This window comes from Equus przewalskii, chromosome 9, assembly GCF_037783145.1.
Source record: "Equus przewalskii isolate Varuska chromosome 9, EquPr2, whole genome shotgun sequence".
Taxonomy (NCBI): Eukaryota; Metazoa; Chordata; class Mammalia; order Perissodactyla; family Equidae; genus Equus; species Equus przewalskii.
The window spans coordinates 18,558,366-18,660,170 of NC_091839.1; the positions used below are offsets into that span (position 1 = coordinate 18,558,366).

General features: G+C 41.7%; 3 protein-coding genes and 1 long non-coding RNA gene across 58 annotated transcripts; all 4 read right to left on the reverse strand.

The window, feature by feature from the left end:
* Positions 1-329: 329 nt before the first annotated feature.
* Positions 330-27,770, reverse strand: LOC103553300 (orphan sodium- and chloride-dependent neurotransmitter transporter NTT5-like). 48 transcript variants are annotated; one of them, XM_070558204.1, is made up of 14 exons: positions 27,286-27,737; positions 26,931-26,974; positions 26,633-26,780; positions 14,797-15,057; positions 14,459-14,616; positions 14,226-14,352; positions 13,912-14,090; positions 12,603-12,713; positions 12,161-12,402; positions 3,989-4,175; positions 3,401-3,596; positions 3,100-3,259; positions 2,474-2,639; positions 330-2,257 (listed from the first exon to the last, which is right to left on the reverse strand). In XM_070558204.1, the coding sequence occupies exons 4-14, from the start codon at positions 15,017-15,019 to the stop codon at positions 1,748-1,750; spliced, it is 2,259 nt and encodes a 752-aa protein (XP_070414305.1). In that variant the 5' UTR covers positions 15,020-15,057; positions 26,633-26,780; positions 26,931-26,974; positions 27,286-27,737; the 3' UTR covers positions 330-1,747. The 48 variants fall into 48 exon arrangements, with proteins under 48 accessions (XP_070414305.1, XP_070414300.1, XP_070414308.1 ...); XM_070558199.1 differs by having other exon boundaries at positions 27,276-27,326; XM_070558207.1 differs by having other exon boundaries at positions 26,892-26,974; positions 27,286-27,321.
* A 7,450-nt stretch (positions 27,771-35,220) lies between these two features.
* Positions 35,221-54,698, reverse strand: LOC103553301 (orphan sodium- and chloride-dependent neurotransmitter transporter NTT5-like). Of its 7 annotated transcripts, none has more exons than XM_070558244.1 (14): positions 54,595-54,646; positions 54,216-54,328; positions 44,237-44,279; positions 43,005-43,415; positions 42,410-42,567; positions 42,089-42,215; positions 41,722-41,897; positions 41,414-41,524; positions 41,051-41,232; positions 39,204-39,390; positions 38,599-38,800; positions 38,320-38,479; positions 37,068-37,230; positions 35,221-36,851 (listed from the first exon to the last, which is right to left on the reverse strand). In XM_070558244.1, the coding sequence occupies exons 4-14, from the start codon at positions 43,357-43,359 to the stop codon at positions 36,603-36,605; spliced, it is 2,070 nt and encodes a 689-aa protein (XP_070414345.1). In that variant the 5' UTR covers positions 43,360-43,415; positions 44,237-44,279; positions 54,216-54,328; positions 54,595-54,646; the 3' UTR covers positions 35,221-36,602. The 7 variants fall into 7 exon arrangements, with proteins under 7 accessions (XP_070414345.1, XP_008522032.2, XP_070414341.1 ...); XM_070558240.1 differs by having other exon boundaries at positions 36,111-36,851; positions 40,991-41,232; positions 54,507-54,606; XM_070558241.1 differs by lacking the exon at positions 44,237-44,279 and having other exon boundaries at positions 36,111-36,851; positions 40,991-41,232; positions 54,595-54,696.
* Positions 54,699-55,561: 863 nt separating this feature from the next.
* Positions 55,562-92,168, reverse strand: LOC103553298 (orphan sodium- and chloride-dependent neurotransmitter transporter NTT5). The gene is given in 19 exon segments (XM_070558192.1): positions 55,562-55,953; positions 55,955-56,184; positions 56,396-56,558; positions 58,542-58,701; positions 58,843-59,044; positions 59,406-59,592; positions 70,739-70,980; positions 71,149-71,259; positions 71,493-71,668; positions 71,884-72,010; positions 72,199-72,356; positions 72,748-73,250; positions 73,835-73,910; positions 74,025-74,141; positions 79,292-79,373; positions 84,486-84,582; positions 84,699-84,759; positions 91,042-91,164; positions 91,915-92,168. Coding segments are annotated over 15 exon segments (2,565 nt in total). The 5' UTR covers positions 79,368-79,373; positions 84,486-84,582; positions 84,699-84,759; positions 91,042-91,164; positions 91,915-92,168; the 3' UTR covers positions 55,562-55,916.
* A 652-nt stretch (positions 92,169-92,820) lies between these two features.
* On the reverse strand, positions 92,821-96,995 carry LOC139073536 (uncharacterized). 2 transcript variants are annotated; one of them, XR_011522367.1, is made up of 3 exons: positions 96,154-96,381; positions 95,683-95,732; positions 92,821-92,936 (listed from the first exon to the last, which is right to left on the reverse strand). It is a non-coding gene; the product is annotated as an uncharacterized lncRNA (long non-coding RNA). The 2 variants fall into 2 exon arrangements; XR_011522368.1 differs by lacking the exon at positions 96,154-96,381 and adding an exon at positions 96,582-96,995 and having other exon boundaries at positions 92,822-92,936.
* Positions 96,996-101,805: the final 4,810 nt, after the last annotated feature.

Genomic DNA, 101,805 nt, shown 5'->3' on the forward strand with positions numbered 1-101,805 from the left:
GCTGGCTTTTATCTTACTCCCACCAGACGCTTGGTGATACCTGGTTCATGGTGGCCCGTCCTGGCTCTGAGAGGTGAAGAAAGACATAGACGTGAGGGTGAGGGTGGAAGGGGGACCAGGCCTACTCTGCTCAGCTCCAGTTTCCCGAGCTGGGTCACCTCAGACCCAGGGTCCCTGGAGAGCAAGGGAGGAGGAAGGAGGTGAGAGGCTTGGGTGTGGGGAGGCCGTGGGGCCTTTTGCCTCTGACCCTTTCAGGGCTCTCCAAATGAGGCTGTAGAAGCCATTACACTGGGGATGCACGAAGAAAAATTTAGAATTTCTACTTATGTCTATTTTTTTAACCAAAACAAGCAAAACAAGTTAAGCTTTATTGATATTAAGTATGTAGAATGACAGTACTTCACATGTAAATTTTCTACATATGTTGGGGATATTTTCTCAAATTGTCGTCACTGATAGGGGAGTGTGATAAAGAATGTTTAGCGATCTCCCAGGTAAACAAAAGGTGTGAAGGGCAGGCGAAGACTTGGGAAGTGATTGGGAACCAGAGTGAGTGGTGATGGGAGCTGGCACTGATCCCCACGGTCAGGACCTTTGGGGGTTGGGAGGTAGGGAAGAGTTTTTGCCCGGGAAATCACTAGGGGGTGTGCCTTCTAGAAGGCACCTCCACTCCCTAAGCTGCCTTAACTCCGTGTGACATTTGAAGAGGCTGGGTAGTGTTAACTATTCCCGTAGACAACCTAATAAGCTCCAAGTTCTCCAAGACTCCTTGGTCCCTAGCCCACGGAAACCATGTGACCCACCTCCCAGGGCCCAAGTGGCTGAGAGACTCTGCCGGAAGTAAGAACGAAGCATAATAGCCAGCTGGAGAGGACCTCCACACCGGTGCTGTTCCAGCATGCTAGCCTCTTGGTAGCAGGAGTGAGATGACAGTCGTGGGACACATTGGTCACCAATTACCAAGTTAGATTTAGGGATTAACACACCTTCTGGATTGAGTGATACTGACGGTTGCAAAGTTACCCCACAGTTTGGCTCAACTCCAGGACAAGGAGGGATCTAGAAACTCCGTATCTGTGTCCCGAAGGCAGAGAGAGATTGGGGTCACCACGCTGGATACTCAGTTCACCAGAGGTTGGCGATTTGGTGGATGTGTGTGTGGGAGGAGGCTGACATCTGAGCTGCTCACGAAAAGAACGCTATGCCCACAGCCTGTGCTTGGGGTCCCAGTGGACCGATTTATTGGCCCACAGAATTGTTGCTCCAGATCCATTCTGAGAGGACAGTCCTCGAGAAGTTAGCCAGCCCACTGATCCAGGTTGGTTGGGAAGTGGGGGGTTGGAGAGAACACTGTCTATCTCCATGACAACTAGGGAGGTTGGGTCCTAGAAAGTGCTGTGATGCCCATCACCGTTATGCCAAAATGGTGCCCCCACTTCACAGGAAGAAAGGGGGCACTGGGTCCAACCCTGTGAGCAGTTCAGTTGATTTCTTCTGAGGTCTCCAATCCCAGAGAAGAGTGGTCCACTTAGCAGAACTGATACTATTCCAGGAGAGGGAAGAGCTCCCGAGTTGTCCATTTCCTTCCAAGGCCAAATAAGTGATGTCACCGGTTGCTAGGAAAGTTGTCCACGTGCCCCTCCCCCTCCTTTCTGGTAGAACCAGTTATTCCTGTAGCAAAATGGGCACTAATGTGGACAGTTATGGGGTGGATTTGCTGCCTTGGAAAAAGGGGTGGTGTCAGCAGTTACTGAACAGATTTCTTGTGATTTTCTTTGGTCTCCCCGTGCTTGTCACTGTTGTCTATTTCTGTTGAGATTGGGCTCACCTGCCTCGAAGGGACTAGGCTGGCACTCCTTATGGACAACATGGAAGTCAGGGAGGAAATGCGAGGCAGGCTGAGCCAGGAAGAGTCCTGACTGGTCACACTGGAGGGCAGGTTGGACTGACGTAAGGGGACCACGTCCGGCCCCTTGTCCAAGGTCAGGCTGAACGCTTTCAATGAGCTCTCGCTGTTTCCCTCCTGCATCTTGAAGTTGGACTTCACCAAGCGGTGCTTAGGCCATGCGAAGTGCTTGATGGGGGCCAAGGGCATCTTTTTGGACAGTGGCTTTTCAAAGCGTTCAGAGGCAATGTGGTCCTGGAGGTGCCACCACTGGTAAAGTGGGTGGACTGGGATTGGCAGAAGCGTGAGGATGCTGAGGAAGGTGACCCAGCCCAGGGTGTTCTGTGGGTAGGGCTGTTTTACCTCCTGGGTCTGGGGGCAGAGAGAGCCGGGGGCAGGCGGGGAGGAAGAGGCAATGGTGGCAGGGTTTCAGTTCATGTGCTCCTGGGGATTGGATTCCCCAGGGGCTGAGAAGCTGGCTAAAGGGTCCCTGGGGACAGTAGGAGCCCAGACCTAGGATCCTGTGGGGGGAGATCTGATAAGGGGTCCCCAGAGTGAGAGTGGCAGGCCAGGGTGGGGGAACCTCACCACGCTGCTGTTCCAGGCAATGTAGTAGGGGGGTACCCTCTGGTAGAGCTGGATGAGGCAGATGATGAGGAGGGCCAGCAGCCCGGGCAGGGTCATGTAGCACAACAGGAAAGTGAAGAAGGACCACAGAAAGTGGCCCAGCTCACTCGATATTTCTTCCCTGAACCTGGGGTGGAGGCGATGGGCAGGGACGTCTGGAAAGGAGCTCTCCTCCAGCCACCAGGGCCTGGAGCGCTTGGGAGGGTTGGCTCACCAGCTCTCTGGTTCTCTCATAGGTGTTCAATGCTTTGGGCCTGCCGAGGGCTGCCAGGTCCTCCCTGAGGCTGGGTACTGCCTCTTTTCTCCGCTTGGGAATCCCCTGATCCAGGGGGGCGCACCCCTCCAGCCCTCTGCCTTCAGATTAGCTCATGTGGCCAATGGTGGGGGAACCTGAGTCCCCTGGGTCCTGACTGCTCCTTCCATCAGGACCACCTGGCTGCCCTCTGATCACTCCCACCTGCACTGTCGTGCTCTGAGCTGGACCTCCCTGCTGTGGGACGGACAGAGGGGGCAGATCACCCCCCAACTCTTCTCAGAGACCTCGGATGGGGTTCCTGGCTGGGCAGACCCCGGGGCTTGGACATCACCTTTTAGCTCCATAGATCCAGGCCAGGGCCACATTCTGGAAGGCCACAATGGTGATGAGGGTCAGCGGGACCAGGCGGTCATCAAACAAGGACATTATGTAGCTGCCGGGGCGACTGGTGAAGACGAAGCTGCCCAGGAAACCTCCCAAGCAGACGACTGCTAAGGCAGAGGCAGGTTTGGCCACACTGAGGTGTATGTGTAGGGCTGGGTCAGGGGTCGAACGAGCCCTGGAGATTGGGGGTGACCTGGGGACTGGGGGCAGCAGGGCAGGGTTTTCACTGGGGTGAGAATCCGTGGTACCTGAGAGCAGCTGGGGATAATTCCTGAAGATGGAGTTTTGGAAGGGAACAACAATGCCTTCCAGGATTCTTATCAAGGTGCTCAGCTCTGTGACGGCAAGCGTCAGGAAGAAGAGGATGGCCCAGAGGGAAGAGGCAGGGAATAACGAGACGACTTGGGAGAAGGCTGCGAATGCCAGGCCAGGGCCCTCCATGAACTGTGGGGGAGAAGGCTCAGAGGCAGTGGCGGGTCTGGAGCGGGGGGAGTGGTGCCGTGATGGAGTAGCGGTGGCAGAGGAAAGAGGCACAGAGCGGGGGGTGGGTGGCGGAGGGCAGAGCGTTTCCCTTTCTCGGTTTTGTTAGGCGTGTGAGCGCCAGCTCCTGGGGCCTCAGTTTCCTCCTCTGACAAATAGGGATCCAAAAGTTGAAGTGAGAATTGAAGTAGATAACTTAGCAAAGGCCCTGGCACATACGAGATGGTGATGGAGACGTGACGATCACTGTTACTTCCTTCAGAAGATGCTGAGGTGGCCCACAGGCTCCTGGGAAATACATTTCCCAGTGTCCTCTGGGGCCTGTGGGAAGCACCCTCCTGCCCGCACAAACACACCTTTTCCTTCTGCGCTTTGATGCTGCAGGACGGGGAGAAGCGGATGACCTGGTCCTGGAGGTGTCGAGGGAGGTTGCTGATCCAGTCTAAGTAATCCAGGGGGGGCTGAAGCAGGATGTTTTCTGGGGGCTTAGCATCCTGAGGCAGCACCCCGTCGTCTATCAGCTTCATCAGCTTTGAGACGCCCCTGAAGGGGAAGCAGAGGAATGGAAAGGGGATGGAGAAAATAACATGAAACATGAGCATTTCTTTGCGGAAAAATATGTTGTTTTGTGTGTATCATCATTTACGTGTCATGGTGCTATAAAGAGTTTCGTTATTTTTTCCCCTCAATTTTTTGGCCATATCTCCATGTTGCTGAACGTAGAATGAGTTTCTTGTTTCTGACTACTGCACTGGACTGTGTAATCCATATTTACGATCCATGTTTTATATGTGATTCCCCAAACAACGAGGCCGCCTCCCATGATCACAAACGTCGCCACGATGACCACCCGTTGGCGGGGCTGTGTGAGACTTTCTCTGGGGTATATACTTGGGAATGTGGTCACTGGGCCATACATACCAGGCTTACTTAATTTAAATGCTGCCCAACACTCAGCTCTCTTCTATTCTCCTGGTTAGAAAGCTTCTCTGACAATCTACAGCTCCACGTTTCCTTATCTAGCCTTGCGACTCAAAGCGGGCTCTGTGGAGCCGCAGCGCCACCTGGGAACTTGTTAGAAACGCAGAATCCTGAGCCTCCCCAGGAGATTCCTAAGGCCCATTATGGTTTGTGAAGCTCTATTTGACAAAGGACAGGGGGCTCCGGTGGCAGTTCTTCTAGGACCACCCTGTCCAATATGATAGCCATTAGACACGCAGGGCTAAGCAAAAATTACTTACAATTATATAAAATTAAAAGTTCGGTTCCTCAGTCTCATTTGCCATATTTGGTCACATTCGCCACCTTTCAAGTGCTCAACAGCCACACGTGGCTGGTGGCTACCGTATTGGACAGTGCAGGTGTAGAGGGTTTCCGTCAACAAGAGCTATTTGTGACACCATCTATTGGGCAGCACTGCCCTAGGATACAGTGGCTCTCAGTCTAGGCTGCTCATTGGAATCACCTGGGAGCCTTTTTAAAAAAAAAACAAAAAACAACCGTTTTTATTGAGCTATAATTTACAGACACTAAAAAGCACAGATATTAAATGTACACTTCAATGAGTTTTGACAAATGACCCATGCAACCAACACCACAATCAAGACACACAATATTTCCACCACTCCAGAGAGCTCCTTTGGGCTTCTTCCCAGGCTATTCCCTCCACTCCAGAGGCAACTACTGACTTCCTTCACTACATATTCGTTTTGTGTTCTTGGATTTCCTATAAATAGATTCATACAATGTGTAGTCTTTTGTGTCTGGCTTGTTGCATTCAATAAGATGTCTGAAATTCATCCATGTTGTTGCACATGTCCATAGTTCATTCCTTTTTAATGACGAATAGTATTCTGTTGGTTGAATGAATTTACTAAGATTTATCTGTTCACTTTTTTTTTTTTTTTTTTTTTTTTGCTGAGGAAGATTGGCCCTGAGCTAACATCTGTGCCAATCCTCCTCCACCAGCATGGCTGGTGAGTGGAGCAGGTCTGCACTCGGGATCCAAACTCGAGACCCCAGGACACTGAAGCTGAGTGCATGGAACTTTAACCACTCAGCCATGGGGCTGGGCCCCTGTTCACTTCTTTTTGTTTTGTTTTGTTTGTGTTTTTTGCGGTTTTTTTTTAAGGAAGATTAGCCCTGAGCTAACATCTGCCACCAATCCTCCTCTTTTCGCTGAGGAAGACTGGCTCTGAGCTAACATCCATGCCCATCTTCCTCTACTTTATACGTGGGACGCCTGCCACAGTATGGCTTGATGGGCAGTGCGTAGGTCTGCACCGGGGATCCCAACCGGCAAACCCTGGGTCGCCGAAGCAGAACATGTGAACTTGACTGCTGCACCACTGGGCCAGCCCCCTGTCGTTCACTTCTTGACGAACATTTGAGTTGTGTACAGTTTGGGTCATTATGAATAATGCTGAAGCCAAAATGTCTATAGATGGGATGAATGTTCATTTCTATACGTCTTTTTGTGGCGTGATTTTCATTTCCCTGGGGTAAGTAGGAGGGGAGGGATAATGAGTTACATGGGAAGTGTATATTTATAAGAACCGCTAAACAGTTTCCAAAAACGGTCATATCATTTTACACTCCCACCAACAACGCATGAAACTTCCAGTTGCTTTACACGCTCACAAACACTTTACAGTTTGTCTTTTTAATTTTAATGATTCTGGTGGGTATTAAAGTGGGATCTCATTACAGTTTTACTTTGAATTTCCGATGATTTTCAACACCAATGATATCGAACCCTTTTTAAATAAGCTTACTGGCCATTTGCATATGTCCTTTTGAGTGCAAGACTTGCCCATTTTCTAATTGTTTGGTTTTGTCTTGAGTTGTGGGAGTTCTTAAAATATTCTGGATAAAAGTGATTTATCATATACATACATACGTGTGTGTGTGTGTGTGTGTGTGTTAGTTATTTTCTCTCGGTCTGTGGCTTTCCTATTCATTTTCGGAGTGGTGCCTTTTGCTGACCAGAAGTTTTAAATTTTGATGAATCCGTCTTGGCACCTTTTTCTTTTATGGTTCTTGCTTTTTGTATCCTAGTTAAAAAAAAATCTTTGTTAAGCCCAAGGTCATAAAGATATTCTAAGTTTTCTTCTAGAAGCTTCATAGTTTTAGTTTTTACATTTAGATCTTTGGTTCATCTTGAATTAACTTTGGAGTTTGGTGTGTGGTAGCGAGCAAAGTTTATTCTTGTCCAGGTGGTTATCCAGCTCTTCCAGCACTGTGTATTGAAAAGACTTCCCTTTACCACGGGATTGCTTTGGCATCGTCAGTGAAAATCAGCTGATCACACATGCGTGTTGGTTTATTTTATTTTGTTCTGTTGATCTGTTGGTCTGTCCTTAAGCCAATGTAACACTGTCTTGATTACTGTAATTTTATAGTAAGTCTTGAAATCCAGTAGTATGAGTCTCCCACTTGTTCTCTCAAGATTGTTCTGACTATCCTAGGGCTTTCGCATTTCCATATGCATATTTTAGAATCAGCTCATCGATTCTATGGTAAAGTTTGCTGGGATGTGAATTGCTGTTGTGCTGGAGCTATCGATCAGTTTGAAGAAAACTGATATCTGAACACCAATGACTCTTCAAATCCATGAACGTAACATAGCTCCTCGTTTGTTTAGGTCTTTAATTTCCCTTAGCAATGCCTTGTAGTCTTCACTATGGAGATCTTGCACATCTTTTATGAAATTTAGCCATACTATTTGATGAGTTTTGACGCTATGGTAAGTGGGTTTGTTTTTTAAATTCCATTTAACTATTATTTGTTGTTAGCTTGTAGAAATATGATTATTTTTGTATGTTGACTTTTCTTGTATGACTTTCCTAAACGCACAGGAATCCTAAATGTTGATTCCTTTGGGTTTCCTAAGTACGGGCTTATGCCGTTTATGAATAAAGAGAGTTTTACTTCTTTCTATCCAGTCTCTGTGCTTTTTATGTTTTCTTCTTGCCTTTTCTTCACTGGTTGGGAACTTCACTATGATGTTGAACAGAGATGATGGAAAGGTATCCTTGCCTCGTTTTCAATATTAGGGGAAAGTGTTCAACATTCCACCGTTAGGAATAATGGTAGCTGTGTTTTCGTTGTTGTTGTTGATATTCTTTACACAATGGTTCTCAGCTAATGGTGATTCCCTCCAGCCTCCCTCCTCAGGGACATTTTTGGTCGTCGAAGTTGAAGTGAGGGGTTGACACTGGCATCTAGTGGGTTGAGGCTGGGGATGCCGCTCAACATTCTACAACGCACCAGACAGCCCACCCGCCAACAAGGAATTATCTGGCACAAAATTCCGATAGTGTCGAAATAGAGAAACTCTGCCTTAGCTGATGGAGTAAGTTCTGTTCTACTTCTAGTTTCTTTTTTTTTTTTCCACGAATAGGTGTTGAATTCTGTCAAATCGTTCTTCTTCTTAATCTGTTAATGTAGTGGATTACACTAGATGGTTAATTTCTGGGATAAACTCTCTCACTCATAATGTGTATTATTTGTTTTATATAATATGGACTAAATTTGCTAAGACTTTGTTAAGAATTTTTTCATCTGTGTTGATGAAGGGTGTTGTTCTGTAATTTTCTTTTCTTATAATGTCCTTTAGGTGTCTTGGTATCAGGGTTATGCTGGCCTCAAAAAGAGAGGTGGGAAGTGTTTCAGCTTCCTTTCTTACCTGAAAGATTTTGTGTTGGGTTGGTATTATATCCTCCTTGAATGTTAGATAGACTTCACCAGTGAAGTCATATAGGTCTAGGATTTTCTTTGTGAGAAGGTTTTAAACTATAAATGTAAATTTTAAGCCCAGAAATGGGGGCCATTTAGATTTCTATTTCTTCTTCTGTCAATCTCGATAATTGGTGCCCTTCAAGGAGTTTGTCCATTTCCTTTAAGTTACTGAATTTATCAGTATAAATTTGATCGTAACATTTCTTTATTATCCATTTACTGTCTACAGGATCCATAATGATGCTCCCTTTTTTTATTCCTAATATTTTAAGTCTGTATTTTCTTTCTTTCTTTTCTATCAGTTGCTGAGAGGGAATTGTGGAAATCTCCAACAATGATTATGGATTTATCTGTTTTTTTCTTTAGTTCCTAAAATTTTTTATTTTGAAACTCTGTTATGGGTGCATAAACATTTATATAATTCGGTCTTCCTGCTGAATTGACCCTTCTATCATTATGAAATGCTCTTCTTAATCTCCAGTATTACTTTTCTTGACTTTGTTTGATATTCATATAGCCACACTGGCTTTCTTATGATTATGTGTTTGCATGGTATGTTTTTCCATTCTCTTACTCTAAACCTAACTGTGTCTTCATACAGGAGATCTCTTGTAAACAGGATATATTTGAGTCTCTCATTAGCTAGTCTGACCATCACTGCCTTTTAAGTGGGGTGATTAATGTAATTATCGATATGGTTTGCTTTACGTCGACCTTCTTGCTATTTGTTTCTCTTTGTCTCCTCTACTCCTTTGTCCTCCTTTTCTGCCTCTTTTTTGGTACTTATCAGATAATTTTTTGCTTTCATTTTATCTTCTTATTGCCTTTTGAGTTGTGCCTCTTATTATTTTGTTTTTTGATGATTACTCTAGAGCTGTGCTGTCTAATACGGTGGCCACGAACAAGATGTGGCTATGAGTACTTGAAACAGGGTGAACATGACTGAGGAATTGAATTTTAAATTTTATTTAATTTTAATTAATTTAAATTTTAAAAGATAGGTTATTCGGTTATTGGAAAACTTTTAAGTATGTTCGGAACAATAGGGTTTCTGAAAGTACTTTTTCAACTGTATGCTTTTATGAAATCTAAATACAAACCCTTCAGTCAAGAATTTTCTTAAAAAACAAAAGGGCTGGCCCGGCGGTGCAGCGGTTAAGTGCGCACGTTCCGTTTTGGTGGCCTGGGGTTCGCCAGTTTGGATCCCGGGTGCGGACATGGCACCACTTGGCAAGCCACGCTGTGGCAGGCGTCCCACGTGTAAACTATGAGAAGATGGGCATGGATGTTAGCTCAGGGCCAGTCTTCCTCAGCAAAAAGAGGAGGACTGGCAGTAGTTAGCTCAGGACTAATCTTTCTCAAAAAAAAAAAAAAAAGGGAATTTTCTTTAGTGTTCTCTTGGTATAGATTTTCTGGTGATGAATTCTCTCAACTTTATCTGACAATGTCTTCATTTCACTTTCATTGTTTAAGGATACCTTTAATGAATATAGAACTCTAGGCTGAGATCCTTTCAGCATTCTAAAATATTTAATTCTATTGTCTTCTAATTTCTCGTTCCTAACAAGAAGTTAGCTATCGTTCTTATCGTTGTTCCACTGTATGCAATGAACTTTTTAATTTTTTGATTTCTTTAAACATTTTCTACTTCTATGTGGCTTCCAGAAAATTGACCACAATGTGCCAAGGTGTGATCTTCTTTGCGTTTATCCTGCTCAGGATTTTCTAAGCTTTTGAGATCTGTGGGCTGATGTTTTTAATAAAATCTGGAAAAAATCTGCCCATTACTTAAAAAATTTTTTGCCCCAATTCTCTCTCCAATTATATGTATATTAGTCTTACAGGTCACTAATGTTCTTTTTCAGTTTTCCTCATTTTTTTTTTCTGTCTGTTCTTCACTTTGTGTAACTTCTATTTAGCTGTCTTCAAGTTCACTGACCCTTTCTTCTGCTGCGTCCAAGCCATATTAAATACATCCAGTGAAACTTTCATTTCATTTACTTCTTAAGTTCTAGAACTTCTACTGGGTTCTTTTTTAGACTTTTCTTATCTTTCCTAAAATATCTCCATTATCTTCACATACTTCATTCCTCTTTTCTATTCAATTTCTTAACATATTTATAACGGTTGTTTTAAAGATTTTATTTTTTCTTTTTTATCCCCAAAGCCCCCTGGTACATAGTTGTATATTTTTAGTTGTGGGTCCTTCTAGTTGTGGCATGTGGGATGCCACCTCAGCGTGGCTCGATGAGCGGTGCCGTGTCTGGCCTGGGATCTGAACTGGTGAAACGCTGGGCCACCGAAGTGGAGCCTGTGAACTTAAGCACTTGGCCACAAGGCCAGCCCCAACATAACGGTCGTTTTAAAGTACTTGTTTGTTAATTCTAATGTCTAGATGATCTTTGGGTCTTCTTTTTTCTCTTGGCTATGAGTTACATTTTCCTGGTTTTTGGAATGTTTTGAGATTTTTAATTTTATGCTGGACATCTTATATAGAAGAACAAAGGATAAAAGTATATTATTTGTTTTATTTTGTTTAGTCTCAATAAATGTAAGCCTTCTAGGCAACTAGGATGAGGGCTAATAATTTATATTTTTCTAAGAGTTGAGTTGAACTGGGGCTGGGTGACAGTTTTAGTTAAGTTTTTCTCTGCCTTCATATGGGATTAAGGAAAGCTCACTTTGCCCTTGAGCCACGTCCCCAACTTTCTGCACCACCCCCCCCCTCCCCCAGCAGGGACTAATTCCTTTGATGTTGTCATAATTTGAGTTGGAATGGTTAGATCATAGCTTTCTATGTTTTTGGTTTATCTTTGTGTTCACCTCTGGCGGGGCCATAAATCTGAACCCCATAAGACTGTACACATTCCCTCTGCTTGCTGGCCCTGACTCCACGGCAGCTTCTGCCACTTCCTCAACGCAATTCGTGGGAATAGAGTGAAGGAAATTGTTAGGCCAAGCAATTGATTTGTGTTTTGGGGTCTCTTTGAGATTCCAATATCTCTTGGCAGCCCAAACTGTAGTTAAATCCTTGGGTGGTCTCTTCTTGTCTATGCAAAGTCTCTCCACCTATGACAGGCCTGCTTCTCCACCCACCTGCACCCAGATTGGGCGCTCACCCCCAGATAGACAGGCACTCGGGACTCTCTGCTCACTTACGATGGGCTCATTGCTCTCTAGGATTTAGTTCATTACAGCTTCTTTGTGTCCACTGCTCTTCAATAACTTTATAGGAAAGTAAGATTTTTATTTTATCCATTTGAAAAATTGCTGCTACCATGAGAGCACGGACTTTTGGATCCTTCAACATCCCAACTGAAAGAAGAATTCTGCCTTAGAGCTTTTAAAAATCCCAATGCATGAATGCACCCCAGATCAAGTAAATCAGCATCTCTGGGGGTGAGACTCAGACATAAACATTTTTCTAAGGCTGCAAATGATTCCAATATGCAGCCCAGGCCAATAACCACTGATTGTGGCTCAGAACGCTCTAACAGCCTTCTTTATGAGTTAAATAACTGATTTTGAAATCTTCTTTACACCTTTTGCAATTTATGCAAATCTTTGGACAGTCATGTCTCTGAGACTATTATCTATAAAGTGGTGGATGTTAGAATATTTCCTTTTTGGCTATTTTCTCTGAGAACAAATGTGATATTATTGTTATTATTATTGTTGTTGTTGTTGTTGTTGGAGAGGCTTGAGTTTGAAGGTCCATGAGGCTGGGGGGTTGCTAAGGTAGAGGGAGGGGGATCTCTTCTTGGACCTGCAAGGCTCTGATTACTCACTTCTCAACACAGGCGTGGCCACTGGTGGCGGCCCAGAATCCCAGCACTATAAAGATGATGGATGTGGCCAGCAATGAGGTCACCAGGTTGACCAGGGCCATCAATGAGGCCACCTGGGCATAGTTGCTGCCTCCAGTCTTGCAGGAGGACAAGTTGATGATGGTGCCCATGCCCAGGCCCAGGGAATAGAGCACATGGCTTCCTGCCTGACGCCACAGGTCCAGCGAGGCCCAGGCAGAGAGCTGTGGATAGGGGTAGGTGAGAGAGTTGGAGAGTGGGCTTAGATGGTGGAACCACCAGTGAGCTGGCAGAAGGGCAGGCTGGGTGGAGAGCAGAGGAATGAGAGGAAGGCTGGGGGCAGAAGGAAAGATGTAGGGGAAGGAGACTCAGGGAAGGCCTGGGGAGGTGAGGGAGGGAGAAGGGTTGGAGTCCCCGGCCTCACCTCTATGGTCACCATACGTCTGAGGCTGGCGATGGCACCTTCCAGAAAAAGACTTCGGATGAAGAGACAGAGGAGGAGGATGTAGAGGAGGAATACCGAGAAAATCAGCATCTGGTCAGGTGGGTCATGACAAAAACCAGAAGTCAGGAGAAGTGGGGAGGAGGGGAAGACAGAGGCAAGCATCAGCAGGGGACTGCAGGTCAGCGGGAGTAGAGAGATGGAGGTGAGCAGTGTTAAGGTGGCCCAGAGGTAACAAGAGGGGGCTATGGGAGGACTATTCTAGGGAGGCGACAATGTTGTTTGGGAAAAAAAAATCCACCCATTAATTGCTCAGGAGTAAGGGGTGAGGCCCCAAGTAAAGATGGCTTTTAAGTGGTGGTGCAGTTGGACACTGCTAATTCATGGGTCTTGGTTTTATGGCCTCTGTGTGAGCTTAGGGACAGAAAGTACCAAGGGGAGAGGAGCCAGTGAGGCTGAAGGCTGCATGGAACTTCATAGGTGAAGGGGGAGAGAAAGAAACTGAGAAGAGACTTTAGGAGAAAGGAACACGGTTAATAGGAATTTTAACGTTTTTCTGCTCTGGGATGGGTGAGGGAAGCCCCCCGGCCCCCACCCCAGTGCGCTCTCCTAAGCCTTTAGTAAAGTCTGCTTTTGTGTGAGTGGTTTATTCTGGAGGCCGTGAAGAGATGGTGAGTTGAGTTTCAGGGATGCGTGGGGTGAAAGTTAATGGCTTGCATAGACGCAGGTGAAGTTAACAAAAAGGATCTACACACTGAAATAAATTTTCCATGTAAGGAGATTATCCAGGTGCCAAGGGGATGGATTGGAAGTATGGATTGGGATAAAATTCTCTAAATGGGAGACTCTGGAAAGGAATCAGTGCCAGTTGGCTCCTTTAGGGGTTAACAGGCACTGTCAAACTGCGAGAAGGTGGTGGATGCAAGGCTCAGGGGGTGAGGCTATGGTCTCATCTCAAAGGCTGCCTGTAGGTCTCCACACGCAGTGACACAGGGATGAGGGATGGTGAAGAGGGAGTTGGGTCGATACAAGGCATTCCTTCATGTCATGGATGAGAGAAGAGCAGTTCCTTGGGAGAACAGTGGTTGACACAGCTGCCTGGGGAAAGGACACCTCCCTGAGGATCCCTGATGGAGATGCTGGGTGGCCACATCTGAGCTTGTCCTCTGGGTGGGTGGAGGGTCATGGGGCTTGGAGAAGAGAGTTGGAGGGTGCCGGGGCAAAGAGCCTGAGGATCTTTGGATTTGCAAAGGTGAAGTGGCAGCAGGATCAGTGGTCAGGGGTGGCTTACCGGTATTGATACCTTTAGCCCCGTAATCATGATTAAGAAGAGGAGGAACCAGGCTGCGAAGATGCCCAGGGTGAGGTGCAGGACGAGGGCCTTGACCCCTTCCTCAATGTGGCCTGAGGCACTCAGGGTGGTGTGGTACCAGAAGTACTGGTGGGACACAGTCCGAAGGCAAGAGAGGTCTGGAGGGACCCAGGTGCTTAGGCACCACCTCACCTGGTGCCTGCCCCTGCTCTTCATTTCCTCCCCTTTGGCTCTCACTCCTTGGTGCCCCTGCCTCCCTTGGCCCTGCTGGCCCTCTCTCTCCCTCTCCTCACCGGTGACATTGATGTTCTTCACTAGTGGGCACTCGTTCCAGGGCAGAGGGTGATCAAAGGAGTGGCTCAGGTAGGAGAGGCTCCAGACAATGATGACACTGTTATACAAGCTCACCAAGATGCACACCTAGGGGTGGATACAGTGGGCCTGACGGGCAGGATGGGCGGAGACAGGGGACCTGGAGACCACACGGGGTGAGCTGGAATGCCTCTTGGCTGGGCCCCTCATTCACCATTATGCTAGCGTAGCCTATGCCGCCCAGCCAGGGGACGAGCTGCTTCCAGATCCGGACGTTGTCCACACGAAGCCATTGCTCCATGATCATCTCAATGTACAAGAGGGGAATTCCAAACAAGAGGAGCATGAAGAAGTACACCAGGATAAAGCTGCCTGAAGAAGGGAGCCAGGAGCTGTGCTCAGGCAGCTAGGAGTCCTGGCCCCCCTCCTCTTTATCATTTAGGAGTCTGGGTACCCTCCCCTGAGTTCTCTCCTTCCCCAGGATGCAAGAGTCTAGGTTCCCAGCCTTCAAACTTCTTCCTTAAAACTCAGGATCCAGGTCCCTGGCCTTACCTCCTCCATTCCGATGACACAGGTAAGGGAAACGCCATATGCTGTCTAATCCGATGGAGAAGGCAATCTGGATCATGGTGATCTCGGTTCTTTTAGTCTGAGTGAAGCAGTTTTGTGTCTTGGTGGCCAGAATCTCCCTGGTCAGGCGCCTCAACGATTGGGACACGTAAATTCGGGGTTCTTTGGGGACCTCTTCGTCTGCTATTTCTTCAAACGACTCCATGACTTTCTTCTTACAGGCCCACTAACTTCTGAAGGAATCTTGGGGTCACCAAGAATAGGAGACTTTAAGGGACATGTCTCAGATGCCAGACTGCAAAATTCCATGACAACTAGGGCTTTAGAACAACGGAGGCCAGAGTTTAAATCTTGGCGCTTCTCCTCACTAGTTACTTACTTTGGGCAAGTAACTTCATCCCTCGGAGACTCAGTTTTTTTCTTACATCTATCTTACAGGCATAAATGAATTTAAAAATATTTACTAACTGTTATAGCATGAGCACTGGCCAATCAGAATACATGCCAGCTATAAACACCACAGTATCAGCATAACATCAGCCCTTCCTGAAAGGACTAAAAATGATCTACTGGATACTGAGGGGCCGGCCTGGTGGCATCATGGTTAGGTTCACAAACTTCGCTTTGGCGGCCCAGGGTTCACAGGTTTGGATCCCAGGCGCGGACCTACACATGGCTCATCAAGCCATGCTGAGGTGGCATCATACACACAAGATAGAGGAAGACTGGCACAGATGTTAGCTCAGCAACGATCATCCTCAAGCAAAAAGAGGAAGATTGGCAACAGATGTTAGCTCAGGGCCAATCTTCTTCCACACACAAAAAGATATACTGGATGATATTGAATGCACGTGGATCGGAAGAATGAACATAGTTAAAATGTCCATACTACTTAAAGCTATTGACAGATTCAATGCAATCATAATCAGAATCCCAATGACATTCTTCACAGAAAGAGAACAAAGAATCTTAAAATTCATATGGGGTAACAAAAGACCCTGAATAGCCAAAGCAATCCTGAGAAACAAGAACAAAGCTCGTGGTATCGCCATCCCAGACTTCAAAATATACCACAAAGCTATAGTAATCAAAACAGTATGGTACTGGTACAAAAACAGGCACACAGATCAACAGAACAGAATTGAAAGCCCAGAAATAAAACCACACATCTACGGAGAGCTAATCTTCCACAAAGGAACCAAGAACATCCAATGGAGAAAGGAAACCCTCTTCAATAAATAGTGCTGGGAAAACTAGACAGCCACATGCAAAAGAATGAAACTTGACCATTATCTTTCTCCATACACAGAAATAGACTCAAAATGGACCAAAGACTTGAAGGTAAGACCTGAAACCATAAAACTGGAAGAAAACATAGGCAGTACACTCGTTGATATCAGCCTTAAAAGGATCTTTTCGAATACCATGTCTCCTTGGACAAGGAAACAAAAGAAAAAATAAACAAAGACTAAAGAGCTTCTGGAAGGCAAAGGAAACCAAGATAAAAATGAAAAAACAACCCACCAACTGGGAGGAAATATTTGCAAATCATGTATCCAACAAAGGGTTAATCTCCATAAAATATAAAGAACTCATACAACTGAACTACAAAAAAAACAAATAACCCAATCAAAAAATGGGCACAGGATATGAACAGACATTTTTCCAAAGAAGATATACAGATGGCCAATAGGCACATGAAAAGACGCTCAACATCACTAATCATCAGGGAAATGCAGATCAAAACTACACTTAGATATCATCTTACACCCATTAGAATGGCAATAATCACTGACAAAAAATAACAAATGTTGGAGAGGTTGTGGAGAAAAGGGGACCCTCATACACTGCTGGCAGGAATGCAAACTGGTACAGCCACTATGGAAAACAGTATGGAGATTTCTCAAAAAAGTAAAAATAGAACTACCATATGACCCAGCCATCCCACTACTGGGTATTTATCCAAAGAACTTGAAGTCAACAATTCAAACAGACTTATACATCCCTATGTTCATTGCAGCATTATTCACAATAGCTAACATGTGGAAGCAACCCAAGTGCCCAATGACTGGTAAGTGGATAAAGGAGATGTGGTATATATATTCAATAGACTACTACTCAGCCATAAGAAGACAAAATCGTTCCATTTGCAACCGCATGGATGGAGCTTGAGCATATTATGTTAAGTGAAATAAGCCAGACAGAGAAAGACAAACACTGCATGATTTCACTTATTTGTGGAACATAAACTTATGGACAAAGAGAGCAGTGTAGTGGTTACCAGGGGGAAGTGGGTTGGGGGGTGGGCCAAAGGGGTGCAGGGGCACACTTATATGGTGTCTGACAAATAATGTACAACCGAAATTTCACAATGTTACAAACTATTATGACCACAATAAAAAAACAAATTAAAAAAAAAGTTATACTGGTTATTGAGCGCCAAGGACACACCAAACTTTATTCAAGCCACCCAGGTTTCTTTTCTTTCTCCTTCTGGTCTGCTTGGAACTGCTAATGCACATAGACTTCTAGACCAGTGGTTCCCAAACCTGCTGTCTATTACAATCACTGGAAGGGCTCTCAAAACATAAAGACTCTCGCCTTCTATTTTCCTAGCTTCCCTCTTCCACATTCTGATTCAGCAGATCTAAGGTGGGACATAGAGCTTGGTAGAATTAAAAAGTTTCCTTGGGGTTCTAGCCTTGGAAAGGCAGCATGAGAGCCCTAGGGACTCGTTCCCTACTCAAACAAGCACACTTTGTGAAAATTATAAAGAAAACATTTAAGGTCTCTGGAAATTGTCCTAAAGGTATATAGCAAGTTAAGAAACATTTATTTAAGAAAATCTACTAAAACTCAATAAGAAGAGTGAGTCTGTGACATTTGAACTACAGCCTGCTCCCTCCCTCCCCATCCCTAGCCCAGTGTTATGGAAACTCCACGCCAGGTGGATTCATCCAAGACCACAGGGTTCCCTCTCTTCCAAGATCCCACTCAAAGGCTACAGTATCTTCCCAGGAGGGGCATGCCACCTGCATTTCTCATTCCTCTCCAGCTACAGGCTGCAGCTCACCAGTAAAGTGGAGGTTACATGCTAGATGAGGTCGGTAAGGTGGAGGTTACATGCTAGGCGAGGTTGGTAAGGTGGAGGTTACATGCTAGGAGAGGTCGGTAAGGTGGAGGATACATGCTAGGAGAGGTCGGTAAGGTGGAGGTTACATGCTAGGTGAGGCAAGTCAATAAGACCAGAGGCTAATGTCCCATCCAGCACCCTGCTCCTAAAGCTCTCAGGGAGAAGCAGACCACTGTCCCCATCCAGCTCTGGAGATTTTGCCCAGGGAGAGAGGCAGGACTTAAGAACAAACAGCTCTTCCCAAAAGAACTGACTTTATTTGGAAGAGAGCGTGAGGAAGCTTAAGCCTACGGGTACACTAAAAAATAGTGGAGACTTTGGCGGTAAGCAACTAAGAGAAAGCTGGTAACTTCATGAGAGACATAAGCTAAGCTGTAAGCCAGCTCATACACCAGAGAGAAGCAGGGAAACAGCAGCTGAGAAGACCCCTCCCAGGGTCAGAACAAACCTCAAACACTGAATTCAAAAACTACTCCTGTAAAGGAGCCCAAATTTAATTGTATCAGACTGTGGAGCAATTTATGCTTCAGAGCATTGTCAAAAACAATAGAGCAATCAGCTGGACGTTAGAGGATCCTAGAATCTGGGTGTGATCAGGGAAAAAGAAAAAGAGAGGGGCTGGCCCCGTGGCCGAGTGGTTAAGTTCTCGCGCTCCACTGCAGGCGGCCCAGTGTTTCGTTGGTTCGAATCCTGGGCGTGGACATGGCACTGCTCATCAAACCATGCTGAGGCAGCGTCCCACATGCCACAACTAGAATGACCCACAACGAAGAATATACAACTATGTACCGGGGGGCTTTGGGGAGAAAAAGGCAAAAAATAAAAAAAAAATCTTAAAAAAAGAAAAAGAGAGCTCTTCTAAAGCAACTGTCATCCCACGGTGACGGTGCATGCTCAAGGTCGTGACCTTTGAGGATTACACACCATGACCAACTGGGATTTATCCCAGCATGCAAAGTTGGTTTAACATCTGACAATCAATTAATGCAATACATCACACATCAATTGAATAAAGGACAAAACCTATGTGATCATCTCAGTAGACACAGAAAGCCCATGTGACAAAATCCAACAGCCCTTAATGATAAAAACACTCAGACTAGACACAGAAGGAAATTCTCTTAACCTGATAAAGGGCATCTACAAAAATCTACTGGTAAAGTAACACTTAATGGTGAAAGACTGAGTTCCTTTCCTCTAAGATCAGGAAAAAGACATGAGTATCTTCTCTCACCACTTCTATTCAATATTGTACTGGAGGTTCTAGCCAAGGAAATTAGGCAAGAAAATGAAATAAAAGACATCAAGATTGGAAAGGAAGAAGTAAAACTATTTCTATTTCTGTACCGTATAATCTTGTATGGAGAAAATTCTAAGGCATCCGCTAAAAAATTATTAGAACTCACAAGTAAGTTCAGCAAAGTTGGAGAATACAAGATCAATATAGAAAAATAGGTTGTATTTCTATACACTTGCAATAAACAATCTAAAAATTAAACTAGGAAAGCAATTCCATATATGATAGCATCAAAGAGAATAAAATAGCTAATAATAAATTTAACAAAAGGACAAAACTTATACTCTGAAAACTACAAAACGTGTTGAAAAAAATTAAAGAAGATATAAATAAATAGAAAGAAACCCAAACTCATGGATCAGAAGACTTAACATTGTTAAGATGGCAATACTTTCCCAAACTGATCTACGGAATCAGCATACTGCATATCAGAGTCATAGCTGGCCTCACTGAAGAAAATGACAAGCCGATGAGAAAATTCATATGGAAATTCAAGGGGCCCAGAATGGCTAAAACAATCATGAGAAAGAAGAACAATATTGGAGGACTCGTACTTCCCAGTTTCAAAACTTACTGCAATGTTACAGTAATCAAAGCAGTGTGGCACTGGCACAAGGAAACATGTATAGACCAATAGGATAAAACAGAATAGGGAGCTCAGAGATATACCTTCTCACATATAGTCGGTTGATTTTCAACAAGCATGCCAAGGTTATTCAATGGGGGAAAGAACAGCCTCTTCAACAAATGGCATGGAAAAACTGGATACCCACATGCAAAATAATGAAGTTAGACCTTTTCCTTACACCGTATACAAAAACTAACTCAAAATAGATCAAAGACCTAAATTTAAGAGTGAAAACTATAAACCTCTTCGAAGAAAAAATAGGGGCAAATCTTCATGACCTTGGATTTGGCAAGGGTTTCTTAAATATGACACCAAAATATGTCCTCTTGTGCATCAAAGGATACTATCAAGAGAGTGAGGGGCTGGCCCTGTGGCCAAGTGGTTAAGTTCACGACCTCTGCTTCGGTGGCCCAGGGTTTCGCCAGTTCGGATCCTGGGCACGGACATGGCACGGCTCATTAGGCCATGTTGAGGGAGCGTCCCACATGCCACAACTGGAAGGACCCACAACTAGAAATATACAACTATGTACCGGAGGCTTTGGGGAGAAAAAGGAAAAAAATGAAATCTTTAAAAGACAGTAAAAAAAATAACCATAGAATGGGAGCAAAATATTTACGAGTCATATATTTGATGAGTCTAGTATACAGATTATATATAGAACTCCTACAATTGAACACCAAAAACCAAACAACCCAATTAAAAAATGGGCAAAGGACTTAAACAGACATTTCTTCCAGGAAGATACACAAAAGGCCAACAAGCACATGAAAAGATGCTCAACATATCTAAGCGTTAGGGAAATGCAAATCAAAACCACATGAGATACCATTCTATACCCACTAGGATGGCTATAATAAAAAAATGGAAAACAACAGGAATTGGTGAGGATGTGGAGAAATTTGAACCATTATGCATTGCGGGTGGGAATGTACAATGGTGCAGCCACTGTGGAAAACTGCCCAGAAGTTCTTCAAGAAGTTAAACATAGAATTATCATATGATCCAGCAGTTCCACTTCTGGGTATATACTCAAAAGAATTGGAAGCATAGTTAAAAAAAGAAAGAAAGAAAGAAAGAAAGAAAGAAAGAAGGACTGAAGGAAGGAAGGAAGAAAAGAAAAAGAAAGAAAGCAGGGACTCAAACTGAAACTTGTACACCAGTATCACAGCAGCACTATTCACAATGGCCAAAAGATGGAAACAACCCAAGTGTCCAAGAACAGATGAACGGATGAACAAACTGTGGTATATCCATACACTATAATATTATTTATCCATAAAAGGGAATGAAATTCCGATATGTGCTATAACATGAGTGAGCTTTTTTGTTTTTCCTGAGGAAGATTTGCCCTGACCTAACATCTGTATCAATCTTCCTCTATTTTTCTGTATGTAGGTTGCCACCACAGCATGGCTGCTGACGAGTGGTGTAAGTCCACACCCAGGAACTGAACCCAGGCCACTGAAGCAGAGTGTGCTGAACTGAACCACTAGGCCACGGGGCCAGCCCCATGAGTAAGCTTTGAAAACATTATGTTTAATGAAATAAGCCAGACACAAAAGGACAGATGTTGTATGATTCTACTCATATAAAGTATCTATAATAGGCAAATTCATTGAGACAGAAAGTAGATTAGAGGTTACCAGTGGGGCTGGAGGGAGGGAGAAATGGGGAATTAGGCAAATATAAGAGACTATTGACTGGTTGGAGCAGTTGCACAGCATTGTGACTGTACTAAGTGCCACTGATTTTTTTTCACTTTAAAATGCTTAATTTTATGTTATGTGAATTTCACCTTAAAGAAAATAATAATACAAAATGAAGGTGAAATCATAATGTTATCAGACAGACAAAAGTTGGAAGGATTCGTCTTCAGCAGACCTGCACTACAAAAAATATTAAAGGAAAATATTTTAGCTGAAGGAAGATTATCCTAGATGCAAGGAGAGAGATGCAAGAAGGAATAAAAGACACCTGCAAGGGTGAATATGTAGAGAAATATGAGAAACTATTGACTTCTTAATAGCAATAATAATAGCAATGTATTGTGGGCTTTATGATACGTAGAAGGAAAATATTTAGAACAATGGCAAAAAATGGTAGGGAGAGGGTAACTTCCTTAATTCACAGCCTCCCTAAACCCATAGCTAACACTACACTCAAGGGTGAAGTAGGAACGCTTTTCTCCTGAGGTTGAGAACAAGACAAGGATGTTTGTTATCACCGCTTCTATTCATATTGTACCAAACTCACAGGAGAAGAAATAGAAACTCTGAATCGTCTCATAACTTTTAAATAAATTGCTTCTGTAATTAGTAACATTCCTCCAAAGAAAACCTCAGGGCTGGATGACTTCACTTGTGAATTGTAGTAAACATTTGAAAAATAAATACTACTAATCTTGCATAAGATCTTCCAGAATAGAAGAAGTGGCAGGACCAGCATAACCTTAATACCAAAATCTGTCAAAAGAATTATGAAAACACATGGCAATGTCATTCATGGACATTAATGCAAACTCCCAAACCAGATACTAGCAAATCAAATCCACCAATATATATATAAAAAAATTACATCACAACCGAGCTGAATTTATTCTAGTAATTCACAGGAGTTTAAAAGTAAAAAATCAATCAATGATAACATAATAAAGGATAAAAATCATATGATCATCTCAATATTTGAGGAAATATTTGATAAAACCCAATAACCATTCATTAAAAAAAACCCTCAACTCTTAGGAAACTAGGATTAGAAAGAAACATCCTTATTTTCATAGACGTTATTTACAAAAAAGCTTACAGCAAACATCATACATAATGATGTTTGAAGTTGTTCATGTTGAAGGCTTTTCCTTGGAGCTCAGGAATAAGACAAGGATGCCCACTAGCATCTCTTCTAGTCAAACTGAATTTAAAGTCTGAGTAGATTAATAGCATTAATGGCCCCAAGTCTTCAATTTTTCCTGTCTCCACCCCCTTTGCAATGTGAGTCTGCAGTTCCTCTCACTAAGGAGGCAATAAATCTACTATCCTCCTCGAATCTGGGCTGGTGTGCCAATAGAGAGCCTAGGCTTCAAAAGGCCTTCCTTGTTACTGGTTGCTCTCTTATACTTCTGCTATCACCATGAGGACACGTTTAGGCTAATCTCTTGGGAAGTGAGACCTGTCAATCAGAGCTGAAGCACTCCTGTGGTCCCAGCTCAGGCGAGCCTAGATCAGTCAATAGCCAGTCAATTCCTTTACAGATTGCTGAGCCCAGCCCAAAGACTCATGAGGTACAAGATTAAATTCTTGTTGTTTTACATCACTGAATTTTGAGGTGGTTTGTTAGTCAGCATTTTGGTGGCAACAGATAATTGATACAAGGCTCTAGAAAGTGCAATAAGATTTTTAAAAGTTTGGAAAAGAAGTAACACTGTTGTTATTTGCAGATATGATTGTGCATGTAAAAAATAAAAAAGAATCTATAGATACTTTATTAGGATTAATAAGTGAGTTTAGCAAGGTTGCTGGGTACTGGGTTAATGGAATACAATTAACAGCATTTTTACATACCAGCAAGAAATAAATAGGTAATGAAAAAAATTAAAGGTAACATTTATAATAACATGGAGATATTTCAAGTGCTTAGGAATAAATTTAACAAAAGAAAGACAAGACCTCTATACCAAAACATATAAATAATTATTAAGAGAAGGAAAAGTTTCAAACAAATGGAGAAATAGTACATGTCAACCAGAGAATGGTGGAAATAACAGTATTAAGTAATTAGGATGCAAAAATATATATTTATATGGAAAAAATAAAACTTGATAATTATCCCCCATCATACAAAAGTTAAATCATGAGGATTACAGATTTAAACATGAAAGGCAAATTCATAAAGCTTCTAAAGAAGTTATCTTTGGAGAATATCTTCATGATCTGGAGGTTAAGAACGATTTCTTAAACAAGACTTAGAAAACAGTAACCATAGGGAAATAAGAGATAAATCTGCGTTCATTAGAATTCAGAACATCTGTTCATTAAGAGACACCATTAAAAGAGTCAAAAGCCACAGAGTAGAAGAAAGTTGCCAAACACGTAGCTAATAGAGGGCTTTTATCTGGAATCTATAAAAAGCTCCTACAAATCGATAAGAAAATATAAATAACCTAATAGAAACATAGTCAAGGAACTTGAAGAGATCTTTCACCAAAGTGGTTCTCCAAATGGCCAGTGAATGTATGAAAAAATGCTCAGGTTATTTAATCAGCAGGGAAACGGAAATTAAAAGCACTATGAGGTACCACCACACACCAGTCAGACGGGCTAGAACGAAAAGACTGAGAACGCCAAATATTGGCAAGAATGAGGAGCCGCGGGAAATCTTATACACTGCTGGTGGGAATGGAAACTGACAAAGTTATTTTGAAAGATGAGTCGGCCATTATCTGTTAAGATTGAAGATATACACATCCTGTGAACAGCAATTTCACTCCTAGGTATAAGTGCAACAAAAACGTGTGTACACATGCACAGGAATTTCCTTAATAGCATTGTTTGCAACAACCCCAAAAGGAAACAACCTAGAAATCCATCACAGTAGCAAGGATAGAGAGGGATATGGTCGCTACAAAGGAATACTACACAGTAAAGAAAAGACATGAACTACAGCTACACTTAATGACATGGACAAGTCTCAAAAACTTCACACTGAGTGAAAGAAGCTATGTCCTGAAGAATACATGTCCTATGGCTCTGTTTATATAAAAGTCCAAAAGAAACAGGCAAAAGTAACGTAAGTGTTCAGGTGTGCATACTGAGGTGGTAAAACCATAAATAAAAGCAAAGAAGTGATGATCGTGAGGGTCAGGAGAGTGACTCCTTGGGGGGCAGGAGGCCTCGGTGGTTGGAAGAGGCTCACGGGAGTGTTTCTAGCATGTAGGCGATGTTCTCCTTTTTTGACCAGGATGGTGGGAGTATTTGCTTTATAACAAATCATTGAGTGGAACATTTCAGTTTTGTACACTTTTTGGAATATGTATTATATTTTATAATAAAAAAGAGGTATATATGTATAAAAGAACATAACGGAGTCCAAAACACACTGCTAGGTGAAAAGTCACAGAATATCAAATGTATGATACCATTTATGAGAAAAAGATCCACATAAAGAAAACCACACATTTCTAAGCGTTCATAAATACGCATGTAAATGCGTAGAAAACTCCTTTCTGGCTGCTCTTTCTCACACTAACGCCCTCCCTAATGTCCCTTCCCATCCTTCCTCATTCAGATAAATTCAACGCATCACTGGTGTCTCCTCTCAGATCTAACTTCCTCCAGAAAGCCGACCCTGATCACCTGGGCTGCTTCCCTGCTGCAGGGCCTGACATGTAGCTGGAAGTCTCCAGAGATCTGTTGAGGTTTTAAGAACCTCATGTGAAAGGAAACGTCCTTTCACATGCCCAGTGCAGTGGCCCCCATAGGCTCCATCCGGGGGCAGTCCTGATTAAAGTGCTTCCACAAACTGTTGAAATCTGGAAATGCTGCTATTTGTCTATTCAGATTGCATCTCCCTGACTTTCTGTGTCACTAGGACAGCCCCTGTTGGGTAACCAGTGTCCAAATCTGGTTTGGGAAATGTGGCTTGTCCCGTTCCACCCCCTGCCCCATTCAAGAGCCCAGTGCCCAGACTCCAGCCCGATGGGCAGTCCCCCTGCCCTGCAAACACCTCCTCTGTGGGCAGTGCTGGCACCAGCATCGGCTTCTGTACCACAGCTGCACACCAGCCAGGTGGATTTGACCTGGCGACTTGAGAAGATGGCTGAGGGAGGATGTGATTTGCAAAGTGGGGGCATTGGCTTCCTCTTGGTTTTAGTTTAACTAGGTGCAAAGCCTACACAATCATTTTTTTATTTTTTCTGCTTTATCTCCCCAACCACCGCCCCACCCCCTGTACACAGTTGTATATCTTAGTTGCAGGTCCTTCTAGTTGTGGGATGTGGGACGCCGCCTCAGTGTGGCCTGACGAGCAGTGCCATGTCCTCGCCCAGGATCCGAACCCTGGGCTGCCTCAGCGGAGCACATGAACTTAACCACTAGGCCATGGAGCTGGCCCCCACACAATCTTAAAAGATACCATGATTTAAAATGTTCTCTCCTTTAAGGTTTTGGAAAGCGGCACAGCCAATCTTATAAATTGTATGATATGATATCATATGTATATGTGAATATTTCATACATGTGTATATCTTACAAATCAGATATTATTATTAATATATATTATTTATTGGACATATATATAGAATATAAACACGTTAATATATTCCATGAACATAAGTGTCTTTCTTACAAATTGGATATTGTTATAGAATATGTATTATACATGGGATAATATGGTTAAAGGTAACATATAGCATACAAATATATATTGATATATTCTCTATGAACATATGTGTGTGCATTTCTTACAAACTGGAGATAGCTTGGAGATTACACATATATATTTCCATTATATCATAAGTATTTTCCTCTGTAATAAAGCATTCTTTGAAAATATGATTTTTATGGCTACTTAATATTCCAGAGTTATTATATAAACCTGATCAAGTCTATCGTCTGCTTAAGTCTCCCCGAGGGGCCTCATGGCCCTGTTTAGTTCAGCACCCAGGGTCCTTCCTCAAAGGTCCCCTGCGTCCTGTTCCTGTTCCCACCTCCCACCCTGCCTCCAGCTGCAGCCACCCCCCTGTCACCCTTTCAAGGCTTCGTACCTGCAATTCACTCTGCTGCCGATGCTCCCTCTGCCTTCAGCCTCGGCCTGGGATAATCGTCTCTGTCACCAGTCCGGCCGACCTGGATCTGTGCGCTGGGTCTTCCTCGGCCTCTGTGACCCCTGCTCCGTCTACTCTCCGCCAGGGTCTCGGAGAAACAAAGGAGCGACAACCTGTTTGAAGGCCAGCTAAGAAACCGTTTGATCCGGCCGGGAGGGTCCCCGGAGTCCACCTCGGAGCGAGTCAGGGCAGGACGCACCTACCGCATCCCAGCCCCACCGGCCTCAGCCCCGGGCACCTGCGGGGATATGTCGGTGTCTCCAGGGCGGACCCATCCGCGACCTGAGTGAAGAGAGAGAGAGAAGCGGGGAGGAGAGCGAGGAGGGCTGGGGGTGAGGAGGGGGTGGGATGGGTCACCGAACCCTTGCTCCGCTCGCTGGCCTCTACCACCCCGCCCCTTCGCGCCCCGGGTCCGCCCCTCCCCTCCCAGGCTCAGGGCATCCTCGACCCCCTAGTTCCTGGGATGAAAGGGAGATGGCAAGGGAGGCTGGGAGGTTTGGGCCCAGAAACGGAGGGGTGGTGGCTGGGGGAACAGACGCCTGGCTCCCCGGGAGGTCAGGAGCTGGGGCCAGGACTCCTGCACCTCTCTTTACCCGCCACTGACGCGCGAGTCTGGAGAAGACCGGTCGCTTCTGAGGGCTCTTGCGGGGGGTGGGGGGCTGTCTGGGCGCGCGACCAGGACCTGACGGGCTGCGGGAGCCACTGCCGTTGGGGCCAGAGGCGATTTTAGTATTTCGCGGCAGCCGGAAGGCGATTTAGGCAATTCACCCTGGAGATGCTTACATCTGAAGTGCCCCCTACAGACCCCCAGCACAGACCCTGCCCCTGCCTCTGTTGATTCACTCGTCTGGGCTCCAGATCTTCAGGTCGTAGACCACTGCCACGGTCTTGGCCCCATGGTACCCAGAGCTCTGAAAGCTGACGATCTGTGTGCTTCGCTGTGAAGCACAGCTCAGGTCTTCCCGTTCCTTCCCACTGCATCTTCCCTGACTCCTTGGAGCATCTTCTCTCCTAGTTTATTCTTTGAGGGAGGATTCTTGGGGTCAGCGGTTGGCAGGCAGGTTTGGCCCTGCGGTGGGTGGAGGGAGGTCACCGGTTGCCAGGCAGATTTAGTCTGGCTAGTAGACTTAGTGGTGAACATACTTTGTGGATTGTGGAAGGGGAGAGCCAACATAAGAACCTAGGCGGCTTGTTTCAGAGTTCACCTCTTCACCGCTGTGCTATAAAGACTCAACGTAGCATAAAGCTTCAATGTCTAAAACAGGGTGGTCCTGGAGCAGATTTACACAAGTAGCTTGAGGGCATAAAATAATCTAGAAGAGGACCTGGGTACTGATGGAAATCAGGATGTGATAAAGTGGCATTTCAAATCAGTGGACAAAGCACGAGTTATTCAGTGATTGGGCTGTAACAGCTGGCAAGACACCTGGGAAAGAATTGTGCTCCTTACATCAAAATACATTTCAGGTGGGTCAAGATCACAACGTGGAAAATGAAAAACGTAATTCACTACCAATAAGTATGGGTGAACATTTCTATCATCTTGGCACAGGGAAGGGCTTTCTAAGAAGAATATAAAAACAAGACTCCATAAAGGAAAAATTTGATAAGTTTGACTATATAAAAACAAAACCTCTGTGTGGGAAAATGAAAAGAAAATGAACCAAGTTAAAAGGTATCAAACTTGTAAAAAATTTCAATATTTATGACAAAGGGCTTAATTTCCCTAATATACACAGAGCTTTAAAAATTACATAAAAGGATCAACAACCCAATAGACAAATATGCATATAAAATGAAGACTGTTGAAAAATAAGTAAAGTACAAACTAGCTTATGATCCAGCCATCCCACTTGTGGGCATATACCCGAGGGAATTAATCTCAAAGAGATACTTGCATTCCCGTGTTCAGTGAAGCATTATTCACAATAGCCAAGATATGGAAACAACCTAAATGTTCATCTATGGATAAATGAATAAAGAAAATGTTATACATAAAAAGAATGGAAGGGCCAGCCCCATGGCCAAGTGGTTAAGTTCTCAAGCTCTGCTTTGGTAGCCCAGGGTTTCACTGTTTCTAATCCTGGGTGCGGACATGGCATGCTGAGGTGGCATCCCACATGGCACAACCAGAGGCACTCACAACTAGAATATACAACTATGTACTGGGGGACTTTGGGGAGAAGCAGCAAAAAAAAAAAAAAAAAAAAGGAGATTGGCAACAGACGTTAGCTCAGGTGCCAATCTTTAAAAAAACCCAGCAATGGAATATTATTTAGCCATGAGAAAGAAGGAAATTCTGCCATTTGCAATGACATGGATGGACCTTGAGGGCATTATGTTAAGTGAAATAAGTCAGAGAAAGATAAATACTGTATGATCTCACTTATATGTGGAATCTGAAAAGGACAAACTCATAGAAACAGAGAGTAGAAAGATGGTTGCTGGGGTCTGGGGAATGGTGGAAATGCGGAGATGTTGGTCAAGGGATACAAACTTCCAATTTTAAGAGAAATAAGTTCTGGGGATCCAATGTACGTATAGTTAACTACTATATGACATACGTAAAAGTTGCTAAAAGAGTAGATCTTAAGTGTTTTCGCCACCAAAAAAAGGTAATTACATGAGATGATGGAGGTGTTAACGTTATAACTCTATTGTGATAATCATTTCACAATACATATGTGTATCAAATCATCACGTTGTACACCTTAAATGTACACAATGCTATAAATCAACTATATCTCTATAAAGCTGGGAAAAAATCTCTAACATATGAATAACAGTGGTCCCCAAAGTAAAGGGAACAGATGGAGAAGAAGCAACAAGTAAACTAGTAATGAAAGGTAATGTCTTCCCTTAAGGAAAAACCCATCTTTTGCACTGTTAAAGCCTTCATTGGCTTCCAGGCAGTTCTGATAAGAAAAGATATATATCTGGGCATATCCTGGTGAAATCTGTGAACTCCAAGAATTGAGAGCAAATCTCACAGGCATCAGATAGAAAAATAAGTTACATATAAAGAAAAAAAGGATCAGACTACCATTGGACTTCTCATCTCCAGCACTGGGAGGCAGAAGACTATGGAATAACATATCTACAGAGATAATAAGAGAAAAAAAGAATGGCAACCTGAGAATCCTTTATTCAGGCAAGATATTAACTTTCAGGGCAAAAAAGTAAAACAAGATATTTGAAGATACACAAGGTTTTATAGAGAGTATCATGTATGTCCTTCATCTGAGGAAAATCCTTTAGAAAGGACTCAAGTGAAAGAGTAAACAAATCAGAACAAAGAACTCAAAAGAAAGGAGGAAAATGAGGGGAAGTAATATGTGGTAAATAATAGACTCTGAATCCTGTTTTATACATACATATATATGCCCAAGTACACGTACAAGTGAAAGTGTATATATACATATATATGAATACATGTGCAGTAATTAAATACTAGATAATGATAATCTTCCCAGGAATGTGTAAAAATTCTCTAAATAGGATTTTTTTTACTCAAAAGGGACAAACTCCAAGAGAAGTTTAATAATAGTTTAATACTTTTAGTTCCATACTATCTCAGCAAAAATCTAGGAGTTAGGGGTGAAATAATGAGGGAAAGGAAAAGAGTTCCAAATGTCTCATCTTATTGGGGGTGAGGGGATGGCAGAAATGGGGCATCTTGGTGGCGGAAATAGTAGGTACCTTGTTTTCCAATCATATTAGAGAAATAGACTTGTGATTATGAGCACTGCAAGGTGAATGGACCCATTAGGGGAAAAGAGCAACAGAGCCTCCACATCAACAAGAGGAAACGTGAATATAAACTTGATCAACTCAGGAGCCGGCCCTGCGGCAAGTAGTTAAGTTCACACACTCTGCTTCAGTGGCCCAGGGTTTCGTCAGTTCAGATCCTGGGCACAGACCTAGCACTGCTCATCAAGCCACACTGTGGCAGTGTCCCACATAGCACAACCAGAAGGACCTACAACTAGAATATAGAACTATGTACTGGGGGGCTTTGGGGAGAAGAAGAAAAAAACAAAGAAGAACATTGGTAACAGATGTCAGCTCAGGCGCCAATCTTAAAAAAAAAAAAAGAAAACTTGACCAACTCAGAAAAAATTTAAGAAAAATGTCAGTCATTACACTAAATGTGAACAGACTGAATTCACCTATTAAAGACCAGAGGCTGCAGAGAGGGATTAAAAAAGAAATCCAACTAAGTGCTGTTAACAAGTAACCTCAACATAATACAAAAAGAGAAAAGAAAGTTGAAAACAAATGGGTGGGCAAAGTGAAACAAAGTAAATGCAAACAAAGACAAAGCAAAAATTGTGATATTAATTTCAGAGAAAGCAGAATTTAAGGTTAAAAGTACTGAACGTATTAAATAGAGATATTATATAATAGCTAATGCTCAGAAAATTAATAAAGTAAAAAAAAAAGTAAATGTCCAATGCAGCTAGAAGAAACAACAGCCATAAACCTATATATACCAAACAATATTTTGTTTTGTTAGTGCTATCATGTGGATTCCAACTCTTAGCAACGCCTGCGGACAGCCGAGTGGAACCCTGCCTCACCCCCCTGTGCCATCCTCTCATCTTCCGGCGCGGCATCAGACAGTGCTCCACCGCTATCACAGGGTAGCTAAATATATAAAGCATTACCAAATATATAGATTACAAAATATACAGACCATTACAAAACCAAAGATTAAAATATAACAACAATAGGAACATCATACATCTCTTTCAGAATTGATAGATCTAATGGGAAAAAAAAGTAAGGACACAGAGAAATTGAGTAATGCGAACAATAAATACTATTTAATAGATACACAGTAGTATTAGAAAGAAACAATTTTAAGAGAGATAAAGTAACTTTTAATTACTTGGAAATTAAGAAATATACTTCTGGGTAATCCTTGGATTACTAAGAAACTAAGGGGAAAATCACAAAGTTTCCAGGAAGCATAAAAGGGAGAATATTTAATACCAAAACCTTTGGAACACAGCAAAAATCATACAAAAATTTAGAACTCTAAGTCACTTTATTATTAGAGACTAAAGATTGAAAAAAAGGAACTTAAACTCACCTTAAGAAATTAGAATAATGACAAAGCAAACTAGAAAGAGGGAAATTATGATAAGGATAAAAAGTGAAATTAATGCAATAGAAAATAAAAAAATCATAAGTGATCCAAAAATCCAAATGCTGCTTGTGAGCCTGATTTAAGAAAAGTCATAGGAACAAAGTACACAATAGTAAGAATGAGAAAAGAGATACAGCCATCAAAATCAGAATTTTAAGGGAATCCTATATGAAATTCTACATCAACAAATCTGAAACCCTAGAGGACACTGACAGTATCTAGTAAATGTAAATTACTAAAAGTGACCCAAGAATTTTGGGGGAAAAATTAACAGAAGTTATTGGGAAGACGAGTAAAGATCTATCATTGAAAAGGCACTGGGACCAGATGGATTCAGAGCTGAGTTCTATTTAACCTTTAAAAAGCAAATGGGAGGCCGGCCCTGTGGCTGAGTGGTTAAGTTCGCGCACTCTGCTTCAGTGGCCCGGGGTTTCATCAGTTCCAATCCTGGGTGTGGACATGGCACTGCTCATCAGGCCATGCTGAGGCAGCATCCCACATGCCACAACTAGAAGGACCCCCAACTAAAAATACACAACTATGTACCCAGGGGGCTTTGGGAGAAAAAGGAAAAAGAAAATCTTTGAAAAAATAAAAAAATAAAAAGCAAATGGTTGTAGTACCAATTAAACCATGAGGCTCAAATTGTGGTCCATGAACCACTTGTATTACCTGGAGGCTTGATACAAATGCAAATGAATGGATCCAAATTCAGATCTACTCAATCAGAATCACTGGGGGTGGGGCCCAAGAATCTGCTAACCAATCCCCCAGGTGATTCTTTGGTATACCAAAGTTTGAGAGGCAGTGGCCTAAATTGCAGAAAAAGATGGAGAGTTCCTCATTTTACTTTATGGAGCTAGCGTAACTTTAATACGAAAATCTGAAAAAGATGGGTAGAATGAAAAAATTTCATTTACGATGATTAGATGAACAAACTAAACATTAGCAAATAGAATCTAGCAATATATCAAAGGGATAATACGTTATGACTAATGAAGGATTGATTCCACAAGGATGGGTCAATATAAAAAAATCTATCAACAAGGTAAAAATGTATTTGGTAAAATTCAGCAGTTCTATGAATGTACTAAAAAATATTGAATTGTAAGCTTTAAATAGGTGAACTGTATTGTACATGGATTACATCTCAATAAAGCTGTTATAAAGAAAATCTTAGACCTTTGGACAAAGGAATCTTGAGAGGGAAGGGAGAAAGCAGGCGGAACTAAGACTGAATTTTGGGTATGCTGTGGAGAGAGGGCAGACAAGTCAGACTGGAGTCTCCTACTCCTAAATCACTTTACTGGTTTACCTTGAGAGGTGGAAACCAAGAGGTGAACGAGTGGGCGGGGCCAAGAGACGAGGTAGGAGCCAATGGAAAACAAGTGGAACCAGACCCTCCAAGTGGGCGCTGCTCAACTCCTCCATAGTAATCAAGCTCTTTCAACCGCCAAACTAACGGCGTCTCAGCAGGAGTAAATGAGAAAGTCCAGAGAAAAGGGCCCCTTGGACAACAGTTCTTCTCTGACGAGGCACCCCAAACTTCAAACCTCACCCTCACCCCACAACCCTCTCAAGGGCAGCTCACCCTGCATCATTAGGCAATCTGAAATCCTGGGTCTCCCGCTAAGGGCTATCACTTCCTCGGTCTTGTAGGATTTTGTTCATTCAAAAATTTCAAAGCCTAAAGTTGTTCATTGAATTCTCTCATTAATTTTTTGGCATCTCTGCTGCATTTGTAAAAACTAGATTTTTGTTTTTTTGAAGCAGCTTTTGACTTTGTTGATCCCATTTTCTATATCACTAATTTCTGCTACTTAGTATTTTCTTCCTTCTACTTATGTTGGATTTATTCAGTTCTTTTATAAGTGCTTGCTAATAACTGTGTTCCTCTGTCCTTCTAGCCTTCTTGTTCTGGTCAGTGGAATGTAAACAGAAGCGATGTGCTTCACTTTCGGACCTGGTCCGTAAAACTCATTCTCTTTCCCCATCCACCAGCTCACTGGCAAGAACTCCAGAATCAAGAGGAAGGAAGAGCCCCAAGATGAAAGCAGTCTGGGTTCCTTAATGACTGAATGACGTAGAGGCCCCCCACCCTCATTCCAGGCTATACTGTACCATATTTTATAAGCAGGAAATAAAATTTGATTGTATGAAGCCACTGAGATTTTGTATCTGATCTGTTAGAGAAGCTATCATTATTTACCTTAACTAATACAGAAATTATAAATGGTTTCTATCTTTTTTAGTAGTTACCCTTGTAATTTTAACATGCACCCTTATCAAAGTCTGAAGATCAGTATTACATTTATCACACCGCTGAGGTGAATATCTCTAGTGTGTGTTACTGTTGTCCAGTACTTTATGTCAGTTTTTTAACTTTACAAATTAACCGCTGTTTTTATTGCTTTATAGACTCAGTATGTGTTTACATTTACCCACATCACCATCATTTTCTTGGCTTGGCCTTTCTTCTGTCTCAGGTCTCAGATCTTCCTTCTGGGATCATTTTACTTCTCCTTGTAGTACATTCTTTACCAAAGATTTGTGGGTGGAAGACTGTTTTGTCTGCCTGAAAATATGTGTCTTTTGCTCTGTTCTTGCGAAATAGTGTTTGTTGGATTTACAATTCTAAGTCGATAGTTCCTATCTCTTGGCTTCCCCTGCTGTTGATAAGAAACCAGCTGCAAGAGTGGCATTCCGATGTAGGTCATGCCTTTTCTGCCTGATCACTCTTTAGATCTATTTTTGGAGTGCTGCAGTTTCCTTTTTTTTAAATCCTCCTTTGGATATGCTGTTTCCCCAGTCCAAACACTTGTGTCTTTCCCGGATTTTGGAAAAAGTTCAGCATTTTTCTCTTCGCATGTTGCCTCTGACCTGTTCTTCCAATGGCCTCTTTCTGGAACTCCTATTAGATGTATGTTGGACTTTCTTCTGCTATCCTCCATGTCTCTTAATCTCATACGTTTAATACTGGAGTTTATCTATGTTACATTATTGGTAATTTCCTCAGATTTGTCTCTTTTCCTAGTTTTTTTAATTGGTTGTTTAACCCATCCATTGATGTTTTTAATCTTAATGATTTTTTCCTTTCTAAAAGCTCTTATTAGTTCTTTTTCAAATACCCTGGTCATTTTTGGGACTCTCTTGTTCCTTGCTTTCAATTTCAACACCCTCTTTTTGTCTTTAAATATATTAAGCATATTAATTTTATATTATGTACCTGATAATTCCAGTACATTCCATCTTTTCAGGTCTGATTCTGCTACTTGTTGGTGCTGCTATTAAGGTGTCTTGTTACCTTGTGTTTTTTGTGGCCTCACGTTCATTGAAAGTTTATCTGTGGGAATTCTATGAGGCCCAACAGAGGCTGTGTTTCCCCCATAGTTATTTATATTTATTTATGACAAGTGCCAGGGAGCAAGGTGCTATTCTCCAGGCACGTTTTATATTGATCTCAACTTAGATTTTTCAAACCATGCAGGTTGTGTGAATTTGAACCAAAATCCCATGTGACAGAAGATTTGGGGTTACAAATTTTCAAAAATGACACTACTTCCCTCCTATCAGAGACAAGACCAAGACATACACATTTTCTTGCTATCTAACTCTTTCACAGGAGGTATAGCCCTTCAGCTTTCTATGTATAGGGGTTTCCTTTTCTTTCACGGACCCAAGGCTTTGTCTTCACTTAGCATATAAACCCCAAATCTCTAAGTTACCAGAGAGCAGCAATTGTCCCAAAGCAGTTACTGGCTTTAACACTTGCTTACCTACCTGAATTCAAGCCTAGGCTTAATTTTTGACTTCTTAAAGATTTCTCTCAATTTCTTCTAAGCTCATCTATGCATTTAAAGAGGATTATCGAAATATATTTTATGTTACATTTTAGGTATCTTGTAATATAGTGTGTTTTGTTTGTCTTATTTTATCGTCCCATTGCCCCAAATGAAGTCCTCCTTGGGTATTCTTCAATCTCCATAGTCAATCTCTACTCTCTCCCTCATTCCCCACCGAATACCCTTCCTCGAGGCTCCTAGACCACTTTAGTAAAAAGATACAATGTTGTGCAAAGTTTTAAGCCCCTTGGCCGAAGTGGTAAAGTAATTAACTATTCCAAGTATTTAAGAGATATATGAGAAGGTCACTAATTAGCCTATAGTTAACCACTTTGCCATAATCAGTGAATCCACTGATTTCTGAGCAAATTGTCTCTAGTTGGTCCAGTTTACTAGAGGAAGCACCAGGCAGAGACACCTGAGATTCTAGCATTTGAATTTAACAGAGTCATTGGAAGGCAAGACTGGGAGTTAGACACTTTTTTATGACAAAAGTTAAGTTCCACTGAACTGGTTTATCTACCACCACCATTTCTGCCCTAGTTTCCTAGGGGCCAGACCCTACACAGACCAATTCCAAGAGGAAGGTAGCCTAGGAGAAGTAGGGTCAGCAGTCACCATCAACCAAATACTGGAAATCAAAGAACACCATTATTACGGGTCTGGTGAGGGAAAGTGTGGGAGATGTGGGGAAAGACTGCTATGTTAATCCTCATCAGGCCAGAAAACTTTCCCAATCAAGGAAAACAAAAGGTCTCTGGATCCAGTGACATCAGCAGTTGCTACATTTACCTCTTCTAATGTCAAGTGGCCAGCCAGGGAGTTCCACTTTGAAAAGGAAATGATGTTGTATCCAGTGAACCAAGTCTTTATTTCCAAGAGGAATAACTCATGTGGTAGAAAGTTTTTTCCCTGGTTATGTATCCACTTTACTAATCTTCTTTTGACTTTGCCTCCCCTGGAGCCGTGGATGGGGCTTCGGGAAGTTCCCTTTAGCTTCAGGTTTGAAGATTATTGTGGCCCTACTGTGGATCATGGAGACTGAGAGAGTCACCTGAAGGAGGGTGTACAAGAAGTAGGCAGGGATGGGCAAGATGGTAACAACGATGAGGACTACAAGCAAGACTTTGGCCCATGATGGATAAGTTCGGTGCACCTCATTTGACTGTGGAGAAAGGGAAGGAAGGTTTAGAATACCCAGGTTCTCCGAAGTGGAAGGCTGCAGAGGGTGGGGGAAGGAGACAAACCAAGGCAAGAGACTAGATAACCAAATCCCCAGGGCATCAGGGAATAAGATGACTGAGTCCTAGAGGCAAGAGTGGATTGAAAAGTCTTGTCCCCACTCCATAAGGGGTTCTGGGGTCTGGGGAGGGAGGCTCACAATGCTTGAGTCCCAGGCCAAGTAGGTGATGGTCTTCGTATACAGATGAAACAGGGCACTCAGAAACAGGACCAGGAGCACAAGTGGAGACAGAAAGCACCATAGCCAACGATAAATGGGGGAGATGGGGTGGCCCAGCATGATACTCAGGTCTGAAAGAAACCTGGGAGGAAGAGCAACAAGGCTTTAGGAGGCCTCCTCAGCCTTACCCAACCTTGGGGGAGCAGTCAGAGCAAAGCCAGCCTGGAAGAGAGCCTTTAACATTTCTGAAACCCTTCTACTCACCTCCACAACCAGTCTTCTTGCTTCTAATTCACCTCCTTTCAGTCTGATATCTGTCCCAGCCCTAGGAATTTTTTTTAAACATTTCTCTCCCCCATCACCCTCAGGATAAAAGCCAGGTTTCTAAATGCAGTTTTTTCAAGTCCATATATCCAGCTCTCTTTGGTGCACCTTCTTAACCCCAATACATGTGTAAGTTGGGTTCCTTCTGTCTAGAATGCCTTTCTCTCTTTCTCTCCCTTGACAAACTCCCCTTCTTCTGTCTAGATTCTGTTCAAGCATCCTCTCCTTGCCTGACTTCTTTAGGTAACCACCTGTGTTCCTAGAGTGCTCCTGGTTGCCTCTGTCATAGACTTACCAACCTGCCAACGATCTGCTTACATATGTCTTCCTTTTTGGGCTCTAAGAGCAGAAATGAAATGTAATTTATCCCAGTATCCCCAGTACTCACCACAAGGCCTGCCTAGCACACAGGAGGCCCTAAGAAATATTTTAGAGTGAGTGAGTGGACGAATGAATGAACTGATGCCAGGAACCTCTATCACCTGGAAATGCAGCCATCCTTGGATTACACGGTGCTTCTCAAATGTTAGTGTGCAAATGAATCACTTGGGGTTCTTGGTAAAATGCAGAAATAGATTCGAAGATCTGGGGTGGAGCCTGAGGGTCTGCATTTCTAATAAGCTTCCAGGTGATTCCAATGCTGCTGGTCCACTGAGCACACTTTGAGAAGCAAGGGATTACACGTTTCAGATGTCCACACTACCCTGTTTAAAAGTAGGGCTCGGGAGCCCCAGGACTTTAATATAGACTGTTTACCACTTGTCCATTTTACAGCTGTTTTCTCCGGGAACCAGCTCGTGCCTCTCTCCTTCCCACCCTCCTGAGGGTGAGAGCAGGAGGGGTGAACCCTCCTTAGGGACTCTAGCTGTGTGGGTGCATGTAGGAGATCCTGGGTTTGGAACATCACCTCCTGGCCCCATAGATCCAGGCCACGGCCACGTTCTCCAAGATGACAATGAAGAAGAGGGGCAGAGATGCCCAGTAATCATCCAGCAGGTTCAGGTAGTAGATGCCTGAGGGCCTTACGAAAATGAGGCTGCCCAGGAACATAGGCACACAGACACCCACTGGAGGAAAGCATCAGATTTGGATCAATGTCAGAATTCAACTCGGTCTGTATAAGAGTCCCAGCAGGATTAAGCTAAACAATGCCCATAGGTGGGAATGGGGTCATAGGTCAGAGTACCTGTGAGCAGCTTTGTTTGTTTCCTGAGGGAAGAGAAGGTGTCCTGGAGATGGGTAACGAGGCCCTGCAAGATCCCTGTCATGGTGCCCAGCCCCAGGTTTGCCAGCAACAAGAAAACAATAATGGCCCAGAAGGTGGATCCAGAAAACACGGAGATGATGTCAGTAAATGCCACGATGGCCACACCCGGACCCACCATAACCTGTGAGTGAAGGGAGGAATGACAAGGGCTCTGAGCTCAGTCCGTAGAGTCCTAACTCTGTCCCGTTTCCTAGAAAATGATCTTAGCACTGTTAACGAATGTCACATACCCATCCGGCCTTGAGGCACGAGAACTTCCTCCTACAACAGCTGCTGCTTTAACAACTCTTTTGGGTTAACAACTCTTTGGGGCGAATGGCTTACATGCACTCTAGTGCTTGGTGCTACAGAGGCTACAACTGCCTCATCACAAAAGGACACTGTGAACCTTCGTCTTGGTTGTCCAGGATGCTGCTGAGGATGGATTTTTCTGGATTCTACAGACACCTAAGAAGGGCTGAAGTTCCTGGTGCACTGGGAGCTTTGAGAGGAACTCTAGGGCCCCATCCCCAGCCCTTACCTACCTCCTTTAATTTCTCAGGTAAGTTGCACTCAGACAAATGAGGTAGGACCACACTTTTGACTTGCTTGGGGAGGCTGCTGAACCACCTGGAGTAGATGGAGCTTGGATCATGATACAGACTAGCTGGGGGCTGGTCCTCAGGAGAGATCATCCCAGTAGCTACCAGTTTCATCACTGTTTCAGCATTCCTGGAGACGAGGGTAGAATCATATAAAACCATTTGGCCCTTTAAGATAACTTCTCCTCCATTATCTTCCAGATGAGAAGGGAAATCACTAGCCTAGAGTTCTTGATCTGCTTAAAGTAGAGCCTGTGCTGAAACCCAGGCCTCCAGGATCTGTGCACACTGCCTGACATCTACTTTCATAATCACAAAGGTGTTTGTGTGAGGCCAGAGAATTTCTGACCTAAGTGGACCCCTAGAGGAGTCTTTCCTATAGTATCATTGAGGGCTTTAGGACTCTTACCTCCTACTAGACAATCTCTGGATAATGTTAAACTTCTCAGCTTTCTTGACATGCTGGCCTCTCCAACCTCTTTACTCACAACTCTATTCCTTCCACACTTTAGCCATACTCAACTATTAAACCTTCTCCAAGCTGCCATGCTCTCTTGTCCCAGTATCTTTGGTACATGATGTTCTCTCTGCCTAGAACTACCCAACTCCATCCCAACTCAGTCTCCCCCAATTCTATCCTCACACACATTCTCTATATGGCAAATTCCTTCAAATCCTTTCTCAGCTCACTGAACTCAATTTACTGCCATGAAAAGGCATTCAAGATCTATTCTCTTTATCTTTGTGTGTGCGTGTGTTTTATTCATTTCTTAAATTTTTATTCAGGTCATATTGGTTTATAACATTATATAAATTTTAGGTGTACATCATACCATTTCGACTTCTGTATAGACTGTATCGTGTTCACCAACGAAAGTCTAGTTTCCATCTGTCATCATACATATGCGCCCTTTTACTCCTTTTGCCCTCCCCCTACCCCCTAAGAATCTATTTTGATAAGGGCAAATCAACAAGCTGCAGAAAAGTAGTATGGTATGATCCAATTTTTGGAAAATGGTATGTTTTTATATATAGGTCTATGAATAGGAAATATCTGAAAGAATACAAGCAGTGGTTATTTGTCAAAAGACAAACTCAGCTCAGGATTGCCTCCTCTAGGAAGCCTTCTCTGAGTGCCCCAGGAAATCAGTAGCTTCCTCCTCTGTGTCTCCTCATCATGCCTACTACCAGTTTCATTTAGTTTGTGATTATCTGTTTAGTATCTGCTTTCTCAAAAGACTATGATTTTCCTGAGGTCAGGGCTGTGGTCTGATTCACCAACAGCTATGTTTCCAGGACTCAACATGGGGTTTGGTAGATAGATGTTTTATAAATGTCTGATAAGAATTTTTGGAATGAATGTCACAGGAGAAGAAAATGAGGAATAGGCTATGGGGCTCTGGTGCTGTGGGTCTTTTTTTTTTTCTCTCTCTCTAATCATTCAGCTAAAAGTATCCTCTGATTTTTCCATGGCAGTCCCCAGTTAAGAATGGAGCAAACACACCTTTGAAAACCTCCAACTTTGGGGCTTTCCTAGTTTAGAAAGCCAGCCCTGAAAGAGATAGAGTTGGAGAAATTCAGGTGCTTCTAAGGTTTAGGATGCTCCAATCTGAGGGCCCCGTATTGACTGAACCAATATCCCTGAGAGATGGGGCCTAGACTGGCGTTTCGTGGTCTATTTCTAAGACTTTGGTCTTTGTGACGATCTGCATATGAAAGATTGTGCTCACTGCAGGTAACATTTTTCGCTGTTCTCTGTAGCCAAGTGGCCCATTAAGGCAAATACAAACACCGTAGCTGTCAATGAGGAGGTCAAGTTGAGAAGAGCCACAACAAAGGCGTCAATGACACAGTTGTTGGACCGAGGGATGTACGAGCTGATTGCGGTGAAGCTGCCAAAGCCGGAGCCCCTGGACAAAAAGACTTGGTTCCCTGTCCGGCGCCACACTTCCAAAGAGTACAAGGCTGACACCTGGGGAGGAGAAATACCATGCAAATTGGGGTATAAAGGAAGGAGAGGTAAATCGTGAGGGAGACAGAAGACGAGAAGGGAGTGAAAGAGGGAGCTAGGAGGGCCTCTATCAAATTGACAACTATACTGTCCCTGACACCCCCATTTGGATAAGAGGACTAAAGGGCAGGGGACACCTCACCTTGGCAGCCAACAAACTCTTGAGACCAAAATCTGCACCTTTCAGCGTGAGACTCCGGATAACGAGACAGAAAAGGATGATGTAGGGAAGGAGTACTGAGACATACAGCATCTAAGTAGGAAGTATGATTCAGAAATAGAGTTCACAAAGGCAGAAGTTGGGAGAGTGGAATTAAAGGCTATTGGGAATGAGAGGTCAGATTAGAAGGAGTGAGAAGTTGGAGACCTACAGGCATCAAGTTAGGAGCACGTCAGGGGGTCTCAGACAGAAGGGAGTCCATCATCTTAGTAAGTCAGAGAGTGGCTCACCTTCCCAATAGACTTGGGCCCTTTGACCATGGAGATGCAGATAATTAACCAGGTCACAAAGAGAGAGATGGTGAGATGCAGGACCGGTAGCCCACCGATCTCGATTTCATCTGTGGCCTCCAATACCTTCCGGTACCAGAAGTACGTGGTGGATGTTGTCCGTGAACATTCAGGATCTGAGGTGAACTGGCCATGGAGGAAACTGCAAGACCAGGTGCCTCCCCCTTCTTCACATCCACCCCCTCCTTCCAATTCCATTTTATCATCTTCCTGCTCATCCCTATTCTCTCAATGATCCTCTTCCTTCTTCATTGCCCTGTGCTTTTCTCAGCCCTCCCACTTGCTCTTTTCTTCCCTCTCTTCTCACCAAGACCAACGGAGCTGTTCAGTAAGGGGCAAAATGACCAAGGTAGTGGAGACTGGAAAGACTGAACCAAATAGAAGAGACTCCAGGCCATGAGCACACTGTAGTACAAGCCCATAATGATGCACACCTAGGGAACACAAAGAATTCTGGAGGCAGCAGGGGAAGAAAAGTAGGCCAGTAGAAGGGAGGGATTTGACCTGAGGATTGCGGAACCAAAGGGATTTGACCCATGGAAGTGAAGTCATAGGACCCATTCCAGGACAAGGGTTGGGATGGGGGTGGGGGGTAAAGGGTAGGCCTGGGCAGCCCAGGGCTCCTCACCAGGAAGCTGGTATACCCCACACCACCAATCCAGGGGCTGATGAGCTTCCATACATTAATGCTGCCCCGACGCAACCTCTGACCAGCTGCCATCTCCAGGAAGAGAAGAGGAATCCCGACCAAGAACAGCATGAGGATATAGATGATGACAAAACTGCCTGTGCAGGGGATTCAAGAAGAGGCTCTGAGAACCCTCTGGCTTTTCAGTGCCTGGACTTCTTCCAAAGTCCAGGAGATCACATTCCCCACCAGTGACCTCCCCAGGGCCACAGGCATCAAGAATTCATTGTTTCCACATACCTCACAGTCCCAGGTGTCCAGTCCCTTGGACCCCAATTCCTAGAAGATCCAGATACCTACTTTCCGCTCTTACCCCTGACCCAGGCCTCCAGCCCCACAATCCCTATGAACCTAAGTATTCAGATATCCTGCTCCCATCCTCCCAAAGTCCTAGGTGTTCAGGTACCCAGCTCCTGCCCCAGTCAGAATCCCAAATCCTCAGCCCCTACAAATCTCAGAGACCCTGGAGTAGCCAAGACAGTCCTCTGGCTCCTCACCCCCTCATGGGTCCACGATTCCTGGTCCCCAGGCTTACCACCTCCGTTGTGAAAACACAGATAAGGAAAGTGCCAGATGGTGCCCAGCCCCACAGAGAAGCCCACCTGGGCCAGGAGGTACTCAGTTTTATTGGCCCAGGATGCGCAGTCAGTGGGGGCTTCATCCTTTGGCTTATCTTGGTCTGTGGGCTCCAATGTTTCAAAATTATCTTCATCAGACCAAATGTATGATGACAGAGTGTCAAACTTCTGTCCCTCCCCGGTCAATTCCTCAGTAGGCAACAAGTCGGACTTTACGCTCTGGGAAGGTGAGGTAGTATCAATCAAGGATTTGGAATCCGAAGTTTGAGACAGCTGGAGCTTCTCATCCATGCTCTCACTAACAGTCGTCATCCTGGGTAGACGCTAGTTCCTGCTTCCGCAGGGATGGGGCCTCCTTCCTTGTTGACCTTAAGGACATCAAGAACTGTAGACTTTAGGTATATGAGCTGAGGAAAGACAAGACTAATCCTACAAGTACCCCTGAGGCCTCCCCAACCCTCTTATCCTCGTGTGGACAAGAACATTGAGTCTCCACCTGGGAAAAGATACCAAGAATATGCCTGCCTCTAGAAAATAATAATTTAAAAATACCATTTACAATAATACCAAAAGACACAGAATGCCTAGGAATAATTTTAATGAAAGATGAGCAAGACCTTTACACACACTGAAAAACTATAAAACATTATCGAGAGAAAATAAAGAAGCCCTAATTAAGAGAGATAACATGTTCATGAATTGGAAGTCTCAATAGTATAACCACATCAATTTTCTCCAATTTGATCTATAGATTCAATGCAATTCTTATTGAAATCACAGCAGGGTTTTTGTGGAAATTGACAAGCTGATTCTAAAATGTACAGGAAAGGCAAAAAGCCTAGAGTGGTTAATGCAATCTTGAAGGAGAAGAACAAAATGTAAAGACTAATTATAAAGGTACAGTAATTACGAGAGTATGGTATTGGCACAGGGATCTACGGCACACATAGAGCGATGGAGCAATATGCTGTTCTTTTCAATATGGTAACCACTAGCCACATATAGCTATTTAAATTTAAATTAACTAAAATTAAATAAGATTAACAATTTAATTCCTCAGTCACACTAGCCACAATATCAAGCGCTTGGTAGCCACATGGCTACCATATTGGACGGACAGATATAGAATATTTTCGTTATCACAGAAAGTTCTTTGGATAGCATTGGAAGAGTTCAGAAACATACTCACACATATACGGATCCTGATTTACAACAAAGATGGCACTGCAAAGCTGTAGAGAAAGGACATTCTTTTCAAGAAATGACTAGTTGTTAGGGCAACTGGATATCTATATAAAAATAAATGAACCTTGCCTCCCCAACTTCACATATCAAACAAAAATCTGTTCAGTGCAGACTGCAGTTCTAAATGTGAAAGGTAAAACAATAACATTTCTAGATGAAAAACTTAGAAGAATATGGATACAACTTGAGGGTAGGCATCGATTTCTTAAGTAGGACACAAAAAAACACCAATCATAAAGAAAAAGTTTGACATATTAGACTAAATTAAAAATAGAAACTTCTGTCAATCAAAAGTTACCATTAATTGAATAAACAGACAAGCCATTGACTAGCGGAGGATATTTGCAAAATATATGGTAGACAAAATAATGCCCTCCTCCAAGATAGCCACAGCATAATTCCCAGAACCTGTGAATGTGCTACCTTAGACGGCAAAAGAGAATTTTCAGTGTGGTTAAGTTATGGATCTAGAAATGGGAGACTGTGCTGGATTATCTATGATGGGCCCAATGCAATTACAGGGTCCTTATAAGGAGGAGGGCAAGGGAGGAGAGTCAGAATCAGAGAAGGAAGTGGGATGGCGGAAGCTGAAGTCGGAATGATGTGCTTTGAATGTGGAAGAAGGGGCCATGATTCAAGGAATGCAGACGGTTCCTAGAAGCTGGAAAAGGCTTCTATGGGTTCTTCCCTAGATTCTACATAAGAACACAGGCCTGCCGCCACCTTGCCGTGAGCCCAGTGAAACTGATTTCAGCTTTCTGACCTCCAGGACTGTAAGATAAGAAGTTTATGTTGTTTAAGCCACTCAGTTTGTAGTTATTGTTAGAGCCACAGTAGGAAATTTAAAAAATATATAACCAAAACCAGGATTTGTTTCCAAAAAAATATTTACAAAAGAGAAACACCTACAAAAATCTCTCCCACTGGTTATAGCTAAAATTTCTGGATAGAATACAAAAAACAACTACCTGAGGACTCTGAAAAGTAAACAATCATGGTCAGACTGGGATTTAAGTTAAAACGTGAATAATGACATAATAGGGGGAATGGGTTTCACATTTTTTTCCCCTCCTTTGTCTCCTGATCCAAGTCAAATAATGGAACTGTACAACAAGCACTAAAAGCAAAAACTCCAGGAGAAACTCCCTATTTCCAGAGGACAATGAAAAAGAGCTCCTACGCACCAAAGAATGTGGGAGAAATACTAAATCTCCCTTCTCACCTCAGAGGCTCACCTCTGAATTGCACAAGCATGGAAGAAATGCAAAAGCACCAGAGCAAGGCTTTGAAAACTGAACCACTGCTCAAGTCACAGACTAACCCCAGGGTAGCACATGCTAACCCAAATAGCACAGCAAAGCCTTTGAAAACTGAACTAACATTGTAACCAGCACCCACAGAAGATATGACAAAACTTGCCATCTGAACCTAACTGGGTTGATTGCCTGCTAAAGCTAATAAGCAAACAAAATTCCACATTCTCCTGAGGATATTATATTAACAGGATCCTGGGTCTCACAATAGAATATTCAAAATTTCCAGGATACAATCCAAAATTACTCATCATTAAAAAAAAAGAAAAACACAAGAAAATCTGACCATTTCCCAAGGGAAAAGACAATCAATAGATGTCAACCCTGAGATGACCCAGATGATGGAATTAATAGACAAAGACTTTATTATTTTTTAAAAGTATTTATTTTTTCCAGCTTTATTGAGGTACAACCAACAAATAAAAATTGTATATATTTAAGGTGTAACGTGATGTTTTATTACATGTATACATTGTGAAATGATGACCACAATGAAGCTAATTAACTTATCTCTCACCTCACAGTTACCATTATTTTTGTGTGTGTGGTAAAAACACTTAAGATCTACTCTCTTAGCAAATTGCAGTATACAATACATTATTATTAACTATAGTCACCATGCTGGACACTAGGTCTCCAGAACTTATTCAGCTTATAACTGAAAGTTTGTACCCTTTGATCAACAAACATCTCCCCATTTCCTTTACCCCTCAGCCCCTAGTAACTACTCTTCTACTCTATGTTTCTGTCAGTTCAACTTTTTTAGATTCCACATATAAGTGAATCATGTAGTATTTGTCTTTCTGTGCCTGGCTTATTCCACTTAATACAATGTCCTCGATGTTCATCCATGTTGTCACAAATGGTAGCATTTCCTTCTTTTTTAAGGCTAAATAATATTCCATTGTGCATATGTGTGTGTGTCTATCTATTGATCTATCTATCTATCTATCTACCTACCTACCTACCTATCATATTTTCTTTATCCAGTTATCTGTTAAGGGACACTTAAGTTGTTTCCATACCTTGGCTACTGTGAATAATGCTGCGTTGAACATGAGAGTACAGATATCTTTTGCAGACACTGATTTCATTTCCTTTGGATATATACTCAGAAGGTGGGATTGCTGGATCCTATGGTAGTTCTATTTTTAATTTTCTTTTTTGAGGAACCACTATCCTGTTTTCCATAATGGTTGTACCAATTCACATTCCCATCAACAGTGTATAAGGTTCCCTTTTCTCCACATCCTTGCCAACACTTATCTTCTGACTTGTTCATAATAGCCATCTCAACGGGCGTGAGGTGATATCTCATTGTGGTTTTGATTTGCATTTCCCTGATGATTAGTAATGTTGAGCATCTTTTCATATATCTGTTGACCATTTGTATGTCTTCTTTGGAAAAATCTTATTCAAGTCCTTCGCCCATTTTTTAATTGTGTTATTTGTGGGTTGTTTTTTTTTTGTCACTGAATCATATGAGTTCCTCATATATTTTGGATATTAACACCTTATGGCTCTACGGTTTGCAAATATTTTCTCCCATTCCATAGGACACCTTTTCATTTTGCTGATTGTTTCCTTTGCTGTGGAGAAATTTTTTAGTTTGATCTAGCACCACTTGTTTAATTTTGCTTTTGTCGCCTGTGCTTTTTGTGTCACACCCCAAAAAATCATTGCCAAGACCAATGTCAAGGAGCTTTCCCCCCATGTTTTCTTCTAGGAGTTTTGAGGTTTCAGGCCCTACAAATAAGCCTTTAATCATTTTTGAGTTGATTTTTGTGTATGGTGTGAGACAAGGGTCCAATTTCTTCCTTTTGCATGTGAATATCCAGTTTTCCCAACACCATTTATCGAAGAGAGTATTTTTCCCCCACTGTGTATTCTTGGCACCTTTGTTGAAGATTAGTTGACCGACTGTATGTAGGTTTATTTCTGGGCTCTCTATTCTGTTCCACTCGTCTGTGTGTCTGTTTTTATGCCAGTACCATGCTTGTTAGTGTATAGAAGTGCAACTGATTTTTGTATGTTGATCCTGTATCTTGCGACTTTATCGAATTTGTATATTAGTCCTAACAGTTTGGAGGAGTTGCTAAGGTTTTCTATGTATAAGATCATGTCATCTGCAAACAGAAACTATTTTACTTCTTCCTTTCCAAACTGGATGCCCTTCATTTTGAATAGAAGTGGCAAGAGTGGGCATCTTTGTCTTCCTGATCTTAGAGGAAAAGCTTTCAGCTTTTCACCCTTTAATATGATGTTAGCTGTGGGCTTGTCATATGTGGCCTTTATCGTGTTGAGGTACTTGCCTTCTATACCTAATTTGTTGAGAGTTTTTATTAGCAAAGGATGTTGAATTTTGTCAGATACTTTTTTATGCATCTATTGAGATACACATGATCTTTATCCTTCATTCTGTTCGTGTGGTGTATTACATTTATTTGTATATGTTGAACCATGCTTGCATCCCAGAGATAAGTCTCACTTTATCATGGTGTCTGATCCTTTTAATATGCTGCTGAATCAGTTTGCTAGTATTTTGCTGAGGATTTTTGCATCTCTGTTCATTAGAGATATTGGCCTGTAATTTTCTTTTCTTGTAGTTTCCTTGTCTGGCTTCAGTATCAGGGTAATGCTGGCCTCATACAATGAGTCACCAGTCAAGTCCACAGACAGTGGGTCTGTTGCCAGGGGCAGAGATGGGTGTGGCTCCTGCCAGTCCCCTGAGTACACTCCCCCCAGGTCCCTGGGTGAGTCCCTGGGTGGGAGGACGGCCTCTGGAACTGCAGGAGAGCAGGCTGGAGCCGGGTCACAGTCAGGGCCAAGTTAGTGGGCCTGCCCCTGGAGGCTTGGAGGGACATGTCTCCTGCCAATTCCCTGGGTGGGCAGGACTGCCCCCAACCGTGGCAGAGTGGGGTTGGCACTGAGCCTCAGGGCCACCCAGAGTCCACAGCTGGGACTGACTTCAGAGTGAACAACCAGGACTGAGATTGGCAAGCCTGCTACCAGGGGTACGAACAGGTGACACTGGGTCTTTGGGCAGGCAGGACTAAGATCAGGGCTGAAGCCAGGTCACAGAGCTGCTTCAGGATCTGCAGTCAGGAGCGGGTTTGCAGGACTGTTATGGGGACATGTCTCCTGCAGGAACCCTGTGCAGGCACGACTGACTGTAGACTGGCAGTACAGTGGGGCTGGAGCTGGGTCACAGGGATGCTTCAGGATTTGCAATTTGGTCCACAGCTGGTGGGCCTGATGCTGTGGGTACAGATGACCATGGTTCCTCCTGGGTACCTTGCTGGCTGGAGCTGGTTGCAGGACTGCAGCCAAGTGGGGCTTGAGTCAAGTCCATAAGGGGATGGGGCCACTTTTGTTCTGCACCCAGGACCACATTTGGTGAGCCTGCCACCAGTGCGAGGGCTTGCCTTCTCAAAGAAGCTCTCCTTAGTCTTGGGCTTTCCTGGAGTTTCACAACCTCCCACCTGGATCCCAAAGTCCCACAAAGGCACTTCTCTGTGCGGATAGCTGCCAGATCATTGTTTGTGTGGGTGAGATGAGCTGAGGACCTCCTGTTCTGCCATTTTGCTTAGAAACAAAAGCTATACAAAGACTTTAAAAGTAACTATTATAACCAACCTCCAAGAGGTGAAGGTGTAATGGAACAACAGAAGTTCTCAGCAGAGACATAGAAACTATAAAAAATAACAAACGGAAATTTTAGAGCCCAGAAGAAAAATATTGCCAATAAAAAAATCAATTAGATGGAACGTGAAATGATCTGATCTGAAGAACAGAGAGAAAAAAGATTGAAAACAAAATGAGCAGAGCCTCAGGGACCTACGGGACAGTATCACAAGCCCAAGAATAAGAAAGATTAATGAAGAAAAAAATATTTGAAGAAATAATGGTTGAAAACTCTCCAAATTTAGTGAAATATATAGATTTACAGATTCAAGAAGTTCATCAAACCTCAAACAGAACAAACTCAAACAAAACCATGTTCAGGCATATCGTAATCATGCTGCTAAAAGCTGAAAGAGATGAATCTGTAAACCACATGGAGAAAAACAACAGATTACATATAAGCCCACAACAATTGGAAGGATTGTGGATTTCTCATCAGAAAACATGGCAGTCAGAAGTCGGTGGAACAATATCCTTAAAGAGCTCACAGAAAAAAAAGTGTAATATTATATTTCTATATATAGCAAAAATATCCTTCAGAAATGAAGTGCCATAAAAACATCCTCAGATGAAGGGAAACTAAGAGAATCCCTCACTAGCAGACCTGCTCTAACAGAAAGGCTACAGAAAGTTCTCTGGGCTTTAGGGAAATGGTATCAGAGGAGAACTAGGAACTTCAGGAATGAGGGAGGAACAAGAAAAATAGTAAATACTGGAATAAATAATTGGGACTGTTTTTCTCGTAAAGATTTTCTTTAAAATGTTTGACAAGTCATAACCTTGTTTGGGGAGGCTTTCAATGTATATAAACGTACTACATATGACAAGCACAATATAACGGAAGAAGTAAAAGGTCCCATAAGGTAATAAGGTTTCTACATTTACTTGAAGTGGTAAAATATTAACTCAAGTAATCTGTGCAAAATTAGGTATGTATAATATAATTCCTAGAGCAACCACTAAAAAACTTAATTCAAAGATATAGAGCTAAAAAGCCAACAGATAAACTAAAATGGAATACTAAAAATTATTTAAATAAGCCAAAAGAAGGCAGAAAAGGGGAAAGAGAGGATCATAAAACAGAGAGGATAGATAGAAAACAAATATATATACAGTAAATAACATATATATATATATAATGTAAATGGTCTAAATAGATCAATTAAAAAATAGTGATTATCAGATATGGAGAAAAAAGATCCAACTATATGCTGACCACAAAGAAAACACTTTAAATATAATGATATAAATAGGTTAAAAGTAAAAGGATAGGTTTTTGGAGGGGATGATGAAAATGTTCTGAAATTATATTGTGGTGATAAATGCACAATTCTGTGAATATACTAAAAATCACTGAACTGTACACCTTAAACAGGTAAATTTTATGACATGTGAATTACATCTCAATTAAGCTGTTTAAAAAATAAAGGATGGAAAACAATATCCTATGCAAATATTAAAAGAAAACTAGAGTGGCTATGCTAATATCATACAAAGCAGATTTCAGAATAAAAAATTCCCAGGGGTAAGGAGAGACACTACATAATGTTAAAAGATTCAATTCACCAAGAAGACATAACAACCCTGAATGTATGTACACCTAATAACAGAGCTTCAAACACACAAAGCAAAAACTGATAGAACTAAAGAACCCACAATTATACTTTGAAACTTCAACACTCTTCCCTGAGTAATTGATAGAACAAGTAGACAGAAAATCAGCAAGAACATAGCAGACCTAAATAACATTATCAACCAACATAATCTAATTTACATCTCTAGAATGTGCCTCCAACAACAGCCGAATACAAACTATTTTCTTTTTCTCTTTAAAGATTTTATTTTTTTCTTTTTCTCCCCAAAGCCCCTGGGTACATAGTTGTGTATTTTTAGTTGTGGGTCCATCTAGTTGTGGCATGTGGGATGCCGCTTCAGCATGGCTTGACGGTGCCCAGGATTCAAACCTGAGAAACCCCAAGCTGCCGAAGTGGAGCATGCGAACTTAACCACTTGGCCATGGGGCCAGCCCTGAGAAGGAAACACTTCTTAATTCATTTTTTGACACCAGTATGACCCTCATAGCAAAGCCAGACAAAAACACTGCAAGAAAAGAAAACTACAGACTAATATCCCTGATGAACATAGATGCAAAAACTCTCAACAAAATACTGGCAAACAGAATTCAGCAGCATATTAAAAGGATAATGCAACATGACAAAGAGGGGTTTATTCCTAGAACACAAGGATGATTTTCCAAAAGAAAATTGATCAATGTAATGCACCAAATTAACAGAATGAAGGCTAAAAATCATATGATCATCTCAACAGATGCATAAAAAGCATTTGACAAAATTCAATATCCTTTCATGATAAAAACATTCAAAAACTAGGAGAAGGAAACTACTTCAACATAATAAAAGCCACATAGGAAAAACCTATAGTGAACATCATACTCAATGGTGAAAGACTAAAGGCTCTCCCTCTAAGATCAGGAACTTTCACTGCTTCTATTCAATACAATAGTGAGAGTTCTGGCCTGAGCAATTAGGCAAGAAAAAGAAATAAAGCCATCCAATTTTATTTTATTTTTTTTTTATTTAGTTAGTTTTTAAAGATTGGCACCTGAGCTAACAACTGTTGCCAATATTTTTTTTTTCCTGCTTTATCTATCTCCCCAAACCCCCCTGCACATAGTTGTATATCTTAGTTGCAGGTCCTTCCAGTTGTGGGATGTGGGACGCTGCCTCAACATGGCCTGATGAGCGGTGCCATGTCCGCGCCCAGGATCCGAACCCTGGGCCGCCACAGCGGAGCGCGCGAACTTAACCACTCGGCCAGGGAGCCGGCCCCCAGTCATCCAATTTTAAAGGAAGAAGTAAAATTATCTCTGTTCATGGATGATATAATCTTATATGTAGAAAACCCTCAAGATTTCACCCAAAAAACCCGTTAAGATAAATGAATTCGGCAAAGTGGCAGGATAAAAAGTCCACACACAAAAATCAGTTGCATTTCTATACACTAGCAATGAACAATCTGAAAAGGAAATTACAAAAACAATTCCCTTTAAAATAGCATCAAATGGAATAAGATACTTAGGAATGAACCAAGGAGGTGAAAGTCTCGTACAATAAAAACTATAAAATATTGCTGAAAGAAATGAAAGAAGACATAAATAAATGGAAATACATCTCATGTTCGTTGGATTGGAAGACTTATAAATTGTTAAGATGTAAATACTATCCAAAGTGATCTACAGATTCAATGCAATCCCTATCAAAACCCCAGTGATCTTTTTTTGTAGAAATAGAAAAATCCATCCTAAAATTCATATGGAATCTCAAGAGACCCTGAATAGCTGAAACAATCTTGAAAAAGAACAAAGCTGGAGGACTCATACTTCTTGATTTCAAAACTTACCACAAAGCTACAGTAATCAAAACAGTGTGACACTGGCATAAAGACAGACACAGACACCAACAGAATAGAATGGAGAGCCCAGAAATACACCCTTGCATGTATAGTCAAATGATTTTTGACAAGAGTGCCAAGACCACTCAATAGGGAAAGAACAGTCTTTTCAACAAATGGTGCTGAGAAACCTAGATATTCACACGCAGAAGAATAAAGTTGGACCCTTACTTAACACCATATACAAAATTAACTCAAAATGGATCAAAGACCTAAATCTATTAGAAGATAATATAGGGTAAAATTCCCATGACACTGAATTTGGTAGTGATTCAGCAATTCCACTCCTAAGTTTGTGCCAGGAGAAATAAAAACATGTTCACCAAAAAAAACTTTTACATGAATGTTCATAACAGTATTATTCATAAGAGCCCCAAAATGGAAACAAACCAAAATGTCCATTAACTGATAATTAGATAAATAGAATGTGGTACAGCTATCACAATGGAATATTATTCAGCAATAAAAAGAAATGAAATAATGATACATGCCACACAGGGATGAATCTTGAAAACATTCTATGTGAAAGAAGCCAGTCACAAGAGACTATTCCTACTGTATGATTCCATTTATATAAAATGTCCAGAACAGGCAACTCTATAGAACAAAGAGTACATTAGTGCTTATCTAAGGCTGGGGTTGGGGGCTGGGGCAATCTGGATGATGGCTAAGGGGAGTGGTGCTTCTTTTGGGGGTAATGAAAATGTACTAAAATTGACTGCGGTAATGGTTGCACAACTCTGCAAATATACTAAAAGCCACTGAACTGTACACTTTAAATGGGTGAATTACATCTCAATAAAGCTGTTAAAAAAGATAAAGCTACCACAAAAAAATTATAAGGCAATCAGAAAAATCTGAATACTGACTGGATATTTGATGATATTAAATGACTACCATTACTTGTTTTCAGTGTGATAAGGTTTTGTCAGGTTAAGAGGTTCTTATTTTTTAGAGATATGGACTGACATATCTACAGCAGAAATGATAAATTTGGAATTTGCTTCAAAACAATGGGGAGGCAGGCAGTTGGGGGGAGGAAAGATGAAACCAGACTGGTCAGGAGTTGGTCACTATTTAAGATGGGCGATGAGTATAAAGAAATTCATTATGTTACTTTTTTCTATGTATTCGAAAATCTCCAAAATAAAAGCGCCAGGAGCCACAAGACAAGACTCTTTGTCAAGCTCTGTCCCTGATTCAGTGTGTGAACGCCTCTTTCTTTCGCGTCTCCTGATGAAAACTGAGGATGACAATACCTATACCTAGTATCACTCTCGTGAGGAATAAAAGTGAAGACAAGTGAAAGGTGCCCTACCAAGGACGGGGCTCCATTTTGTCTAACAAGGCCAGAGATCAACAACAGTCCAGAAAAAACTCCGCTCATCACACACGAGGCTGGTATGACACACGACTTTAGACAGTAAGGACCTCCAGAGCTACGTAGAGAAGTACCTCCGATGGAAAGCAGTCTTCCCATCTCTAAACAATGCTCCCGACAGCAATGTGAGCTATTCCCAATTCAAACCACCTTGCCGTTGGGTGCCACAGGACAGTCAACAAGCAGCCTGAGGAGAAAAAAATTTAGAGCGGGAGGAGAAAACACACCAAGACCTTCATTCCACTCCCATCGGTTTATCCGGTAGGCCCCTGCTTTTCAATCCCTCTCCCACGGGTTCCACTCCCAAAACTGGAACTGGAGCGGGGGTTGGAGGGCGAGTGGAGGACAGAAAGGAGGATGAGCACCTGGGTTTCCAAAAGGAAAGAGGTCGAAAACTCAAAAGAGTATTTGATCATGACGAGAAGGCGACTGCCTCCTCTCTCCGATTCTCACCTTATCCGACTCAGCAGCGCAGGTCTTCACGCAGACAGGTCGTTTGGATTGTGGGCGTGGCGTGGGGGTAGGGGAGATGGAAGGCGCTGTGGGGGCGGGGCTACGAGGTGCAGGAGCCAATGGGTGATGAGGGAGGTTCACATCCTCTCCAGCTGTCCATCTCCAGCTTGAGGAGCGTGAAACTTCAGAGGTCCGGAGACGTCTAGGATCTCTGCTCTTGATTCACCAGACCCACCCACCTGCCAATGGTTGGGGATGTCTGCTTTTTCTTCTTTTGTCACAGAAACTTACTCAGGGGCAGCCTCCTTGTGGGCCCTCAGCAATCCGAAATCCTGGGATCTCTGAGCATTTAAGGAAAACTCATTCCCTGGATCTTCGAGAATCCCAACCACCTCTACCCACAGCCCCCATCCCCAGTCGCTGACTGACCCCCATCTCCTTTGGGGAAGTACTTCAGCTCAGTTGTGGAGTTACCCCTCCCACAAGTTCTGAGAGACCTACTCAGTTATCACTCACTTGCCCAATCACCTGATTTAGCTCTGTGATACAACCTGCGATGCCGCTTACCAAGCAGATACGGGACTGGCGGGCTCAGCAACACTATTCCGTAATTCCTCAAACTGGTTGTGTGTCCACTCACAGATACACTTAGTCCACAACAGTCCTGGAACCTCTTTTTAAAAATAAGTATTAGATCCATGATAAGGTTACCATGTCTCATTAGCAAGCGTATTAACATCCTTTCCATCTTTGTTGAACCACCATTTCCTGAGTTTCTCTTGGCTAACGACCAGTCTTTGGAAAAAGCAAGTCTACTAATCTAGCACCTGAATTTGCCATGACAAGGAGAGGGCAGGAACTCCGGGCTGGAGATTTGGCTCTCAAAAGAATGGAAGCCTCGTGAGGAAGACTAAATATCTGAGACATTTATAGGGAAGAAAAAAAAAGATCTGCTCACAGCCAGTGCTTAGAGTCCCAGCGGACTGATTTATTGACCAACAGCATTACTGCTCCAGCTCCACGGCAGGGGCGGGGCAGACCAGGCAAGAAGCAGGTTTGGTAGGCATTATCAATGGTGTATACAATGATGGGCATGTGTATATACTGAGGAAGGGGATGGGGAAAACACAATGACAGTGGTAACCCAGGAAGGTGGGGTCTTGGAGGGGGGGCTGAAAACCAGGCCCCATGAGCCCCCAAATATTCTCTTGGGAATAAAAGTAGTTCTGGGTCCATGGACACCAACAGTCTCAAGTTGGTATTAAGAGTTGCTTGTTAGATCTGTTTTGAGGGATATGTGATGTCAGGACAAATAAATGAAGTTAGGAAGTCACAAAACAGGTTGATCGCAATTCAGTTATCATCTTGTAGGATTTCCTCACTCTGGACCTCTTTAATGGGTGATAGTTGGACACTTAGGGGTAGGCATCTGGAGGATATCCTAGACTTGTGCCAGCTCGTGACATTGAAGGGAATCCCATGGGTGAGGCAGTATACAAAGTATGTGGGGATGGGGAGGATGCCAATGATAACAAGGGCAATCATCGCGAGCAGCCCCCATGATGGGTATTGTCGAAGCACCTCTTTTGACTGTGGAGAGATGGGAAAGAGGTTCAGAACATCGGAGTTCCCAGAAGAGGAAGGATATGGAAGAGAAAGGTGGGAGGGGAACTGGGGCGAAGGACTGATGAGTCCTCAGGGAGTCAGAAAATGAGATGATAGGGTCTTTAGGCCAAGGGCGGATTGAAAGATCTGGCCCCGACTCCCTAAGAAGGTCTGGGGTCTGGGGACGGAGGCTCACAGTGCTTGAGTCCCAGGCCACATAGGTGAAGCTCTTCAGAAACAGATGAATCAGAGTAGTCACCAACAGGACTAGCAGTAGAATTGGAGACAGACAGCACCACAGCCATCGAATGATGGGAGAGATGGGGCGGTCCCACAGGATCGCAAAGTCTGCAAGGAACCTGGGAGGAAGGGCCACAAGACTGTGGGAGGCCCAGTTGAGCCTTACCCAGTCTTGGGGGACAAGGCCAGCCTGACCTTAGCATCTTTCAAATATTCTACTTCACCTCCAAACCCCTACCTCAACTCAAGCCTCATCCTCTCTTATCTTCTCCCAAGTCACTCTTCCATCCCAACCCAAGAAAAATTTTCGAACATTCTTCTACTGCTTAGAAACCTTCCATGGGTACTCAGCGCCCTCAGGATGAAGGCCAGGTCCCTTTCATTCATTCCATGAATATGAGAATGTCTATGATGTGCCAGGGACTCTTCTAGGTGCTGGGTATCCACAGTGAACAACACAGACCAAAAAAAGGTAACACTTGATCGTCAGGGAACTTTTCTTAGCTTCTCTGCATGTTCTCCATCTCAATAAATATAAAACTGGGGGCCTAGAAAGCCATTCTCTCTTTCTCTTTGTCTACCTGTTCCTCTGCCCCGACTCTACTCAATCCTCCTCTCCTCTAGGACACCTTCTCTGACTCCCCAGGTGCCCGTGGAGGTCTCCTGGCTACCTCTGCTATAGACTTACCACCTTGTATTGGGATTGTCTGCTTATATATATCTCTTCCTCTTTGGACTCTGTGCTCTTTGAGAAGAGGAGCTCATTCTAATTCATTTGTATCTCAGTACCAGAAGGCTTTCCTGACACAGAGAAAGTCTCAAGAAATATGTGTTGAGTTAACGAATGAATGAACTGACTCCAAGAACCACTATCACATGAAAATGCTGCCACCTGAGCCTTCTGCCCTCAAATTATACCACTTGGATGTCCAAGTCACGCTTGGGAGTTCCTTGTACTTGATGCCCCTGATTATCTTGTTCCTTCTTCCCTACTAGCACTCCCTTGCAGAATTATAGCACATCTCTCAACCTACACCTCTACCACTCTAGCCCAAGCCATTGTTAGCCCTCATTTGGAATATTACGATAGTTCCTGACTGTTCTCTCTGCTTCACTCTTGACTCCTCACAGTCTGTTCTCCACCCAGCAGTCATAAGCATCTTTTTTGTTTCTGCTGAGGAAGATTCACCCTGAGCTAACATCCATTGCCAGTCCTCCTCTTTGCTTGAGGAAGATTAGCCCTGAGCTAACATCTATGCCAGTCTTCTTCTATTTTGAATGTGGGACACCACCACCACATGGCTGGTGAGTGGAGTATGTCTGCGCCTGGGAACCAAACTCACAAACCTGGGCCACCAAAGCAGACTATGTGGAACTTTAACCACTCTGCCACAGGGCTGGGCCCCATAAATATCTTTTTAAAAAATAAATCTGATAATGTCATTCTCCTAGTCAAAACCCTCCAATGCCTCCTCTCTCATTCTGCAGAAAAAGCTAAGTCCTACCATGGCCTCCAAGGCCCTACATGATCTCCCGCTACCTCTCTGGCCTCATCTCCTAACATTCTATTTCAACCTCCTTGTTCTCCCTGTTGCTCAAAAACTCCAAGCGTGATGCTTCCTCTTGCCTTAGTACTAACTGTTTCCTCTGCTTGGAACAGTCTTTCTCAAAACCTTGTCATAGCTCCATCCTTCATTTCATTCAGGAGTCTACTCAAATGTCCCCTTATCGGAGAGGCCTTCCCTGCAATCTCATCTAAATTAGCACCACTCCACCCTTGATCATCTTACTTACCCTATGATTTTCTCTTGTCAGTTATCACCACCTGACATTTCCATTTGTTCATTTGGTTATTGTCTATCTCCACCATTAGAATGTAAACTCTCTGAGGACAGAGATGCTTGTTTTATTCAATGCTGCACCCCTGGTGACTAAAACAGTGCCTGGCACATATTAAGCACTCAATAAATACGTTAAATAAATGAATAAATAAGAAGGTTTCTCAGAAGGCCCTGAAGTTAACGGTCCCTATGTCACTCTAGTTGGGTGATAATAGAGGCAACAAGAAATCGGTCAACCTTCCTACAGACCCAAGCTATCACCTCCTGGCCCCATAGGCCCAGGCCACGGCCATGTTTTCAAATATGACGATGATGATTATGGGGAGGACTATCCAGTATTCAGTCAGCAGTTTGAAGAAGTAGATGCCTGAAGGTCGAATGAAGAAGAGGCCGCACAGGAACATGAGCACAAAGACAACCACTAGAGGAAATATTGGATCTGGATTAAGGTCAGAGGTCTGGCTGGGTGATAAGGGCTAAGCAGAGGTCATAGACCAGGGCTGGACAAGAATATCAGTGAAGTCAGGGTCATTGGTGGGAGTAGAGCCATAGGTCAAGGTACCTGTAAGCAGCTTTGTATATTTCCTGAAACAAGAAAAGGTGTCCTGGAGGGGGGTAATGATACCCTGCATGTTCCCTATTGTGGTGCTCAGCTCCAGGATCAGCAACATCAGGAAGAAGAGGATGGACCAGAAGACAGACCCAGGAATGAATGACATGGTTTCAGTGACGGCCAGGAATGCAAAGCTTGGGCCCTCCTTAACCTGTTAAGAGGAGAAAGGTCAGGAGTTAAAGAAACTTTGAACTCAACAACAAAAAAAATACAGACAAAAATACATTCTACACTCCCTGTAAAACTTCCTAAAAGCCCTGGGTCAGTGAGAAAACCCCATCTCTAAGCTGACCCTCTGATGTGGAAAACCAATTCCCCTAGCATTGTCCGCAGGAGGGTATTCTGGAAGCTATAGTTCTTTGCATCACCAGGGCTGCAGGTGATCCTGGTTCTTCTGGGATTTTTTCCTGGTGCTAATAAAAGCTGAAATTTCTGTTTTACAGAAGGCTTTGGAATATGACAATAGCTTCCAACTGAGGAACTCTAGGCCTCACTCGTCTGTTTTTACTGACCTTCAAAAATTGTTGCTCTAAGCTGCACTCTGGCACGTGGCTGAGGACCATGCTCTTGATGGGATGGGGAAGGCTCTTGAGCCAGGAGGTGAAGATAGAGGTAGGGCGGTCAAACAGGTTTAGAGGGGGCTGAGCCTCAGGAGGCAGCTTCCTCGTGGCTACCAGGTTCATAAGTATTTCAGCACTCCTGGGGATAAAGAGTTGAATCACATAGAATCATTTTGCTCCTTAGGAGACCACCTCTGGTTCCCTTATCTTCCAGATAGGAAAGGACATCACCAGCCTAGCATTACTGATCTGGGTAAGGTAGACCTTAGAATGAAGCCTAGAAGGCACTGACCTTCAGGGACATGAATTGCTGTGAGCCTGGAGAATTTATGACCGTGGAGGGTCCCAGGAGAAGCCGTATCTATAGTCTTCTTGGGGACTCTGGGGTCCCTGCTCTAGTGATGGGGTCTCTTATTCAGCCCCTACCTCTTCCCTTCCTCCTTCCTTAGACAAGTGGGTAAAAGCCCACCTTCTAAGCTTTGCACTACAGAATGTCAAGGAGCACCATTTACTTAGATTACTATATGCATAATGCTCCCATGGAGTTGTGCTATGTGACAGAAACTGCTTCTTGGACTTTTTGATCTGAGCCCTGCTGACCTCTCTAGCCTTATCTTCCCATCATGACCCTCTGCATACTTCATGCTCAGGTCAGAGTTAACTCCTTACAGTTCCAGGACCTGCCATTCCCTCTCTGGCCCAAGACCAACCCCACCCCCATCGCCATTCTTCATTTGGCTAATTTCTACAAATTCTTAAAAATTCAGCTCACTGCTCTATAAGAACTAAAATGGAAGGCCTGCCAACTCTTATTTATTAGAGCAAAATGCAAGCTGCAGGAAAAGAAGTATAGTTTGATCACATTTTAGAAAATAAAATACTATTCTTTTCGTAACGGGCAAGTTAAATATTTGGACCAACTTTCTTACTGGAAATAACTCAAAAGTCTGGAAGATATTTTTTAATCTTAAAAGAAAAAAATGCTGACAAGACAATAAGGAATTATCAGACAAAAACTGAAGTACAGACAAAAGCAGTGGGGAAAGGGGACTTCCAAAGCAACTTTGCCCTGAAGGTATACGTCAAATACAACAAACTGTACTTGCAGTGTCCAATTTCATGACCTTTAAGAAATAAAAGGAGCATGGGGATCACATATAAAGCACCAGAACCTGACCAAAGTAAGGATCAGAATAGAAAGTCTTCCCCTACATCTGGCACTTCAAAGGGCTACCTTCAGTATAAAAACGAACCAGAAGCTTGTGCCCAACCCTTCCACACAACAGGGAATGCGAGGAAAGTTGCTTCAGAAATGAGCAAAACAAGGGGAAATTTTAAAAGTTCCTGACACGTTATAACCACACGCCAGCACTAGTTTGGATTTGCAGCCCAAATATTTGACCCTGGTTATCTCAAAAGCTCAAGCCAAGAACTGAGTTTCCTTTTTCTCTCTTTCTTTCTTTTTAAGAGTTTCAAGAAGTCTCTTTTTAATGTCCCTATGCATCAGGTAGAAACAAAAGTCCTATCTGGATGAATACACTTCATCTTAGGCCTTAAAGCATTCCTACAAATAATGGTCAAATAAATAGGACGTAGAGACAACCAAGCACACAAAAACAAGATACCATGAGCAATAACTATCAGAAACAATACAGTAAAAATAGACCTAAAGTTACTCCCAAATGTTAGAATTATCAAAGATTATAATACAACTATGTTTACTATGCTTAAATAATAAAAGGCAAGCTTGGAAATATTTGCAGGGAACAAGAAACTATAAATTGACCATGAAGGTTTTAAAAAACTAAACAGAACCTTTTGAAATAAAATAATTGAAATTTAACATTCAGTGTGGATAATTCTACTTCCAGCCACAATGAAGGAGCAGGGGCACCACTTACCCTCCCACTGTAAACAACCAGACAACTGGACAAACTTTACAAAGCACCTGTATTCAGAAAAGAGACAACAGGAAGCACAGGTCTTTGATCCCTGAGAGAAGGGAAACAAATGAGGTGCACCATACAATCGCCCTGGTTTTCTACCTGACAGCACATTCTAGACTATAGAGCAGGGAAGAAGATTGCAAGAAAAGTATGGTGGTCACATTCAGCTGAGGAGACAAAGAGGGGATTCAGGAAGGCTGAAGCAGCTGGAAGTTCCAAGGAAGGATTCTGGGGCAGAGGTAGCTACGAAGACAAAGAATTTCAGAAATGTGCATAGGGGACCTTTGAGTCTTTGCTGAATTTTAAGATGCACATGTGTAGGATGCAAATCCACAACGCAGAGTAAAGAAAAACCTGGAAACATCCAAGTTCTGAATGGGGTATTCAGAAGAGATCCCAGAAAGGCCATGCCTTAGCACTCCTGGAGAAAAGATTACTCTAAAACCACCCTAATGAAGCTTCAAATCAAGCCACAAAAGGATCAAACTGAGCCACAAGTAACATTACCTGCTAGAACAAAGCTCAATATACATTAAAGGAAGGCAACAAAAGCCAGACACTCAAAAACATAAAATTCACAAAGTCCAGCATCCAGTCAAGAATTGGTAAACAAATGAAGAAGGAACAAGATGTGACCCATAACCAGGAGAAAAATCAGAAAATAAAACAGTAAATAAAATAGAGCAATAAATGACAGAGATGATGGAATTAGAAGTCAAGGATATTAAAACTATGTTAAAGGGGCTGACCCCGTGGCCGAGTGGTTAAGTTCGCGCGCTCTGCTGCAGGCGGCCCAGTGTTTCGTTAGTTCGAATCCTGGGCGCAGACATGGCACTGTTCATCAAACCATGCTGAGGCAGTGTCCCACATGCCACAACTAGAAGGACACACAACGAAGAATATACAACTATGTACCAGGGGGCTTTGGGGAGAAAAAGGAAAATAAATAAATAAATAAAATCTTAAAAAAAAAAAAACTATGTTAAAGTGTTTAAAGAAAAATATGAAGCTAACAAGTAGAGAAATGGAAGATATAAAAAAAAAAAAAACCAGTGGGACTTGAAATTAAAAACATAATATCTGAAACGAAAAATTCCCCAGATGAGATTAGCAACAGATTAGACACTGTATAAAGAAAGATCAATGAACCTGAAGAAATAGCAATAGAAAATATACAAAAGGAAATACAGACAGAAAACACACTGAAAAAAGAAGACAGAGACTCAATGACTTGCGGGACAATATGAAACATTCTAAACCAAGTGCATTGGAGTCCCAGAAAAAGAGGAGGGGGAGAAAGGAGTATTTGAGAAAAACATTGGCCTAAATTTTTCCTAATTTGATAAAAATTGTATATCTCCAGTTTCAAGAAGCTTAATGAACCTCAAACAGGTTAAACAGAAAACTGAAAGAAGACCTATGATAATAAAATTTCTGAAAAACAGTGAAAAAGAGAAAATCTTAAAAGCAATCTGAGAAAGAATAAGACACAGTATAGGGAAAAAAAGATAAAAATGAATGCAAAAAAGCCATCAGAAAGTATAAAATCAAGAAGACAAGAAACTACATCATTAAAGTATCAAAAGAAAAAACTGTCAAACTAAAATTCTACATTGAAATATTCTTTTGTAATTGAATATATTTTACATATTCATATAAACATATGTTTCATAACTAAAGGTGAAGTGAAGACTTTCAGACAAATAAAAGTTGAGAGAATTCATTGCCTGCAGGTTTACATTACAAAAAATGTTAAAGGAAGTTCTTTTTCTTTTCTGCTCCCCCAAACTGCAACACATGGTTGTATATCCTAGTTGTAAGTTATTCCAATTCTTCTGTGCGGGATGCTGCCAGAGTATGGCCTGATGAGCAGTGTGTAGGTCCGTGCCCAGGATCTGAACTGGTAAACTCAGGCACCCCAAAGCAGAGCACACGAACTTAACCAGTCAGTCACGGGGCCAGCCCCTACAGGAAGATCTTAAATGGAAGGAAAATGATACCAGGTGGAAACTTGGGATCTACACAAAGGAATGAACAGTGCTGAAAATACAAAATATAAAATCTCTTTAAAAGACATTGATTATTTAAGAAAAAATAATAACGATGTATTCTGTTTAAAATGTGGTGAAAAGAAAAATGCATGACAAAAACAATACAAAGGACAGGAAAAGAGAATAGAAGTATATTGCTGTAATCTTTTTCAATTTTGTGTGAAATTGTTTACTATTATTTGAAAGAAGATGGTGACAAGTTAAAGATGTATATTCTAAACTCTAGAGCAACCATTAAACCCACAAAACAAAAAGGTATAGTGAATAAGACAAGAATGAAAATAAAGATGGAATCATAAAAATCCTTTTAAAAAACTCAATCTAATTAGGAAATGAGGAATAAAGTAACAAAGAGACAGGACAAAAAGAAAAGTAGCAAGACGGTAGACCTCATAAACACTGCAGAATCACTGCTTTCCCTTGAAAATGGCGAAATGCATGCCTGCCCATTCTTACGCCTTATTCAGCATAGCACTGGAGAGTCTAGTCAATGCAATAAAGCAAGTAAAATAATTTTTAAAAGATTAGAAAGGAAGAAGTAAATGTCTTCATTTGCAGATACAAGATTGTGTATGTCGACAAACCTAAAGCTACAAAAATAAGTGAGTTTATCAAGGTCAATGTACATAAATCAGTTGTAATTCAATATACTAAGCAATGAAAAGTTGGATTTAAAATTTAAGAATATTATTTATAATAGAATATAAAATATGAAATCATTAGGGATAAACTTTAGAAAATATATGCAAGACATGTTATAGACTAAAATTTACAAAATATTGCTGAGAGAAATTAAAGCAAAGGTAAGGGGCTGGCCCCATGGTCAAGTGGTTAAGTTCGTGCACTCTGCTTCAGCAGCCCAGGGTTTCACCAGTTTGGATCCTGGGCGCGGACATGGCACCACTCATCAGGCCATGCTGAGGTGGCATCCCACATGCCACAACTGGAAGGACCCACAACTAAAAATACACAACTATGTACCAGGGGGCTTTGGGGAGAAAAAGGAAAAATACAATCTTTAAAAAAAAAAAAAAGAAGAAGAGGTAAATAAACAGAGAGATGTATCATGTTCCTGAGTCAGAAGACACAGTATTGGTAGTTGCTTATTCTCCCTAAAATGATCCATAGATTCAATGCAATCCCAATTAACACCTCTGAACAACTTCTTTTCATAAAAAATTGACAAGGTAATTCTAAAATTTACACAGAGAGCAAAGATGTGCAACAGCCAAAACAATTTTGGAAAAGAACAACACAACTGAAGAACTTACACAACTTGATTTTAAGAAACAGGAAAACATGATTCATACTCAAGAGACGATGATATTGAAACCAGCAGACAAGAATTTTAATGCTGTTGCTCAAGGACTTAAAGGAAAATATACTTACAAGGAAAGAAAAGATAAAGATCACAGCAAAGAAAAAAATTATAAAAGAGAACCATAATAGAGGTTTTAGAACAAAAAAATACAGTATCTGAAATTTAAAAATTCAGTGGGTGGACTGAATCAGAAGTGAGCTGGTAACTTAAAGACACATCAACAGATACCACACAAATCTGAAGAATAGAGAAAAATCATATTTAAAAAATATAATGAACAGAGCCTCAGGGACCTGTGGGACAATAAAAAAAAAGTCTAACAAACATATGTATATGTAATTAGAATTCCAGAAGGAGAGGGGAGAATGAGGCAGAAAAAATATTTAAAGGAAGAATGGCAGAAAACTTCTCAAATCTGGTGAAAAAATATAAATTTACAGATTTAAGAAGCTCAGCAAACCACAAGCAGAATGAATATTTTTAAAAATTGCCTTCTCATCAGAAACTACAGAGTTCAGAAGCACACTTCACCCTGCCTTACTGAATGCAAGTAAAAACCGTACACAGAACACATGGAAGGACTCTGGAAAGTAAATGGTAGCGAGCAGCTTGGGAAGGAAAATAGAACTTCAAGTACCACCAAATTAGTGATGAGTTTCCAAAAATTTTTCCCTCCAGTATCTCCTGGTCTGGACTCAAAAGCAGCATGACACTCAGAACTATGTATCAGGTATGGACAGAAAGAGCTCCAAGGGAAGTTCTCTATTTCTGTTCTAAGGAATAGGAAAGAGGCCTCAAAGTCTCAGAGAAAGTGGGATAAATCCCCTGATTTTTCTTGTTCTTTCTGTCTTATCACACACATCAGACAATCCTGCAGCAACAATGGTGGCTGTGGCAGTGGTGGCTGGACAAATACCCATAACCCTGAGATGGAAACCCTCATCTGACCAAAGAAACTGTGGTCCTAGGAACACGGATAAAGGAGGAGACTCTTGTTGCTTTCTAAAGATTTCTCTCCTCTCAATGCTTGGCCCTGGAGGTCGATGCAGCTGATGAAATGGGTAGCAGAGCAGGGAAACTAAAGCCCTAGTTATTTAGGCAGAAAATCAGGTATTGGGACTTCTAAGAGCTAGGAAGTGTCAGGGAGATTTCAGGTAAGAGGGAGCTCTAGAAAGTGATCCCATAACGTGTCACATGAAATCCCGGGCAGCACATGATTGTTTCTGAGCCTAAACAGCATTCCAGAGACTGTGAGAGCTGGAGAACAGGATATACCACTGCCCAGCTCCCAAACTACTGGTGGTATACAACCAGGATAGCTCCAAATAGCATTGCAAAGACTTTGAAAACTGAACTGACATTGGAACCATAACCCATGTAAGGTGGGTAGAAACTTCCAGCTTAAATCTAACAGGGTCAGTTGCCTCCTGAAACTTAAAAAAAAAAAAAAAAAAATCAACATTTTCCAAAGAATTAAATAAATGCCGTCTCAAATATATTTAAAATAACCACAATACAATACAAAATTACCTGATATATGAAGAACCAGGAAAATCTCAACATGCCAGAAGGAAAAAGATAATCAATACACATCAACCCCAAAATGACACAGAAGTTTTAATGATCAGACGTTAAAGCAGCTGTTACAATCATACTCTGAGAAGTCAGAGCCAACACTCTTGAAAGAAATGGAAAGAAAGAATATCAGCAGACAAAAGATATAAGAAAAACACTAAGTGGAAAATTTTATAACTAAAAAACATAACAACAAATAAAAAATCCACTTGATCTGCTAAATAGCAGAATGAAGAAGACAGAGGAAAAAGTCAGTGACCTTGAAGATCAGTCAACAGGAAGCATCCAATAGGAACAACAGACAGAAAAAGAGTGAGACAAAGTGTACAGAGCCTCAGAAACCTATGGGACGATAACAAAGGATCTATTATCTATGTTACCAGAGTCCAGAATGAGAGACAAAGGAGTGCAGTGCATAAAAAATATTTGGAGAAATAATGGCTTAAAATTTCCCACATTTGGCCAAAGTCATAAACTTTTAGATTCAAGAAGCTCAGGAAACCTCAAACAGGATCAACCCAAAAGCTCATGCCCAGACACATCAAAATCAAGCAACTGAAAGCTAAACATAAAATTTTTTTAAATCTTGAAAGCAGCCAGAAAAAAATGACACATTACATATAGGGGAACAACAATTTGAACGACTGCAAAATTCTCATCAAAAATGGAGGCCAGGAGGAAATAGCACATTTTTAAAGTGCTGAAAGAAAAGGACTGTCAACCTATAATTCTATATACAGTGAAAACATCCTTCAAGAATGAAGCCAAACGAAAGGCATTTTCAGATTAAAGGAACTCAGAAGATTCATTGCCAACATATCTGCAACATAAAAGAAATGCTGAAGGAAGTTTTTCAGATAGAATGGAAATAATACTGAAGGGAAAATTCAAACTTCAGAAATGAAGGAAGAGCAACAAAAATAATAACCATCTAGGTAAATATAATAGGATATTTTTCTCCCCCTAAGTTTTGGAATATGCATGTCAATTGAAAGTATGTCAGTTGAAAGCAAAAATTATAACATTGTTTGATGGGATTTTCAATGTATGTAAATATAGTACATATGACAACTATAACATAAAAAGGAGGAAGATAAAGGGTCCTACATATAAATTTCTCCAACTTTGTGGCATACGTTGTCATCATCTTAATGATATATTTCAAAGAGAAAATGGTTTGAATTTTGATAGTGTCCTATTAGTAACTATAACAAGGGCTTCCCTACTAAGGGACAACGAGGACTCTAAAGAATAGAGGAATAGCAGACATAGAGGATAGCAGGCACTACCTCTAGGCCTAACACAGATCACTTAAGAAAGGAATGAAGGTGGAATAGACTCCCAGGTGATCTTGTTAAATGAAAAAAGTAAAAAACAAGAGTATAAAAACAATAGTATGGGGGCCAGCCCAGTGGCATAGTTATTAAGGTCGTGTGCTCCACTTTTGTGGCCCAGGGTTCATGGGTTTGGATCTCAGGCACAGACCTACACACTGCTCGTCAAGCCATGCTGTGGCGGCATCCCACACACAAAATAGAGGAAGACTGGCATGATGTTAGCTTAGGGACAATCTTCCCCAAGCAAAAAGAGGAAGACTGGCAATCTTCCTCTCTCTCTCTCTCTCTCTCTCTCTCACACACACACACACACACACACACACACAAACAACAGTAGGCTATCTTTTGTGTAAGAAAGAAGGGTAAATAAGAAAATATACATTTTTCTGCTTATTTTTATAAACAAACCCAGGAAAGATAAACCAAAAAATAATGAACTTGGTTACCTATACGGGATGGGTAGGAATCAAGCTGAAGTGATGTTGGGAAAGTGATGTTTCTCTGAGTATCTTTTTGTATAATTTTGTCTTTTAAACCATATTAATGTTTAAAAAAACAAAATTAAATTAAGTTTGGAGGGACACTAAAATGTCATACAAACAGAAACAAATGATCCTAACTGTATTTCAAATGAACATCACATCCACACTGAATGGAGGAAAAAGAACTAACCCAAGTAATTTTTAAACATAGCATTTTGACTGTAAAATTCAGGAAAAGGACATAAAGTCTTCAACAAATAATGAACCCTGGAATTAGCTGGCCCCCATACTATTGTTTTTATACTCTTGTTTTTCACTTTTTTCCTTTAACAAGATCACTGGGAGTCTCTTCCACCTTCATTCCTTTCTTAAGTGATCTTTGCAATGGTATGGGCTAGCAATTCTGTAACTATTTTGCTGTGTATTCTAACATCAGGATTGAGCAAATGGGTGTGTGCAAGAGAGATCATTACAATCGTCCCAACACTGTGGAAGGTAATTTGGCATTATCTAGTGACGCTGAAGGTGTGTGTGGTAAATTGAAGACACATGGCCACAGTATTTTGCAGCTCCTCTCATCAAGAGGTAAAGCATATTTTTCCACCTCTTTCATCTAGGGTAGCTTTGTGACTTCCTTTGACCAAAAAAGTGTAGGAGCAATGACAATGGGAGCATTCCCATGCTTAGGTTTCAAGACACTTTGTTGATTCCGCCTTTGTTCTCTGGGAGCTGCCCAACAATCTCACTCATAGGTATATACCCTAGAAAAATGTGTACATTAGGAACATGTATAAGAATGTTTAAGAGCCAAAACTGGCTCTTAAACTGAAATGTCCAAATGTTCATTGACAGTAGAATGGATAAAGAAATTGTGGTACAGCCTTGTGTCAATTAATGACAGGGATACGTTTTGAGAAACGTGTCATTAGTCGATTTTGTCTTTGTGTGAACATCGTAAAGTGTACTCACACAAACCTAGATAGTATAGCCTGCTACACACTTAGGCTATATGGCACTAATCTTATGTGGCCACCATCGTATATGCAGTCTGTTGTTGACGAAAACATCATTATGTGACGCATGACTGTATATTCACATACTGGAATATTATACAGCATTAAAAAGCATAGACTACAGCTACACACAACAATATGGATGAATCTTACAATCATATGTTGAATGAAAGAAGTAAAAGAATACAAAGAGAATATATATATAAATGAACAAATTAAGCTACATAAATGGACATGCAAAACTATATTGCTTTATATAACTGTATAAATTAAACTATATTGTTTAGATACGCATACATAGGTAATAAAATATAAAGAAAAACAAAGAACTAATCATAAAAGTCAGGAGAATGCTTACCTCTATGAGGGAGAAAAGAGGTTATAATCAGAGATCATGGAGAGGTTCCAGGGTCATTCTAGTTCTTAACACGGGTGGTGTCTATTTCACAGTTCTTTACACTGCACATTTTGTTTTATGTATGTTTCTAAACATATGTAATATCTCATAATAAAATGTCTTTTAAAAACATTAAAAAATACCATTACACTCCCACCAGACTGGTAAAAATTTTAAAGTTTGACCAAGTTTAATCAAGTGTTGTGCAGAAAGGGGAATACACGGAATTCTCACATATCACAAACCACTTTGAAAGTCAGACAATATAGTAAAACTGAAAGTGTGTATACCCTACACAGCAACTCCATTCCTAAGTATGTACCCTAGAGAACTCTTGCACGTGTGCACATATACGTGCCCAAGCTGCTTCTAGAAGAAAATGGCGGCTATTTTCACGGGTTAGGATTACTGTGGAAATTCAGCTTAGGTCTGCAGCCTCTGGGAATCCTTCTCTGACTAGCCTAGGCAGAATTAATGGCTCTGTTTTCTGTCCTCTCCATCACACCTGCTACCGGTTATCATGAGTTTATGACCGTCTGATTAAGTCCTTAATTCCCCTCCCCTCCTCCCTCCAAAACCAAAAACTCAATGAAAGCAAGGACTGTGGTCTGAGTCACCTGTCCAAGTCCCTGCGGTACACCAATAGTACTTTCTAAATGTCTCATGGATGCTTTTTAAATTAATGCCTGAAGAATAAAAAACAGCAGTGAGGAGACAAAAAAGGTTTTAGTTCTGAGAGTCCTTTTAGGATTTAAGTATGCTAGATTGACAGAAATCCCTGAATTTAGGAGTTGACATTCAGAATGAGGGCATTCAGGAAGTAGAAGGTTCTCCGGATGGGTGTGGTCTTACATGCTGTCCAGGACTCGAGTAACCTTGAATGTTTGCCACTTTTATCATATCTCTGTGGTGGGACTCTGAGGTGGACAGTTGGCAATCTCTGAGTTTGAAGATTTCTAGGGCTAGAAAAGGGCTCTGAGAAGGATAATAGCTGACAGGGATTCTATTGTCTCTGCTTCTCACTCCGAGAGAAAACAGAGGCTTGCAAGTGCGCCTGAGGTTGAGATGTGTGAATGTGGATCTTTGTAACAACTTTAAGGTTAGGGTCTCTGGCTTTTGTAGTTGCCCGGGGCTGGGACCCTTAATCAAGGGGCTAGCCTTACTTTTCACTGCAGTGCTGCGTGATGACTGTGGCCCGGAAGCCCAGGAGAGAGAAGAAAAAAGGTGTGAAAAGCAGCATGGTGACCAGGTTGACAAGAGCCACAAGAAAGGCATCATGGAGACAGTTGTTTGATGGGTGCATGTGCGAGGATATGGCGACAACGGGGCCAAAGCCTAGGCCCAAGGCAAACAAGACTTGGGTCCCTGCTCGGCACCACACATTCATGTTGTACATAGCCGATATCTAAAAGGGAGAAGACAAGTATAAGGGGAGATGTCAAAGAAGGAGAAGAGAACCTTAACAGTGGGGGAGAGGGATGCAGAGGGAGAGATAATGGGGAAAGGATGCCCTAAGAATAGGCAATAGGCGTCCTCCAAGGCCTGATAGGGGAGTGAGGAAGAAATACCTTACCTTGGCAGATGCCAAATGTCGAAGGCCAAATACCGCCCCATCCAGCAGGAGACTCCGGATTAGGAGACAAAGGACGATGAGATAGGGGACTGGTACCAAGAGATACATTACCTGAATTGAGAGTGGGACATATCAGCAACCATGTACCAGTGGGAGTCAACCAACAGTCAGCAGGGATGAAAAGTTCTAAGTCAGAAATGAGGAGTTAGAAGACAGCTTTCAGTAGGAGTCAGGGGCTAGCAGGAGTAAAAGGCCAGTGAGAAATTAGGAGATCCATGAGTGAAAATGCTGGGTGAGGGCTAAAGCATCTGAGAAAGTCAAGAAATCAAAAAATGGTGGCTCACCTTCCCAGTGGACTTGAGCCCATTAATCATGAAAGCAGCAACAAGACACCAGGCCACCAATAAGGACAGGCTCAGACTGAGGACTGGTGGCCCACCATCCTCAATTCTGTCTGAGGCCTTCAAGGTCAGCCGGTACCAGAAGTACATGGAGGGTGTCGTCTGTGCACATTCAGGATCTAGGGGGACCTGGTTTTGGACACGCCTCCTAGACAGAGTAACCCCTCCCCTCTTCTTCACCCCTTCTCCCACCTCCCACTCCTCCTTCCCCTTCCATTTCTTCTTCCTTCTACTGCCTTCCTCTTCTTTATCCCCCCTTGCTCCTTTCTCCTCTTCCAAATTCCCTTCCACCTCTCTGTTTTCCCTTTCTCCTCCTCTTTCACTTCCTCCTCACCAAAGTCAGTGGAGTTCTTCACTAAGGGACATTTCTCCCATGGAAGGTGAAACTGGAAGGACTGGCTCAAGTAAGAGAGAGTCCAGGCATTGACCACATTCAAGTACAAGCCACCGATGAAGCACACCTGGGGGTCAGGGAAGAGGTGGCTGGGGAGGAAGGGTGGGGACAGGAAAAAGGAAGGGATTTGACAGAGGACTGGGGAGCTAAAGGGACTTGACCCATGGAAGTGAAGTCATAGGACCCATTCCAGGACAAGGGTTGGGATGGGGGTGGGGGGTAAAGGGTAGGCCTGGGCAGCCCAGGGCTCCTCACCAGGAAGCTGGTATACCCCACACCACCAATCCAGGGGCTGATGAGCTTCCATACATCAATGCTGCCCCGACGCAACCTCTGACCAGCTGCCATCTCCAGGAAGAGAAGAGGAATCCCGATCAAGAACATCATGAAGATGTAGATAAGGAGAAAACTGCCTGTGCAGGGGATGCAAGGAAGGGCTCTGAGAACCATCTGGCTTTTCAGTGCCTAGACTTCATCAGGGGTCCAGGAAAACATGTTCCCCACCAGTGACCTCCCTCAGGGCCATAGGCATCAGGACTCAACTCTTTACACATCCTTCATAGTCCCAGGTGTCCAGTCCCTTGGGCCCCAATTCCTGGAAGACCCATATACCTAGCTTCCAGCCTTACCCCTGCACCTCTACCCCTCTCATGATCCAAGTGTTCAGGCACCTGGTTCCTATCCTGCTCAGAGTACCAAGTCTCCAGCTTCTACACATTCCAGAGACCTTAGAGTTTAAAGCCTGGACAGGCCTCTGTCCTGCTAGCCCCTTGTGGATCCATGACTCCTGGTCCCCAGACTTACAACCTCCGTTGTGAAGCCACAGGAAGGTAAAATGCCAGAGATCACCTGGCCTCACGGAGTAGCCCACCTGGGCCAGGATGTACTCAACCTTGTTGGACCAGACTGGACGGGTGAAGAGGACCTTACTCTTTTCCTTCTCTGGCACCTGCAGCTTCTCAGGTAAGTGTTTCCGTTTTGCCAGTGGGGCAGCTATCATCCGCAATACAGAGTTTTGCTTGGATTGGCTGGCTCTGCTCTGAGCCTCAAAAGCTTGAGCCTCCCAGGCCCGAGCCTTCGCAGCCCGGGCCTCCAAACCCTGGGCCTCTGAAACCCAGGATGTCGGAGACCAGGTGGCTCTGCGTACTTTATCCCAAATTTGGCTTCCTGGGGAACTCTCAGAAAGCTCAGTAGATGGGGTTTTTGACAGTGAAGGTTCTGAAGCCTGGGCCTCTGTCTTCATTCCAGGCTGACTCTCTGGAGCAGCTCCAGTGTTTTCAAGGGAGGGTCTGCCTTGCTGAGTAGACCTTAAGGACACCGAAAACTAGATTTTAGAGTCAAGGAATGACCGAGTTCCAAAACGACACCTCCTTAAAGCAAACCTCACATTTCTGTCCCTACCACCACTGAAATTCAAAGCACAAGAAAACTCTTACGTAAGTTTTACTTCTTAGAAATGTTTTGGTGCAGGGGACTACGGTAGAGATAGCCAAGCTTATAGTCAGGAATCCCACTCAAAGAGTTTCTGAAAACATTGAGGTATACTCCTCACAGAGGGAGGGACATTTATAGTGGGCTTCTGAATCAAAGAAACTAATTTAATACTAAATCTGCCTTATAACCCTAGGAAAGCTGCTTTACCTCGCTGAGCTTTCTCATCTGTATAACACTCAGGTCTCTGCCCAAATATTGCCTCACCAGACACGCCTTCCCTGCCCATCTATCTAAAATAGCAGCTACCTACCCACCACTCTCACCATTCTATCTACTTTTATTTTTCTTCATAGCATTTCTCACCTCCTGATGTGGTTATCTATTGATCGTTAATCTAGTTATCATCTACCTACCCCCCCACCGCTGCTCTATGCCCAGCAAGAGGATAGCGCTCTACCTCTCATCTGGAGCCACCCTCCTCTTTGTTCTCTGTGCTTCTGCCATTCTCATCTTTTGTTGGCTCCTCAAATGTTCTGCAGGGGAATGGGCAAGGAGCATGCTGAAGAAGAAAAGAAAAAAAAAACAGGTGTAGAAGAGGGGAAGAGAGAGAGACCTGGAGTTTTCTTTCAGAGGGGGAAGGAGCATACCATCCAAAAGCAGAGGCAGTGGGTGGGCATCAAGGCAGCACTGGCACATCCAGGTCACCTGGATAATCGGCTGTGAGACACACTGTTTCCAAAGAGTTCTTAGTAGCTCAGGAAATGCTTATAATTCAACGATAGGTTAAAAAAAAACAAAATTCAGACACAAATCTCTATCTTTAGTTCTAGCTCTACTACATTTAAAAATACAATGAAAGAAAAGGCTGAAAGATAATACATCAATAAATAGAAGATGACAGGATTATAGATGTTTTTATATCTTTCGCTCTGATTTTAAACGAGTTTAGTAAATTATCTAAAAAACACGTATTACTTTAGTAATCAAGAAAAATATGTATTAATAAGTAAAAATTTTAAAAAGGAAGACAATACTGGACACAGAAGTCAGATTGAAGGAGCTCCCGTCAACCAAATGTGTGACAATTAGAGCATCAAAATAAACAAGATAGTAATGGATGAGAAGCCATAGAATAAAACAAGAATCCATGAACTCATAGTGATATAAATAAGGAAAAGAAAAATCTCTTCCTTACAGTAAAATTCAAACTAACAAATGTACAAGGAATGATGAAATCCGAAAATCTTCCTTTGGAAACCATGAGAGTAATAACTGATTCAAGCAAGCATCATCAATGGTTGCTAATACAAGATGATGAAAGTGTGATGGGGACAAATAATTGCCTGGTATTAATGTAGCACCCTACAAAATAGTCTCCTCAAAACCCAGAAAAACAGCACCTTAACAATGTTAGACACTACCTTAACCAAGTCATGGAAGTTACTTGATACCACTTGCCTTCTGATATTATGCACTGAGAAGAACACATCATTTCAGTGGTATTCCTGCCAAAAATGTATAACCAGAATCTAATCATGAGGAAACATCAGACAAATCCAAACAGAGGGACACTACAAAATAACTGGCCTGTATTAAGAATGTAAAAGTCAAGAAGACAAGGAAATATGCAAGAATTCTAAGTCTGAAATAACAACTGTAAGTCTGAAATACGTCAAAATAAGAAGTTACTACTGGAACTGGAAAAACACCTAGGTTGGACTTCCAGTTTCTGGTTCACATGTAAGGAGCTTGAAGTCACCACTCTGTCCTAACAAATAAAAAGCTGAACAGACTGAAAAATCAACAACTCTTCTTGGATCCCTAAGGAAGGTGAAGACAGGGCAAACCACTGTCCCCAAGACTGGAGAGACAGACAGGCATGTGCAAAGATTCACTGACTGCCCGAGCAGAGACTCACGAGTGGAAACCACCATGGGAACCAGTGCCAGGGCAGGAAGATCCTGAACTGTAATTGACGGATTGCTGGAGGCTCAGTGTGGACAACTCCGAGAATTAAAAACTCCAGGGGGATCCAGTCATGGGGGGAAAGGGGCACATTTTTGTGAGTTTAACCTCTAGGAACCAAACCAAGTTCTCACAGAATATTAGAGAAAAATCCCCTGTGCTTCCAGCAAGGGGAAGGAAAAAGGAATCATTTTAAAGTGCTCCAAAACATTCAGTTCTTAACAACGCTTGCCCTCAGGAGAAACTATAAACCAGAGCCTAATCTGCTGGGGTAATATCAGAGTCAAACTGACCTAGGGGAGAGGAAATATCCAACTTCAGCACCCTCTAGCCATTCTGTCCCACCTAAGAAGGGAGGGGAAAAAACCTGAGAAACACATACGAGGGTCACAATTTAGAGGCACAAGCCCACTAAACGACTGAGACCTAGTCATAGGACTAGAGAACACTTCCCTTCTCCCTCCCCCTCACCACCACATTACTAAAGGCCTATTTACAGCAGTTCCTTTTACCCATACATCACATCTGGCTATCAAGAACAAGCTACAAGGCATACCAACAGGGAAAAGACATAATTTGGAGAGACAGAGCAAGCATCAGAACCAGAGACATGGTAGGGATGTTGGAATTATCACACCAGGAATTTAAAACAACTATGATTAATATGCTAAGGGCTATAACGGACAAAGCAGACAGCATGAAAGAATAGATAGGCAATGTAAGCAGAGAGATGGAAATCCTAAGAAAAAAGCAAACAGAAGTGATAGATATCAAAAATACTGTAACAGAAATGAAGAATACATTTGATGGGTTTATTAGTAGACTGGACATGGCTGAGGAAAGAATCTCTGAGCTTGAGGATACCTGAATAGAAACTTCCAAAACTGAAAAGAAAAGAAAACAAAGACTGAAAATCAGAAAGCAGAAAATCAGTAAGGATATAGTCGAACTCAAAAACACCATGAATCAACTGCATATAATTGACATCTACAGACTACTTCAACCAATAACAGCAGAATACACATTTTTCTCAAGCTCATTCACCATGAGAGACCACATTCTGGGCTATAAAACAGTTTAACACATTTAAAACACTAGAAGTCATACAATGTCTGCTCTCAGTCCACAACTGAATTAAACTAGAAATCAATAACAGAAAGATAACTGGAAAACCCCAAATATCTGGAGATAAAACAACACACTTCTAAACACATGGGTCAAAGAAGAAATCTCAAGAGAAATGTAAAGATATTTTGAACTAAATGACAATGAAACACAACTTACCAAAATTTGTGGGATGCAGCAAAAGCAGTGCTTAGAGGGAAATTTATAGCATTGAATGCATATATTAAAAAAGAAAGATCTAAAATCAATAATCTAAGTTTCCACCCTAGGAAACTAGAAGAAGAACAGAAAATTAAATCCAAAGTAAATAGAAGAAAAGAAATAAAAAGAATTAGAGCAGAAATTGAAGACAGGAAATCAATAGAGAAAATCAACAAAATCAAAAGCTGGTTCTTTGAAAAGATCAATAAAATAGATAAGCCTCTAGCCAGGCTAACTAAGAAAAAAAGAAGAGGACACAAATTGCTAATATCAGAAATGAAAAAGGGGACATCACTACAAATCCCATGGACATTAAAAGGATAATAAAGGAATACTATCAACAACTCTAGGCCTATAAATTTGATAACCTAGATGAAATGAACCAATTCCTTGAAAGATATAATCTCCTAAAACTCATACAAGAAGAAATATACAATCTGAATAGGCCTGTCTCTATTAAATATATTTAATAAAGAATTAATAACCTTCCAGAACAGAAAGCACTAGGGCCAGATGGGTCCACTGGTGAATTCTACCAAATATTTAAGGAAGAAATTATACCAATTCTCTACAATCTCTTTCAGAGGACAGAAGCAGAGAGAATACTTCCTAACCCATTCTATGAGACAAGCATTACCCTGATACCAAAAGCAGACAAAGACATTACAGGGAAAGAAAACTACCAACCAGTATCGCTCATGAACATAGATGCAAAAATCCTCAACAAAATATTAGCAAATCCAATCCAACAACGCATAAAAAGAATTATACACCATGACCAAGTGGCATTTATCCCAAGTATGCAAGGCTGGTTCAACATTCAAAAATCAATTCATGTAATCCCTCAACAAACTAAAAAAGAAAAATCACATGATTGTATCAATAGATGCAGAAAAAGTATCTGACAAAATGCAACACCCATTCATAATAAAAACTATCAGTACACTAGGAATAGAGGGAAATTTCATCAACTTGATAAAGAATATCTACAAAAAACCTATAGCTAACATCATGCTTAACGGTGAGAAACTAGAAGCTTTCCCTCTAAAAGCAGGAACAAGGCAAAGATGTCCCCTCTCACCACACCTTTTCAATATTGTACTGCAAATCCTAGCTAATGCAGTAAGACAAGAAAAGGAAATAAAAGGCACACAGATCAGGAAGAAAGAAATAAAACTGTCTTTGTTTGCAGATGACATGATTGTCTATGCAAAAAATCCAAAAGAATTGACAAAAATGTCCTGGAACTAATTATAGAAAGGTTGCAGGATACAAGATTAATATTCAAAAGTCAATCACTTTCCTATATATTAACAATGAACAAGTGGAATGTTAAATTAAAAACATAATACCGTTTACATTAGCACTCAAAAAAATGAAATACTTAGGTATAAATCTAATAAAATATGTTCAAAATCTATATGAAGAAAACTAGAAAACTCTGATGAATAAACTCAAAGAACTAAATTAATGAAGAGATATTCCATTTTCATGGACAGGATAACTTAATATTCTTAAAATGTCAGTTCTTCCGAAGTTGATCTACAGATGCAATGCAATCCCAACCAAAATGCCAGCAAGTTACTTTGTGGATGTCAACAAACTGACTCTACAGGCAAAAGACCCAGAAGCCAACACAATGTTAAAGGAGAAGAAAAATGTTGGAGGACTGATATAACCTGACTTCAATACCCACTATAAAGCTACAGTAATCAAGAAATACAGTATTGGCAAAAGAATACACAAATAGATCAATGGAACAGAATAGAGAGCCCAGAAACAGACTCACATAAATATAGTCACCTGATCTTTGAAAAAGGAGCAAAGGCAATACAATGGAGTAAAGACAGTCTTTTCAACAAGTGATGCTGGAACAACTGGACATTCACATGCAAAAAAAGAATATAGACACAGACCTTACACCCTTCACAAAAATTAACTCAAAACAGATCACAGACCTAAATGTAAAATGCAAAACTATAAAATTCCTAGAAGATAACATAGGAGAAAATCTGGATGACCTTAGGTATAGTGATGACTTTTTAGATACAACATCAAATGCAATCCATGACCAAAATATAAGCTGATAAACTGGACCTCATTAAAATTAAAACCCTGTGGGGCTGGCCCTGTGGCCGAGTGGTTGGGTTCGCGCGCTGCACTGCAGGCAGCCCAGTGTTTCGTTGGTTCAAATCCTGGGCGCAGACATGGCACTGCTCATCAAACCACGCTGTGGCAGCATCCCACATGCCACAACTAGAAGGACCCACAATGAAGGATATACAACTATGTACTGGGGGGCTTTGGGGAGAAAAAAGGAAAAAAAAATTAAAACCCTGCTCTGCAAAAGACTCCATCAAGAGAATGAGAACACAAGCTACTGGCTGAGAAAAAAAGTTGCAAAAGACACATCTGATAAAGGACTGTTATACAAAATACAGACAGAACTCTTAAAACTCAGCAATAAGAAAACAAATAAACTGATTCAAAAATGGGCCAAAGACCTTAATAGACACCTCACCAAAGAAGACATCACAAGGCAAATAAGCATATGAAAATATGCTCCACACATATGTCATCAGGGAAATACAAAATCAAACAGCAACGAGATAGCATCACACACCTGTTAGAACAATCAAAATCCAGAACATAGCAACGCCAAAATGCTGGTGAGGATGTGGAGCAACAGGAACTCTCATTCATTGCTGGTGGGAATTCAAAATGGTACAGTCATTTTGGAATACAGTTTGGCAGCTTCTTACAAAACTAAACATACTCTTACCATATGATTCAGCAATTGTGCTCCTTGGTATTTATCCTAGAGTCGAAAACTTACGACCATACAAAAACCTGCACATGAATGCTTATGGCAGCTTTATTTACAATTGCCAAAACTTGGAAGCAACCAAGATATCCTTCAGTAGGTGAATGGATAGACTGTGCTACATCCAGACAATGGAATATGATTCAGTGTGAAAAAGAAATAAGCTATCAAACCATGAAAATACATGGAGGAAGCTTGAACGCATATTACTAAGTGAAAGACGCCAACCTGTAAACGCTACATACTTTATGATTCCAACTATAAGACATTCTGCACAAGGCACAACTAGAGAGACAGTAAAAAGATGGTGATTGCCATGGGTCACCAGTGGAGGGGTAAACAGGTAGAGCACAGAGGATTTTCAGGCAGTGAAAATACTCTGCGTGATACTACAATGGTAGATACACGTCATTATACAGTTGTCCAAACCTATAGAATGTACAACACTAAGAGTGATCCCTAATCTAAATTATGGGCTTTGAGTGATTATAATGTGCCAATGTAGATTCATCAATTGTAACAAATGTACCACTCTGGTGGGGGATGTTGCTAACAGGGGAGGCTGTGCCTGTGTGGGGGGAGGGGGCATATCAGAACTCATTCTACCTTCTTCTCAATTTTAATGTGAACATAATATTGCTCTTAAAAAAAATAAAGTCTTAAATATGAAAAAAATATATACTGGCAAGTTCCCTGCCATGCCTACTATTTGCCATCAAAACGAAAGGAAGTGTCTTCTAGGAAACATGGTTACATGAACACTGATGTCCAAACTTTCCCATAATCTCCCCACACCCAAGAAAAAAGTCAATTATTATAAAATATTAAAAATATGGGATTAAATGCATCATTTCTGAAAAGTGGTTTCCATCTTCATGTCAAAAATGGAGGAAATTCTGCTACATACACAATAGAGAGGACCAAATGGTACTCCCTGAGGGGTTAATTCACATCCACCCTTCCTGATGAAATGCTCCAACGTTTTGTGGAGTGAGTTATACTTTTCCAGGCAGCTTGTTGGAGAGATAAAAACAACCCCTGTCCAAAGCCCTTCTGCTCCAGTGAACCAACGACTTCCAGAAGCTGTGTCCCAGAGGGCACAAAGATGTGAGCCATCGAAGAGAAAGTCAATGGATTGATGGGTCTCTCCTTCAGACAACTGTGCCAATGCAGCATTAAGAGGGAGCATTAATTGGCACCACAAATGTTCAGAGCTGAACAAAAAATTACGTAGTGAAACCCAGCCTTTCACACAGTATCTTTAATGAAGACGAAAAAAATTGGGAAACACTACTGACATGAAGAGTTAAGTCTAGTCACGGTCCCAGCTGCCCCTCCTCTCTCCATCACACAGCCTAAATCGCTAAACAGCAATATAAATCTAGCCAGTGAGCCTTCAAGCTCAAGATCTGTGAAGAGCATTCTACCTCAAGAATCAGATGATCAACAGGGGTCCAAAAAGAAATTTAATGCCACACAATTTTTAGGCAAGAAACAAGCTAAGACTAATATGTCTTCATTCAAAAACAAATAAAAAGAAAAAAACCCACAATTTGGACCTTAATGCATGTGCACTCTTCTCTGAAAAAAAAAAAAAAAAAAAAAAACCTTGGTCAACTAAGATACCAACCAAAATAATAATTGGGATATAAATCCCTGGTGATAGCATAGAAAAATAACAACAATCATTTAAAAAGTATCTACTAAATCTTCCAGCAATAAATATAATATTTTTAAACCCCTATTCAAAATAGCTACAGCCTGCACCGCAGTCATGGTGGACGGACGAGATGGAATTGCTCAGGGGGTGCCATCAATGCCAGATGCTAGCTCAGTTCATCAAGTGGCCCATTTGCTTTGTCAGGAGGTTGAAAAAGATTCATCCCACTGGAAAAATGTTTATTTTTTCAGAGGAGGGAAAAAATGGAACCATTGAATTGATGGAGCCCCTGATGAAGAAATCTCTAGAATCATGGAATTAGTTGGAAGAAGAACAGCCAAAGCAACTATCACGTGTGCATGTTATATCCAGTTTAAAGAAGATAACCAGTCATCCTTGTGCTCTTAGACTTTATAGTGAAGCTGTGAAAATTACCCACGAGTTCCCTCAGATTTTTCTTTGGGCATTGTGCGATAGGATCAACCTTGACGGATTTGTTTATGATTGCAAATGAGCTACATTGAAGACTATTAAAGAAGGCCCCGTTTTTGAAGAAGAATCCTGTGGTTTCCAATAATCAATTTGCTCTCTCTTGAAATTTTATTTACCTAATTTTAGATATTCCAATCTGCACGTGTTTTTATTGTTGTTGTTTTGGTGAGGAACATTGCCCCTAACATCTGTGCCCATCTTCCTCTGTTTTCTGTAGGACACGACCACAAGATGGCTTGATGAGCAGTGCTAGGTCTGTGCCCAGGATCCGAACCCAAAAACCCTGAACTGCTGAAGCGGAGTGCACAAACTTAACCACTACACCACTGGGCCAGCCCCCAAATCTGCACTTTTTGATGGAACCAGTATACTGACAATTCTCATCTAAGTCCTCTTATAAAGAAGCACTTCTCAAGTATATGGAATGATCAGATGCAAGAACAAAACAGTTGTCCGAGTTCAGTTTTCTGTTTTACTAATAAAAATTAAAATGCTACATACTATGGGTCATTTCATTCTTATTCTTTTAGTCATATATTCAAGCATGAACTTGGAATTTCATAGTTGTAAGGTCAGGTCTTAGACCTACCAAATGAAACCCTACATCAACTATATCAAAGATTTACTCACTACCTCACAAATTATGCCACGTTAACTAATTGTTTGATACTCCTTGTAAAAAATGATTTTGACAAATTAAAAGAGCAAGCAGAACCCTACATCTTCTGTAATTTGTGAAGAACCTCTTTTTTGGGGATTTTAAAACTGAGCACTTACTACTGCCAAACAAGGGACACATGATCATTAAAACAGTTGATGAAATTGTTAGGTTTTTTTTCTTCCTTTCAACTGTCATTATCCTTAGTATGGAATTCCTGTTTACCATCAAGTAATTTTAGGGGTGGGCAAGGAGGGATGTGGCACGCGTAGGCCAGAGGATGATGCAAAATAACTTGTGATGAACTGCATGGCCAGTTAGGTTTCATAGCTTGACCCATTCTTTTCAGTGAAGAAATAAACTAATTCCAAATCCACTTAGATTGTAAATTATACCAAAAATATTTATTTTAAATTGACATAAACTTCAACTTTCATCATACCAAAATACTCTGCAAATTACTTAAAGGACATTGCCATAGCCACTTATGGGAAAGCATTTTAAAGATTTTATTTTTTTTTTCCTTTTTCTCCCCAAAGCCCCCCAGTACATAGTTGTATATTCTTCGTTGTGGGTCCTTCTGGTTGTGGCATGTGGGACGCTGCCTCAGCGTGGTTTGATGAGCAGTGCCATGTCCACGCCCAGGATTCGAACCAACGAAACACTGGGCCGCCTGCTGCGGAGTGCACGAACTTAACCACTCAGCCACGGGGCCAGCCCCGCATTTTATTATGGAAAGTGAAGACAATTATAACTGAAACTTAGGAAGGACACCAGCCAGTGTCAATAACAGCATTATCTTGGATGCTAGAGAAGGGGTCCGTCCTCACTTGTGTTAACCTCCGAAAACTCAGTGCTATTGAATGTTAAAAGTGCCCTGCCTGAAATCTTCCCTTGAGCTGCCATGTTTAGTAAATTGGACTAAATGAAGAGGGGATCTTGCTTTCTGTCGATGAATCCTTTATGCTAATGATTTATGGTGCCACACCTCTGGTCCCAAACTCACTTCTGAGCTGCACAACATCTGCACCTGGCTGTCTGACCAGCACTTCAATTGGAGCAGGTACAGTTTAACCCAGCAGAGCTCACCTTCCAAGTGTTCCCTGATTTTTTACAATAATTTTATTGAGATACAGTTCACATATCATACAACTTACCATATTTCAACTGCACAACTCAATGACTTTTAGTATATTCACAGAGTTGTGCAACGACCACCATAATCAATTTTAGAACACTTTTATCACCCCCAAAAGAAACTCTGTACTGTTTACCTATCATGGCCCAACCCCTCCACCACCACTACTCACCCCCCAGCCCTTAGCGACCAGTAATCTGCTTTCTGTCTTATATGTACGCCTATTCTGGACATTTAATGTAAATGGAATCATATAATATATGGTCTTTTGTGACTGGATTCTTTCACCCAGCATAACATTTTCAAGATTCATCTATACTGTAGCATGTAGCTTCATCCTTTTTTATGGCCAAATAATATTCCATTATAGCACATTTTGTTTATCCGTTCATCAGTTGGTGGACATTTGGGTTTCTACCATTCAGCTAGAAGGAATAATGCTATTATGAACATTTGGGTATAAGTTTTTCTGTGTACATGTTTTCATTTTTCTCAGTTATATGCCTAGAGTGGAACTTCTGTGTCAAATGGAAAATATGTTCAACTTTTTAGGAACTGCAAAACTGTTTTCCAAAGTGGCTGCACCATTTTACACCCCCAGCAGCAGTATACAAGGATTCTAATTTCTCCATATCCTCAACAACACTTGTTATTATCTGACTTTTTTATTATAGTTATCCTTATGGCTGTGCAATAGTATCTCATTGTGGTTTTAATTTGCCCTGTTTCTGTTAAGGTTGCCATAAGCCACCCAATTGCCCAGAAATGCATGAATACCTCCTTTTCACTGCCATTGCCACTGTACATTCAGGTGACTGTCATCTCTCCCTTGAACTGTGACAGCCATAGGTATACAACTGGACTTCCTGTTGCCAGCCTCCTCCCATCATCCAGACAATAAGGCTGTATTAAACATCAGTTGTAACTATTATACTGTAAAGCTTAGAAACCTGATAAGTATAAACAGGGGAATGCTTCCTGGGAAGCATGCAGTAGAGAAACCTCGCAAACACTACCTTAATGAAGTGATCAAGGTTAAGCTCACCAGTGATGTCAGGCGGATATCATGTGCCTTCTAACGTGATGTGATGAGAAGGGCACTTCACTTCTGTGGTAGTTTTTCCAATATCCTGAACTCCAGTCTATCACGAGAAAACATCAGACAAACCCAAATTGAGGGATATTCTACAAACTGTCTGATCGGCACCCCTCAAAACTGTCAAGGTACTGAAAAACAAAGAAACACTGAGAAACTCACAGAGCAGAGGAGACTAAGGAGACATGACAACTAAATATGATGCAAGATCACGGATTGGCTCCTGGAACAGAAAAAGGACATCAATGGAAAAACTGGTGAAATCTGAATAAAGCCTGGAGTTCAGTTAATAATAATGTACCTATGTTAGTTTCTTAATTTTGACAAATGTATCACGGTAATGTAAGATAACATTAAGGCAGAGGAACTGGATGAGGGGTTAGAGGAGGGGTTAGACAAGAATTCTCTGTACTATCTTTGAAACTTTTCCGTAAACCTAAAGTTACTCCAAAATTTAAAAAATATATTTTTGAAAAGCTACAAGAAATTACATAATTAAGAATAAATTTCTAGGGCCAGCCTGGTGGCGCAGTGGTTAAGTGCCCACATTCCACTTCTCGGTGGCCCAGGGTTCGCCCGTTTGGATCCCAGGTGCGGACATGGCACCGCTTGGCAAGCCATGCTATGGCAAGTGTCCCACATATATATAGAGGAAGATGGGCACAGATGTTAGCTCAGGGCCAGTCTTCCTCAGCAAAAAGAGAAGGATTGGCAGTAGTTAGCTCAGGGCTAATCTTCCTAAAAAAAAAAAAAAAAGAATAAATTTCTAGGGGCCGGCCTGGTGGCACAGCGGTTAACTGTGCACGCTCTGCTTGGGTGGCCCAGGGTTTGTCGGTTCGGATCCCGGGTGCAGATATGGCACCACTTGGCAAGCCATGCTGTGGCAAGTGTCCCACATATAAAGGAGAGGAAGATGGGCACAGATCTTAGCTCAGGGTCAGTCTTCCCCAGTGAAAAGAGGAGAGTTGGCAGCAGTTAGCTCAGGGCTAATCTTCCTCAAAAAAAAAAAAAAGTCAATCCATCATGAAGACAATATTTACAAATGTGTACAAACATTAACAAATCTCAAAATACATGAAGCAAAAATTTACAAAAGCCAAAGAAAAATAAATTAATTTCACAATCATGGTAGAAGTTAACACCCTTTCTCAATAACTGATAGGAAAAAAGCAGACCAAAATATCAGTAAAGATCTAGAAGATCCAAAAACACTATCAGTAGCTTTAACCTAATTAATATTTATGGAACCCCAAAACTGAAGAATACACATCCTTTACCAATGCCATATGCTAGGTCATAAAACAAGTATCAATAAATTTATAAGGACTGAAATCACACAGAGTATGTTCTCAGACTACAACGTAAGTAAATTTAAAACCAATAACAATAAGATATTTAAAGAAACTCCAAGTACTTGGAAATTAAAGAATATATTACTAAACAATCCACAGGTCAAAGAATAAATCACAAAGAAATTATAAGGTATTTTAAACCAAAGGATAATAAAACTACAAAATATCAAAATTTGTGAGATGCAGCAAAAGCAATGCTTAGAATATTATAGCTTTATGTGTTGATACTAGAAAAGAGGAAAGGCTTCAAGATGCTTTTAAGAAAGGAACAAAGGAAAATATATATAAAATCAGAAATCAATGAAATAGAAAACAGACGATACAGAAAAGTAAGGAGGCCAAAGCTGGCTCTTTGAAATGATCAACAAAACTGGTAAACTCCTAGACAGATTAAGAGAAAAAGAGATATGCAAATAACCAATATCAGGATTAAAGATGAGTTATTACTACATATCCTATAGACATTAAAAGAACAATAGGAAGGGCTGCCCCATGACCTAGTGGGTAAGTTCAGTGCACTCTGCTTTGGCCGCCTGGAGTTCTGTTCCCAGGCACAGACCTACACCACTTGTCAGCAGCCATGTTGTGGCAGTGACCCACATACAAAATAGAGGAAGACTGGCACAGATGTTAGCTCAGGGCCAATCTTCCTCAAGCAAAAAGAGTAAGATTAGCAACAGATGTTAGCGCAGGGTGAGTCTTCCTCAGCAAAAAAAAAAAAAAAAGAAGAAGAAGAAGAAGAAGAAGAAAATATTATGATGACTTTATGCCAACAAACTTAACAACTTTGATGAATTGGGAAAATTCCTTAAACATACAATTTAACAAAACTGACATCAAATGAAACGAGAAATCTGTATAGTCCTATATCTATGAAATAAATTGAATTCCTTATCAAAACTCTTCCCACCAAAAAAACTCCAGGACCAGATGGTTTCAATGAATGAATTATATCAAATATTGAAAGAAAAATTAACACCAATCTTATACAAGTACTTTTAGAAAAATAGAAGAGGAGGAAACACTTGCCAATCCATTTTATAAGGCCACCATGACCCTAATACCAAAACTTGATAAAGATATTAGTAAAACAAACAATTTCAGACCAATATCTTCATGAAGTAGATGCAAAATTCCTCAACAAAAGTTACAAGGCGAATCCTGCAAGATATAAAAGGGATAAGAAACAATGATCACATAGAGTTTGTCCCAGAAATGCAAGGTCAATTTAACACGCAAAAGTCAAACAACATAATTCAGAAATAGACCCATAAGTACATTTCAATTGTTGACAGAGAGTCCGAAGACATCCAATTGAGAAAGAAAAGTCCTTTCTGGGATAACTGGATATCCATATGGGGAAAACAAATGAAACTTGAATTCTACTTCACACCATAGACAAACATTAACTTTAGATGAATCATAGACCTAAATGTAAAGTCTAAAACTATAAAGTATTTAAAAGAAAATGTAAGATAATATCTTCATGACTTAGGGGCAGGTAGAAGTTTCATAGACAAGACACAAAATGCAATAATCATAAAAATTAATCATTTAGACTTTGCCGAATTAAAAACTTCCGCTCATCAAAAGACTTGATTAAGAAAATTAATAGGGAAGCCAGAGACTAGGAGAAAATGATCCTGAGACGTATATCTGACAAAGGACTTGTGGTTCAAGGAATATAAAGAACTCCCAAAACTTAATAAAATGATACACGACAATAAAAAATGGGTAAAAGATATGAAAAGACACTTAACAAAGAAAGATATATAAATGGCCAACACATATCTGAAAAAGGTGCTCAACATCATTACTCATCAGATAAGTGCACCTAAAAGCACAACGATATACCATTAAACCCCCATGAATTAAGTATAAGTGGTACCCGAATAATGGTACCCCCAGGCACTTTGCAGAAACAAACTGAAATGTTCCCTGGAGTAAGACACCTCCATTCTAGGTCTTAACCTATTCCTACAAATAATTTCTCCAGAACAAGGAGAAGCACAGCACTTAAGGAAAAAAGGTGTCACTAGTGAGAACTGACAGAAACAACAGACGGCAGAATCAAATTAGCAGAGACATCAAATACTGGAATCCTTAGACAAAGTCAATAAAATAACTGGTTTCCATTTTTAAAGAAATAAATGAAAAGTTTGAAAACATCTGCAGGATTCTATAAAAAGTGATTTAACAGATTTTAAAAAAATAGAATTCCTAGAAATGAAGAACACAATGAGTGAAACAAAGTTTATTTGATGGATTTAACAGTGGTTTAGATTCTGCTGAAGACAGCACTGGTGAACTGAAATAGGTCAGAAAAACAACCAAGAACGTAGCACTGAAATATAGTGACATGGGAAATACAAAAAGGAGGTCAAGAAACACAGAAGTTAAAGTCTGACAAATATTTAACTGGAGTTCCTAAAGGAAAGAACAAAAAATGGTGCAGAAACAATGTCTGAAGACATTACAACAGAATTTTCCAGAACTGATGAAACACACCAATCCTAGATTAAAAAAGCCCAACAAAGTCCAAGGGAGACAAAAGAAACTTCAAATATAGACATATCATTATAAAATACTTCAAAACAGGAGCCAGCCCAATTGAACAGTGGTTAAGTTTGCCCACTCCACTTCAGTGGCCCAGGATTCATGGGTTCGGATCCCAGGCATGGACCTAGCACTGCTGGTCAAGCCACGCTGTGGCAGCATCCCACATAAAATAGAGGAAGATTGGTGTGGATGTTAGCTCAGCAACAACCTTCCTCAAGAAAAAAGAGAAAGACTGGCAACACATGTTAGCTCAGGGTGAATCTTCCTCACAAAAAAACCTCCAAAAAAACAAAAAACACTTTAAAACAATTATAAGAAGAATACAGATTATCTGTAAAGGAGAGACATAAAGGTGACTTCTCAATGGCAGAAATGGAAGCCACAAGACAGTGGTAGGATATGATCAACATATTAAAAGAAAACAACCTGCCAATCTAGAATTTTAAGCCCTAAAAAACTTTACCTTTTAAAATGAGGGTAAAATAAAAATAGTTTACAATAGACAAAAATTTTGAAAATCAGTCACCAAGAGATCCTCATTAATGGAAATTCTAAAATATCTGCTTCAAGAAGAAGGCAAGTAGTCCCAGACGGGTGAGTTGAGAAACAAGAGTGATAAATACAAAATATATATATTTAAAATATATAAAATATGTAAGAAAATCCGAATGAAAAAAGTGATTATATGAAACAAAATAATAATGTCCTGAGAGGTTAAAAAGTAAAAATTAAAAGCATCAAAACAACATAAAAGTTGTGAAAAAGGGACATAGAATTTAAATATTCTAAGTTCTTTGTATCTTCTGGGAGGAGGGGAAATATACTATAATTTCTATAAGTTAGGTGTGCGTTTGTTAAGTTCTAAGATGACCACTAAATAAACACAGAATATAAAACTTTATAACTATTAGAAGGACAAAAATATACATAATAATAAAAAATACCAGTCTGCTTACCTACCAAAATTGATAAAATTAAGAAGACTAACACCAAATGTTGAAAAGAGGTGGAGCACCTGGAACTTCCCTAGATTGTTGCTGAGTGTGAATGGTACAAGCATTCTGAGAAAGGTCTAGCAGTTTCTTATGAAACAGGACTTGTTGAATCTTAGTTCTTATTAAACTCTAGACCCAGTAATTCCACTCCCATGGGTTTACCCGAAAAAAACATAAAAACATAAGCCACAAAAAGATTTTTACAAGAAGCCATAGCAGCGTTATTCATAATAACCAAAGATTAATGAAATAGAAAACAAATATACAATGGAAATCAACAAAGCCCAAAAGATCTTTGAAAGAACTAAAAAAAACTGACAATCTTCTAGTGAGACTGATCAAGAAAAAGGAGAGAAAGTACAAATAAGCAATATTAGGAATAAAAGAGGGGACATTACTATAGATATTGCAAATAAATAATAACAATAATAATAATGAATATTAACATTATGGCACCAATAAATTTGGAAAAATAGATTAAATACTCAAATACCTTTAAAAAATTAACCAGAGCCAGCCCTGATGGCCTGGGGGGTAAAGTTCTGCATGCTCCGCTTTGGCAGCCTGGGTTCAGTTCCCAGGCATGGAACCACACCTCTCACCTGTCAGTAACCACATTGTGGCGAGGGCTCACACAGAAGAACGAGAAGAACTTAACAACTATACACAACTATGTGCCGGGGCTTTGGAGAGGGGAAAGGAAGAAAAAAAGGGGTAAGACTGGCAACAGATGCTAGCCTAGGGCGAATCTTCCCCTGCAAAACACAAAACAAAACAAAACAAAAACTCGTTTAAAAGAAAAAGAAAAATTAGCCAAGAACTACCTCAGGAAGAATAGAAAGCCCAAGAAGTCCTGTAACCATTAAATAAATTGAATCTGTAATCAAAAATATTTCATTGGGGCTGGCCCCGTGGTCAAGCAGTTAAGTTCACACACTCCGCTTCAGTGGCCCAGGGTTCGCCAGCTCGCAAGCTGGGTGCAGACCTACACACCACTCATCAAGCCATGCTGTGGCGATGTCCCGCACAAAAAAACTAGAAGGACTTGCAACTAGGATATACAGCTATGTACTGGGGCTTTGGGGAAGGAAAAAAAAAAAGAGAGAAAACTTGGCAACTGATATTAGCTCAGGGCCAATCTTCCTCATCAAGAAAAAAAAAAGGCATACCTTTAAAAAAAACTGAGAAAGAATAATAACATTTGCATCAAAAAACAAAAACAAAACACCTGTTTACACGCCCCATGCACTTTTGTGAATGCATATTTTATTTCACAATTTGGAATGCTAAAAATAAAACAGCAAGAACAAGAAGATACGGCCAGAGAATTCGGAGAAACGCTGGCAGAAAACGCTGTCACAAAGAACTAAAAAGATACAAAAAAGTAACCAAGAGCCACAGATCATCAACACAAAATCAAATGAGAGAAACTCTAAAGCGGGTCCACAGTGATTTCTTTCTTTGGGGTTTTGCTTTCCTGTTGGTGGGAGGGGGCAGGTTGTAGCAATAAACAGCAAAACAGAAATCTTTACTCAATTCGCTCAAAAGTTAACCAAGTTGAGGAAGCTGCAGACATTGATGTGGCAGTCGGCGCCTCACCTAAAAAGCACCAATCTTCACGACAACTCGCCTGCCAGCAGCTGCGAGGTGACAGTCCTCACACACACGAGGAGGACGTCCCATTCCCATAACTCATGTTGCGGACACTGATTCCGGGTTCCACTAAAAAAAAAGGAAAATTGCATTCCTGCAAAACAGACACCCCCTCCCCTGAGCACATTCCAAACCTGTACTCCTTCCAACAAGTTTTCTGGTTAATTAGTCAATTCGACCCTTCCGTGGCAAACTGAGATGCTGCCAGCTGGCCACGTGCGACACCTAGAAAGCCCGCCGGACCCTCGGCAGACCCCTTGCTCCCAGGCTCGGGAGGCCCCGGGGGCGACCCTACGTGGGAAACCCCACAGCAGCCCTGCAGCGAGCCCTCGGGGGGGAGCTCGGGGTCCCCAGAGACGCCCGTTGCTCAGCTTCCCTCGCTCCTTGGAACCGTGACCCCCAGACAGGAGAGGAGGAGCTGTGGAGGCTCCTCGAGGGGCGGGGAGTCGCCGTTCGTCCCTCCCCCGCCCGAGGGGACGGCGACGGGGACGGGGCCAGGCCGAACTCTGCCGTGCGGGAGCCTGAACCGATGGGTCCAGCGGGCAGGACTCCTGGGCTCGGCCCTGGCGCCGACTTGAAGTCAGCTTCCGTGGGCGGAGGGGCTGAACCCCATCTCCTGGGTCCGAGGGGACAAAGGAGGGACCCCTGAGGCCTATGTGACCCCCTCGGCTCCACAGCGACCGGGGCGTCCGGGAGGCTCCCGGCCGGCGGCCTGTTACCCCCAGAGCCGCAGCCGCAGACGTGACGCCCAGCCTCGACGCCCAGACTCACACATCCCACATCTGGGAGCGTTTCCGGGTTCCCCGGGGCCACCCTCACCCTAGGCTGGGGGCCTGGGCTCTTCCGTCTTAGTCAGTCAGACGAAAAGGAGGGTGAAGAAGCCTCAACTGAGAAGCCCAGCTACCCCCTCGGGCCCCTTCAGGCCTCGTCAGGCCGGTGCGCGACGCTCCTCGCTCCGCCTCAGGCGCCTCCCTTCCCGCCGTTCCTCTGCGCATGCGCTGCTGCTCCCGCTGCGCCCCCTCCTGAGCTCGCGGAGCTCGCCACTCCGCCCTCTCTGCATGCGCTTCCTCTCTACGTGCGCGCGCGCGCCGCGCGCGCGCACAAGCACACGCCCTCCACCTGCGCATGCGCCGCTGCCTTTCTAGCCGCGCCCTTTGGACCACGTGCCCAACCCTCTGTCCCGGTCTGGTCCTCACCTCCTCTGCTCTTCCCGGGCCTTTAGCCGTTTCTTGGTCTAGAGCTTATGCTTTCCTTCCACACCTCCCAGTAAGGTCGTGGTGAGGATGAGGTGGAAGGCTTGTTCTTCCCGTTCGTTCCTTTCTGACTTCAAACCTTCGACTCTTACTTAAAGGCTGCCCCACTCCTAGCCAAATCTTAAATATGTGTCCGACAAGACAGACATGGACCTTGCCTTCAGAGAGCTCAGGAATCTACTGGAATTGCAGACAAGAATCAAAAACCCAGACAAAGATTTACTTAGGTCAATGGCTCTCAAACTTTTTGGTCTCAGGACTGCTTTTATACTCTTAAAAATTAAGGACCCCAGTAATTTATGTGGGTTACATTTATGTAGGTTGTATGTTTATGTGAGTTACGTCTATCAATATTAAAACTGAGAAATTCTAAGATATGTATTGTCATCAAAAATCCATTGTGTTAACATAACGTTTTTTTAAAGTGTCTATGATTTTCACACCAAAAATAATTTAGTGATAAGACTATTTTACACTTTTGCAAGTTTCTTTAATGCTTGGCTTAATAGAATACAGTTGGATTCTAATTTCTGCTTTTGCATTGGGTCTGTTGAAAGAGCTCCTGTCCTGTAGCTTCTGGAAACGTCACTGTATGCCCAAGAGAAAATGAGAGTGAAAAGGCAGATAACATCCTAATAGTGTTAGGAAAATAATATTCATTTCATGGACCCCTGAAAGTGTCTCAGGAACCCCCAAGGGTCCCTGGCCCACATTTTGAGAACCACAGGCTTAAATCATTATGATTGAACAAAGAGATGTTTGGTGTCTAGGTGCTGTAAGAATGCATCATAATATGTGGAAATTATTCCATCCTTGAACACGTGGACTCAGTTTGGAGGGAGGAGTTCTCTGAGGAAGTAACATTGAAGCTGAGGCTTGAAGGAGAACTTACTAGTGAAAAATGAGGTATGAGGGGGCTGGCCCCGTGGCCAAGCGGTTAAGTTCACGCGCTCCGCTGCAGGCGGCCCAGTGTTTTGTTGGTTCGAATCCTGGGTGCGGACATGGCACTTCTCATCAAACCATGCTGAGGCAGCATCCCACATGCCACAACTAGAAGGACCCACAATGAAGAATATACAACTATGTACCAGGGGGCTTTGGGGAGAAAAAGGAAAAAAATAAAATCTTTAAAAAAAAAAATGAGGTATGAGCATCTCAGGCCCTGAGAATATGCCAAGGCCCTGAGGCAGGAAAATCTGTGAACTCAAGTCATCAAGAAAAATGTTGGTCAATAAATACTTATTGAATGATGTGCCCACACTGCCCTAGACCCTAGAGATACTGTTATGAAAAAGATTTTACATTCTAGTGGCAAAAAGACAGTAAATACACAAACAAATAGGAATTTCCAAGGATGGGAGTGCCATTAAGAAAACAAAATAGAGTGTTATTAGGGGACTAGGCAGGGAGCTATAGACAGAGTAGTCAAGAAAGAGCTCTCGGAGGAGGTGATGTTTGAGCAGAGTCTTTTTTTTTTTTTTTTTTTTTTAAGGATTGGCACCTGGGCTAACAACTGTTGCCAATCTTTTTTTTTTCTGCTTTATTTCCCAACACCCTCCCTGCCCGCCCCCCCCGGCCCCCCCCCCCACCCACATAGTTGTATATCTTAGTTGCAGGTCCTTCTAGTTGTGGGATGTGGGACGCCGCCTCAACATGGCCTGACAAGTGGTGCCATATCCGCGCCCAGGATCCAAACCCTGGGCCGCCACAGCGGAGCGTGCGAACTTAACCACTCGGCCACGGAGCCGGCTCCTGAGCAGAGTCTTGAAGGAGATGAGGGAGAAGCTGTGAACAGCATGGGGAAGAGCATTCCAGGTAGAGGGAAGAGCAGTGACAAAGACCTTGAGGCAGAAGTGTACTTGACAGGTTCGTGAAGCAGCAAGGAGGACAGTGTGGCTGGATCCCAGTGACTGAGGGATAGGGTGGTAGTAGATGGGATCAGAGAAGTAGCAGGGGCCTGAGTATTGTATGGAGGGCCTTGTAGGTCATGGTAGGAAGTTGGGGTTTTTTTCCTGAGTGAGATGAAAACCTATTAGAGGGTTTTCAGTCAATAAGTGATTTATGTTTTAACCGGAGGATCCCTCTAGCTTCTGGGCAGACAATAATATGTGTGGGCTAAGGGTAGCTTCTGGTGGCTCCAGGCTTGTATCTGTATAACTCCAATCTCTGCCCTTCTCTTCTAGGAGTGTCTCTCCTCTGGGTGTCTCTTATAAGGACACTTGTCATTGGATTTAGGGCCTACTCCAATAATCTAGGATAATCTCATCTTGAAATCCTTAATTTAATTACATCTGCAAAGACCCTTTTTCCAAATAAGGTCACATTCGCAAGTTCTGGGGGTTAGGACAAGAATGTATCTTTTGGGGAGCCACCATTGAACCAACTAGAGTATGTCTGGGATGGGGACTGAAAATATGCATTTCTAGCAAGTTCCCAGGTGACACTGATGTTGTCCTTGCAGGGATCACAATCACCAACGTAGAGAAGTCAAGCAAGAGGGGGACCAAAAATTGACAGCATGGATATCATTGGTGACTTTGACGAAAGTGGGTTTGGTGGATGAGTCAGGATAAAAATCTACTGGAGTAGATTCAAGGGAGACTTGAAGAGAGGAAGCAGCAGTGAACACAGACAGCTGTGTAGTGGCTTTTATTATCAAGAAGAGGAAGAAATGGAACAAAAGTGTGGAAGGATGGATGGTCAAGGAATGAGTTTTTAAGATGGAAGAAATAATAGCACATTTGTATGCTAGTAGGAAGGAGTTGGTAGGGAGGGGGAACCTGAAGATTCAAAGGAGAGAGGAACAAATCATAGCAGGGATGTCCTTAAGGAGGCAAAAAAAGATGGAAGAGAGCATGCAGGTGGACTGGTTTCCCTTAGGGCTGAGTGGTCCGATATGGTAGCCACTCGCCACATGTGGCTTCTGAGCACTCAAAATATACTGAGTCCAAATTGATATATGCTCTCAGTGTAAAATACACACTGGATTTCATAGACTTAGTACAAAAAGAAGACTGTAAAAGATCTCACTAGTATTTTTTATATTGATTATATGTTAATATTTTAGATATGTTGGATTAAATAAAATATATTATTAAAAATAATTTCATTTCTTTTTTTTAAATATTTATACTGGTATTATCTGTAATAACCCAAAACTGGAAACAACCAAAATGTACATCCACAGTTGAATGGATAAATAAATTGTGGTATATTCAGACAGCAGAATACTGTAGAGTGGTGAGAATGTAAGAACTGTTGCTAGTTATTCCACTGATGAATCTCACAAACATAATGTTGAACAAAATCAAGTCAAACACAAAAGAATACTTACTGTATGGTTCCATTTACATAACAAAAAACAGGCCAAACCAAAGGATGGTGCTGTAAGTCAAGAGAAAGGGGTTAGTGATTTGCAAGGGCGTAAATGGTTTCCAGGTTGATGATAATGTTGATCTTAGTTACATGGGCATTTACTTTGTCATAATTCATTGAGCTGTACATTGTGATTTGTGAACATTACTATATGGGTATCATCCTTCACAACAACAACAAAAAAAGGTAAAAAATAGCATTGTGCACCCAAAACTACTAAAAGAAAATTTGAAAGTACCGGAGTTTGTCACAGATCTGAATTTTGATACTGGTTAAAATGTAGTTACAGGTATTCTACCCATAGCAGTCAGGATTATTAAAGCTGGTTGCTTTAACATACAACTCCAAAATATTAGTAGCTTAATGCAATAGATTCGTACTTATATAAAGTCCAAAAGGCTCTCCTCCAAGGAGAGACCAGGGACCTAACCTCCTTAATCTCTTGTCTCTCCATCCCTGAGTTCTCCAGTGACTTCTCAGCTTCCAGGCAGCCAATGAGTGAAGGGAGAGAGACGAGGTAAAAACTGTACAGGACATTTTATGGCCAAGTTCAGAAGTGGCCTGTATCACTCTGCACCCGCTCCATTGGCCCAAGACTAGTCACATGGCCTCAACCTCACTGCAAGGAGGCCTGGGAAGTGTAGTCTTCCCTCTGTGCCTAGGAAAGAGGAAACCAAATTGGTGAGCATCTAGAGAATCTCTGCCACCCATCCTTGGACCTCCAGTTGCTCATGTCCTCACCTCTGAGGAAAGGATTAGTGTGTGGAAGAGAGGGAGATCGGTGTTTTAGTTTACTGTGACTGCAATAACAAACTATCACAAACTTGGCAGCTTAAAACAACGGAAATATATTCTCACACAGTTCTGGAGGCCAGAAGTCCAAAATCAAGGTGTTGGCAGGGCTACACTCCCCTCTTAAGGCTCTAGAGGGGAATCAGATCTTTGCCTCTTCCAGCTTATAGTCGCTGCAGGACTCCTCTGGCTTGTCGCTGCGTAACTCCCATCTCTGCCTCTCTCTTCACATGACATTATCCTCTTCTCTCTGTCTTCTCCTCTGTGTGTCTCTTACAGCACTGGACACTTGTCAGTAGATTTAGGGCCCACTCGGATAATCCAGGTTGATCTTATCTTGAGATCCTTAACTTAATTACATCTGCAAAAACGCTCTTTTCCAAAGAAGGTCACATTCACAGATTCCAGGACATGATACACACCTTTTGGGGGGATCACCATTCAACCCACTACAATTAGTTCAGCAGCAATTATAATTATCTGTGTGGAAAATGATGAGAGCCTGGATTAGGATGGTGGCCTTGGAGTTGGAGAAAAGTGGATGGATTTGAAATATGTTTTAGTATATATACTAAAGGATATTATTATAATTTAGTATATAGTTTAGTATATAATACTAAAGGATATTATTTATATTATTATTTAGTATATATACTAAAGGATATTAGAGGACTTCATGATAGCTTAGAAGTGGGAGCTGAGGACAAGGGGTGGTCTGGGTTTCATAGGGCCATGAGGGGAATGGACTGGAGGGGAGACTAAGGCCAAGGAGGAGCCTGAGGTCTGGGCTCAAGACGGAAAACACAAGACCTGGTCAGCCTGAGCCAGAAGGACAGAGAGGAGAGGACAGGGTAGAGAATCAGGACGCAGGAGGGATTGGTTTAGGGACTGATGGGCTATATGGGAAAAAGGGAACGAGGATGTCACCCAGGGCTTGGCCCACCTGGGAAGAAAGGATCTGTGAACTTGAAGACAGATCTCTTGATATTATCCAGTCAGAGGAGAAAAAAATAAATAAGAATGAAAAGGAGTGAATTCAGTTCACTAGTATTTTGTTGAGGGTTTCTGCATCTATGTTCTAACCTTATACCTCAAGGAACTAGAAAAAAGAAGAACAAACTAAGTCCACAAGTAGCAGAAGAAAGAAAATAATAATGATTAGAGCATAAATAAATGAAATAGAAACTAGAACGACAGTTTAAAAATCAATGAAATGAAGAGTTGCTTTTTTTAAAAGATAAACAAAATTGACCATCCTTTGCTAAGACTCAGAAAAAAAGATACATGATTCAAATTAATAAAATCATAAATGAAAAGGGAGACATAACAACTGATACCACAGAAATACAAAGGATCATAAGAGACTACTATGAACAATTATACATCAACAAATTAGATAACTTAGAAGAAATGGATAAATTCCTAGAAACACACGACTTACCAAGCCTGAATCATGAAGTAAATCTGAATAGACCAATAACAAGCAAGGAGATTGAGTCAGTAATCAAAAATCCCCCAACAAATAAAAGCCAAGGACCAGATGACTTTATGGGTGAGTTCTACCAAACATTTAAAGAAGAATTAATACCAATATTTCTCAAACTCTTCCAAAAAATTGAAGAGAAAGGAACACTTCCAAAACTCATTTTACAGGGCCAGCATTATCTTGAAACCAAAGTAAGAAGGACACTGCAAGCAAAGAAAATTACAGGCCAATATCCCTGATGAACATAGATGCAAAAATCCTCAACAAAATATTAGCAAACTGAATTCAACAGCACATTAATAGGATCATACATCATGGTCAAGTGAAATTTAGCCCTGGGATGCAAGCATGGTTCACCAAAGGCAAACCAACACATGAGATATACACATTAACAGAATGAAGGATAAAAATCATATGATCATTTCAATAGATGCAGAAAAAGCATTTGACAAAATTTAACAGAGTTTATGACAAAAATTCTTAACAAATTAGGTATAGAAGGAATGTACCTCAACATAATAAAGACCACATATGACAAGCCTACAGCTAACATCATACTCAAGGGTGAAAAGTTAAAAGCCTTTCCTCTAAGATCAGGAACAATACAAAAATGCCCACTCTCATCACTTCTCTTCAATGTAGTACTGGAAATCCTAGCCACAGCAATTAGGCAAGAAAAAGAAATAAAATTTATCCAAATCAGAAAGGAAGAAAATTATCTGTTTGCTGATAACATGATCTTATATGGAAAACCCTAAGGACTCCACCAAAAAATTGTTAGAACTGACAAACGAATTCAGTAAAGTTGCAGGATATAAGATCAACATACAAAAATTAGCTGTATTTCTATACACTAACAATAAACTATCTAAAAGAGGAATTAAGAAAGCTATGCCATTTACAATAGCATCAAAAACAATAAAATACTTAGGAATAAATTTAACCAATGAGGTAAAAAATCTGTACACTGAAAACTATAAGACATTGATGAAAGAAATTGAAAAAGACACAAGTAGAAAGATATCCCATGTTCTTGGATTGGAAGAATTAATATTGTGAAAATGTCCATACTACCCAAAGCAATCCACAAATTCAATGCAATCCCTAACAAAATTCTAATGGCATTTCTCATAGAAATAGAAAAAAACTATCCTAAAATTTGTATGGAACTACACAAGACCCTCAATAGCCAAAACCATCTTGAGGAAAAAGAACGAAGTTGGAGGCATCACACTTCCTGATTTCAAACTATATTACAAGGTTATAGTAATCAAAACAATATGGTAATGGCATAAAAACAGGAACATAGGCCAGTGAAACAGAATAGAGAGCCCAGAAATATACCCACACGTATATGGTCAATTAATAGTTTTTTTTTTTGAAGATTGGCCCTGAGTGAACATCTGTTGCCAATCTTCCTCTTTTTTTTTTTTCCTGAAAGCCCTGAAGTACATAGTTGTATATAGTAGTTGTATGTTCTTCTACCTCCGCTATGTGGGACGCCGCCTCAGCATGGCTTGATGAGCAGTGCTAGGTCTGTGCCCAGGATCCAAATCAGTGAACCCCGGGCCAATGAAGCAGAGTGTATGAACTTAACCACTTGGCTACGGGGCTGGCCCCAGTGGTCAACTAATCTTTGACAAGAGAGCCAAGAACACATAATGGGGAAAGGATAGTCTCTTCAATAAATGGTGCTGGGAAAACTGGACAGCCACATGCAAAAGAGTAAAACTGAACCACTATCGTACATCACTCACAAAAATTAACTTGAAATGGATTAAAGATTTAAATGTAAGACCTGAAACTGTAAAATTCCTAGAAGAAAACATAGGGAAACAGCTCCTTGAGTTTTGCCAAGTTCGCCTTGGCAAGAATTTATTGGATAAGATACCAAAAGCACAAGAAACAAAAGCTAAAATAAATAAGTAGGATTAAATGAAACAAAAAGAGCTTCTGGACAACAAAGGAAACAATTAATAAATTGAAAGGCAACCTATGAAATGAGAGAAAATATTTGCAAACCATATATCCGACAGGAGGTTAATATCCAAATACATAAAGAACTCACACAACCCGAGCAAAAAAGCAAATAATCCAATTAAAAGATGGAAATGAAGAGACATTTTTCTGAAGAAGATATACAAATGGCCAATAGGTACATGAAGAGGTGCTCAACATCACTAATCATCAGAGAAATGCAAATCAAATCCACAGTGAGATATCACTCACGTCTGTTAGGATGGCTATTGCCAAAAAGACAAGAGATAACAAGTCTTGGGGAGGGTGTGGAGAAAAGGGAACCCTTGTACACTGTTGATGGGCATGCAAATTGGTGCAGCCACTGTGGGAAACAGTGTAGAGGTTCCTCAAAAAATTAAAAATAGAAATACCATATGATCCAGTAAGCCCACGCTCGGGTATATATCCAAAGGAATGAAATCAGGATCTTGAACAGATGTCTGCACATCCATGTTCATTGCAGTGTTATTCACAATAATATAGCCAAGTCATGTAAACAGCCTGGATGTCTTATAGTGGATGAAACGGATCAAGAAAATGTGGTATATATACACAATGGAATATTATTTGGCCATAAAAAGAAGGAAATCCTGCCGTTTGCAACCACATGGATGAACCTGGAGGGCATTACGCTAGGCGAAATTAGCCAGATGCCGAAAGACAAATACTGCACGGTATCATTTATATGTGGAATGTAAAAAAAAAAAGCCAATTTCATAGAAACAGAGAGTAGAATGGTGGTTGCCAGGGGCTGGGGAGTGGGGGAAACGGGGAGATGTAGATCAAAGGGTACAAACTTTCAGTTATAAGAAGAATAAGTTCTGAGGATCTAACATACAGCACAGCGACTATAGTTAATAACACAGTATTGCGTACTTGAAAGTTGCTGAGAGATCTTAAGCATTCTCACCAGAAAAAAAAAAAAAAGCGTTAACTCTGAGATGATGGATACGTCAAATAGCTGGAGCTTGGTAACCATTCCACAATGTATATGTATATCAAATCATCATGTCACACACTCTAAATATAGACAATCATATTTGTCAATTATTCCTCAATCAAGTTGGGGGGGAAAAAAAAGCCCAGAATCAAAAACCAGGATACTATGAATATGAATTGATTTTTGATGACATTCATAAGAAAATAAATTCCATTAGGAGCCCTTAAAAAAAAAAAGAAAATAGCGGATGAGACCTCTCAGAAAAGAGAGAGGGTGCTAGGTCTCTAAGAGAGGCTGGTTTTCCAGGGCCTGGGTGGATGTCAGGAGGGTAGGAACATCCCTGACATTGCGTATCTGTGAGGAATTTGGGACAAGAGTGGAGAGCCTGGGGGGCCTCGGGGAGACTTCAGAGACTGCTGGGTGTGCAGCCCCGGCTTAGAGACAATCAGGTACTGTCAACCTGGATCTAACTGCTGAGGTCCCAGGCTCCATCCTGGCTCCTCTTCTTGGGGCCCCACTGCAGAGGCAGGAAGCACAGCCTGACGCTCAGCTTCCGCTCTGGGTGCGTTGGTACCGCCCAGGCACCCCCCTCGCTCCCAGGGACCTTCCCATTTGGGGCCTGCAGCACTTTCACTTCCCCCAGGTGCCCAGCCCCTGCCCCAGCACGTGGAAGCACCAAGGTCTACACTTGTCACCAAGAACAGGACACAGACTCTGAGAGAGAGGGGCAATGACAAGGGGGAGGAAGGGGATAGATAAACAGAGAAAGGACAGGCATGCAGAGAGAAGGGGCCAGAAACCCAGAGAGGGAGACGATAGAGACCCCGGGGGTGGGAGGGACACAG

Bases quoted from the DNA above. Each gene is read 5' to 3' on its own strand.
- LOC103553300 (XM_070558193.1), bottom strand. From the start codon at position 15,019: ATGGAGTCGTTTGAAGAAATAGCAGACGAAGAGGTCCCCAAAGAACCC. The intron at 12,714-13,911 runs GTAAGCCACCCC...CCACCTGACCAG, and splicing joins GGCTAAAGGTATCAATACCG to ATGCTGATTTTCTCGGTATT. The intron at 2,640-3,099 runs GTGATGTCCAAG...CCTCCACCCCAG, and splicing joins TGGATCTATGGAGCTAAAAG to GTTCAGGGAAGAAATATCGA.
- LOC103553301 (XM_008523810.2), bottom strand. From the start codon at position 43,359: ATGACGACTGTTAGTGAGAGCATGGATGAGAAGCTCCAGCTGTCTCAA. The intron at 41,525-41,721 runs GTGAGCCACTCT...CTTCCTACTTAG, and splicing joins GGCCCAAGTCTATTGGGAAG to ATGCTGTATGTCTCAGTACT. The intron at 39,391-40,990 runs GTGAGCACAATC...CCTCGTCTCCAG, and splicing joins AGCGAAAAATGTTACCTGCA to GAATGCTGAAACAGTGATGA.